Here is a 144,179-nt window from a genome sequence, read left to right on the forward strand (position 1 = left end):
TCGTTCTGTGTAGCAATAGTCAATCCCTAGGAGTTCCCAGGAACCGACGGTCTTTAACCTAGTGTCAAGACCTACTAACCAGAAGGAAGTACGCGCGCGGCCCTACGGTCTTTATTCACAATTATGTGTATGCAAAGTGTCTCTCAGCTGTGGAAGCAAAAAAAAAAATATGAGGAACGAAACTCATATATATATACAGAAATAATTACAGTAATACGAGTGTTCAAACTGATCGTGGAAAACGGGATAATGCAGTTGGCAAGGGACAAAACAGGATCTTTTTATTAGTCTTTAGTGCTGGATCGCAAAAAGTATCGTGTTCTCCCAGGACGTGTCTGCTCGTCAAACAAAGGATCCGTAGAGGAGACAGCGTCCTGTTGATCAGTTGAATGTTCTGGTCTTGAGTCTTTTGATGACAAATGTTCAATAGTGTCTTTCTGCTGCACTGAGGATTCTCCGACAGGTTGTGCGTCGCTAAAAGGTACAAACGCCGGCAATCCTTCGGTTTCAGTTGATGCAATGCCTCTCCTCCCCCACGAGTCTGCCGACAACGGAATAGGGACTTTTTTGGTATGGGTGGCGTGCACCCAATTCTTCCGTCCCTCAAGACGAACTGCAGTTCTCGTGGCAAGGAGGACCTGGTAGGGTCCAGTGAACCTGGGATCCAAATTGTTCTTGCGCGAAAAGTTTCGCGTTACCACCCAATCTCCGGGTTGGAGCCGGTGGCCTGGACCCTCCGTCTGCGTCGGCAATGCTTCGTAAACCTGTTGGTGAATTAACCTCAGTTTAGCAGTCAAGTCATGAAGATAATCGATCAACATTGGATACTCAAGATCACGGAACACACCCGGCCTAGGGACCCCCCAGACATTGGCAGGACGACCGAACACTATTTCATAGGGACTAAGCCCTACTCGGGAGTGTACGGTTGCCCTTGTTGACAGTAATGCTAAGGGTAGAGCGTCAGGCCACGAGAGACCAGTCGTAGCCTGAATCTTTGCTAGTTTGAGTTTAAGGGTGCCATTATACCCTTCAACCAAACCAGCTGACTGGGGATGATTGGCGCTATGGAATTTCTGATTAATTCCAAGGCCCTTACACACACTCTTCATCACACTCCCCACAAACTCACTTCCGTTATCCGACCACACAACTCTAGGCATTCCATACCGAGGAAAGTATTCCTTCAGTAGGATTTTCGCAGTTGACAAAGCAGTGTTGTCCTTAAGAGGGTAGGCTTCAATCCATCGGGAGAACGCGCAAACCACAACTAAAACGTACTTCAGGTTATTGCATCTCTCCATATGGATGAAGTCTAATTGGATCACCTCAAAGGGACATGAAGGGGGAGCAAAACTACCAGGAGGAGTTGGGGTTCCCTTACCAGGATTGTACAACATACATACCATACAGTTCTTAACCAAGCGTTCAGCACACTTTGTGATACCATCATTCTTCCACACAGAAGACAGCAACTTGCAAATACCTTTCACGTTAATATGTGCTAACCCATGTGCCATTGTCACAACAGCCAGCACATACGCATCGGGCAACATCCATCTTTTCTGATCCGATAAATCAATCCAACAACCATTCACATCCAACTTTCCCGTACTTTCTTTCCACTTCATCTTTTCAGTCTCGGTGGCCTCATTCTGAATCACTTTCACACTCTCAATAGTGTCCTCACACATACTCGATTCTGTAGGCCACCTAACCGAACTCGTTACATACATTCGGGTGCTAAGGTTCCGGGCAGTCTCCTTAGCAGTCTCATCCGCAAACGCATTACCACGACCAACATCATCCATCACCTTACGATGCGCACTACATTTAACAATCGCCACTTGCTTAGGCAACGTAAGTGCATCCAAGAGATCATTCACAAGCTGGCCATGCTGGATCTTCGTACCATGCGATGTCAGAAAACCTCTCTCTCTCCACAACCGTCCAAAACTATGCGCGACGCCAAAAGCATATTGGCTGTCGGTAAACACATTCACACGTTTCCCTTCCGCTAACACGCATGCTCTAGTAAGAGCGATCAGCTCTGCGGCTTGGGCAGAATTCTGATTTAATCTCGCAGTCTCAACAACAGTATTCAACGTTACAACAGCATATGCAGTAGTCACATCGCCATTCGGTAGTTTAAAACATGAACCATCCACATACAGCGTTCCATCTGGGTCTTCCAAAGGAGTGTTTTTAAGGTCCACTCGACCTTTTGTTTCCTCTTCTGTCCTCAAATAACAATCGTGTTCTGTTATTTCATCTGACTCTGAACTAATTGGTAACAAAGTTGCCGGATTCAGCACATTACAACGTTTTATCTGAATGTGGCTTGCCAGCAGCGTCAGCTCATACCCAGACAATCTCGCACTCGTCAAGTGCTGGGTTTTCGTACGATTTAAAAGAGTGTCGACTGCATGCGGAACCATCACCGTAAGCATATTATCCATGACCAATCCTGCTGATTGTCGGATGGACACCGCAGCTGCCGCTGTTGCTCTCAAACAACTCGGCAATGCTCTAGCTACCGGGTCCAAGGTCGAGGAAAAATATGCACATGGACGTTGCTTACCACCAAAAGGTTGCGTTAAAACACTCAACGCACAACCTTCCCTCTCGTGAACATATAATGTAAACGGCTTACTGTAGTCAGGAGTACCGAACACAGGAGCCGAACACAATGAATCACGTAATTCAGAAAAACTTTTCTGACATTCTTCCGTCCATGGTAAAGGAGTCGAAACATCCTTGCACGTGAGAGCTACCAATGGTTTCGCTAGCAATGAAAAATTTGGAATCCATTGCCTGCAGTACGACGTGATACCTAGAAAGGCACGCACATCTCTTTGGGTTGTTGGCACAGCCATTCGCGCAATTGCTGCAATTCTCTCTGGGGTCAACCGTCTTCCCTCCTTTGACAATAAGTGACCTAGATAGGTTACTTCTTGACAACAATATTGGAGTTTAGAAGGTGACACCTTGTGATTTAACTCGCAGAGATGTTGCAGCAGCGACACCGTAGCAGTTTTGCAAATGTCCTGAGTATCTGCAGCCACCAATAAGTCGTCGACATATTGGATTAAAGCCGCACCAGCCGGCAATGAAAACGCATCCAGTTGACCCTTCAAGGCTTGACTGTAAATCGATGGACTCTCACAGTAGCCCTGAGGAGCGCGTTTAAACCGGAAGCTGCGTCCACCAAGAGAGAAACCGAAAAGGTCTCTACTCTCTTCTGCAATGGGAATGATGAAGAACGCATTCTTCAAATCAATCACCGAAAACTAAGATGCAGAAGCTGGAATCAGAGTCAGTAGTGCCGTGATGTCAGGCACAACGGGGAACTGAGGAATCACAATTTTATTCACCTCCCGTAAATCGATAACAAAACGATAAACAGGTGGTTTCGAAGGATCAGTACGTTTTAGAATAGGCAGTACAGAACTGTTGCACACGTTTCCCCATGTTTCCTCGATAACGTCTTTCTCGATCAAATCATAGATGATTGCTAACAATGCACGTTCACCATCAAGAGAGATACGATACTGGGGAATACGTGGCAACCGCACATTAGATTTCAACTGAACAACATAAGGGGAGATGTCAAGCAGGCCCACGTCATTGGGACCTGATGCCCACAAAGATGCAGGAAGAGAACTCAATTCCGGCGGGAGCTTATCGAGAGACAAGTACATGGGAGAGACGACCCTCTCTCCCAACGTAAGCTTTACACCCGCAGGGGAACAATACAAAGTTGCATACAAACGTTTAAGCAAATCCAGGCCCAAAAGATTTTCACCACAACCCGTAGTCAAAATCAACGGAGCTTCTAGCTCACAAGGCCCAATTGTAAGGGGCAAAGGGCGCGAAACTGGATTGCTAACGGGGGCGCCAGAGAATCCAACGGAAACATTTGTTAAGCCAGACAAAGGTGCGCCAGGGAGTTTCGAATGCTTTATGGAACTTTTCGCTGCACCAGTGTCCAACAGAAAAGGCTCAACGACGCCCGATGCAGCAACTGCGACGTAAGGCCCTCTCTGATCAACCGGAACTGATACCACTCCCTCTCCTTGTCTATGGCTGTCCTAGTAATTACTGTCATCAGTTCCCTGATCGACGTAATAATCGTCTACATTGTACTGCGCAGATCGTCCTTGTGACGATCCACGTTGATCAAAACAATTATCGGAATTTGATGAGTTATCCGAACGGTCATTTTGAGCACCACAACCCCTACCGCGTGATGTCTGCCGTGAACCACCACGACCTCCTCTAGATGAATTACCGCTATTACGATCGTTTAAAACGGGACAGTTAAATTTTAAATGACCCTCTTGTCTACAATAGGCACACTGATTGTACCCCAACGAAGATCTTTGGGAAGAGGAGTCATTTCGAGATTGTGGTCTATTCGATTGCGGCTGCGATCCATTTAGTTGCGGAGCATTCTGATTCGAGCGTGGGGGATACGCCTGCTGCAACAACACTTTAGTTTTGAGTTCTTTCGTCTTTCTATCAGCACGGTCACTCTCTTCTTTCTCTCTATTCTCATAGTACTGTGCCGTAGCCAATATTTGAGCTGAAGTAGAAACGGCCCACGCACTTTCTGAATTTTTCAATTTATTGCTCAAATCGGGCAATAAGTTTGAAACAAATTTGTCTACGAACAACCTCTGACCACCCTCAGTGCTCATATCCTGACCACTGTGATCGATGAATGCCTCCTCAAACCTCGTAAAGAAGTCGGAGACACTCTCGTCCTTTTTCTGTTTACAAGCTGACAATTTGTCCCAATTCACCCTCATAGCTGGCATAAGAGTTTTCATTAACGTTATTATCCTTTGAGGAAGATCAGCAACCAGCTGGTCGGGTTTAGCACCACCAATCTGTCGGGCATCCGCCGCTACTATGGCAGCCCAAGCACCACCTAATTCATTCGGATGATTTTCCTGACGAATCTTAGCCCATACCGGTTGCGGTACGACATTGCCAAACAGCATGTCAATATCGGCAAGATTCATTACCGTAGCGTCTACGAGCTGCGATAATTCCTTGTAATACCCAGCAGGATTCTTGCGAGGGTCAGGCAAAGATTGCTTCACCTGCAACACTTCCGAGCGTTTCCATGGGAGATGTATCCATACTCTCTGAAAGAACGGCAAGATCGGCGGGTTTGCCCCGGGATTACCTGGCATCCACACTGGTGGAACCTCTCGCATAGGAAACTGTCCAGACTCATCTGGCTGTCTTTCAACATCTTCAACAAAGAGGGCTTGAGGTATAGGAGCGGGACGGAAAGATAGCAACCGTTCAACAGCACGTCGAACATTGGTATCCACTATCAGTCCAGTCGAGAACTGAAGCTGTAGATCAGACAAAGCGGTCAGCACCTCGTCAGGTGCATCGGCCGATATCTGATCACGTAGAACCTTACACATTTCTTCGAACACGAATCTTTGGGTTGGTATGTTGAATTGACAAAACGTATCGAGTACGACACGTGGTGGATTTCTAAGGGGATGCGTCATCCAACCCATCGCCATATGGTATAGCGAAGCGCGTTCCCTGTTACCAGGAAGCTGACTACGTCTCTGAGGACCATCTGAACCAGCGGACCCAAGAACAGGTCCGAGTGAATGAAAGAAACTAGCCGCAAGAGGAGAATTACGACTACGAGTAGAGGGAGAAGCATAGGACACAGGGCTAATAAGCGAAGGAGTAGAAACAGAAGCAACAGCAGGAGTTAACAGAGCAGGAGCAGTAGCGGGAACAGGAGTATGTGGAAGCGGAGGAGCAGTAGGGATAGCAACAGGCAAAGGAGCAGGAACAGTCGGAAGAATGGGTGCAGGTTGAGGAACAGGCAAAGGGAGAATTGGTACAGGAACAGGTACAGGGGGAATCACAGGAGCTGCGACACCCTGTACGTACGGAGGTGGCAATTTCATAAGATAAGACATTAAAGGATCCTCAACTGCGTCATCCTTCTTTTCCGACTCAGTAGGCAAAGCAGGATAACATTTATCTATAGTCATACGCTGTAATCTATCAAACACTTCCTTTTCCTTAACCTCCTTGTCACGCTGGAACTGCTCTGCTTTCTTTACAATGGTAGCAACACCATCTCTCTGATTTCGTTTAGTCTGTCTGATTTCTTTCTGTCGGGCTTCTTTACGCCACAACCGAAAGGCATCAAACATGGCCGGCCTTGACTTTTTCTCGAACAATTTAGCCTCTAGGTTATCTAAGATCGGGGTCTCAAAGCTACCATGAGGTGGCCAGCTAAGGACACCGTCCTTCTTAGTATAGCGAATCCAATAAGCATTAAAGGTAATCGGGCCTAGCCCATGTTTACTGTACAGTTCATAAGTCGGAGTTCCAACCGGAGGTATCGGACACGAGTCCTCCAGTCGGGAATCCGTACCACAACGTCTGAAGCAACTAAACAAAGTACTACGACCAGGCATCTTGCACACTAGTCGAGTTTCACAAACTTCAAGGGTTACGGGTTTTACCAAGTCCCAGCAAGAAGCAAAAACCCTCGGTTTTTGGCGGCTGCAGTCGTCAAATAACACAACAAAGTACGCTAGCAAAGTGTCACCGACAAAAACACTCACACAGCGTCAACAACAAAAACACTCACTAAAGTGTCAACAACTAAGGACTCTGGGAGCGACCCACGAATACTTAACTCAAAGCTCGATGGCGTCACCAGGAAGGCCCGTTAATCGTCTCGCTATACCAAGGTCTACGCCAGGCGCCAAAACAGGTCTACAGTCAGGGCAGCAGTCCGTCGCAGCCGTCAGGAGGCGGGAATCTTCGCGGGAAAAGTCTTCGGGCCACTTGTTTCGACAACAGGATCGATGAAGCGGAGTGCACCTTCCCTCGGAGATTTCACACGAAGTTCCTCACGATCGTCGGGCTTGGACCGGTACCACTGATGCAGCCCCACGTTGGGCGCCAACTGAAGGACTGGGTTCTTTAAGACCCAGCGGTGCCAGGGGACAACACCTGAAACCTTCGTGGGTAACCTGCTCCGGCGTACGAATGACAGAGACACGGGACACTTCCTTCGGCGTCAAAGATTCAAGGTTTATTTACTGCAGGGAACACAGATGTCATGACAAGTACAACACGTGCAACTTGGGGAGACTGCTTCAAATTGGTTCTGTGGATCGCTCCTTTTATACGAAATTCTCCCATAGGTTTGCATAGCAGACAAAGGTTTACAACCCGGTTCCCACAATTATCCCCGAGAGGGGTCGCTTTGGTCACTTTGATACTCATAAGGTCCGGAACATAAGTGCGGAAACATTTGGCGGTTCCCAACTGTAAAAACCCATCTTCCCACCATTAGTACATTCCAATCAGCAGTAAAACAGATCGAAGAAGGAACAAGGACAGGTGCAGAGGAAGATGGAAACAGTGGGGAGATTGAAAAGGGTGTAAAATGGGAGGTATCGAAAAACACGAGCTACAGGCATCAAAGGGACGTGCCTAATGAGATGCACGGCTGAGACAATAAACCGGCACGGCAAGATGGGCCTCGAACGGGGCCATCTGCCTTACAGTATCATCCCCCTCATCATAAAGACATTTACAAAGAACATGTGTCTTCCGCAAGTATTTTGGGAGTCCCAGGGTCGCGAAGCGGACAACGTCCGTTCGCTGGCTACTTGAGGGCAAGAGACAAAATGGATGCCGTATCTAAGATGGAACCCGTGGGTACAGATGAAAAACCCACGTAGCAAACAAACGGCTTAAGTTAGCACAGCGAAACTGTGCACACTTACTAAACTCGTCATTTGCGGTTCGTAGATACCAGACTCGACCATATTCGTACGAGTCGAAAACACCACTTACAATTGCCACGGAACCTCACCACTGGCCGCCACCACACAGCCGCCGCCTCCAGGGTCGGAGCGAACGACGAGGAAAGGACCCTGCCGCCACAGAGCACCGCCGCCCCGGAGGACCCGTGACCTGCCCGGCTGAGAGCCGCAGCGAACAGCGACCCCGGAAAAGCAACGCGACGTGGGACAGCTCCCCTGGAAGCCGCCCGCTCCACAAGAATTTGAAAGGTACTGTGTTGTATGATCACAGTGCGAGCGTCCTGCAACTCGAGCTCGCACCGCGCTATCTGCTCCCAACGCGAGCCGCCTCTGAAACCGAGGCTCGCACAGCTCCTGGTCCTCGAGGCCCGATCTTCTCTCCGAAGCGAGCGGAGACAGCGGAAAGCGCATTGAGGCGCTACAAGACACTGAACCTTACTGAACCTGGGCAGAAGGCCCAAAAGATTGCTTATTGCTAAAAGAGAACTGTGGCAACCTGAACTTAAGTAACCTGGAACCGCTATTGAAAGTTTGACAACTGTATTTACAAGCCTGCTTGAAATTTATATAAAGATATATATTTTTACAAATACAGTTTGGTGTCATTGTGTGGTGGGTTGGTTGTGATGGTGTAATATTGCAAATGTTTAACCCTATGTGCCCCAAAGATTAGCCTAAGACTGCTTAAGCCACACTACCTAGAGGGTAAGCAGAGGTTGTCTGGAAGGTAACCCTCAGCCCTGACGAGGAAGAGAGAGTCCCTGCTTGTCGCTAGTGCTACACTGCGCCAACTAGAGACTCCCCCTTCCTACAGTAGGCCATGGCTCTCTTGTCTGAAACTGCAGGCCACGCTCTGATTAGAGCTGTCAATGCAGGCGGTGGCATGCAGCGCCGGGAGGCTCATTATCTTAACCCCGGTCGGGGTGGTCGCATGGAAGGGCTCAACTAACTGTTGACTCTTCAAGCACAGTCCACTTTTCAAGTATGGCGGGCTGTGCCCAGTGGCGTAACGAAAGTTGAAGGGGGCCCAGTGCAAGGTACACAGAGGGGCCCCTGCTCCAGGTTTAATCGGAAGCTTTCCGGTGTGAGTACAGCGCTGAGGGGGCCACTTGCAGCTTGGGACCCCCGCACTGCGGGGGATGTGGGGCCTGTGTTACACCCCTGGTTGTGCCTAACTATGCTGGCGTTGTAAGCAGGTTGTAGGGATCATGGGCATTACTCTTGGATACTGTAGGGCAGCTCCAGGAGGCGTTACTGGCTTGCTCTACTCACCCTGAGAGGGGGGGAGGGCTCCGTCCTTTCCCTTGCCAGCAGGGTGCTCAGTGCTGCAGCACCCTCAGGATGCTGCTGGCGAGATGCCCCTCACTGGGCAGCAAGAGAAGGTGTAAAAGGGGTGCACTTAGCAATCAACAGTTCATGTGCATTATGCGGGGCTCCATTGGTGGTTGACAGTGGGGGCATGTGCATGCAGACAGCTGCAGAGGCCTTACCCTTGGATGCTGAAGTATTTGTTGTGTTGTTTTCTGCCCCGACTTCCTCTAATCATGATGGCAACAGGTGCGAAGGGGGTGGTTTCAGCTTGCAGATTGCAGCAGGGTGGCTTGCCTACCTTTAAGTTCACCTGGTTGGGGCTGCTGTTTCACATGCAGGCCACTGCAGCCTTCCTAGCACTGCGGCCTGTGCTTGGCTTTGCAAGATTTATGTACATGGCTGTAGAGGGTAACTCTGATGCGGCTTGCAGCTTTGCTGGTCTGTGCCCTGCTCACCTGCAGGCACTGTGTTCATTGCACTGTTTGTGTAGGCTCTCGCCTGCGTGGGCACTTGGGGAGTGTAACAGGTGGGAGTCTTTGTCCCTTGCAGAGAGAGTCGGCAGCGTAGGGGATCCTCGAATGCGGTGTGTGCTGCAACACTTCTTCCCCTTTCACAGCTCTCAGTAGATGTTGTGCTGGCAGCAGGGGGTGCCTTAGACGTGGGCTGTACTACCCCCCTTGAAGACGAGCGAAGTAGCTACCAGCACGCATGCAGGTATCGACCCGCTCATCACCTTTGTCATACAGTGGGCGCTCAATCAATTAATCATTTCATTTGTAAAGCGCACTACTTCAAGGCGCTGGGGGGGAGGGGGGTGCTGCTGCTACTGGTCGAAGAGCCAGGTCTTGAGTTGTCTCCTGAAATCAGCAGGTCTTCGGTTTGTCGTAGGTAGAGGGGGAGGGTGTTCCAGGTATTGGCGGCTTGGTGGGAGAAGGTCCTGCCTCTGGAAGTGATTCTACGGATGCGCCGGACTGTGGCCAGGGCGTGGTCAGCAGAGCGGAGTTTCCTGTTGGGTACGTAGAAGGAGAGTCGACTGTTGAGATAGGCTGGTCCGGTCTTGTGGAGTGCCTTGTGTGCGTGGATCAGGAGTTTGAAGGAGATTCTCCTGTCGACGGGGCGCCAGTGCAGGTTCCTCAGGTGGGCGGTGATGTGGTCGCAACGCGGGACGTCGAGGATCAGGCGTGCAGAGGCGTTCTGTATTCTCTGCAGTCTGTTGATGAGCTTGGACGAGGCTCCGGCATAGAGGACATTACCGTAGTCGAGTCTGCTGCTGACTAGGGCCTGGGTGACTGTTGTCCTCGTGTTTGTCGAGATCCATCTGTAGATCTTGCGGAGTATGCGGAGGGTGTTGAAGCAGGTGGAGGAGACTGACTTGTTTGGTCATGGTGAGTTTTGAGTGGAGGATGACTCCCAGGTTGCGTGCGTGGTCGGTGGGGGGGGTCCCCAGTGATGCGGGCTACCATGAGCCGTCCCATGCTGAGGGGTTGGACCCGAGGATGAGGATCTCTGTCTTGTCTGAGTTCAGCTTAAGTCGGCTTTCCTTCATCCAGCTAGTTCCACATACTTGCAGATAAAACACATGGACACAGTAGTAGGTTACTGGCCAGGAGCTTGTGCACTCTGGCCCTTTTATTAGCAGGGTCACGTCACTTGTGATGCCTGTGATGGATGGGTGTGGGGGGCTTGTGTGTCCACTCCCACGAGGGAGTGGCTGAATAACTAAGTGTCTGCTGAGACATTAGAACGCGTCCAGCACGACACTACACCATCCATGTGCTACAGTTTACCCTAAGACCAGGTAGTAACTAATGGCTTGCTTCTGACACAGCGCATGACCTGTCGTTCTTTGCAGGACTAATGCAGCCAAAGCTACAATAGAGTCCAGGGAAATCAAATTAGCGCCCTGTCTGAGCTCCCTCCCTCTCCTATGCTCTACTCTTTCTCCCCAGTGTTTTATACCAGCCTCTTCTATGTGATGTGTAAGAGGAGGTACTATTATGCGTGTTAATAGTGCTCCTGCTGTGCTGTACCTTTTTTATCTGAATTAGATAAGCTTGGTCTGCACCTGACACTGCTGTACCTATGATGTAGCATGAGAAAACTAAACCTACAAGGATAGATACACCTCTTAGCTTGCCATCTAACAATGGATGTGGGGATGTTTAAGGGGTAAACAGTGGTGGGTGAGAGTTATGGAACATCTTCCACTGACTTAACCCGCCTACACCCTTCTGCTTGTGATTCTAGTGGGAGGTGATTTGGGGGAAATTCTGTGTTCCCTGGGCATGTCCCCACCTCCTTACCTGAATCACCTATTCAGATGCTAAATTAGAGGTGAGACATGAAGTGTGTGGGGAGGGAAAAGGGTGTGATGGTGAAGTAAGGATGGTGGGATAGGCAAATAGAAGGAGATTAAAGGGAAGGAAAATGTATACAGTGACTAGAGAGAAGGAAAGTGCATGGGTACCCTGTATAGAGAAACACACAGCCGCGGCCCGTGGAGGGAGTTCCGTGAGGCAGAGAGGCAAGGCGGGGATGGGCAGGGTGGGAGGTTCTAAACACCAGAATATGGATGATTGCAGGTAAGTAAACAATTTAATAAATAAAACTAATTTTGTAGCGCGTCCTGCATTGCAAAATGCGATGCAGCAAGCGCTACGAAATACGTTTTATTTATTAAATTGTTTACTTACCTGCAATCATCCATATTCCGATGGTAAAAAACACCCTCCCCCACCTCTCTGCCCCACGAACTCCCTCCACGGGCCGCGACTGGAATCACATTGCATGAGCATATTATGTAGAATAAATTTGTCATTGATTCAGGGGTGCAACTGCCAGCCCCACAGCCCTGCAGTATGGGTAGGCCCCCAGTCTTCTCTTCATGAAGGGGGCCCTCTCAGCATGTCCGTACAGCGTGTCTCTCTAATGCAGCTGCAGTGTGAAGCATACTCTGAGCTGACATTGCGCAGACCCAGGACAGAAAATAAACAATTCTCTTCCTTTAGGGCCCTTCCAGGCACCTTACATGAGAGGGCGGCCCCCCTGAAGGAGAGCATCCTTAACAGAACACCCCTGCTCTTAGAGGGAAAGAGGCAGCAGAGAAATGCCTGGAGTAGATGTAGGGTTGCCACCTTTCCCAGAGAAAAATGCAAGCTCGCTCTCTTCATGTTTTAAGATTCTGCAAAGGCGTGTACATGATTCTTAAGTAGAACTTTATATGAAATAATCTGTATTCATTTCAACATTGCTTCTCTGTCTTGGCGTATTTAAATTATCAGTAAATTGGAGCGACATAGATTAGAGTGGAGAGTCTTAGAGAAAAGGGAAGTAGAGTAGAGTGGCATATCGTAGAGTGGAGTTGTGTATCATAGAGTGACGTGGAGTGTCTTGGAATGGAGTAGCGTGGTGTAGAGTAGAGAGGCCCAAAGTGGAGTAGAGTGTTTTAGAGTGGAGTGTTGTAGAATGTAGGGGCATATTATCAAGGGGGTTTATCTCCGCTTTTTTGGCTTTAAAAGCCAAGAAAGCGGAGATAAAATTATCTCCCTATTACCTAGCTGTCGCTAACACCAGTCAGCGACAGCTAGTAGGAGATAGCGACCATCTTGGACCCCGCTTTGCATGTCAGTGATATTTATCTCTAATGACATGCAAAGTGGGCGTGCCAAAATGTTAGCGACTGGAAACAGTCGCTAACATCGCTATCTCCTATTACCAACTTTTGGAGATATTCGCGCTAAGCGCGAATATCTCCAAAAGCTAACACCTGCCCCTGAGCAGTTCTTAGCCATGTTATCCAATGGTAGGTGGATAACATGGCTAAGAGCATTAGCTCGGTAATGCATGAATATCGCTGACTTTTCAGCGATATTCATGCATTTCGGACGATTTTTATCGCTTAGGAGATAAACCTTGATAATAACAAGATTCCTAAGCGATAAAAATCGCCGCAGCTCCGCGATACAAATATCGCCGCTAAACCAACATATCGATAATTCTCGCTAGTTGTTGGTAATATGCCCCGTAATGCCATAGAATTAACCCTGTGTGTAGTGTGCGTAGTGGGGCTACACGGAGTGTCAGGGAGTGCAAAAAAAACTCTGCAAACTCCGCCTAGCCCCACTGCGTGATACCCGCCACCCACCCGCCCTATTAACATGTATTTAAAAGTTTTTTAAAAGCATTTTAAATTGATAAAAAAGCCTTACCTTACATGCGGCGTCCCTGGGCTGCCCTCTTTCTCGATCGCGACTTCACTTGTTACAACTGCGCATGCTTGTTAATAGGGCGGGTGGGTGGCAGGGCTGGTCAACTCTGCTCTGCCGCAGAGTGTGCGGGGTTTTGCATAATGCACCTACTTCGCAGAGCGCAGAGTAGGCAAAACTCCGCACACTCCGAGTTCTCCGCCCGGCCTTACATAGAATGGAGTAGAGTGGAGTGGCTTGGCATAGAGTGGAGTGGAGCGGAATAGAATTGCATGGAGTGGTGTAGAGTGAAGTGACGTAGAGTAAAGTAGGATGGCATAGAGTAGTGTGGCATCGAGGAGAGTGGTGTGGAGTAGAGTGTCAGGGTAGAGCATTATAGAGTGGAGTGTCACAGAGTGGAGTGGAATGTTGTAGAGTCAAGTGGCATGTAGTTTAGTGGAGTGAGATGGAATGTAATGTAAAGTAATGTAAAAGAAACTTATAAAGCGCAACTAACACCCAACGGTTTCTTGGCGCTATGGCGAATGGTGTGGCGTAGAGTAGAAGGGCATAGAGTTGATTAGTATGTTGTAGAGTAGAGTGGAGTGGCGTATAGGGGAGTGGAGTAGAGTTGAGTTTTGTTGAGAGGAGTGGCGTTGGGTAGATTAGAGTAGATTAGAGTTGCGGGAGTGAAGTAGAGTGGAGTGGCATAGAGCAGAGTAGGGTGGCATAGAGTAGCATGATGTGGAGTAGAGTTTAATAAAGGAGAGCATCATAGAGCGGCATGGAGCATCATAGAGTGGAGTAGCATGTTGGAGAGTGTCTTGTCGTAGAGTGATGTGATGTTAAGTGTTGTGGAATGGAGTGGCATGACATAGAGTAGAGGGGCACAGAGTGGAGTTGAGTGTTGTAGAGTGGAGTGGTGTAGAGTGAAATAGATTGAAGTGGAGTAGAGTGGAGTAGACTGGGGTATCGTTGAGTGAAGTGGTGAGGATTAGAGTTGCATGGAGTGGTCTAGCGTGAAGTGGCGTAGAGCGGAGTGCCATAGAGTAGCGTAGAGTAGAGTGGTGTGGAGCATAGTGTCATAAAGTAGGGCATTGTAGAGTGGTGTGGAGTGTCACACAGTGGAGTGGTGTAGAGTGGCATAGCGTAGAGGGTAGTAAAGTGGTGTAGTGTGTTGCAGAGTGTTGTAAAGTGGACTGGCATAGAAAGGCCTAAAGTGGGATATGCATGGTGTGGTAGCGTACCGCCATCACAGACTGCACATTCTCAAGTTTAATGGCCGTTACATTTACACAGACATACACTTTTACTGCGCACAAATGATAATGTGTGAAAATGTCATGTGTAATGATGTGTTTCTATCGTATTCAAATTGTTTCCACCACACTCCAGAATTACAAAAACAATGAAAACAGATTAGTAACACAGAGGGTGTGCAAAGTATGCACCTTATCAGTGTAGTAGGGCAAAGTTCCGAGGTTTCCCTTAACCCTTTTGATGCTCATGACGGAACGGTTCCGTCATGAGCATCGGTTGAGCTGTGCTCATGACGGAACCCTTCCGTCATGACCACACCCATTTGCATAGGGGTCCAGCACCGGGGGAAAATCGCCGCCGCATGGATGAGGTTAACTGTACCCAAACACAATTAAACTTGCCTTGCTCCGCTGCAGGCCAAATTTCTTTGGACAGGATGTCCCATGGATGAAGTTACCTGAGACATCAAGAAATTCTTAGGCACCAGGATATCTCATTGTGGCTAGTAACTGCAAGTTCAAATGACGGTGCAGGAAGGGGATTGAAGGAGTGGAAAGTATGGGGCCTATTAGGGTGTGGAGGCTGCTATGGCAGCAGGGGATACCTCGGGCACATAGGGAATGTTCTAGAGGATCAGGCAGGTACAGTCAGTGTGGTGGCAAATCTAGGAACGTTATGTGGACGTTGACCATGGAGAGGCGGTTATTGCTAAGAGGCAGTAGTCCACCCTGCACATCCATCCAGAGGGAACAGTTTCCAAGCGCAGTGAATGGGCCCTAAAGCCGAACTTTGAGAGCTTTGCTATGTACTGAAACCTGTGAAGTTTAAAAAATAATTGAGAAATTGTGAGTCACCGTCCAATTAATATAATCTCCATCAGTATCCCAGGAAGTTTCAGACTTTCGGAGTATTGATCAGATCACCACTGTTCATAACACACACTTCACCCAATGACTCTTCCATTTGTCCACAACTGATGTAACTGATCTCTCAGAAAGTGAGAATATGATAGGAGATGGTGTGACTATTTTATGTGGAGTTCTTTCGAGCTAAAGAGACTGTTGCATGCCTCTCATTTGGATGGCAGCATGGACATGGCTAACTAATGATGTTTTACTCAGTGACATTGAATAGGTGGTGGGGTGGGTGGAAGGGGCGCAGTGGGGTTAATAATAGCTCTCACCTGAAGCTGCCTGCCACATCGTTCCACGCGTCTCTGTGTTCTAGTGCTTCCTGGTCCCAGTGGACACTGCCTGTGCAATCCCCGCCCTGCTCTTATTCTATGAGAAAAGCACGGGGATTGGTATGAGCGGGCTGGTTTGACGCTCTGCTCAGGACAGGGAGTCTGTGCTGTTTCTCCAACACGGCTGTTCAATACAACCCGGCTGGAGAAACCTAAGTGCACATGTGTGTTTGGCCGGTCTGAGATGGCTTGCCGAACACACATGCGCACTTATAAGTGAACAACCCAGTGCTCCTCCCCTCCTATGGCCCTTCCCTGCACCTGCTGGCTCAGAGCCTGCAAATGACAAATACATTGATTATAGCATACTGTTTATTTTGCTGGATCTGAGCTGGATCTGAGCAGTTGGGTGAATCTCCTCCACCATTGTGTTACTTTGCATTTGTATGCACACGCCCACTCTTGGTCTTGTAGCACCAGCGGTTGTGTGGATAGTACGTTTCTACATGACAGTTAAGTTTTCTGTGGACAGGAGTGAGTTTCTGAGTGGTGTCTCTCCTTTCACATGGCTGCATCTCTGACCCTCTATCAGTGTTACCTGGTGCCAGGGTTAAATTGGAACAGACAGCCACTGACACTGGAATGTAGCCGCTGTATTTGACTGTCAGTGGCTCTTTCTAACACTGTCTACTGCAGCAGCACTGACGACTACGGTGACTTTCTATCCTATGGCCATGTTTTTTCTGAGCTAATGGCATCATCATCCCAGTGACAGTGTCACCTTTCACCAGTGCGTCTCCATGTTCTGTTGTCATTAATTTCCTATGTCACTGATTACTTATACTACCTCTAGTGTTCGTGATTCCCTTTCCCGCAGTGGCGATTGGTAAGGAACGGGGGTAGTGTGAGGGGGGTGGGGGTTTGAATATAAAAAAATCACTCACCTGATCTCACTGCGTCTCTCCCATGTCAAGTGAGTCTCTTCCAGGGACCGGGAAGCACTCAGGCTCCCCACAGCCAATTACAACGCTGCAATGCAGAGTTGTGATTAGTAAGCACCCAGGCTCACTTGAGCCAATCACAACGCTGCAATGCAGTGCTGTGATTGGTCTGAGTGCAGTGGTTCTGTGCTCAGCCAGGGAATAGGGGGCTGGACATGCAAATTGTGCATCTCAGGCCGGCCAACACTCCAGAGTACACAAACACTCCTCCTCCCCGGCCATCAGGGAAGCCAAGCCCTGTAGCTTGAGCATACAAAAAATAAAATTATAATAACTTCAGTTATTATCATTTTATCTTTTTGTTTACACTGCTCCGTGAGCAGTGAGGCAACGCTCCTCCGCCTTTGCTGAGGAGCCACCACTGCTTTCCCGGAGTGTGTTCTTCTGTGATTAATAACAGCATCCATAATAGTAAAGAGCCTAGTCGTATTCTGATGCACACCTTGAATCGACTGACCAAGAAACATTCATTATGATCAGGTTAGCAAAGTTCTCATTCTGCCTAACTGTATGTAATGAAGTGAAAGAAGCATGCTTACCTGGAACCAGTCACCATTTACTACAAGCTAACCTCTTTTCTCACAAGCCTTTAACAAGTGGTTTGAACTTCTAGAAGTTCTAACTTATCTCCAAGGCACAGTTGTGCATCAGTATGGCAATTAAACTATAGTGTATACATTTATTCAAGGTTTTAACTATCCAAAATATGTTTTGGAATTTCTAAGGGAAGGATTAGAGCAGTGATTCAAACAAAACCCCTAACTCAATCCTATGTTCTTCTTTTATTTGGAAAGTGTGGCCATCTCCCAGACCAAACCTAGATTAAGAACAGGACATTGCTAGTATTGTATCTCTTCTTTCAACGCAAGCTAACTCTCTGTGTTTCTAATGCAAGGTCGGAGTGCAGGAAAATTACATATGGTCCTTCCTTTGCCTTTTAAGGCCACTCATTTTGGGCTTCCAGCTCATTTAGCAGACAAATAAACATTGTGCCCACCGGGGTACAACAGGCATTTGAGCTTGCTTCTTGCACCCTGGGGCTCTTTGGTGTTTTTAGATGGGGCAGTGCATACCTATGCAGGACATGGTAATGTTGTGTAAATGAATGAAAATGCAAAAACAAGGCGATGGATGGAATGCTTGAATTAATCTCAGCCACTGGCTACCACTCGGGCCACATCCCAATCCATCTTTTTTTGTCCACCATGCCACCTCGGTTTTGACTCCGACATATTCAAATCAGTCTTGACCCTGGTCCTCATGGTAACAACTCACCCCAAGATGTGGGTCCCGTGCTCGCTATGCCACTGAATTCAAGCTAGCCTGACTGATGAGGGGTGATACCCCGAAACTGGTCCCAGGATGCTTAATTTTCGGTCCAGAGAGGACCTTGCCAGGCAGTTCGGGCTGGACTGTTTCCATGAGGAGCAGGGTCGAGACTAGTTTACTTATGGGTGGGTCCGAACTCGGGATAGATATAGGCCCATATATTTGCTCTGGGGGTGAGTGTTTGACATTGTTCAGCATTATGTCCATCAATTGTTCTTTTTGCATTTGTCACCCCAAGTGGGGCGGGGATGCCCAGGTGTGGGTCCCATGCTCAGCATGCCACTGGATTCAGGCTATCCTTCCTGATAAGGGGTGATACCCCAAAACCAGTTCCAGGATGCTTGTTTCTGGTCCAGGGAGGACCTGCCTGGAAGTTCCGCTGGACTGTTCCCTTGGGTAGCAGGGTCAAGATTGATTTGCATATGGCTGGGTCAAGGCTCGGGATGGATTTAGACCCAGATCTGTGTACTGGAGTGAACGTTTGATATTTTCAACTTTCCATCCATCATTTGTACTATTTGCAAATGATGGAATGCCTTTGCCACTGCTCCCATGCCATACCACAGACACAGTTGCAGGTTAAAAGAAACTGTTAGGAAGCTTACTGATTGTGTGCCACCTACGAGGTACCATAAGTGCAACCCCTGAAAGTGTACTGTCTGCCTGGAGATTCTTCGCCCCTCTTCAAAACAATTCCCATGAAAGAGGGAGCTGTGGCTTCAAACTCTTTCTTTCACCGATAAGCAGGCAGAAACTGAGGACAAGGCATGGTTTTTCTGTAGTTCAACTCACTCTCCCGGTCTGTGGCAGTGGTACCCAATTTTAGTGTGGGGCACAGTGCATACTGGTACCGCTCATCCAATAGGTAATTTGGTACCAGGTGTAGCTCTAATTAGTCAAGAAGACTACAACACTTACACAACCTTTTATGAGGTGTGGGCATTTAATTATCCACTAATTCAAAGTCATTGCCCTGTTGGTAACGTCTCACTGAGTAGAGAAAACAAATAAAAACCTTCTTATTACATTTTATTTCCGGTTCTTAAATTTTGCTTTGAACTTCTTTTCATGATTGTATCATTTTTCTTTGTGTTATTCCGGGCTCGGTAATTTAAAGTTTTGACAAAGTTATATAAAACATTGAAATAACATAAAATAAAATAAACTTAAAATAATAATAAAATAGATTGACAATGACAAAACGCATGACATCACTGTGGGACAAGAGGCTTTTACATTTGTTGCAACTCGTTTCACCTGTGCAGAGGAAACTTTAGGACCCAAAAGGATGCCAGTGCTCGTCGGCTGCCTTTGTGCAATAAACTAACTCGAGTAGTCCAAAGAGAAGGGTTTTTACGATGGATCTCTTCCAATGAAGCCGCGTTAGTTTCATATGCAAAGCGTTTAGGAATCAGTTTAAGACGGCATATGATGGTGGACAATAAAGTAGCCATGGGGTATCCGAATGACCATCCTTTGATTCAGCTCCATGGAAGAAAGACTTCTGAGTACCCCGACTTGGAACACAATGAGATTGTGTCATTATCTGCCTAGGCATGGACCCCCAAGGAGAAGACAGCCTCCTGTTGCATCTCAGCATAGAGTCTGGTCTGCAAGTGTTCAGAAGAAGACCTTCTGGTGTTCGATGAGTAGGTGTACCACCAGGCGCTGGGAGGAGATATTGCTTAGGACCACCAGAGGATCCTGGCTGAGGGGCCGCATGAGCGTGGGCCCGAAAATGATGCTGAGGTTTGCTGCTCCCATTAGGTTTTCAGCCTCGTGGTCACTGACCCTGAAACAAAAGAGAATAGTGGCTTATTAATGTGGATTGTGTTACACCGATAAGGCACAGCAGGGTTGAGTCTATTTAAAATAAGTACAGGGGATGGGAGGGAACTGGAGGAGATAACCAAGAGAGGGTTGGCTGAGAGCTTTCACCTTAATTTGTTTCCTGATTGGCCCTGTCCATACATATTTACCATTGACTAATTTACGGTTGAAGAAGAAAAATTAAATGTTGCTTACCTGTTAACCTTGGTTTGAAGTTTGGCCTGTTTGAGAGTTGCTTGTTGTAGACTCTATGTAGTGATGGATCTGGAATGGTTTGTTTTGGGCTTCAGCGGTAAGTCAAATGTACCATGATCGTGTGACCAGAAGCCCACAACGCATTAAGGTACAGGCCCCAGCTCAGATTATTCTAGCTAGTTTTGGGCCTAGCTGAGCATGTTTTAATAGGAAATGTACCATAGTCTCTCCTGTTTGTTCAACTCTCTTTTGACCATTTACTGTGTTGTCAGCTGATATTTATTTGTATGATCTGTTGATTCTTACCTATGCAATTTAGGTCAATCTATGATGATTTGGCAACACCGGTCCTCGCTTCCCTTTCCGTGGAGCGCAAACCAAGCACAGATCGATTCTACTTAATTGTCAATCCGCTGCACTCTCGTTCAGCCACTGTTACTTCTCCCACCCTACCCCCTTTTCCACTGCCCCATCCAGTTCTCCCTTCTTCCTACCCCGCACCTCCCTCATTGCATGGCTTAAAAATAGTGTTATGACGGGTTCATAGCACTTTTTCGTTGTTTACCATTTACATGCCAGTTAAGTTTCTGTGACCTTCTTTCAAGCAGCCAGTAATTGAGCGAAGGTCGCTGGTAGAGGCAATCCCACGAGATTTGGTTGTTTTTTCGTTTTTTGGGGGGTTGTATTTCAGACTGCATTTCTTGCCTTGCAATTCATTTGTTGTTTCTTATGCACCTCACTATGCAGAGTGTTGCCAGTGGAAAACTGCCATTAAAACGTGGCTGTTTCCACGCATGCCATTATAGCGCAAGTGTTGCAACGCATAAGTCATTACAATATAAAGACTTTACTACGCAATTTTTTACTACATGTATGCTTTTACCACGCATGTATTTACAAAAACTTTTGTTGTAATGGTGTGTATGGTAAAGGCATTTGTGTGGTAAAAAAATATATGCCTATGCATGGAAACAGCCGTGCTGGCAATCCACTTCATTCGAAGAAAGGGAGAGACTCTTCCGCTTCCTCACAACGACGTGCACTGCCCCCCTCAGAAGAGCTGTCAGCATGAACCACAAGGAGAGAGGTATAGGGATTGGGCCTGGAACAGGGTCTACTATTTTAGGGGATGAGGGGGGGGGGGTCACGCAGGGGTAGTGTTTTAGGGTTTAGGGTGGGGAAAGGGCTGGTGGTCGGGTAAGGGTAGGGTCTAGGGAAGGGGAAGGGTATTTTTTAGAAGGGTTGGGGACCGGGGGTGAGTTGCGCCAGGGACCAGGATTAGGGTTTAAGGTAGGGGTCATGGAAACCTTTACCACACATATACTTTTATCATATATGCTTTTACAATGAATTTCATTGTAAAGGCATGCGTGGTAAAGGCATATTCGCTGAAAATATATACGTGGTAAAGGTTTGCGTTGCAATGGTATATGCGTTGTAATGCATGCGTGGTAAAGGCATGCATTACAACGGAATGCGATGTAACGTCATACAACCGTTGCCAGTATGTTATTGAAACTCATGCCATGAACTCTAGCTGCCTTCACAAGTAAATATTTTTAAAGCAGTGCCGACTTCTACCGTTCTCTGGCAATCCCTTTGCTGAAGCAGATCTTGAAAGTCAGCGCTACTGAGTTCGAACGGTGTCTGTGCTGGGAGTCTGTTTACTATTTGGGATTCCTGACAAGGAAATTGAGGGTCTGGATTTAAAATGCAGATTTGCAGCCAATAGGTTTCATCAGTGCGCCACACCTTGGTGTCCTCTGATATCTGCTTTTCTCATTTTTTTGAAATTTTATTTTAGCAACAACAATGCTACAATTGTTGGCAGGGCGCAGTGAGGAAAAATACCCTTTTTGCCTTAGAAATCATGAATTCTGGTGTTTTATGTTAATACTTATAGAAACGTGACTACACTGTAGCAAACAATTTTCTTTATTTTATTTGTGATGTCTGAAGCTTAAGCATACTTTTAAATGGGTGAAATTGTATTTTATGTTAATCTTCTAAATAATGTTCTTTAATATAATCGAACAATCTATCTAGGTATGAGATTTGAATGCTACCAGTTTAAAAACAAAAATCAAATGATTGATTATTAAAGTACACCTACAACAGAGGTTGCGGACTGGGAGTTCCTCCCCGTTCAAATGTTTGATGTTCACTTCTTCATTTTCATGGTTTTGTATTCTGATAAAACGATTGTTCTTGAAGCCTTTTTATGTCACATTCTCAGCTATTACGAATCCGATTGGCTTAATAGATAAGTAGGGTATTGCAAATGGTGTTGCTGGCTGGCATCTGTTTGAATTGTGTACATGTCATCTCCACATGTAGTCACTCTGATTGTATAGTTGATGGGTTTAGGGGGAATGTTAGGTGCACGCAGTATATAAAAGATTATCCAGCACATGCAGTCTGAGTTTGTCTATAACCATAGTGCTTTCATCACTAGACTAAAGTGCTCCCATTGGTAAAACTCAGGAAACCACAGAATGTGTAAAGACTTGTAGGGTAATTCATGGGAATAAGACTGAATGGGCTTATGCCATTGAACCCGCTCCTTTCAAGTAGAGAGGTAAGTATTGACATAGCTTGTGCATTAATGATCTAGCAGCTGCATTAAATGCCTCAGACCACATAGTTTGTAAACTTTGCTCTTGCTATCAAACGAAAGCCCTGGCACTTTGCCTCTTAAGGCCTGAATAGTTCAGTGAATGTCTCTGTGAGCATGCCTCCATTTGGTTCCAGAACCAAATGTAGTGCAATTTTTTTTAAAGTGTCTGGTTAACCCCTAATGGAGACGTCGGTCATAAAATACATAGAGATACGGCCATCCGGATTCCACCATCAGATTCTGTTGCTGTTGATTTAAACAAAGCTCTTATTTAAGTGGCACAAGTGTGCTCTCAGTGGAAACTAGAGCTCTGGCTTTCGTCCTCTTCATTTTTTCAGGAGCGGGGTAAAACAACAGTGCAATGTTGGTCCCTGACTCCACTCACTAACCTGTTTCTAGAGATCCAAATTATGGGGCCAATTATGATGGCGAATGGACCTGCGTCCGTCCGCCACCATAGAGTAGGAGGGACCCTCCGCAGGGGCTGCGCCGGTCCCTCCGTGCAGATTAGGATGTGACCGCCAGGGTGGCGGTCACATCCTCAATCTTTAACATTGCGGCGGGTGCAGCTTCAACCTGCACCCCCCGCAATGTTAAAAATGCATGCACGGCATTTGCGTGCACAAAGCAGCAGGCACTGAGTGGTGCCTGCCGCTTTGTCCACGCAAATGCTGGGGGGTACCATAGGTACCCCCTATGTGCACCCCCCCTTCACCAAGGGGGCCCGCAACGGACCCCGAAGTCAATGTCCGTATGCTTTTCCACGGCGGAAAAGCCGCCGTGGAAAAGCATATGATTTCCACATTCCTAATATGGCTGGCGGTGTCTGATAGACACCACCAGCCATGTTAGAGCTTTTCCGCCGCGGTCGGAAGGCGACCGCGGCAGAAAAGCTGGGGACGGATTTTGAGACCCACGCCATCCTAATTTGGCGGTGGGTCTTTTGTGCCTCAGCAGCGGTTTTCCCGCATCCTCCTTGCCGGCGGTGGCTTCCGCCGGCCCGGAGGATGTGGGAAAACCGCGATCCTAATGAGCCCCTATGTTGGGCTCTTTTATCATGAAATCTCTACTTCATGTTGGTTTTTGCAACACGTTTAAATATCTATGAGGGCTATTAAGGCTGGCAGCTTGTTCTGGAGCTGAGGATAATATTTTATAGACGTGCTTGGCCTAAAACTGTGCCAATCATTTAGCTATACACATTACTTCTTCTGTCAGCTGTGTGTTGATGAAGATTATTGAGTTTACTGGAGGCAGTGGGAGTTTCTGCAGCTCAGGGCACCGGTACCAACATGGTCCCTGGGAACATGCTTTTGTCTCCACTGCACTCTACTTAGTCTATGCCACTCTACTCCACTCTGTACCACTCCACTCTATGCTACACCACTCTACGCCACTCCATCACTTTTAGCCATACTGAACAGCAGCCATGGTGGTGTACAGCAAGGCTAAAACACACTGGCAAAGTCAATAGCTCTCTCCTGTGCGAGAACGGTTGGCTTTGCCAATGCTTGTCTTAATCTAGCACTTGAGCTGTTGAGTAGCTATTTCAAGTTGAGTATGCAGCAGAGGAGGTGTGTACATTGGAGTGTGTCTGGTGATCACCCACCAGTTTGTCATTGGGCTAAGGAGGTCAACAAGAGTCTTGAGAAAGTCACCACCAGTAGTGGAGGTGCAGGAAGGTCAGGGCAAGCCCCAGCCCCCTCGAGGACCCATGATGTCCAGCTGAGAAACAAACTGCTGTTGGGTGAAAGCAGAACATGTGATGTTGGGCATTGGGTTGAAAAATGCCCCCAAATTTCAAGCCACCCCCGCTCAGCCAAACGCTTGGTACATTTGAGAGGTGCCCGTCACTCGTCTTTGCTAGGACTCCATCTTTTTGTGTGACCTCACTGGCTTACCGTCTGAGGTGGGCGATCAAAAAGCGAAGGGTCTCGTAATGGGCCGGTGGAAGTTGCCTCAGGACTGCACACAGCATAATCACTCGCTCCTTAAGCACCGGGGACCCTGAAAAAGAGAAGGGGGACAGAATCAGATGCCACCGTCCTCTTATGCTCATATACGGATGCAGGAAGACTTCGAAGGATGTGATGGATAAGTATTTTCACAGATGGGGAGTGAGACACAAGACACAGATGAAGGCATTCATACATTTATATTATACACATGTACATGCTTATATTGTGTATAATATTGTAATTTTAAATTTGCAAAGCGCATAAAACCAAAAGACATCAAGGAGCTATAACCGGCAAGAGCATACGGCGGGGGCCAACCAAGAAAGTTATAGTTGTGTGAAAAGCCAGTGCCTCGCATTCTTGCAAAACACTTGCATATTACCTACATTTGTAGTGGCTGCTGGTCAGCGTTTGGGCATGGTGTATATCCGGGGTGGGAGGTGGGGGGGCACTGAAGTAGGAGGCATTTTATTGTAATGAGGATGTGCTTTTGAGATGTAAGATGGTGGGGTTTTAGCACTCATTTGAAATGCAAGATAGAGATAGTCTTTTTTAATGATAGTCCCCTGACTGGATTGTAAATCCCATGCTTTCCTGCTCTGTGCATTCTTTCTGGCCTGCCCCATGTTTCTCTTTCAAAACAATCAGTGAGCTCCGTGGCAGGGCTGCATGCTCCCCTAGTGGTGACTGCAAATCTAGGCATTGAAGGCTTTTACTCACATAGGGCAGCCCAATGTTTATCCTCAACCAGAGGCTGGCCACAGCCAGAAGAAGGACAGCTACTGCCTAGCGTCCTTCCTACTAAGGCGGGAGGAAGCTCTGACTTGCAGGATACCCGTGGGCTCTTCAGAACATCCGTCTGAGAGTCCTGAACCGGATGTTGTACAGGTCACGCTCTGAGTTGGTTAAGCTGTTCCAAAGTCTGGGACATCCTGACATCAGCCTCCTTCTGTCATCTCATTGTCAAATGATGGGCAAGTCTGGCGATCAGAGGTTATTCACGGGGTGTAGTGGGGAGTCAGGTCTTCAGTTCTAGCAGCTCTTCTACAAGGTGCACATGGTTTTGAATTAAACCTTTGACTCTACAAACAGGTAGTGGGGTTCGTTCAAGGCTGCAATTTCCATGGTCACATTTCAAAGGCTTCAGACACACACTGGAAGGAAGCTGTACCCTAAAATTCTTAGTTGAGGTTGAAGGTGTCAATATGTATAAGGAAAAGGTAAGAGGAGGCATTGCTGTTAGCAAGGTAGAATACTTTCCACTGGCCTGTCAGTTGTGGACCCTGCTCTACATCCTGCCCTGTCACACAATGCAAACTTTCTTAAGATGGAGACCGGGGTGGAAATTTGGATAGTCACTGCTCTCAAACTGCAGTGAGCATGATGAGTTAAAGGGAAAATTTAAAACAAATACACATTGGTAATCTGGATATCAAAATCAAAAAATTCCTATAGAATAGGGGTAGTAGTGAGGCATATTAGAGGTGTGCTATTAAGAGAAGCATAAACATTACACTTTCAAATGCTAGAGTGGAAATCTCAAATGCTCTCATGTTCTGGACCTAAATTCTCAGCAAAGCACATTCACTGGCTCTGTATACGCTGATCACAACACAAATTACATGCTATGGCTCCCTGCTAGTCAATTCAGCCAGTGATTATGTTATTTTGGCCCACCCCACCTGTCCCAGCAGCAGCCACATGCCCTTTTTATTTCAGCCAATGCCTGATGGATAATGTACTCTGCCATGCTGCTAATCATTTCCAGTAACTGTCTCTTTGGCTTGGAGAGACATTTCTCGACTTTCCTTTACTTACGTAATACTATCTCAATAACAAGTTTAACATAATCTGCTCAAGTTTACATAGAGGTGCTGAATCCCCCTCCTCCTCCTTATGTTATCCATCAAGGAATAGTTAAGAACCCAGACAAACTTATCTAGAGCTTAAAGGAAATTATACTTAGCCTGTAAGCATCTGTTCGTGGCATGTAGTGCCGTAGCACATGCTGTGTATACTCCTGACATCAAGTGTTGGGCTTGGACATGTATAACTCGTTCTTCTTTGAAGAAAGTTGTTTTGAGCCACAGGACTTAGTGACTCCACCTGTAGTGGTAATATACATGGGTATTGGCTGCATTGTTAGATTGTTTTTTCCCCACACTGAGAGTGAGTTTGGAGATGGAGCATAAAGACACAGTAAAGATGCCCATGCAAATCAAAGTATTATAGAAAACTAAAGGAACGAATATCAGCAATTGCTACAGGTGGCCGGGGAAGAGGGCAGGAGCATGTGACCCTACATTACTACATGCCATAAACAGATGCTTACAGGACAACATTTTTTGTTTGTTGCATGTGTAGCTGTATATACAGATGTGTAGACTGTAAAGCACTCCTCCTAAAAGCAGTGGCTTAGCCTGAGGATGTAGGAGAAGACTTGAAAATTGTATTAGGACATCCTGGCCAGCCTTATGTCTGGCTAGGACATCCCCCAGTAGTGTTTGGTAAAGGTATGCGTGGTGGACAAGTAGCTGCTTTACAGATGTCAGCCAGTGGTATGATACCTAAGAGAGCCATGAATGAGATCTGGATGGGAAGGACAGGGTTCTTTTAGCCTTAGCGTAACAAGTCTGTATGCACTTGACTAGCCAATGTGCAACACCTGCCTTAGAAATGGCAAACCCCTTGCGTGGTTTGGAGTTGGACACAATAGCTTTTGTGTCTTAAGAAGGGTTTTGTCCTGTCAATATAGTACATTAGTGCTCTCTTGGCCTCTAAAGTGTGCAGAGCATGTTTCGCTACAGTCGCTGGGTGAGGAAAGAAGACTGGGAGCTCTATTGTTTGATTAGGGAGAAAACTGTAGACTACCTTAGGGCAGAATTTGGGATTGGTCATGATGGACTTGTAAAGAATACAAAAGTGAACTGTGGGATCACCCACGGTTAAGGGAGTGCACAGCTATAGGACTGACTGTCTCAAAACAAGCTTTGTGTATCTAGATTTAAACTGTATTTACAAATGCTCAAAGGCAACAAGGTTCATTTCAAGTTATCTGGTTTAGTATGTGTTTCAACAACAAATTATATACACATAATTCCAAGCATTGTATGCATGCCAATTATCATTGGATTATTCGAAACTATATTGTTTTGTGTGATCGTTCAAGAAAACATAGCATTGTACATAAACATATAGATGCGTAACAATAATATTCTTTTCAAAAATCCCCATGCATTTCGGGTTTACGAGAGAAACCCTTCGTCAGGGGAAATCAATTCCATGGGTAAAGTTGTCTTCACAAGTAGAATGGAATCCACAGTCATCTAAAACACAACAATGCGCAGTAAGTATACTGCTTTAAATGTAGGATTTGCACCCTATTTAGTGACTGAGATGTGCATAATAAAAAGAGGAAAGGAACTGTGCACTGATGTGTAATAGCCAGAGAACGAAACGAATAAATGAAACGTATTGTTAAAAATCACCTCCGAAAGATTGTGTAACATGAGGTATGATCAGTGACAAAAGTACTGTATCCCAAAGCGTAAATAGTAAACAGTAATAGTGGGCTTGCCTGATAGGTTACTAGTGACTGCCGTATTTAACAATCTTAGGAGTGCAGCTAGATACTAAGGGTCCTAGTGGTTCACGGCGGTCTGTGGAATATGATCGTTACCAATGTTAGAATCAAAGTTTAGAAAAGGAGTAGAGTTGAACAAGCCTAATTACGTGAGAGGCTTACCAGAAACCAATGAGAGTTCTCGTCCGTCAATACTCGGGACGAGAGCTTAATGGAATCTATAAAGGAAACGGGGATGCACCGTTAGTAAACTGATGCGTGTGGGATGAAAAGGCACTATAAATAAATAGCGAAGTTTAACCTACCCGAAGTGTAGAGTCGTAAAGTTTCAGGACCCGCCGGAGCTTTAGAACGCCAAGATCGCGTTGTGTACAAAACATCCCATGATGCTTAGCGGTTTTAAAGGAACAGTATGAATAATCCAAATACCGCGATGAAAGGGTTGTATATTGTGGGATAGTGATAACAAAGTTATACCTGGAGTGTTGTGCTTAACTAAGTTGGAAGTTCAGTATAACAAGTTATTATATTCTGTACAATGGACACTAAACGCGAGATTAGACAAAAATAGAGAAGTTTATAGATTGACCCATGTGTGCAAGCATATGCTGAATGAAGGATATCTGGATGAAGGTTAGCTGGAAGAAACTAGAAAGTGAGTCAAAGGAGATTAAAAAAGGCAAAAAATGTCTATAAAAGAGTGGATGATAGGGATGACAATAAAGGTAATGTGAAACCAAAAGGGAGAAGGAAACGAGTGCAAATCCTGTACAGATTAAGAGAATGAATCAATTTCTCTCATGTGGTATTATTACAAGAAACATAACATTTCATAATGATCGTTGAGCCCATTCGGGGCCAGCGTACATAATGTTTTTATCCAAGGAAGGCACTTCCAATGTAAGAGCGTGTATCTCACTGACTTTCCTGAGGGAAGTGATGGCTACAAGGAAGGTTATTTTCCAGAAAAGAAATTGTAGTGGGCAAAAGTGTACTGGTTCAAAAGGAGGACCCATGAGTCTTGTGAGAACAATATTAAGATTCCACACAGAAGCAGTAGGTGGTTGGGGTGGGATAATCGGTTTGAGGTCTTCCTTTAAAACCTTAATGACAGATATTCTGAACAATGAAGTATGCTGTCTATTCTGTAAGTAGGTGGCTATGGCTGCCAGACGTAACCAAATGTCAGTGTAGGCAAGGCCTGACCTTTGAGCAGATGAAGGAGGTAACAGACACTGTCCTATACAGATGCTGTGAGAGGATTAGTCTGGTTAGGAAGAGATTAGTGTACAAACCTTTTCCATTTAGAAATTAGTGTACAAACTGTTTCCATTTGGCTGCATAGTAGAATCTGGTAGTGAGCTGGGGAACTTCCTTGAGAATAGACATGCATTCTTCTGGTAGGTTGAGGTAACCAAACTCTAAGACCTCAGGAGCCAAATTGCAAGCTTGAGTTGCTGAGAGATGGGGTGCCTGAAAGTGGTTTTGTGCGAGAAGGTCCGGCATGTTGTGGAGCTTTTCATGAGGAAAAAGAGAGACATCCAACAAGGTGGTTTACCAAGGCTCGTGTGCTCAGGTTGGTGCTACCAGAATGAGAGTGTAGAATGTTTCCCTCAGCCTCTGGACCACAAGCGGGAAAAGTGGGAGAGGCAGAAAAGCATAGGCAAATATCCCTGACCAGTTCATCCATAGTGCATTGCCCATGGACTGTGGATGTGTTAGTCTGGCAGTGAAGCTTGGGCATTTTGGGCCCGATTCACAGAATGAACTTAAGACTCAATCCTAAACTTACTACTATTTTGGTATTCACAGAATGCACTTACTACTTTTGGCATTCACAGAATGAACTTACTACTTTTGGTATTCACAGAAGTTAGGATTTTGTCTTAAGTTTGTCTTAAGCCAAACTTAAGAAAGACTTAGGACAGACTTAAGACAGACTTAAGACAAAATCCTAACTTCTGTGAATACCAAAAGTAGTAAGTTCATTCTGTGAATGCCAAAAGCAGTAAGTGCATTCTGTGAATACCAAAATAGTAGTAAGTTTAGGATTGAGTCTTAAGTTCATTCTGTGAATCGGGCCCTTTGCTTTTTCGGCAGTGGCGAACAGATCTATCAGTGGAAACCCCCAATGTTGTACATGTTGTAGGATCTGAGGTTGGAGTTTGCATTTGTGGATTTGTTGATGCATCTCGCTGAGCAGGTCTGCCCGAATGTGTTGGATGAGCAGATGCCCTAGTGTAGTTCCTAGTTTCCCACTAGGCCCTGCGCATTGGAATAACATAAACAGTAGTATCGACGTGGAACTGGCTATATTCCAGGCCTCCACTGACTATGCTAAACTTAATTGGGTTGTGTTACCAACTAGCTCAGAGGTCACTGGAAACTTTCTTCTCTGCATAGGAAGTGATCAGCTTCCTTGGCACAGACAAGAAGGGATTCAGCTTTCCAACAACCGTGCAACATGACAACTTTGCTCCTCAGATCAAGAGTCGATCTCTAGGGTCGTGTGAAACAATAGACATAGATTTCACTCAGTCAGTCTAGTGCAGTTTACTTTCACAGTATGTAGAGAATAGAGAGACGGGCGTGTATCAATAAAGGGTTAACATTTATTGAACAGTCTTTCTTCTCATACAAGAGAAATGTATTGCCACAATTGCAATAACTGTTATTATAAAAAGTACGTACAGTAAGATAAGAATAGCGAAATAGAACTGTAAAAGCATTGATATGGTTTCTTAGCCATACAATGGTTTAAAAGTAATAAAACATATATACAGTCATATATACATTAGGCTAACATACTCAACTGGTGCTTCTAACTAAGCCTACCCCGGTGTGCCTGACCTAAGCCTAACACGTGAGAAGGGGAGTAAGTAAGTAGCTTAAAGTTAAGTTGGTTTTGCCAAGGTTTGTTTCAAGAATTCTCATCTAAGGGTTTAGTCAACACCATACCTCTGAATAGAATGATGGAGGATTGGTATCTCCTTCAGGGGTCTCTCTCGATATCCCAGTCACCTGCGAGGGTAAACTGGAAGCGCCGGGACTGGATTTCTCTGCACGAGAAAGGCAGCGGCTTCTCTCAGCGCGTCTGGAGGAAGGAGGGGTGACAGCGTCCGCGGGCAGCTGGGCTGGATGTCTTCGCAGAGGACGGCTGCACGGCTCCTCAAGCGTACTGCACCATAGGTCGCGCTGTAGCGGCGATAATGGTAATCAGTAGCTTCACCACCACAGGATAGCAGGCTGCAGCGACAGAGTGCTAGTTTTTACCAACACGGGGTCATGCAGGCAGCTGGCATCAGCAACATGTTCGCTCATTGCTTAAGGCAACGTTGGTAATATTTATACCTGACAGGTGCCGGGTTTGACGCAAGTTTGCTGGACATAAGACGTCAATTAAAGATGTCACTAGGAAGTGGCAGCTATCAGTTGCTCATTAGAGTTCTATTACTAATCAAAACATAGCAAGCGGGGATTTCCAGGTTTGCTAAGTTTTTATCTTGTTGAAGAACTCGGAGTGTTATCTAGGAATATCAGATAGTGACTGCTGCTCTGTCATTGCACTAATTGGTCGCAAAGGAAGTAGCAGAGAGTCATGCTGGAATGTGGCTCTGTGGCTCTGCTCGTGTGAGGCCAGAGATGACTTTACAGAAAATCGCACTTGAACAGTTATGCCAATATAGGGAATAAATGGATTTATAGCCGAATAGGGGCATAAGGTCACAGTATCGATCAGGAACCTAGATAAGCACATGACACCCACTCCACGAATTCATGTCCATCAAAATTACTAAAACTAAGCAATTAGATGCATGTGTAACATGGTGTAACATAGCCCACCCCAAAATACATAAATGCATTCGAAATAGGCGTACTTGTAATACATGGAATTTAGGTACTGTACGTAGTTCTAAAAAGCATAGTAATCATTCAAAAAATTATTGCATATGAAATCAATGAACGATTATGCATAAAGAATTACACATGAAGTATCTCTGACAGAAGAAATGCGAGATAAATCATCACATAAAAATGCATTGTAATAATATGTGTGCTAGAGGCTGGTGTTATGTTGTTATGTCTCTAGATGTGTTTAGAAATAGAAGTGTGAAGCTTCTGTTCTCTAAGAATAGTTTTTACGTTAAGCAAAGAATTGTTTCGTGCCAAAAGGAAAGGGTCAATATTTTTCAACAAAAAAAAAAATTGTCCAATTCAAAGAAAAATCAGTTTTCCAAAGCTCCTGGCAGTTTTATGTTGATCAAAACTGAAGGCCGAATTCAGAGTTCATGGGAACGCTGTGTGTCGGAAAGCTTCTCAAAAGTTATTGTTTCTCTGTGGGTGAGAACATCGTATCAGACAGGCTCGCAAAGAATTGGTCTACAAAATCAGGTGATAGTTCAACCAAATTAGATAGCGCTGTAACTTGGCAGGTGTGAGAATGATTGCTGTCATCGAAGGCAGGACCAGCAATGCTCACAGAACGTTGTACCTGGATGATGTTGCTTATGTCACTCGCTCCACTGTTACCACTTGGCTGTAGTACAGGAGTCTCCACGAATGCCGTCATCAGGATGGGTAGCCGTTGGGGACAACACAATGCGTGAGCCGTTATTGGACTTAGCAAAGTATCGACGTCCATTGGTACTGCTGATGGAAGTGAAAGACAGATGTCCAACACGCATTCCTCGCCGCAAAGCATACACCGTAGCACAGGTAAAATGCAATTTTGCCATATTGGTCTGAATGAAAGGAACCAGGTCATGTTTAGATCTCTCAGCCTGGCCAATCCGAGGACGTTAGTTATCCTGTCCCTGTAGCGCATTGCTAGGATTGTCTCTTCCATTCCCATGGGAGCTATGTCTGAGCCGAGGCTTGCCATAACGTAGCAGGAGGGTCAAAAATAGAATCCCTGCGATGAGTCCAAAAAATAGTGGAATACCACCAAAGATGGAGTGCACAAAATTAGGAAAGATTCCCAAAATTGCCTGGAAGGGTGTTAGCAGTCCCGTAAAGACTGTCTTAAATATGCCTGGGATGCTTGTAGCACTAGACATGTTAAGGAGTTGCTCGAGTATTTGTACGAAATGCACGGGGCAATTTGTTGATAAAAGGTCATGGACTTCAGTAGCCGTCCTTGCGACTAGAAGATCATACGTCTCTTTAGATGACGTTATAGGCACTGTTGTCTGTAAAAGCACAGATTTCATTTTGCTTAATGTATCAATTCGTATAGAATAGAGATTCAGACGAGGCCAGAGGGGAGTCACTGTGTCTGGAGGCCCGCTCGGGAACAATGCTTGCATGCAACATTTGACCATGGACGTAACTTCTACTAGATAACTTAGTCCGGGCGCGAGGCCACAGCACCTGTGATCCGTTCTTAGAATGTAACTCCCGTTTGCGAGTTGCATAAAGAAGGGCTCTATCTGAGTTGCAGGTGTGACTAGCTGGTGGCATGAAAGGTTGTTTGAATTGCCATCACATGCTCCGTGTAAATTAATACCCTGACACAAAAGTATACCGCTTAGTGAGTGTTTACAATTTTCACCACTAAGAAATACATTTTTGTCGCTGTCACTATAGCAAGAATGAGTGTATGGTAATTTCCATTCGGATTTTACATATCCCTTACCCAATTGTTCATACTGGCCAGCAGGTATGTATTCAAGGCATTTCTTAAAGCGGAAAGTTGTTATCGGAATTGTGATAATTCCGTGTATTATCCATTCAATGACAGGACTCTCTGACATTGTCAATGGTAATCTCTCGAGTTTCTCGATGCTCAAGATTGTATAGTCTGCTCCTTTCTGTGCCAAACTGATCTGTTTATCAGTAAGGTTAAAAATGGAAAATAATGACGTTGTGTTTATCAGACGCCAAGGCACATAGCCTGAACGAAGATTTTGCAGCGTCCAGCCTAGTTCTATAATAGAGCGTAATTGAGACTGGCCATGTTGTAACATTAGCAAATCTCTGTCTATCACATCAAAGGCAGAGGATACAATATTGTCCAAAGAATATATTCTGGAAGACAGAGTCATTAACCCATTGTCTACTACAGAAAGTGATTTTTCCAAATTAATACGATCAATTTCTCGTATCTTTTCAGCAGTTTCAATTTGCTTTACTTTCCAAGCCTCGTTGTAAGCAGCATAGATGCTGGTCGCTATGAAACGCTTTTGACGCTGTTTGCGTGGTCCAAGAATGAAATCGCGCAAATCAGCACCATCTTTTAATAAAGACAAGTGTTGCTTAATTTCAGCCAGTGTGGATGTAGTTAGCCATTCTAGGCAGAGTTTACCTACACTGTATGTGGTTATAATTCCTGGATGTTGTCTCTGGGAATATCTTGAGTCTAATCTGGTCATTTTTAAACCCTGTGTTTTATTCAGGAACCTATCTTGACAGCTATTTGTGTCTGTAGGCCAGATTAACCACTTTTTCCAATCAGGATGTGTTCTGTTGAAATGTAAAATGTGTGACACGTCTAACTCATTATCTGCAGTTGTATTCTCAGCTATTGGTTTTGGTATAGACGGTGTTTTCATTTCTTTGTTCTTAGCTAGGCCAAGACAAGATGTTTGGTGTACAGTGTCATTTAAAAATAACATTTGTTCTGGTATCATGCAGGTTCTAAACAGTGCTTCTATGCCTTGCACCTGCCAATCTTTTGTACCCCAAATTGTTTTTGTTTCAATATTATTTTTCCAATAATCAAAACCGAATGTCATCATTTTGTCATAAAATGCTTCTGAATATATCAATTTAGAATTTGTCAGCATTGTTTTCATTCCTGTTTTATCTAATAGTTTATAATAAAACGTTTCTGCATCACTGGTGTTAAACCCTGAAAAATATTTGAATTTCTCAAAAAATGCTTTAGAACTGCTTTTAGGTGGTGTAGCACAATGTTCCCATTGATTATACATAAAAACATTTCTAGGCTGTGCAGATTTATGCAAGTAATGATCCCCATAGTGGGTGTAACAGAATAACTGCTCATAACTAGATGAACCTTGTAAATAATCATGATCTGTGAATCTAGCTGACATTACTAAATCAGACATCATGTCATTAATACTGTTAAAGTCCCAATCATCAGAGAATGTACTTGGTGTCACAAAGTCACTTAAGGAAACCTTTAGTTGATGAGGATACTTCAGGATTTCGACCGGACCATAGATCTCATAGTCTGTTTTCTCCCATACTACCCCACCAGGTATTGGAATTGCTGTGACATTTACTGTTGACAGTTCTCTTTTCTTCACGTGGGATGATCTGTGTGGTTTCAGGACTAGGTTGATGTTCTGACTTGCTGTGTCCATTGTAATATATTTTCCTTCAATGAATTTTCCCAAACACAGTACCATGATGAGCCAAAGCAGGAGGAAAAATACACCTAGACCGAACCAGAACTCTAGCCAAGGGGAAATAAGGTAGATTTCCTTCAGTTGATGAAAGAGTTCCGTTGCTTTTTCTTTAAAAGACTTTTTTGTTTCTGGCATCACTTCGGGGTCGTTAAAATCTTCAGAGAAGTTGTCGAAGTTGATGAAATAACCAGAGGCAGTTCTGTCAATTGATGGGATTGTTCTTTCAATCTGTCTCTCGGTAGCACTTTCTGATGCCACATCATTGTAGACTGGTGTTGTTTCTTGACGAACTGTTTCAATCTGTGTTTCAAGAGGCACGAGTTCCATGGCTGTATTGCATAGTCCTTCATTGTGCACTGCAGGCTGATCGAATGTGATTAGTCTTTCAGTTTGAACCTCTTGGATTGTTGCAAGTTTGGGTATTCTGTTGTTTCTTGGGAGTCCACTGGGCCTACTGTTGATTATAGGCCACATGCTTGTGGTTTTACCAGATCGATGGACACGACTCTGTTCTCCTTTTTACCAGCAAGGGGCGGTAGCACAACTGATCTTGTTCCGGTGACTGCTAAGACAGGTACTGCTTTTCTGTAAGAAGGCCCAAATTCCTTCTTAACCGCGATCTTTTCTCTGACTAGATCCCCAATCTTTGGAATCCAGACAGGCCTTGCTGGGGCTGTTGCGGGTGGTGCCTCGTCAGTGGTATTTGGCTGTTGCTTTAACTTTATGTTGCTTAATGATTTTCTTGTTTCATTCAGTTCCTGTAAAACAGCCAAACGGTCTTTTACTTCAAACTGCTTTGTTTCTTCTTGTACCACTGACATCTGACTATCGAGGTCCTGAACGCGCATTCTTATTCCGAACAATAGTTCGTATGGGCTGAAACCTTTTAGAGAATTTCTTGGCATGTTGTTAAGACTAGTCTGGACACTTATTAAATGTTTGACCCACCCAGCGCCTGAACCTAATACCTTCGCTGTTATAGATTGCTTTGCGTCCCGGTTTTTTCTTTCTATCACACTATTCCCTCCCGGGGTATGACTGACAAGAATACCGCAACCCAATTCCCATGCTGGCCATGGCCTCCTTATAGGCTCGAGAGCTGAAAGCAGGACCCTGGTCAGAATGGAACGTGGTAATTGCGTATATGCCGATATGGACTCGCTAATCTTTTATAACAGTTCTAGGCGTCAGCCGAGTGCTGGTGGCCTCATTTTTTAAGTGCATTTCGTCTAAACTGTGTACACTGGGACGCGCTTCTCTTCTTTGATTGCGCAGATAGACCGCCTTATGCTGTCTAGTAGGGATCCTGAAACTACTCTGGCCTGTTCATTACTGCGATCTCTATTGCAGTCTTCACAATTTTGAGCAAAACATTGAATATCTATACTCATTCCTGACCACCAGTACTCTGATTGCAATTCTTTCAGAGAGGCTTTGATTGTTTGGTGTTTCAGACCCAACCCCATGTGTGCTTCCAGTAGGAGGAAGCCCCTCCTGCTCCTGTTTGGAATTACTCTATCCCCCACTCCAGGGATTCGAGCAAAAGGAACGGAGTTTGCATCGATTATGTATGCATAATTGAGTGGATAGTTTACGGGTAGTGCTGCACAGTCGCCTTTTACGGTCGTTTTTACTGCTAGCATAGTGTCCCCGTCTATATACTTATCTGTACGCTTTTTTGTGGCTACGGAAGCCGGTTTAGTTGCTTCCGCTTTGGCTGTATTAGCCAATGAATTCCCTGCAACGTGAACGCCATCACGTTGAAGACTCTGTGCGTGAATCACGTGAGTCTTTTGTAGTTCTTTATGAAAAAGAGCTACCTGTTCCCAAAGCAATTTATGCTTTATTGTGGCACCTGTGACATCTTTGTAGTCGTTTTCGATCCAACTCTGCAGTTTGTTGTTGTAAGAGTTGACGCAAAAATGAGAATCGCACACTATAAGTGTGGGGAATTCGCGTTCTGCATTTTCGAGCGCCATCTTTAAAGATCTGATTTCAGTTCTTTGAACCGAACAGTTTCTTACAGATTCAGTTTTTGTTACTTTCGGTCTGAATTTACCGCACAGCCAACGACCTTTAATGATCGCACATGCTGCATTGTAGGATTTACTCTCTACATTAAAATGCTGTACAAAGCTATCTGTATAGATTATACAGGCGTATTGTGGGAGAGGCATGATTTCGATTGGCAGAGGATATTCTTCTTCATATTCTAAATCATTCAGTTCTGTGTATTGCGGGGCGAAATAGTATTTCACGTCTTCCGCTCCAAGAGAATCTATACACTGTATCCATTTCGGATCCAGTGACACTGTAGGCAGGTTTACTGGGCTGAATAGCGCCTCGAAGGCGGATTCCGCTGTAAGGATATTAATCCGTTTGCCGTGTGCTAGTTCTCGTTCATTTGCTAATGCGATTTGCACTGCGTTCACAGTTTTTTCTGTGCGACTGAATGTTTTTTCTGCTTGTGTGTACAAGTGAGATTTAATTGAAATTGGTACCTTTTCTCCCTCATTAGAGGTTAGGTACGTGAATCCGCATCTTCCTGGGATGACTCGGATTACAAGATCGATCGTGTTGTCACGTGTATCTAATTTAGTTTTTGCTAACATGTCTGTTTGCAGTGATCTCAAAATTTCTGTGTGTTTTTGAGTCCAATTGATTTGTTTTAAATCAGGTTTAATTAGTTCGTAGAGAGGTTTAACCCTTTCTGCGTAATTTAGAATGTAAGTTCTTCCGAAATTCAGAAAACCTAGTATTGATTGTAAATTCTTCAGCGTTTTTGGAGCTTGGAGTACAGCGCACTTCTCTAAGAAGTTGTCCGCTAGGCTTTTTCCTTCACTTGATAATTCGTACCCTAAAAATAGTACTGTCAGATGGGCAATTCGGGACTTTTTAAAGTTGAATTTGTAACCCTCTGCTGCGAACCCAAGTATAATGGTGTTCACTCTTTTTAAGTGAGTATCCAAGTCGTCGTCTGTGAGATAAATATCATCTACGTAAGACAATGCTTCATCATCATAGATTTGTAGTAACTCTGTTACCCTAGCTGAGAATAGTCCTGGGCTGTTCTTGAACCCCTGTGGGAGTCGACAGAATTTTTTCTGTGACCCAAATGCGGAGAAAGCGGTCAAGTATCTGCTTTCCGGTGCAATGTTTTGACAAAAGAAACCATTAGAAATGTCTAATGTCGTTTTATATTTTTTCCTAACTATGTTATTCATTAGGGCTGCACTATGCGAGTTTTGTACTGCAAAAGTTTTGCAACATGTATTAAGGTGTCTGTAGTCCAAAACTAGACGATATGAATTGTCTGGCTTGGAGACAGGAAACAAAGGATTGTTCATTTGAGAGGTGCATGTTTCAATCACCCCCTGGTACTCAAGTTGATCTAAGATCTCCCTGACCTGTTTTTTAGCTTCTTGCTTTATGGGATACTGCCGTTGGGCAGTTGGTTCACTTTTTAGTTGGATTTTGTGAGGCGGAGAATCCTCATCCCATCCTACATGATTTTTATACAATGCAGGTGCCTGGGCTACAGCCCATTTCCTTGCATATGTATATTTTTGTGAATCGGTATGTGATTCGAGAAGGCAGGCATAATCACTTCTTCGCCACGAGGGCACTCCCTGACAAACTCCGGGGGCCAATCTTTTTCAGCTAACAGAATATCATAGCCTTTTGAGAGCTTATCCCAAAATAGACCCTTAATTTTCCTAGTCTTATCACCCTCTATACGCAATGTTATTTCGTATATTTTATGGGGCTCGCTAAGCCTGGCATCGGCAGTTTCAACCTGAATGTATTCATTCGTGTCCACTGTCTCCAGATGACTCATCAAGTTCTTGCGCGCTATACTGATTTCTGCTGCACTGTCCAACATTGTCAATGCCCACTCCCCGTTTTTCAACTGTGTCCTCAGTATTCTCGGCATGGTTGATTACTCTAATACTGGCTACCTTCTTTTTCTGAAATTGAGATTTCTTATTTTGAGCAGGTTCCTTGTCTTTGGACTTGGTGTGCTCTCCTGGGTCTGACCGTCCTCTTCTTTCCGAATTCTGTGGAAAAGATCGAGAGGGACGTGTATCAATACTTTGATATCTATCAGGTTTTTTTATATTATCCCTATTTCTAAGGTTATATCTTTTCTCAGAGGGCTCCCGTTGGGGAGACTGGCGTTCTCGAGTCGGAGTTCTTTCCCTTCGTCGAGGAGACCTTCCTCTGGACTGGAAAACTTTTTCCTTGGGAGTGGATTGTTTATTTCCATCCCAGCTCTTTTTAGGAGTGTTTAAATTATTTTTAATAAATAATTTTTCAGGATTTTCGAGCAGTTGGGGCTTTACCGGTTTCCCACCCAAGCTGTCTCTACCTAATTCCTCATAGCATTTTTCTATGATTTTTGCAAGCTCAACAGGATCTTTTATATCTGTTTCCCTCAACTTCTGGCGAATCGCCACAGATGCTGCTTCTCCCTTTACATTGGCTAATAATATAGCCGTGACCTGCTTGAAATCTTTCAGTAATTTCATACCTAGATTTAAAGCTGGTTCTGGACCGAATTCATTTTGAATTTGTTTTAGCACGTCTGGTATTACCGCCATAGACGGAACACCGTGTGTTTTTGTGTAAATGGAAGCAAAGACTGTACCCCAAGTGTCACAGTCCTCCACGTGTGGTGCGATTCCCATAGGAAGGCAGATGGTCAAGATTCTGTGTTTCTCAATAGGGGTAGTATCAGGAAATACTGCCTCTATTTGAGTGATTTTCTGGGCTAACCAGAAAGGAATTTGTTCCCGTTTTACGGGTGTTTTACCAAGACATGACTGTATGTTCTGTGGTGTAATTTTATTTGTGTTCCCCTGATGAGGGGTCAGCTGTGGTGTATTAACAGCTGGCTGGACTGTTGCAGTCCGTATTACATATTGGACTAATTGCCTATGTATTTTTATTAATGTGTTTAGCTGTGCTAACAGCTCTTCCTTAGACATTTTTGCAATGTCAGGATGTGGTGTGTAGCTGGCTAGAACCGGCCACGTGGCTCCTGGTCTACCTAGTGGACCGAGCCTAGTTATGTGATCATTGTGTTTTAGGGCGCCATTAAACCAGAGCAGGTGCTCTTGAAATTTAAGTGGAATTTCAACCTCCTCGAAAGGGGCGTACTCATCCGGAGGTTCCTCTATTTTGTAATAGTGAAACTCTTGTGTTATAGCGTTTACCGCTGGAAAGTTTATCCATGAATAGAATACCTCTGTCTGCCGATACTCGTGAGCCTCTATCACGAAAATTACTGTACCACCTTGAGGTGTCAGTCCGTTTTCTATAAGTTTTAAAGTTATAGATCTTCTTAACTGGACCGGGATGATAATAGCATCCGGGTCTGCCTGTAGGAGACTCGAGTCCTCCTCTATTAGCATGGAAGCCAGCCTAGCTGCTTCTTCATTGTCTGGCATTTTTTTAAAAATGCAGGCTTTGCAGAGTAGGTCTCCAAGGAGACAAAGATTAGATGCACAATATTTTGGAACACTGTATCCTTCAACGTTGAATAAACCAGAGCTTTACATAGGAATCTCTTCCTACTAAGGTCGGGCGGATTTTAACCTTTCACCCACTCCAGACGTCTATTGGAGTATTTACGGGAGAAAGGGGTGTGAAATATGCACGACTGAGTTACTCTATAAGTCTTACGTTAGTTTATCGCCTTACCAAACGTTAGGGCGCCATGTAGTGTAGTTCCTAGTTTCCCACTAGGCCCTGCGCATTGGAATAACATAAACAGTAGTATCGACGTGGAACTGGCTATATTCCAGGCCTCCACTGACTATGCTAAACTTAATTGGGTTGTGTTACCAACTAGCTCAGAGGTCACTGGAAACTTTCTTCTCTGCATAGGAAGTGATCAGCTTCCTTGGCACAGACAAGAAGGGATTCAGCTTTCCAACAACCGTGCAACATGACAACTTTGCTCCTCAGATCAAGAGTCGATCTCTAGGGTCGTGTGAAACAATAGACATAGATTTCACTCAGTCAGTCTAGTGCAGTTTACTTTCACAGTATGTAGAGAATAGAGAGACGGGCGTGTATCAATAAAGGGTTAACATTTATTGAACAGTCTTTCTTCTCATACAAGAGAAATGTATTGCCACAATTGCAATAACTGTTATTATAAAAAGTACGTACAGTAAGATAAGAATAGCGAAATAGAACTGTAAAAGCATTGATATGGTTTCTTAGCCATACAATGGTTTAAAAGTAATAAAACATATATACAGTCATATATACATTAGGCTAACATACTCAACTGGTGCTTCTAACTAAGCCTACCCCGGTGTGCCTGACCTAAGCCTAACACGTGAGAAGGGGAGTAAGTAAGTAGCTTAAAGTTAAGTTGGTTTTGCCAAGGTTTGTTTCAAGAATTCTCATCTAAGGGTTTAGTCAACACCATACCTCTGAATAGAATGATGGAGGATTGGTATCTCCTTCAGGGGTCTCTCTCGATATCCCAGTCACCTGCGAGGGTAAACTGGAAGCGCCGGGACTGGATTTCTCTGCACGAGAAAGGCAGCGGCTTCTCTCAGCGCGTCTGGAGGAAGGAGGGGTGACAGCGTCCGCGGGCAGCTGGGCTGGATGTCTTCGCAGAGGACGGCTGCACGGCTCCTCAAGCGTACTGCACCATAGGTCGCGCTGTAGCGGCGATAATGGTAATCAGTAGCTTCACCACCACAGGATAGCAGGCTGCAGCGACAGAGTGCTAGTTTTTACCAACACGGGGTCATGCAGGCAGCTGGCATCAGCAACATGTTCGCTCATTGCTTAAGGCAACGTTGGTAATATTTATACCTGACAGGTGCCGGGTTTGACGCAAGTTTGCTGGACATAAGACGTCAATTAAAGATGTCACTAGGAAGTGGCAGCTATCAGTTGCTCATTAGAGTTCTATTACTAATCAAAACATAGCAAGCGGGGATTTCCAGGTTTGCTAAGTTTTTATCTTGTTGAAGAACTCGGAGTGTTATCTAGGAATATCAGATAGTGACTGCTGCTCTGTCATTGCACTAATTGGTCGCAAAGGAAGTAGCAGAGAGTCATGCTGGAATGTGGCTCTGTGGCTCTGCTCGTGTGAGGCCAGAGATGACTTTACAGAAAATCGCACTTGAACAGTTATGCCAATATAGGGAATAAATGGATTTATAGCCGAATAGGGGCATAAGGTCACAGTATCGATCAGGAACCTAGATAAGCACATGACACCACCGCCAGATGCTCTGGGCACTGCGGATAACTGTGATGAGTGTGAGCCTCCTGGCTTTTGTAAGTAAAACATACCAGTTGTGTTGTCCCTTTGGACTAAAACTGTCTTGTGTTGAAGGAGAGGATAGAAGACCCGGAGAGCCAAATAGATAGTGAATAACTCCAGGAGAGTGATGTGGAGGAACTGCTCAGTAGGTGCCCATTTTCCCTAAATGGTAAGGTGATTGAGATGTGCGCCCTGGCTGTTGAGCAAGACATCCATTGTGATGGCCTCTTTCGGAACCGGGCCGAGAAAGAGTCGACCACTGCAGAAAGAGATGTGTTTGTCCCCAAACCAACACTAGATCCTCTAGATGACCTTCATGCAAGACACCCATGCAGCTACGCATTCTTCCAACAGGCACCTGTGCAGTCTAGTGTGAGGAACTATGGCGATGCAGGATGTCATCATTCCAAGCATGCGCCTCACCATTCTGTTACTTGGCAAATCTGTTTGTAAAATGGGTTGCATGTTTCGCAGCGCTTACATCCTTCCTGGACTGTGGCAAGCCTTCCCAACCCCTGATTCTTGCATCGCCCAGAGAAAGGGCTGTACTTGAAGGGGGTGGAGGTGGGATCTGGCCAGATTCGATCGCACAATAGTTGAATGGTGGTCTAGGCGTGTGTTACGCATTGCTGGTGCATGGCGCTCTTGGTCAACTAGTCGTCCAGATATGGAAATACATGAATATTGCTGCCACCACAATCAAACATTTGGTAAACACCCTGGCAGCAGTGATAACCCTGAATGGAAGCCCTTTGAATGTTGTCCACTCACCACAAAACGCAGGTATATTAGATGCACCCGGTGGATGGGCATTTGGAAGAAGGCGTCCTTCAGGTATGACGTCTCGTATAATCAACAAATAAAAATGCTCCGACAGAATATATTTGTTGAGCAGGCAGAGGTTGAGGATGGATCAGAGGGAGCCGTCCTTCTTGGGAATAAGGAAGTGTAGGGAATACACCCCTGTTCCGCTGTGTTGTGGCCAGGGGCGTAGCTAGAGCTTGTGGCGCCCGGGGCTATCCCTCAGATTGCCGCCCCTTGGGAGGGCAGGGGGGTGCTGGGGAAAAAGGATAGCGAGCACTTGAAAGAGGTCCGAGAGACACGTAGTATCGCCGCTAATAGTTACCTAGTTACCTGCACATACATGACGCAGTCCAAGGCTACACAGTTGAATACACCGGTGACTGGCAGGACAAAAAAGATCACTTTTTGCAACTCCTAGGTACCTTCTGATGGAAGCCTACAACCTCTGAAGTGTGAGTGAGTGAAAGTGTTTAGGATATCTGTGTAGTTCATTAGCACATCATAGCAGCTACTATCCATGCTGATCTCACACCGGTCCCCAGGCCTGAAACTAGAGCATGTCAATGGTTAATAATTTTTAAAAAACAACGCAGCAGGGCACAATGGGGTTTCGAGCCACTGTGAGACATTAGAATGAAAAACGCTAATTTTCCAGTTCACAATGGCCTAGGGTGGGCCAGGGCAATCCTTAGGTGGACCTGGCACATCCTCTAGAACCGGGCCTGGTTGTAGGTATGATGTTACTTGTTGTATCACTTATCTGGGTGCAATGACAGAAATAGCAAAATACATGTCAGGCGGCACACTATGCTAAATACAGATTTTTAGCTTAAGTGTTTTAAAGCGACGCTCTTAATTACACTAGTCACACCCCTTTAAGAGACCCCCAGTTTTTTCATCCCACTTAAAGCCCTGTTGGCAGCTATGCTGCCACTCTGCCACTTAATAAATATCGCCTCTGAAAACACACCAGTCTTACCTCACTCGTCGTGACTCGCTCCAGGGTCTCTATGGCAGGTAGGGCTGGTTGTTTCAGCAGCCAGACCAGTCTCCAGAGCCAGCAAATCGCCCACAGATCAGCACTGCCACTCAGTGCTTGATTTGTTATCACACGGTTTTTCATAGGATTCTCCCACCAGCTCTGCTGAATGCCAGAGGTGTCGAATTCAAAGACTTTCAAGTCTCCATGTTACTTCATGTGTCTTAGTTTCTTCCACTGCCCTACAGTTCCTCTACCGTTATCTCCTCTTGAATGCAACTTTTTTGATCCCACCTTCTACTTTTGTCTCTAGTTTTCTCCATCCTTTACTTCCTCCTTCTACTTTTGTCTCTAGTTTCCTCCATCCTTTACTTCATCCTTCTACTTTGTCTCTAGTTTCCTCCATCCTTTACTTCATCCTTCTACTTTTGTATCGTTTTTCTTCTTCCTTCCTTTTGCTTTACTCTTGTTCCGAAGCATGACTGCCCCAGGCCAGAATGAGAGCGGGAGCGCGTAGCGGTGATGCGCGTGACGCGTCACTTCTACGTCGTTCTCATCGCGAGGACAGGGCTGGCCAAAGAAATCATTTTTTTAATGTCACCCAGCCCAGGGTCGTCATTGGTAGCGCGCGTTGATTGATGGCCCTGGAGGCTGGGACGGACACAAGCGCGGGTCGTCGTTGCTGCAGTTTTAATAGCAGCACGTCAATGCGGGCGGCGCGCACTTTCAAACTGGGCCGCGTGTGCGGCACTGGCGGCCCGTTGCGGCCGCGGCAGCCTTTTTAATTTATTTGGGGGCAGACTGTTTCCTAAAATAAATTATAAAGGCCGCCGCGGCCGCAACGGGCCGCCAGTGCCGCGCGGCCGCCCCCAAAATTGTGGCGCCTGGGGTGGACAGCCCCCCCCCCCCCGGACCCCCTTAGCTACGCGGCTGGTTGTGGCAAAACTGGTTTTATGGCTCCCTTGGTGAGGAGAGACTGCATCTTCCCCCTGGAGTAGACGCAAATGATCTGTGGACAGTTTGTACTGGCAGGGAGGAATGTTTGGGTTATTTGTGTGAGTTCTAGACAGTATACCTCCAGTGCTTAATTTGTGAAATTTTCAGTGACAAGGTCTCGTCAGGAGGCCACTGCAGCTTGCACCACACATTGCCGCTGCCATACTGCCGATGACAGTAACAACCCATGTACTAACCAACACACGCCTGCAAGTGTGACAATTCAGACTGTTTCAGGGACTCAAAGTTGTAAGAATGGCTTGGGCGGCAGGTAATAGTTATTTTTCATGTATATTGAATTACTAAATATTGTTGTGATGGTCCTCTCTAAATTAGCCAGACAGCGCCACCTTGTGGCAGACTGTCACAAACCCTGGTGTTTATTTTTATTTATAAAGTTTTATATAGCGCGAACTTGACCCAAGAGGGTATCAGAGCGCTTTACATTTAGAATCATTGCATTACAAGTTACATAAGATACATATAAAAGAGCATAGTAAGGTACAGTATACATAAACAATGTTTCTATGATTCAAAGGAGGGAGGAGAGGAAGGAGTAATAGCGGGGAGACGAGGAAGACCAATGCCCAATGTCCCACTGGGTAGGTGACGGTCAAGGGGGATACCAGGGTCTATCACCTCATTAGCTGTCAAGCAGCTCTACCGGTCATCAGCCATGTTGCTCAGGTCTCAGCGTTCAGGAAAACCAGTTTTAGTTTATTTGATTTGTGAAGGTTATATAGCTCTATCTAGACCCAGAGGTATCAGAGCGCAACACCAGGGGAACGTTGCATTAGAAGGTATATCAAAAGGATTATAAAGAGCTGGCTTTACCCGTAGGTATCAGAGCGCTAGAACAGAGGAAACATTCCGTTATAAATTGCAACAGCTAAAACAGCATAATGAGGTCAAGTAAAACAAACAACGAGGTTGAGAGAATTTATAGGAAAGGAGGGGAGGAAGGAGCCATAGCAGGGAGACGAGGAAGAACTGTGTCCAATGTCCGGCTGGGTAGGTGACGGTCGAAGGGGAAACCAGGGCCATTCTCCTCATTAGTTGTCTAGCCACTCCATCGGGCATCAGCCATGTTGCTCAGGTCTCTACGTTGACTATTAAGTGCCAGTGCCAAGCACCAGATGTGTATCTACAGCTACAAATGCCAAAAACACATAGTTAATGAAGACCAGATGAAGTTGTTAAAAATCTGTAACTTCCTGGATGTCTGTAGACGTCCTTGAAAGATCGTACTAGCCTTGTACTGATATTTGAGGGGCACTTCTCTTAACATTTGTGATGCACACCCATGATATGTATGTGTAATCATCATAAAGACACACAGAACGTACCTTTTTGTGAAGAGTATACACATCAGTCGGGCGGTGTAGGGTTAAAAGATAACGTAGATTACAAATAAGCTTTATGGCTCTGCGGCTATCTTCCAAGGAACCATGAATCAGAGATGTAGGGAAGAGTGTTGGCCAGATGAGAGTGGTGTTGAAGGAGATACAGTGTACTGTCTTAAAACCATGATGTGGAGATTGACAAACCTTATGTCTGGCCCACTATTGAGGCAGTTTGGTGTCATATTGAGAGGCTGTTGTGTGGCTGAGGAGGTAGGAAAGGTCGAACATTGAAAAGTTCAATATTTTTTATGTCAAGGAGGAAAAGAGGGGGCATCAGAGAAAACGAATGCTGCAAAAATCTAGATGCATCATAACCAGTGTGTTAATTTGGCATTCTGCCATATCACATTATTGTAAGGGATGTCTTGTGGATGCTACAGATTGAAATATTGCTAGTGTTGCAGGCTGGGACTGAACTGCACACCAAGGGCAGGGTCAGACTGGGAACCCAAAGCAGCCCTGGCAATTTTGTCGAACTGGCAGGGGGAAAGTGCAAGCATGAAGCATTGCTGCATAACAAAACCTGCCCCCAGCACTGCTGCTTTTGTTACTGGGGGCCGATATTGCAGCATTGCTGAAAAACCGCCCCCCACTGCTCCAAAACCGCCCCACACTCTTCCAGTCTCCTGGGCAAATGTCTGATGCCCTCCACGGCCAGTCCCGCCCTGTCCCGCCCTGACCAAGAGTCCTAACAGAAGTAGCCTGTGCCAGTGCATCAGGAAATGTGTTAGACAGAGAGATGATGGACTAGATATGATGGTTGTAAATGCATTCAGCGTTAGAGTTTAAACTCGGGGAAACAAACAAATATCCAAGGACTGTTGTCTGTATGACAGAATATTTCGTTTGAAGTATAGGCGAACTAAATGGATACATTTAGCTTCCACACACTTTTGGATGCATAGCGTAGAAGTTTATCATAGTAATAAACTTGCCAAGTTTAAAAGAAAAAGTACAGGTGAGAAAAATGTAATATGTCGTTTTGAGGGAAAACACTCAGCAAAACCTCCTTTAATAGGAGACTTCTTCTGAGAAACGAATCTTAGAAGGAACATTTTCCAGTAAACATATTTTTGCTACACCTTTCCTTGTCCATAAACGTGCAAAATGTAACATTTTTAAAACTGCACATAGTTGTAATGCTGTCATCTTTACACAGCACCCTTAATGGAATTTCAATTCCATGTAGCTGTGGGTGAAGGTGAGGAAACAGAGAATGTTTGTGCTTTCAATGTAAAGGTAATAGGAAAAGCCAAAGAAGGAGAAGAGGACAGTGAGGTTGATGATTTGGAGGGAAATGAGAAGCAGGCCAATGACTGAAGTCTGGGGGAGGACACTTGTAGAGTTGTGAGCTAGGAGTACTAAAGGAGCATTATGAAAATAGGATATAAAGCAATTCTTTGCACCAATTTGTCTTTTTAGCTGCCCAGTTTCAGAGGATAGATCTTAAAGGAAAGAGTTTAGTCCATTCGTTTTTCATACCAAGGGTCCCACCTGGTGATCCGGGCCAAGGTATGGTGTATACCCATCCTCAGAACTGTGTCTTATGCATGTCGCACAGTGACGAGTTGGATGTGCTCGGCAGACATGCAGCGAGGTATGTCTTTGCTACCCCCATCAGCTGAGCACTGTTGTGCTCTGACAGGTCGACACCAAGGATACTTACGCATGGCTTCGATGGTCCGCTGGTAGAGGCTGTAGGGGATGAGAGGGATGGGTAGCTCGCGGAGGTACAGTTTCAGTGCTCCAGCCAGGGCATGAACATCTTCACAGGACTGTGCAGACTGGATACCACTTGCTGCTTCTGGGAAGAGGAGGTACAAGGAGAAGGAAATTGTTATGTGAGTATTGATCGCTGACTTAATTCTCAACTCAGTTAAGTCTATAAAACAGAGACGAGACAGAGAAAGGCTTATATTTGTCAGGCAGTTGATCAAGAACAAGAATGATTATTCCTGCATAGCACTAAATATGATGGGGAAAATTGGCGGAGTTTTTTTCAGGGGACATACACTTTCAGGAGCCATCACTAAAGGGTGCTCTGTCGCTCTAAATGGAATGAGAAATAATAAATATTTTTTTGTTTGTTTCTGTGCGGCTATCTAGTATTTTGGTTGGCTGAGAAGGAAATGTTACTTGTATTTTTACTTCTGCATCATAGGAATCTTCATGATTGTCATAAGGCTTGAACAGTTCTGTGCAATTGTGGAATACCAAAACATTTGTTTGATAATGCACATATTACATGTATGCATATTTAAATACAGACAAAAGGCTGCAGCCACTTTTCCACAAAGCACACCCATTAAGGATATATAAAAATTAACAGCATAACAGTAAAGTAACCTAAGTCACACTTGTGCCTCTTTTGAAAAGTTTTCAATTATACACAAAACTGTACTGGACACATACACGTATGTCATTGTTAGCAATATATTAGTGATATTAATAGTTTTCTTAGCACAAATGAAAAACTCAGTTTTCGCTTGCCAATTAAATACTAGGTGCTATTATTTCCCATTTTCATTTTCTACATTTTTTGGACCACATGAGCATAAGCCCGAATCCTGTGTGCCCCCATATTGAGTGGTAACTCGTGGGGACCCCTAAGGGACGGTATATCTTCCTTAACCTTTCATCACAAGTGCTGTGAAACTATGTTGTTAGTATAAACAAACAGTGGTCCGAGACCTATTATTTCAAATACGTGAAAAATCACAATTTAATAAATTAAAAGGCGTATGTTATTTTAACAGCCCTGATCAATCAATGAAGAAAGAGTAGAAAATAGGCAACAGCAACAAACTCAAAATATATATACAATATTTTTAATCTATTGTCAGGATTTTGAAACGGAAGCACAACATACAATATTTTTAATCTATTGTCAGGATTTTGAAACGAAAGCACAATTCACAGTATTATGTACTTTTTCTTTATATGCATTGTCCCGTATTTAGAATGTGCAGTAGAGCAAAAAAGGGGTGTCAAAAGAGAGTGAACTTGATAAAGTGAACGGAAAGGAATCACACAGATTTAAGAAATTATATTCCAAACAATTCAAAAGAAACACCAGCCAATGAAGGCCGGAACCATATATCCTGGCCACTTCAATTAGTCGGCACAATTTCCCTAATTATTACTAGGCATCCGATGTCAAAAAATGTCTGCACTATATCTTCGAGGGTGATATAGTTAGTGGTCCAGGTTAATTAATGAAATGTCGACGTTTCGACTCGTCTAGCGGCCTTGCGGTCGTTTTATTCCTGGGCCATGCGAGTCTTCTTCAGGACAGGTGGGACGGGACAATATAGGGATCTCATTGATGACCCCTTCGAGGGAAATAATGGTCGTGATTCCCACTCCACATAGACTCAGTCCTTACGTTTCTGGTCCCAATCGTAGGTATTGGAGGCTTCACTCGCCGAGCATTTCCCTCGAGGTTCCCGACAGACGCGTGTCTCCTCTAATGATCTCTGGCCTGAGTATCGATGCCTGACTTTGCCTACATCGATCAAGTGACCTCCCCAATCAAGACAATTCAGTTATTCAGGCCAATTGATTAATTCGCGAGGAGTTGCCTGATTTAAAAACTATATTGAAACTTTCCAATACCTACGATTGGGATCAGAAATTTAAGACATGTAGTGCCACATGAATATCCATCGGATAGGAAACCAAATAAGAGCGCAGAGACCACTTGGATAACCTCCCTGGAAACGAAAGGACTGAGTCTATGTGGAGTGGGAATCACGACCATTATTTCCCTAGAAGGGGTCATCAATGAGATCCCTATATTGTCCCGTCCCACCTGTCCTGAAGAAGACTCGCATGGCCCAGGAATAAAACGACTGCAAGGCCGCTAGACAAGTCGAAACGTCGACATTTCATTAATTAACCTGGACCACTAACTATATCACCCTCGAAGATATAGTGCAGACATTTTTTGACATCGGATGCCTAGTAATAATTAGGGAAATTGTGCCGACTAATTGAAGTGGAGAAAACCAAAAATGTGCCTATGCCTCCAATTCGCAATAATGCAAACACTGAATGTGTGAGGATAAACCATAAATTTATTAGTTTATCTCGACAAAACTTTTTGTCATTGAATCAATACGTAAGTTACAAAATTCACTTTTTTAAGGAGCAGACAAAGAGAAAACCATCAACTTCATTTCTAGCCATATGGAGATCAATCAAACAATGTGTATATATTTACAGTGAACAAGTATAAAGCAAAAACATTGCACTAAATCGTACATTCATGGACATTAATAAATCAAAAGAAACTTTTCAAGAAACAGGTAAACACATCACAGTTTGAAAAGCATAAATACAAGAACGTCTGAGAGCAGGGGTGAATATTTCAAACACAACACCTCCTAGCTCATGAACTGAATTCGTTTGTGTAAATAATCACAGTAAGCCCATCTTAGATATATGACTATCAAGAGCCATTGGTGTGGAGACAAATGTCTGAATTCAAATGTCAAATGCCTGAAGTCAAATGCCGACGCGTTTCCAATCCTGTCAGTAATTTACAGGATTTTCATCAGGGCAGGAGTCTAGTCCATGGGAACTGTTTTCCGAAAAGAATTAAAAAATGAAGAGTTTGTTTAAGCAAACTACATACAAAACGCCATTTTATTCAAATGCAAAATGAACCGCAGTGAAGTGCGGCATACCTTGAGGGTAGTAGCCTGTGTGGCTTCTATTTTGAAAATAGCGCTTTAGGTCAGGCGGATCTGGGCTGTAACAAGAGAAAGACTGGTGTCACCGATTTGAAAATGACACACTGCACGCTAAGGAAAATGTCATGGAAAAACTAATTTTACCTTGGGTCTTTGCAACTTTAAGTCAAAGTGGCCGGTAGCAGGGTTATTTTTCAGATTAAGTTTGCTGTGGGGACAGAAATAAAAGATGACGATATTTTGGAAAGTTGTGCCAAAGCGGTAAACAAACGGGCGCTTAAGCGTCACCGCTCCGATGGGAACACTTACTTTTAAAAGTTGAACACGGGCGGAGGGGTCGGACCGGTGTTACAGTGGAACGCTGTCCGTTCTAGAAAATAAGAAGAAGAAGGAGGCTAGCAACTATGCGCTGAATCACGCAGTGAAACAATGAAAGCTAACACTCAATGACAGGTGAAGGAGGGATCACTCGCTTACCAAAAAACGCCGCAAGGGGCTCTGCTAAACTGCATCCTTAGTTCTACCGGCACCTACAGGGTTTAGTTGTCCAGGGCGCTGCCGGTGCTAGTGGCAATAAAAGCATGTGTGCGCTAACAGCCAATGGGATGAGTCAAGGGTGCTACTGCATTATGGGAACTGAAGTCCGGGAATGAAGTCAAGCTCGATTGATTTCACTAAGAGTGTTTAGGCCCTTGTTCACGCTATCGAATCGCAATATGAGGTATGCCTCCTTACGCAACAGCATAGTTTCTACATTAGGGTAGCGTTTGGAATCCAGCCAGACAAGTGGTGTCCATTTGAAATCGTTTTCAGTGTGCTGGTTATTTACAAAGTGTTCAACCATTGGTGCAGTCATTACTCGTTTTTTTATCCGAGATCGGTGTTGCGTGATACGTGCATTAATGGCTTGATTTGTCTTGCCAATATAAACCTTGTCACAAGGACAGACCACTGCGTAAACGATATTTTTTGTTTTACAGTTTGTGAATGCATCATGTGTCCATTTGATGCCATGATTAATGAAGGTATCCCCTTCAATTGTAGAAGAACATGAAACACAGTTACCACATTTGTGGTGCCCAATGATTGGTCTGAGGTTCCACTGTGATATGAGGTCACTTTTGGGCGGCGGAATGTGGGTATCTGCTTTGATGAGATGCTGGCCAATACTTGTGTTCTTTCTCATCGCAAAGATCGGTTTGGGCAGAGGGTGCTCTATTGTTTCCAGCAAGTGCCAATTATTTCGGATGATGTTTTTAAATTGGTTCGTGTGTTGACCGTAGGTAGTCACACAAACCAATTGATCTGGTTGCTTCTTTTCTTTTACCTGAAGGAGTGTCTCCCTCGGGGTAAACTTAGCCCTGTTTTTGGCATGCTTTAGCAATTTCTTAGGGTATCCTCTGGCAGCCATCTCAATACAGAATCTTGTTGCGTGTGATTCAAAGTCCTGTAAACTAGTACAGTTGCGTCTTATGCGAAGCAGTTGCCCATAAGGTAGATTATCCTTAAGGCTTTGTGGGTGTGAGCTATTGTAGTGCAGGATTGTATTCCTGTCGGTTGGTTTTTTGTGCAAAGAGGCCGTCAGTCCAGATGCACTGGTACCTACTAGGACGTCCAGGAAAGTCATCTCTTTAGAACTTGAGTTCATCGTGAACTTGATGTCTTGGTGTCGTGAATTGAGCCATGCGTGGAATTGATCAAGTTCGATCTGGCTCCCCTGCCACAAGAGCCAGACGTCGTCTATGTATCTCAACCAGTGAGTCATGTGATGTAAAAAGGGGTTGTCCTTATAGATAAATCGTTCCTCGTATTGGGACATGTAGAGCACCGCCAGCTCCGGCGCATAAGGACAGCCCATGGCTGTCCCTTTGATTTGTATATAAAAGTCACTCTCAAATCTGAAATAGTTACTCCGAAGAGTCAATTCAGCCAATTCCACAATGAATGCGGTTGGAACCCGGTGGGGTCTCTCGCGTTTTTCTAGGTATAGTTCAATAACCTCTAAAGCCTCATCCTGAGGTATTTGTGTGTAAAGAGAAGCGACATCTAGTGTCACCATCAATTCCGTTGTCTCATCAAATGAGTGTCCCTCAATTTGGTTAATGAAATCAGTCGTGTCTCTCAGATGCGATTTGACTTGTTCTATGCATGGTTTTAAGAAAAAATCGATATATTTAGATATCGGTTCAAGCACTGAATCGCATCCGGACACAATGGGTCTCCCCGGGGGTGTCTGATCATTCTTATGGATCTTAGGTAAGAAGTAGAGAATTGGCGTTCTGGGTGATTTTTTGTTTAGATATTCATGCTCTTTTGGTCCTAAGAAGCCTTCATCTAAGGCTCTTTGAGTGATTTGTGCTATTTTACCCTGAATCATAAGGACAGGATCCTCTTTAGATGGTCTGTACCAATCCTTATTGTTTACATGCTGTTGTCCTTCGGTGAGATACATGGGTCGGGGCCATAAGACCACCGCACCCCCCTTGTCCGCCTGTTTTATAATGATGGATGTGTCCAATTTTAGGTCAGTAATTGCCTTTTGGGTATCTTTGCCGATGTTATTTTTGACAAAGCTGCTTTTTTTCTCAAGCTTTGTAAGGGAGGACAGAACTGCTTGTTCAAAAGCAATAATTTGTTTGGGAATGTTTGTCATTGGAGTGAACCTGGATTTAACCCTTAGTCCAGTGGTTTCCTGTGAGGACGTCATTTCAGTACCAGCGAAATGGGCTTTCAGCCTCAATTTGCGACAAAAATCAAGTGCCTCAAGTTTTAGTTTTGTAAAATCAGTCCTCTTAGTTGGGACGAATTTGAGGCCCAAGTTAAGAAGCATTTCTTCATTCTTATTCAATACTTTGTCAGAGAGATTCACTATAGTAGATGAGTCTAGTTGTTGTAATTCTTGTTGCGAGTGCGCATTTGCCATGGTTGCTTGAAGCGCGGCCGTGTTTGGCCGCCCCTGGCTAAAAAAGGAGTTGATCCCCTGCCCGCACCTCGTGTTTTGGAGTTAGATTGTCTAGAATCAGAAGAAGAGTCGGAGGAAGTGGTATCAGAGAATGTAAGAAATTTGTTTCTAGATCTCCCTTGAAATGTGTTTAAAGCCCCTCTTGATTCGCCAGAGGTGTAAAAGTCTTCCCTGAGAAATGGGTACACTTGTTCAAGTCTAAAAGATTTAGAATCTTTATCAAATTGTGTTGTTTTAATGTTGAGCGAGTAATCTTTGAATGATGCAATTTCTTTTTCTATTTTTTCTAAAAGTATCTTCGCATCACTCGTAGTTTGGGTGTCATTAATGTTTTTGATTAACTCCTCAATCTCCTTCTCTTCCTGACTGCAGATCCTCTGTGCTGTCTCAATGGTATGTACCATTAAGTCTCTACTACATTTAGTGTTTATCTGACTAAAGCCCTTTTTATACTCAGAATCCTCCGTGAAGATAACGGGAATGTTCTTGACCTGGAGGCCCCAAGGGATAGTGCCTGCTTTAAGATGTTTCAGTAGAAAGTAACCGTGAAGTTCAGTTCTAATATGCTTCTTCTGAAGCCGTATTAACTTGTCCGCCTCATTTTGTTGTTTAGCTGAGGTGCTAAGGGAAATGGATGAAAATGGCGAAGATTCAATAAGATTTTGGATGTGGCTTTCTGAGAAGGATAGTGTGTCTTTGTCTGCCATGCTAAGCAAGGAAAACCCTTGCGAGACCCTGAATGGTGATGTATATTTATGAAAAAGGGGCGTATTTAAACGTCGCTCCCAAACCACTCGGACAGGAGTCCGCTCAGAACATTAACCCACAATGGTGGCTTGGCCCAATGGGAGGGAGGGTAGGCAGGGCCTGAACTAGAGAAAACCAAAAATGTGCCTATGCCTCCAATTCGCAATAATGCAAACACTGAATGTGTGAGGATAAACCATAAATTTATTAGTTTATCTCGACAAAACTTTTTGTCATTGAATCAATACGTAAGTTACAAAATTCACTTTTTTAAGGAGCAGACAAAGAGAAAACCATCAACTTCATTTCTAGCCATATGGAGATCAATCAAACAATGTGTATATATTTACAGTGAACAAGTATAAAGCAAAAACATTGCACTAAATCGTACATTCATGGACATTAATAAATCAAAAGAAACTTTTCAAGAAACAGGTAAACACATCACAGTTTGAAAAGCATAAATACAAGAACGTCTGAGAGCAGGGGTGAATATTTCAAACACAACACCTCCTAGCTCATGAACTGAATTCGTTTGTGTAAATAATCACAGTAAGCCCATCTTAGATATATGACTATCAAGAGCCATTGGTGTGGAGACAAATGTCTGAATTCAAATGTCAAATGCCTGAAGACTAATTGAAGTGGCCAGGATATATGGTTCCGGCCTTCATTGGCTGGTGTTTCTTTTGAATTGTTTGGAATATAATTTCTTAAATCTGTGTGATTCCTTTCCGTTCACTTTATCAAGTTCACTCTCTTTTGACACCCCTTTTTTGCTCTACTGCACATTCTAAATACGGGACAATGCATATAAAGAAAAAGTACATAATACTGTGAATTGTGCTTTCGTTTCAAAATCCTGACAATAGATTAAAAATATTGTATATTGTGCTTCCGTTTCAAAATCCTGACAATAGATTAAAAATATTGTATATATATTTTGAGTTTGTTGCTGTTGCCTATTTTCTACTCTTTCTTCATTGATTGATCAGGGCTGTTAAAATAACATACGCCTTTTAATTTATTAAATTGTGATTTTTCACGTATTTGAAATAATAGGTCTCGGACCACTGTTTGTTTATACTAATACGTCACCCAGGTCCAGTACCTTTTGGGTCACCCCATTTCTTTAATGGTGAAACTATGTTGTAGCAGAGGCTCTTAGGAATTCCGTACAAGCACTCATCTTCTCATAGCAAGTAACAACACTCAGGATGGAAGGTAGGTCATATTACACTCACATACAAAATGCTCAAGAGGTTAAACTTTTTCTACACTTTCAAAGAACTTTAAGAACTTTGCATTGTTTTAATTTTCAGCAAAAAATATCTGAATTTTGAGGGAGAAAGCAATGCAATTTTGCACACCCATAAAACCAATCGCTATGCTTCCTGTGAAGTCCTTGGATAGCATCGGCATGCAGAAAAAGACACACGGCATTACTAAGTAATCAGGAATAGCCAACTGAAAGCGCTGCTCCCAGGGCACAACTCCTAAAAAGAGAAGTGGGCCACCTTTCATGACATCACAACAGGAAGTGCCGTCACGAAAGGTGGCCTGCACCATCAGACTCATTGCCTCCCCTGGCTCACCCCTTAGATGCGATTGCATCAGAGAAGCCAGCGCGTGAGCTGGGTTCTGAAGGAGCTCTGATCTCGCCCCAGGGAGGCCAAAGAGTGAATGCGTAGCTCCATTCGCTCCAGTTATCGAGCTGCCGGTAAAATAAGTGGGGGGACGCCGTCCACCCGCGTGGTACCCCGACTCGAGCCCTGTCTGCTCCCAAAGTGAATGCCTTAAGCACCAATTATTCCCTTTGCACAAATCTTCCCTAGTGTTCCAGGCTGGAGGATGGGCAGCAAATCTGGTCGCCTCCTCAATGTTCTGGTCACTAATTCTGGCGATTTGAAGACTTTGAGCACCAGCTTTGTATTGAGAGGATTGCCTCCCAGGTCCTACCTGAATTGAAAGCCATCCTCAGGGCCTCGATTCTGTCACTGGACCCGGACACTCGATACAGTCCCTCACACCGCAGACCTGGAAGGGAAGATAGAACATCACACATGAAAGAGGAGCTTAAGTGAGGCACAGGGTTAGACCTGTGGTCTCCATATTCCCCAGCATGCTTTGAAAGAGGTGCATCAACAGTGAGCAGAAAAGGTACTTCTTACGAGGAACTCATAAGCGATCCACTGGTCTGTAAGGGTGGTGGGATCAGGTAGAGAACCCGACGCTGTACCATGGATGACATAAATGAACCAATACCATCAATACCTGATGCATGTCTATGTCAATATACAGCATGCATTAATGTAGGTGTCTAGAGTAGCTGGGGGAACAGAACCTGTGGTCCACTTCTAATGGAGCATTTACGAGAGTTAAGCAAAGATGAAAGTTAAGGCAATTATTAAGAATGAGACACAATCTGGGAGAATGGATATATTTAAATTAGGCAGTGAGGCTTCAATACCCATGCCAAACTAATTTCACATAGTCAGTTGGGGTGGTTGTTCACCCGTCTATTCCTCTAGTGGCGCCGCAGCCAGGGTGGCTAACTCCAGAACCCTGGGGCTGGGGGCAGATCAGCCCAACACCAAGTGACTCTGGGCAATTGCCTGCTTAATCTTCCCAAAGGCCCCCAGTGCCTTGATGCCGTTGGGTACTTGTTCGCGCTTTACAAATACTGGACATTTACATAGTGTGAGTCAGACATACTCAGTGTTGTTTTGCATTGTGTACTATTGCATCTTTACTGAATCCAATTGTGAAACAAATGAATCCCAATCTAGATTTAAAATTGATATGTTCTTGAGTGCCATTTGTTGCCATGTTGCCTTCAGTGCCATAGGGTCCCAATTGGTGTTTGTGCACATTGCTTGTGGCAGCAGGGCACTTTGGTATTATACAAGGGGCCTCAGATGCTTGCACATCCACTTCAGTAATACAGATCATGCCGACGCATATGTAGTGCCACGTGATCAATGGGATGTTCATTCATTTGCATTACATATGCAGTCACAGAGGCACATGAGCTGTCAAGAGGTGCATGGACAGTGCCTCGGAGGAGGGTGGTGCACAGTCAAGACAGCCCCCCACAGAGGGAAACAGTGAGAAGCATCAAACAGTCGGTCTGTCTTTCACAAACATGCTGCCCCCAAGGTGCATGTACACAGCTGTTTTGGGAGCAGCACATTCAGAGCACCCGTTAAAAGGTGTTCTGCAAAGAAAACAGGAACTGTTTGCCCTATATGTTCAATTCAGGATGTTCCAGATTGCTGATCCTGTTGAGACTGCTGGCAGTAGCAGCTGACTCAGTGTATCTACAAAAATCTAAATAGTAACCTGTAAGTGAATGCTCCTACATTGTTTACACCACACACAAACAACACATAAGTGCATGGGGCCAGAGTTTTTCTTAGGAGTCTGGCACTGGTGCTGCCTAATACCAACGCTTCTAGTCTTGATTCCAACTCATGTCTCTTTCTACCATCATCCTACACTTCAAATCTTTACCTTATTCTTGCACGTTCTCTTTTATGATTACTTTCACCCTTTCCTGTCTTTCTTTTGGTCCTCCTTTAATCCATTGCCACCTTTCTCTCTCTTACTCTGGGTGAAAATCCCATGATGAAAAATAAATTCAGCTGCCTAAAAATTAATTCTGGCCTAACAAAGGCCTTTGCAGACCCCACGGCGCTGGTGAGCCCCCAAGCTTTCAGCAGCCCCCAAACCCTTCATAGGGACCCCCCCATTCAGCTCAAGGCCAATGAATATCTATGAGATATGGGAACATTTAGGGACCCTTTCCACATTCTGTAAGGGAGCCTCATCATTTTGATTTAAGTCACTGGCTGATGCCCACCACTTGCATAAATTAAGCACCCAAATTCAGGCTTCTCGGCTCCTTTTATTAATTCTTGGTCCCCACTTTCTGGCTCTTCTGCACAGACTTAGCACCTGATTTAGATCTTGGTGAACTGATATCCCATCCACGAAATATAAACCCAGATATCCTGTCTGCGGAAATATAATCAAAACAACAAAAGAGTGTGCCTTTTTAAAAAAAAAAAAATAGAGAATAAGTGTAGAATCCAACTAGGTTCTTAATAAAGCCTTCACTCACCGACCTGGTTGGTGACATGCTTCATCATCGTGCCCCACCAGGAGAGGCCGAATGCCACCCTGGTGTGCTTCAACGCCAGAATTACTGCGGAGCAGGTTTTTGTGTGTTCAGTGGGAAGTGAAAGTGATTAAAAAATGCCTTGATTGTGTCAAAAAAACTAATTGTATTAATAGCCAATCAGACATGTATAAAAACAGAGTGTGGGATATAGGGGCTGAATAAATTGTTCAGCAATATCCACTAGTGTGTGTGGTCAACATGTTTCTGCCAATGTGTAATCGTTATTCAAGACATTTGTCAGGACCCAGACAAGGTGAACCTCGGCAGTGTGGGCGCGCTAAGACCCACCCTAACCAGAGGTTATCAATGTGAAAAATATTAAAAAACAAAGTTTGTTTGATGGACCTCGTGTTGAGAGGCACCGAGTTTTCTCTAAGTTAGGTTTTTGGACAACATATATAGACAAACAAAAGAAAAAAGAAGAAGACAAATAGTAATTAGGCATGATAATCCCCCTTTTTCGTCTTCTCCACACGTTTTATTAGAGTGCACCTGAGTCCTCACAGTAGCACGTTTGGTCAGTGTTATGGTTCAAGTGCACCACAAAGAGCACCAGTGTTTGTACGTCCATCCATGCAAAACTGACGAATACCATCCCTAATTACTATTTGTCTTCTTCTTATTCTGCTCCTATATCCCACACTCTGTTTTTATACATGTCTGATTGGCTATTAATAAAATGTGTTTTTGACACAATCAAGTCATTTTTAAATCTCTTTCACTTCCCACTGAACACACAAAAACCAGCTCCGCAGTAATTCTGGCGTTGAAGCACACCTGGGTGGCATTCGGCCTCTCCTGGTGGGGCCCGATGATGAAGCATGTCACCAACCAGGTCGGTGAGTGAGGGCTTTATTAAGAACCTAGTTGGATTCTACACTTGTGCTCTATTTCTAAAACAAAAAGGCACACTCTTTCGTTGTTTTGATTATACTGCTTGGGGGACTAAGAGTGCTCCTCATATAAATTCCCTCCCTTTCTTGTTGTTTACATGATGCAGAAATATAATCCCATAGGATATAAAGGGATGTAAATTTCAGTAGACAGGATAACTGTCACCGTTGTCTAAATCAGACAATTAGCCTACCCTTTAATGTACATTATAAATTATAAATCACGCATTGTATTCACACCAACCACAAATTAGTATTTCATTTCGACCACTAAGCATTTTATGTTTTGTACAGCCTCCTCCTTCTGATTTGCCTCTCTTAACATTTTGTCCATTCAATAAGAATTTCAAAACAATATGCATACAAGATCATTTATGCAAACCACAAACAGACTGCAGCAGCCTCGCAAAATACATTTATATGCTTAGAGACGCAGTTGAGAAAGGCAAATAAAAGCCGAATTTCTCAAGCCAGACTGCTCCTAGCCATGAATTCAATGCTGCCATACGAAAGCAGATAATTTGTGATAGTTATATGGTAAAATGACAAACTTCCGATATCTCGTTACAAAAATACGTTATTCTTCGGTATAATAAATAGTGCTATTTTACCCCCAGATATCACGCATCCTGCGCTCACCTGAGATGAAGTCACTTATTCCCCAGTGGGGAACTTACCCATTACGGTATACACCCGTTACAACGCATCTGTTACTCCGCACTACCATTACAACGCGACTTTTACAACGCATACCATTACAACGCATTGCGCTGGGGGGCGCTCTAGGATAGGGAATAAGTATAATTTACTATCCAACACCTTCCCTAGGGTCCACGGGGACTGGAGTTAGAATAGTAAATTATACTTACCATTATCCAGCACCTCAAAGCGCTATGCGTTGTAATGGTATGCGTTGTAATGGTCGCGTTGTAATGGTAGGTAGTTGTAACGGTATGCGTTGTAACATGGTACATCCAAATTATGTTAAATCGAGATGCATGTCTCTTACTAAAATATGACCTGCTCTATTGGAACTTTGTGCTTTGTGAACAAACATTGCTGGTGCAAGAAGGACAGAGATAAGCGCATTTTGGGATGCATGCGAGGAATAGCAAAACTACTCTGGTTTGAGATCCTCATACTCAAATTTACTAAAGTAAACCGCACTCTTATGCAAGAGACACAAGCATGAGTGCATTTTCGTGTACATGCTACCAATGGCCCACGACCTAACCAGGGGTGCAATTTGAGGGGGGTGTTTGGGGTGTCACCCCCACCTGATAAATGCATTCTTTAATAAATAGTTGGGTACAGATTATGTCGGAATTCACTTGGGAATTTTACATAAACACACAGACAAAAAACACTCACTCGGTTATGTCTTGAAGATTTTTTAAATTTCTATTTTTCAAAATATTGAGTTTTAAGTGCCCCAACCAAAACACACTCCTCTCCCTTTCCACTGCTCCTTAACCCCTTTGATGCTGGTGACAAAGCCAGCTCGTCATGGGCGTTACCTGCGCTGCGCGCATGACGAGCTGGCTTTGTCACGTAAGGCTCGATTTTGAAATTTCAGCGCACAGCGGGAAAACCCGCTAGCACGTATGCGGTTAAGAACCCCAAATGCCCTGCTGCTCATATACTGTACTTTAACCAGCGTGATTATTGGTGAGAGCTTGATCCGTGAACCCACCCCCCTAAATCTTACTGACCAAGCTATGCCCCTGAACGTAAACCCCTTAAAGGACTTGCCCAGGACTTGCTTAACTCAACCACATTACCTCTGGCTTCGATTTCATGGATGCAAGTCTCCACCACAAGTGGGCGCACTCTGTCCTCGGCTTTCACCAGAGTGGTGAGGTCACACCCATAAACCTCCTGAGTGAGGGTCAGCGGTGGTCTGCAGTCCCGCCGAGTTAACCTCATGCATTCTGTGTGCACCCGTAAGCCGCAATCTGAAACAGAAATATTGATGATATAAGATAAAGTAACTAGGAGGATGTGAGAGGTTAAGCATGCCACATGGTCGCAGTCTAGTAGGTTAGGTAGGACTGCTTGTCTCAAGTTGGGGTGAGAGAAATGTACATATAGTTAGTTGACCTTTTTCTGTAATTGCTAGAATAATGATATGGAATGGAATGCAACTTCAAAAAATTACCAGTGGATATGAAAACTCAAGCTTTTCCATCCAGCAGTTTACTTATGTCAGCATTATGAGAAGCAAAGAGTGATTCAGGGAAGAGATCATATATATGTTTTTACTTCAGTCTTTGTGAGGAACTGTGACGCACCTATGTGATGCGGGGACATTCGCCACACTGTAATAATCTTATCTGAATGCTTGATGAAGCCCTATGAGCCTTGTTACAACTTAGAAAGGATTGTGGGTGGTTACTACACCTAGGGCCAGATGTAGGTGGCCAAATAGCGAGCGCTAATGCTGAAATTTCCCAGAATTTTAGCGTTTGCGATCGCTATTTGGCAGCGAACATTGGGGCATAAGTATGTAGGCCATTTCCTGTTTGCAAACGGGCCGATTCTGATAATCGGCCCGTTTGCGAACGCGAAATAGCCTTTTTGGATGTATGATCCCAAAAGACCCTCGCAAAATAGGGAATAGCAACATTTGCGATTCCTTATTTTGCTAAAGTATTTAAGGGATCGCAAATTGCAATTCCCTAAATGCGATGTAAAAAGCACCCAAGTTGTGCGGTTTCTCCTTAAGAAATCGAAATTACCACCAACTTCAAGTTGCTGGAAATTTGCGATTTCTTTGAAAAATTCACTTTTTTTTGCATTTTTCAAAGTGCCATGTGGCGCACATACATGCCCTTAGGGCATGTATGTGCGCCACATGTGCACACATGCCCATTTCAGGGGTGCAACAGGGTCTCCTTTTGACACCCTGGCACCCTTGAAATGGCATTCTCAATTTGAGATTCTCTAATTGAGAATCGCAAATTGAGAATGTCTTCCTATTCATTCCTTTGGGCCTCTAGGTCCATAGGAATGAATAGGGAGGTATTCCTTAATTGCGAATCGCAATTTGCGATTCGCAATTAAGGAATATGTAGGATTCGCAAAATTATTTGCAAATCCTACATACATAGCGTTTTGCAATTCTCAAACAGTGATTCTCTAAAAATCGCTATTTGAGAATCACAAAAGTATCCTTTGATACATATGCCTCAATGTAGATAAGTTGAAACCTACTAGCAAAATAAGGAATCACACACTTGCGATTCCTTATTTTGCTCTGGCATTTAAGGAATCGCAAATTGCGATTCCTTAAATGCAATGTAAGTAGCACAAAAGAAGGTGCACTTTAGTCTTAAGGATTCGCTAATTACCACCAACTTCAAGTTGGTGGTAATTAGCGATTTCCTTTAAAAAAGCACTTTTTTAAACTTTTTTTTTAAGTGCCACATGGCACAAATTCATGCCCTTAGGGCATGTATGTGTGCCACATCACAAATGGCGATTCACAATTAAGGAATATTAAGGAATCTCAAAAAATATTGTGATTCCTACCTACATGACATTTTGTGTTTCCTTAATAGAGATTCCCTAAAAATCGCTATTAAGGAATCGCAAACATGCATTTACCTACATCTGGCCCCTAGTGATATAGAGAAATCAGTAGAATAGATAAGGAATTCAATGCATGAAAAAACGAGAAATTCCTAAACTAGCTAGACACAGAGACATTAATTCAATGTAATTTTTGAAACTGAGAAGTGGTAGAAATAGAATAGGATCACATGGAAAAATCTGAATAAGAAAATTTAAATGGAATTGGTATATAGAATTTTCTGAATGTGCAAACATGGGGATACCTATATTACAAACCAAAAAACAATAATTTAAAAAATATTAGTAATTCGTGATATACAAAAAATAGAAGCTCATCCTACGTAATCATGAGATAAGCAGGCTTCCTGGTACCCCCTCTTCTAATAAAGGCTCAGTTCTCCTGAGCCTAACCCTCAGTGTCTCCAACTGATTTCCTAGATCAACTGAAGGATTTAAATGACCACTATTCTGGTATTGTAATCACTGCTAAAACGTTTCACAAAGCAGTAGGTGGTATCTTTAGGTCACAGGCTGTTACCAAAGGTGCAAGAGCAGCTGAGTAGGGTCTGAGTGGGTTGGCAAAATAGACATTTGCCTGTTTGTTCTAGTGACTCCTCATAGTATGGTTGTTCAAGGAAGTGAGAAAGAATCTGCTGAAACTAAATTGATGTATTTACAAATGCAATCTTTCCAACAAATGGTCAGAGAGAGGGGCCAAAAGGAGGAGAGGGGAGAGGGCAGAAAGGGACAAACTTAGGTGAGGGGAGAATTTGTTCCACTTGGTAATGCCTTCTGTTTCAAAATTGGCCAGCTACTTACTACATTGAAAGTAAGATTACCTGAGTTAAGCGCAAAGCACGCATGACCTACACAAACAGCCCAGTTTTCCTCCTTTGCCTCCTAACAGGTACACAGCATTTTAGCACAGTCCCAGGACAGTAAACTCCTCTGACCCCATTTCAATCCCTATGAGCCAGAAATGCCATATGTAGGGTACGTCACCAATAGAAAGTCGACTTCATGCCTTATTGATACTGGCACTAATCAATTGACCATGAAAACTCTTACTAATCCTGTGTCTATTTTCTTGCGTGTGGATTATGGATGAACATATATTTTTTCTGAGTCATCCTTCACTGCTGGAAAGGAATCTTTTGTGTAAAATGAATTTTACTGTATATTGCAGTAGAAGATGGTGTCTTTTTAGAAAATCTAAATTCTTTTTTGGCTGTGAGAAGGGAAGATTAATGTTTCTCTGATAACAATACTGATATCAATAGGTCTCCATAAACTAGCATTAATGTGTTAGCGCAAGTTCCTTTTTTGTTTTGATCTCACCACAGCAAGCTGCACATGTAGGCTGCATTTTAACCACTAGCTTTGTTAATTTTCAATTAAACCAATTGACGGAACTTCAACGCTAACCTTCAACACAAGTGCTCACCGTGAGGGGCAGTGGTCCATTTTCTTAGTATGGGATTATTCTCTGTTTTCACCCAAAAAAAATCATAATCTTATGTCCAAGCTGGTTTTTAGTTTTGGTCCTGCATGAAGACCGAACCAAAAAGACCATGTAGAGTAGGGAGCGCAATGTCGTTTGTATCTTTGTAGCATCTAGACACTCGCTGGTGTGACTTTTGGGTGTGTTTTTTTCTGGTGTGGCAGGAGGGGGCTAGCAACAAACAGAGAGGGTGGAAATGGACTGGGCAAGCAACAATGGGGGAGGTGCAGAACAGACAAGCAACAACACAGAAGAAGAGTGGGAGGCGAGGCAAGCAACAATGCAGGAGTGGGGAGGGAGAAAGGGGTGCAAGTATAAGGAAAAAGTACCTCTGAAAGCAGCGAGCAGTGTAAGGACACTGGGCAAGGGAAGCAGTATTTGGGCCATGCTCCGGGGTAGTGGCAAACACATGAAGAGGAAATAAAGACAGCACTTGCAGACCAAAGAGAAGCAAGTCAATAAGAGCAGGACCGACTTTAGAGCAGTGCGACTGGGGCGGCTGCATTGGGCGCTGACCTGGGGAGGTGGGTGCTACCCTCGGGGGCGCTGTGTTTAGCAAGAACCTATGATTTAAAAAGACATGCGGCAGAGCTCCTTTTGCCGCCCAGTTTTCAGACAGAATTAAAAAAGTCAAGATAATTCTTGTGAATAATGTTCCTGCTAGAGAGAGATCGGAGTTTTGTCGGGGCAGTTTTCACTTTCCATAAAGTAGCGTTAAGGGTTAATATGCCTGCTGCAAAGAACTCATACTGTGCAGATCACATATGTGTTTTATGTGGATAGCTAAGTTGATTACTGCTTTTGTCACAGGGATCCTTTTGCCACCCCAGTTCATAAGACACAACTCTAATACAGAACAGGGTCTGTCACAAACGACAATCAAAGAGCTGCATGCAAACTGCATCAAATACGCTAGGACCTTATGTTCTTTCCCCTGTCTTTCATGATATATTCCTAATAATACTGAAAATGGTTTGTTTGGGGAGATATACATTCTTATTAGTAAAGTAAGCCTTTACCAGTGCTCTAAAACTAATTAAATGTATATGAGAGAGAGGCTATGGGGATATGAGGGGCCCTTTTGCCCGGTGGTCATGGGGGAATTTGAGAAGGAGGTCATGAGGGGGAGTGCCAAAAATGATTGCTGCACCGGGCACCAACAGTGCTAAAGCCGGGCCTGAATGAGAATGACTATGAAGCCAACCAATTTTAAGTAATAGGCGGGCTCTAACCTCCTAAGTACAGCACATGAACTGTCTCAGGTGAGGCCTAAACTATAGGGTGTAGGAGGAAGGAGCTGGGGAAGAAATTGCAAACTGATGAAGAGGCATAGGTGCCCGCGAAGCATATTGATGGGCATAAAACAACCAACAGTGCCCCCAAACCATTTTTGTTCTACCTGCGGGGAAACAACCTGTACCCCGCTTGACATTTACCACACAATCTTTACCCCGCAGGTAAATATTTTTTCAAATAACATACTTTTTATTTTATTTTTAAAAGGGGATTTTAGGGTTTAAGGATGGGGGAGGTAAGGTAGACTTTAGTGATCAGGGGTGGGTAAAGGAAAAGGTAAAGGGATGTGAGAGTGACTTGAGGGTTCGGAGGTGGGTAGAGGTAAAAGAGGTGAGGGGGACATGAGCATTCAGGGGTGGGTAGAGGTAAAGGGATGTGAGGGTGACTCGCGGGTTCTGGGGTGGGTAGAGGTTAAGGGAGGTTAGGGTGATTTGAGGGCTATGGGGTGGGTACTAATACGTGGAGGTGAGAGTGACTTTAAAGCTCAGGAGTGATTAGAGGAACAGTGAGGTGAAGGTTACTTGAGGGTTTAGGAGTAGGTAGAGGTAAAGGGAGATGAGGGTGACCTGAGGGTTCAGTTGTAGGTAGAGGAAAGGGGAAGTGAGGATGACTTGAGGGCTCAGGGGTGGGAAGAAGTGGAGGTGAGAGTGACTTTAGGGTTCAGGAGTGGGTAGATGAAAAGTTAAGTGAGGGTAACTTGAGGGTTCGGGGTGGATAGAGGTAAAGGGAGGTGAAGGTGGCTTGAGGGTTCGCTTGAGGGTTCAGGGATGGGTAGAGGTAAAGGGAGATGAAATTGACTTGAGGGTTTAGAGTTGGGTAGAGGTAAAGAGAGGTGAGTGTGGCTTGAGGGCTAAGCGGTGGGTAGAGTTCAAGAAAGTCAAGGGTGGCTTGAGGGTTCAGGGTGAATAGAGGTGAAGGGAAGTGAGGGTGACTTGAGTATTCAATGGGGGCAGGGGTAAAATTAGGTGAGGGTGACCTAATTGGATAGTATGATATCTAAATGGTACGACCTAGATTTTATGGTATGGCTGTCATTTTATAGCATGGTATATTATGCACTGTTATTGTTATGTTATAGCCTGATATTGTATAGTATGGTATAGTGTAGTATGGAGTGTCACTGTATTGTATGGTATGGTATGGCCTGTCATTTTATAATATTTTATAGTATTGGCTGTTTTGTATGTTATGTTATGGCCTGTTACTGTATAGTATCGTATAATATGGTATGGAATGTCTGTATTGATTGGTATGGTACATCCTGTTATTGCATAGTATGGTATAGTTTGTTTGTAATAAATGGTAGGTTATATTATTGTATACTATGGTATGGTGTGGTATGTCATGGACTGTTACTTTATAGTGTATTATGGTTAGGGGTGTTCACAGAGTTTTTGTCACTCTGCGCTCCGCTGAGCGCGGAGTTTGGCAAAAACTCTGCCTATGCCATGTGCCTGAGTTTACCGGCGCTCGCCGCTCATCCGACAACTGCTGTCTCCACCAAACACCAGTGCCACACAAGAGCACAATGTCAGCAGTTATTTACCGCCCACTTGACTGTTCAACTTTGCTGATCAGCACTCAGTAGCTGCGAGCAAGGAGGGGAGTGCTGTTGCTTTCGATGTAGACGTGTGGCCCCAGACCGGATGTACAGTTCCTGACAGCAACGCGAGACATTGCTCTGCAGCAGGTCATTAAACCTGAGAGGCATTTTTTCTGAAATCATGGCTTTCTTCTGCATGACAGAGAGTTGGAGGAGATCATTTGGCATGGGGATCTGGTTTCCCTTTGGTCAAACCTTGCTCCTGTCTGCTTCTTCCAGGGATAGTCTGTCTGTTAGATCCCTTTTACAGTTTTCAAGGGACTGAAGCAGACCTGTGTTTGCTTGTGGTTTCCAACTTGCACCTGACTGCCCACTCTTGACCCTGCCTCCCGGGTGAGCTCGTCCTCAACCTGGGCTCCTCTTGGTCCCTCTTTCTGCATAGGCTCACTTGGAAGTAGCTGCCCTCACCCGCCTTTCTTTTACTGCGGTCGGGTCACCATGGACCTCTGGACTGCCCCCCGTCTTTAAGTGCCTGCTCTGGCCAGCCCGCCACACGATGGCCTTGTCATGGATGGTGTTCCAGCTGCTGCCATTGGTGGGTGTAGTGGAAGGTAAGTGTGCATTGGGCTGTAACAGAGGTGCTGGGTTTGTGCAAAGTTCGCCAACGGTGTAGCCATCTGCCCAAGATAAGATGTTTGCTGTTTGTTTATAGGTAAGTGGTAGTGTCTGATTTTTCGCCGGCACTCCAGAAATTTACAAGGCTTCTTTAACGAAGCCCTGATTGCAGCGCCGCAAAGGCTGCCAGCCTTCTAATTAACGCGCCTTCTGGCACCAATGATTGAAAAACCTTAGCAAAATGATTTTGATGTTTTCATTGTGGCCGCGGTTGGCCCCCGACACCTGAATAGTGGAAGGCAGTGGTGTTTTACCACAAAACAGGATGGAGGAAAAACAACAGCGCCCCGCCCTGAACATTTAAAAGAAAAAACACGCTTGGCACTATATTGTACTCAGAGCAAGAGAAGGAGCATTGATATGTGTAACAATATGTGCTTTGTGGCGGACTAACAAGGCATTTTCACATCATTACGCCTGAATCATGATTGTAATTAGGGGTGACTGTCGGCCGAGCAATAATTCGCCCGCTCGCAGAACTCAGCGGAATTCGACAGAGTTTGTCAGCAACTCCGCGGAATTCGACGGAGTTTGTCAGCAACTCCGCGGAATTCGACGGAGTTTGTCAGCAACTGCGTGCAATTCCACTGCCTAAAACTCTGCAAGCTCCGTTCAGGCCAAATTATGGTATGAGTATGGTATAGCGTGTTATTGAGATGTACAACGTATGAACTGCATAAACATGTAGACAAGTACCAATATCATCAGCTGGTACAATTTAAAAAAATGTAACTTACATTGACTTTCCCAAATTTTGATAGAAGGCAACATTGCATGAAATGTGATCAAAATGAGGATGAGTCATAAGCAAGCACACCCATAGTGAATGCTGAAAACATGCAACTTTATTCATTTGCAATAAATTGTGTTGTGTTGTTATGCGGCTCGGAGAATGCTAGACGGAAAAATGCAGCCTACTGGAAAGTGAAGTTGTGAAAATCTGGAAAGCTAACAATGAGCGAGGGAAGCGGTCCAAGTCCACAAAGCATAAACGAGGGTTCATAAAAGCAGCTAAAATAAACGAGCTACAGTAGCGTAGGACCATGTAAAAAGAACAAAGAGAATATAATAACAAAAAATACACACACAACAAAAGTATCACAATCCGAGTGCAAGCAGAGCAGAAGGACACTAATCAAGAAATCAGTCAGTACTTGGTCCATACTCCAGGAAAAAGAAACTTATCATTTTGTGCAAGACTAGTGTACAATTAATTTTGAACCAAAGTGAAGTACATTACATGACACCACTCTGTGATGAAGTCTAGTTTATTCGTGACCAGCTACATAAGTGAATCGAACTCCTGGGCACCATGGCAACAGTCACAGAACCAGCTATAGCCTGATAAATGCAATTACAATACAATACAATACATCATAACACAAACCAAGTTATTCTTTTTTCCATAGCAATTGTTGTTGCTAATATTTTTAAGATTTGATGTTGCTGATATGATTATTATAACAGCAACAACAACAAAAGAACATTAATAATATTATAGTAATGTGTGATGTACAGCAATACATGCAAAACAAGATTTTCTCATAGTTGAAGATGCAGTTATTACATTTGAATTAAGCAATGTCTCTAAGGAAGGTCCCTGGAACTGAAAATAAAAATCCCCCTTTGCTGGCGCCACTGCTGGGGCCTGCTATGAGCTATGGCATTAAGCGCCAGATCCTAAGCTCCCAGAAGACCCGCACTGCTGCCACAGGCGACGGATGTACAAGAGCAGCTATATCACTTCCTGTTCCTGGTCTCCAGACGCCAGTGTGGGGGCAGCTGCTCCTTCTCCCGAGCAGTTGTTGTGATGGGAATTGCAATTACCCTACTTAGCTGTATCAACAGAGTGGATCTCCCCTCCCCCCCGAGCCCTGGCTCAGGTGCGAGGATGTGGCATAAATGAGTTACTGGAACAGGCTATGAGGTCACCTTATAATTCGCTGAGTGCAGAAGGGGGGGCGAGGAGAGGGTCTGAGCAGGGAAGTGGTGATGGAATGGGAACTGACGCAATGTCTCTGCTGGGCAGGGCTGGCTTTAGTGCTGGTGCAGCAATAATTTGTGGTGCCCCCACACTATATGACTGCCTCCTCTAATTCTGTCGCTACCAACAGACAAAAGTGCCCCTCATCTCTCCAATCATAAGTTATTGCTTAACACAGCGCCCCCCTTGAGGTCAGTGCCCCCTACACAGGTCAGCGCCAAGTGCGGCCGCACCAGTCGCACTGCCCTATCAGATTGTAAGGCATGGAGGCCTCTGAAGCAAGGCAGGAACGGGAAGTAGAGCTGTACTTTGGCTGTATGTGGAAGTGGAATGTGGGGTGGGTGGGTGGTATGCAAGAACTCCCAGGCTGTGGAGGGGAAGTGATGTAATCAATTCTGTTTGAGGGTAGCAATGGACGAAGGACTGATGCAGGGCATTTCAGACACTTCATAAAGGGAATGTAGTGCGGTATCTTTTAGAGGAGAGGTTGAGTTGGACGAGGCAGAGTATGGGAAGAAGTAATGTAGTGCTTCTCGGGTCAGAGTAGCCCTTGGCGTGGAGAACGGAAGCATGGCCTTTACCCTCGTATTTGACTCACCTGCACACTTCTGTCCCTGAGCCATCTTTCCCCAGATGATGTTGGCACAGCACTTGCACCAGTGTGGAGCCCGGAAGGTGTGGACCTGAGAAGGCGAAAGGAAACAGAAGATAATATTATTACTTTGGGGGTGGCGGGAAAGCAAATGTACTTCTGCATCTTCTGAAACAGGAGAAGGATAAGCAAAAGCGCAGTGATCAAGCCAGTGTAACCACCAGGGCCCAGGTCGGGGGTACACACAAGCACACCGCGTCCCCCCACTCTTTACACAGGGTGGACGCCGTCCGCCCTGCCAAGAACCTGGGCCCCACAGAAATATGCTTAACGTGTCCCGGTGTAATTTTCAGACACCGGGACACGTTCAGCACGTGATGTCATGAGGTAATGTGCATATTGTCAGTCCCCCCACTTCTTTTTATAGGTCTTGTGCCCTGGCAACCACCCTCACCTCGTGGGCAAGGATACCTGGAAACACTTACATATAGGCTCTGCATGCTCTGGCAAGGACATCTGGAACCCTTAGCAGGAAAAACAACAGCGCTGCTGCGTATGTGTGTAGTAAAGTGCTCAATTCACCACACCGAATCGACACAGCCTTTTACATACATGTAGAAATGCTTATCACGCCCATGTGTTTCACGAACGCAAACTGGTTGTTTAATTAAGCAGATCAGTATGCACTGCAAACCAGAAATCAGAAATTGGCAGTATGTTTTGTTAGCCCAGTAACACAACGGGATGACGTCATGTATCCAGTACTTTTCCAGCCTCTCTGAACAGACTACATGAACTGGGGCTGTGTTCCACTTTGCTGACTGTTCATCTTTCTCGCTGGATTTGAAGATCCAATACATGCACACACAGACCTGGGCTGGATCAGGCTGCTTAGACATCTTTTCAAATGCATTCATTGTTTTCTAGATGCCTGTCCGCGCCTGGCTTTAATGGCAGCACAGGTAGAGCGGTTGTCGTTCCTTCATGGATGCTTTCTTCGACTGGTTTCATCAGAAGTGTCATCAACACCTCTACTCCTCCAGCAGAAGGGACTGTTGCGGCTCATTCAGACCCAGACCCAGTCCTCCAGCTATTTCAGAAGGACTCTCCTGTTGGGAATTTGGTTTTGTTTAAAGGCCAGTTCACCTACACATCTGAAAGTAAGTCTTATGTGTTTTCTATAGGAAGGATATCATACGTATCTATTTATTTCTTCAGTTTCATATCTCGACCATCCGATCCCGGTCAACAAGAGAATTACCTTCCGCCTCCTCACCCACGCACACAAAGCCCTACACAACCAAGGCCCAGGATACCTCAACAGCCCCCTCAACTTCTACGCTCCCACACGCCAGCTTTGATCGACCGGCCACGCCCTCGCCGCCGTCCCCCGCATCCGAAGAGCCACAACAGGAGGAAGGTCATTCTCCTGCCTGGCCACCAAGACTTGGAACTCCCTCCCGACCCACCTCCGCCTGGCCCAGGACCACCTTGCCTTCAGGAAGCAGCTCAAGACCTGGCTGTTCGAGCAGTAGCGGACCCCCCCTCCCCTAGCGCCTTGAGACCCTCCGGGTGAGTAGTGCGCTATATAAATGCTTTGATTGGTTGATTGATCCATTAGGTTGTCAGAGCACTGTACAGCTAAGCACCACGGACTAACAAAGTATCTAGAAAGCAATCATTAAAAGTATAAGTAGAGTTATGAAGAGTCTAAAAAGCACAACCACCACAGAACTGAGAAGGAGGCACCAATCAGCAGCTTGATGGATGGTCAGGTGTGTGCATACATCAGCTCACCTAAGGGTTGGATGTCTATGCCTGACACAGATAAGGTTGAGAGAGCTTCTCTTCCCTGTCTGGCATTTAAAGAATGTATACGTGCCACTGTTGTCAACTTTGATCGTTCTTCCAATTGTTAGTCCACCTTTTTGGTGTCATTTTACAGCAATATGCCCTAGCCACAACTTTAAAAACGTGCACATGTCATGCAAAAGTCACCAAATGTCACTGCTCTTCCACCTTTTAGTTAGTTCTTTTAGTGGAATATAACACATTTGCTGCATCCATATCTTTACACAAATGGTACAATCTCTATGTAGATTGGCAATTGAGGTAGTGTTCCTGCAGTGATTTGTCCTGTTACACTCCAGAATCCAGTATAGACATATTCCTTCAGATCCATCCCTATTCCTACACAAGGTGCTGTATTACAGAAGTGTCTCAGGGGGCGCAACAGGCATTTGGGCCTGCTTTGGGTGCCCCCGGGGCACTTTTGTATTACAGAAGGGGCTGCAGGCGTTGGTGCGCACATGTAGTGCCAGCGTTATCTTAAGAGGGCATTTCCTCATTTACATGGGGGTGTGGCTCATGCAAATGAGGGAATCTCTTTATCTCGGCGCCCGTGGTGTATTATGAATGTGGGCGCAGAGACAAATAAGCTGTCAGAAGGCACACTGACAGTGCACCCCAAAAAGAAGGAGCATTGTAAGTGAGCCCCCGATGGCAGGCTTCTGGAGGGGGCCAAGGGGGTCACATGGACTCCCTAAATACCCCTTTGAAGGTGGGTGCATATACTCAAGAGGATCACTTCCCCATCTTAAAAGTGCTGGAGGGTGTCACCAACACAGTGAAAGAAGAAGCGGCAGCTACAAAGACACTCTGTACTTCACTTGAATGCACTGGCCCCAGCACGGGTTCGAGGCTGTCCTGAGGGCAGCACATTCAACATAGTAGCTACTGCAGGTGAGAGTGGTGGGGTCAGCTGGGGGGGATTTCGAGAGACGACTAAGAGGCAAAAGTAATTATTTATTTAATTTCCCCTTGTGGTCGTCTCTCGAAATCCCTCCCTCAGCCCACCCCACAGCTCTTACCTGCAGCAGCCGCGGCTGCATAGTAGGGTGCACTCTCCTCGTTTATGCACGGAATAAGTAGAATGCTCTTCACCTCTTGCTACTGTCCATCGACGAGTCATCAGCGCCGGGAAACCCTTTTTGGGTAGCTGTGCGCCATACAAATGTAAAAAATAAATAAATGATAAATAAATGCACGGTGCACGTGTTTGAAAGTGCACTGTGGCTCAACAGGGAAAGTGCACCCTGTATGCAATAGGGCTCCAGGTTGCCCAACCGAGACTCCCTTTGCCAGTGTATTACTGGAACCTGGTCATTCCCATTATATGGGGAGCCGGGGAACTCCTCTGCTACACACAAAAAAGCCAGTCCGCCACCACAACCTTAAAAATTCATGAAATAGATCAATTGACACAAAAAGGCAAACAAAGAAAACACTGAGTGATCTCTTACCATGTGCTTTTGGACCTTAAGATTTTTAGATATTAGGTACAGAGACAGAGAGAGGGTATGTCACAGTTAGGCGCCATAGCTTTCAGCCATTCCCTATGGTGACTACATACATGCTAGGAGGCACACCTATGCTGGTGAACCATGGAACGGTATCTGGCCATTTTCTGTGCCCAACTCTTAGAGAGTGATATGGCACATCTTCAAGTAGCACACATAGGGAATGGCATTCAGCCAATTGGCACAGGGCATTGCCTTCATCTGCTGACCTTTAGTTGTCTGCCTGAAGTACCCCCAAAGAATTGACAAAGCCAACCAAGTGACCATGGAGCACAGGGCATGGTTTTTGGCAGCTTCCAACACGTGGCATCCCGCAGGCGAGTCTTGAGCTCGCCATTCACCAACTGGCTCAATATTTGCGTCAAAGAGATCCTGAAACTCCTAATGCTGCAGATGCCCTCATTTAAACCTACATCCCAGATTTACTACTTCTTGTAGCAACCAAATTTTCTATGCTGAGTTGTACAAGAGGAAACACAGCGCAGAGTCATGTATGCTACGATTAGCCTGCTGATGCGGTCATCATTTGGGCTGGGGCTATAAAAAGGCTGCCTTGCGGCACAGCTTCACAACATAGTGCAGAAGTAAGTATGCCCATCTACCATAGGATTTGTACTCGAACCATACCCTTCGAGTACAAATTCCTATAACTAAACAAACTCAGAAGGATCACAGGCATTGGATGTGTGCTGTGCACTGCAGCACACCTGCTGAGTCATTTTAAAAAATGTACTCATTTGCCCTTGTTTACCCCTGCTTTAAGTCTGGCTAGATTAGAAGATCGGACTTCGAGTAAAAAACAGTGGGTGTTTGCACAGATCCGCCCCGTAATGCCCACTTGGTGCCAGTGGTGCAAAGCTCTATTGTGCTGAGTAAAGGGCACCTCTCAATCCCATAACATCTTTTCCACTAGGTAGTAAATAGCGTGTTGCTTTGTGATGCTCTGCACCACTGCAAAGCTTTAGTAAATCTTGGCCTATGCCTTTCCAGTGCGGGAATCGAAGTCCTCATTGGCCAGCCCAGATTCAAATCCCAGCCCTTTAACTACAGGGCAGAAACTCTCCTTGGCCAGTTCAAATTCAAAGCTCAGTCCTTTAACTCAGAGAGGAAGCCTTTATTGGCCAGCACAAATTCAAATATCAGTCCTTTCACTGCAAGAGCGCAGGTACTTATTGGGCAGTCTAAATTCAGATCTCCCTTAACTGCCGGAGCGAACCCCCTATTGGCGAGTTGACATTCAAATCTCAGTCCTTCCTTCTGGAACAGGCCAGACTCAAATACCATGCCTACTTTAATCCCGCCAACCCAACTAACAATATATATGAACTTTTTTACCCGCATTTGTTTGATTCATTTATAACACTCTGCATAGAATTCAAACCAAAAGAGTGCACGGAAAAGCACCCATAATCTTGTCAGCGCATGCCAGATATCAGTCTTTTACATTGTGTTCTTTTATTATATCCCAGAGAGACCGATGACATGTTGGTTGTGCTATTAAAGTGTTCACTGTGTCCTTCAATGCTTCTTCCTACTTTACAGGACTCTTTCTGGTTCCGAATGCACCTTGAGCCTTCCCAACTTTGAGTACTTTTACCCCCATTCTATTTCCCCCAAAAGCGGCATCTTGTTGTTATTGAGAGTCTCAGCAGAGAGGCTGATGCTTGTATGAGCATGGGGATCATGTTCCTCTCACCCACCTGGGCACGGTTTATGCATGCCAATGGACCTTGCAAGCAGCTGACACTTAACTGTGACAGACGAAAGGCCCCTAGAATCTCCTCAGCGCTATTTATACGATGAAAGTATAACCCCAATACCTCCAAATGTGCCTAGAGGTGAATGATCTTTAAATGTGAGCTACACAACTAAAAGTATCGACAACCTAAATAACTGTTCCCTGGAAAGGAGCAGTTATGGCACAGATGTGTAAAGTTGTGCAGTGTCAGGTGTAAACATACCCTGCTGCCTTTGTTTATAATTTGTTTGCCTTCTAGTGTTCATGTAAGTTTTGCTTTTCTGAATATAAAAGTACCAGAATGCAAAAAAGCAAAACCATCACCAAATGAGCTACTCAGACCCGGCTGTGGTATCCTGGATCTGCAGGCATTACCGAAAAATGAATTGTGTGTGTGTGTGGTGGGGGGGTAGGGGGGGGAGGGGGGGTCACTCAAAATCCCCACCCTCATTCTCACAAACTGCACACACCTAGCAGACACTCTACTCTATTGAGAGGGATTCGCATTCTTCTCTGGCCCCTATGAAAAGTCTCAAGTACACGCCATCAGGCACTTCCTTCCTTGGGTAGTGCAAAAGAAGGGGGGGGCGTTAAATCTCATCAGGGTTCTCCCCCAACCCCTCATCCGCCCAACCTCAGGCCCTTCCCCTTCTTTGCCTTCTATTGATGAGAAATACCAGCTTTTTAAAGAGGCGTCACTGGCCCTGGCTACTTGAAGTCAAATTAGGTTGAAACACCAATTTCCGCTGGAATGTGGCTGTGTGCGTGGGGGGTGGGGGGGCTTTAGAAACACATTTCGCATTATCTCTATATGGTGGCCGGGGTCAAACCCTCCAAATGAGGATCGCTTGACTTCTGAGCATCTGCCTTAATATGCAGCCTGTGCAGATCAGGAGAAGTTATTTACCAGACTATGTCACCAGCTAACAAACAACAACAGTAATAATGGCAGTTATATCAAGAAATAATTTATGCATCACAACACTAATTGAAATATCTATTTGTGCTTGCTTTAAAAATAGCAGTTCAAATATATCAAAGTTATTTCTTGAGATTCGTCCATTTGCAATGTGTACAGCACAGATCCAGCGGGGATGTATGTTGTTACAACGCATACTTTTACAACGCATACCTTTACAACGCATTGTTTACACCGCAACATCCATTACAACACATTCCATTACAACGCATGCCATTACAACAAATTCTTTGAAACTACCTTTACAACGCATTCCACTACAACGCATACTACATTTACAACACATACCATTACTATGCATAGCATTACATTGCATGTATGGTAAGTATTGGATAGTGTAGGGGTACAAATTACTATTCTAACTCCAGGGGGGTGCAACAGTAGGGTAAGTGTTGGATAGTGTAGGGGTAAAAATTACTATTCTAACTCCAGGGGGTGCAACAGTAGGGTAAGTATTGGATAGTGTAGGGGTAAAAATTACTATTCTAACTCCAGAGGGTGAAACAGTAGGGCAAGTGTTGGATAGTGTAAGGGTACTATGCGTTGTGATGGTATGTGTTGTAATGACTGCGTTGTAATGACATGCGTTGTAGTGGTATGCGTTGTAGTGACATGCGTTGTAATGTTTGCATTGTAATGGCATGCGTTGTAATGGATGTTGTGTTGTAAAAGTTTCGTTGTAAAGGTAGTGCATTGTAAAAGTTGCGTTGTAGGTGTTGTTTCCCATCCAGCGGTGTTGGGCCCACCTCATATTTCCAGGATAACCACTGACCGTGTGAATGGTTTCATTTAGGTTCATTGTGTGTTAATTTATCTTATGTTACTGTCGTGTAAATCTGGCATGGACCTTCTCTCCCGTAACTATTTTTTCATTTTCATATTTTAGGCACGTGGAGTTTTTTTTGTGTGATTTGCACAGAATCGTAGAAAGTTAAGCCGCCAAGACTCGAACCAGAGGGCATATTATCAAGAAACTGCGTTAACATTATTGCTGCATTAGCGGCAGGAAACTGCCGCTAAAGCGGCGATATTGGGCTTGATAATACGCCCATGTGAATTCTCATAGAAGCCTATGTTCTGGTGTGAACATGGGCTTCTATGGGAATTCTCTACGGCGTATTATCAAGCCCATTATCGCCGCTTTAGCAGCAGTTTTCTGCCGCTAAAGCGGCGATAATGTTAACGCCGTGCTTGATAATATGTCCCCTAGTTCCTTAGTTCCAAAGTTGGCAGCTGTGGCTATTAGGCCGCATTCTCTTCCCACATGTAAGCTTTCACATGTAAACACAAACATGCAAAAATGCACTCTACCTACGTGTGCCGAATATTCCAACATTTAAGAAGCTGGAAAGTGGCAAGAAAGAGGGGGTTTACTTGATGAAGAAAGTTCTGCACTTACTTTTGTTTAATAAGTACTGCCTTCTATTCACAATGTCAGAATGGGATTGTATCACGCAGCTCTGTCCCCTATAAAGTAGAGTTAAACTTGAAATGTGTTGAACATTGAAATGGAAAAATAATGTACAAAATCTGCTACGCACTAGACCTATGCTCTATTCTATACGAAATCTGCCTTTTTAGGTTTTGACTAGCGATGCATGCGTACGAAGTACACATGTGCTAGGAAAAAACCTAATGAGTATGGTATGGGGGCTGGGAATCCGCCCCCGTCTTTCATTGGCTAGCTCCATAAATGGAGGCTAGCCATTGAAAGACTTCTCTGTCCGTCAATCCCAGACCAGATTCGGGGGCGTTCCCGAGAATTTTTGGCTTTTGGCGACGTCATGCTACGTCAGCCAAAAGCCGGGAACGCCCCTGAATCTGGTCCGGCATTGCCGGCACCTGCCTTCCTGCTCGGGACGATTGTACAAAAGTCGCTCGATAGCCCCTCCCTCCCGCTCCGTGGCAGCCCGTTTCCCTCCCTCTCCTCAGGCCGGCCAGCCGAAGGAAGCAGCCGCCCGCCTCCAGCCAGGGCCGCGCTGGGATTGGCCCAGCCGGCCGAGCCTCCGCCACGTCATCGGGAGGAGGAGTGGAGAGCAGGAAGCAAGAGATCTGCCAGAAGATGTTCAGGTGAGTGCTTTGTTTTTTTGTTTATTGCTTTGTCCGTATGTGTCTGTTCCCGCCCCCCCTCCCCCTCCCGCTGTCAGTGTGTGGCCGTTCCCGACCCCCCTCCCGCTCTCCGTGCCTTTCCGCCCCCCCCTCCGTTTACCTCGTGCCATATTCAAACAGGGTTGTTAGCCAGGTTGTGTCACCGAAACTTATTTGCTACGATGAGCGCTGCACGGAGAACCCACAAAGGGTTAATTAACTGCGTGGGCTGCGAGCCCTGCACACCAGACCCAGAAGGCATCACATAACAGCAGAAGGCACAACAAATTATTCTTATGCATCAGAAGTACCACAGGAGAAAATAGCATTTTACGGCATTGTGCCAGGACTGCTGAAAACCCCGAGTGCCAGACACTGCAGTGCGCTGCAGCGGAAAAACACGGCCTTTGGGCTTAAAAACAACAGCAAAAACCGGAGCCCCGGAGAGGCTGCAAGCACGGGGCTGCAAACCCGCCTGCAGACATGCAGGACACCGGAGCAATGCACGGCACCGGCTAATGCACGCAGCCACGGCGGCGAGGAATGTGCTAGAAGGACCGAGGCGGCACGGACACCGCTAGAAGGACCGAGGCTCCACGGACAGCGCTAGAAGACCGAGGCGGCACGGACAGCGCTAGAAGACCGAGGCGGCACAGACAGCGCTAGAAGGCCCGTAGGGAGGGGCGAGGCAGCTGCGAGCCTGGCCCCGGGCCCAGGCTGTCTCTGCAGGCGAGCCTGGGAGCCGCAGTACGCGGCCTACTCCACGGCTTGGCGCTGCCTACTGCACACATCTGGAAAGGATTGCAGGGTCTCCCTCCCTCCTCACGGCTCTGTCATCACAGCTGGAAGCGCTCTTCTGCAAGTGTCAGGAACTTTCTCCCACAAGCATCACCTCATACCGCGCCTCTGTCCCCACGCCCACTCCACGAAAGAACAAGCTTTTTAGCACAGCGATTCCCAAACGATGCATCGCAGACAGCTCAGCGGGGGCATGCGCCTGCTGAACACATCGGAGTGTCGCAGGCAGATCACACGACCTAATACCAGTGGGACTGACCGCTCAGTGTAGGAATGCACCCATGCACGCCGGACACCTGCAATATACAGCCGGCTACTCCACTGCCCCTCTTCACCCAACCAAGCTGTCCTACCTGTCAGCCAAGTAAGACCAGCTGTTGTCTCGATAGTCCAGTTCTGAGGACATTGATTTAATTAACGTAGGCTTTTACACACCTTGATGTTTTGAATGACACAATCCCTTTGCTGGCTGTTGAGTTCCTTTACCCTCAGAAAATGAACCTCCAGCACTCCTACTTGAAGCATGCAGAGAATACAGCATACTGACAAGCTTCCTGTAACAAAAGTCCCAGCTAAAAGAAACCCACTCATCCTGCCCAGGCTTTGAAACATCTTTAAAATCACATCAGACATACAGGTAAATATCTACTGCAGAAGGGAACTGATCTCAACAACACGTTTTAACATGTGATATTTCCATTTATTGAGCTGTATGTTCCAAATTGGGTCAATAAATAGTTGAACACTAAGCATTTTTCATTTCATGCTGCTAAAGTACCAGAGAAGGACATATTAATCCACTGGAGAAATAGAGCTATTTATAACCAGAAAAACTAGCTTCAAAGCAAAACTCCCCAACTTGACCAAATCTTTTATTCTTATCCAAATCTCCCAGCCTGCCCACTCCCAGCATGCCCACTCCCAGCCTGCCCACTCCCAGCCTGCCCCCTCCCTGCCCTTTCCCAGCCTGTCCTCTTCCAGCCTGCCCTCTCCCAGCCTGTCCCCTCCATGACCTTTCCCAGCCTGTCCTCTCCCAGCTTGTCCACTTCCAGCCTGCCCTCTCCCAACCTGCCCTCTCCCAGCCTGTCCCCTCCCTGCCCTCTCCCAGCCTGTCCCCTCCCTGCCCTCTCCCAGCCTGTCCTCTCCCTGCCTGTTGTCGTGCCCCGGTGGCAGCAGACAAGAGCGTGCACTGCGTCCCCGAAGTAACAGTCCTAAAGCAAGCAAGAAGTACGCCCCCCTCCCACCAATCCCTGTTAGGTAGTGGAAACTGTCCAAACTGGGGTGCAGACAGCCCCTCTCACCTTTCGGCCTGGTACCACTGCACCAGCCGCACTACTTCCCTACGGACCGTTCTCCACTTCAGCCCGGTCTAAATTACAATTCCTGCTTGTGACTCTTTTGCCTGCTTGTGCTTGTTTTCGTGACCCTGTTGCCTGCTTGTGCCTCCATGTGCCCCTGTTGCCTGCTTGTGCCTCCGTGTGCCCCTGTTGCCTGCTTGTGCCTCCGTGTGCCCCTGTTGCCTGCTTGTGCCTCCGTTTTCGTGCCCCTGTCGCCTGCTTGTGCCTCAGTTTTTGTGCTCCTGTCGCCTGCTTGTGCCTCTGTGTGCCCCTGTCGCCTGCTTGGGCCTCCGTGTGCCCCTGTTGCCTGCTTGTGCCTCCGTGTGCCCCTGTTGCCTGCTTGTGCCTCCGTTTTCGTGCCCCTGTTGCCTGCTTGTGCTTCCGTGTGCCCCTGTTGCCTGCTTCTGCCTCCGTGTGCCCCTGTTGCCTGCTTGTGCCTCCGTGTGCCCCTGTTGCCTGCTTGTGCCTCCGTGTGCCACTGTTGCCTGCTTGTGCTGTGTGGGTGTCTGTGGAAGGCTCTGTGTGGGTGTGTGTGTGGAGAGCTTTGTGTGGCTGTGTGTGTGGGGGGCCCTGTGTGGCTGTGTGTGTGGGGGGCTCTGTGTGGCTGTGTGTGTGGGGGGCACTGTGTGTGTGGGTGTGTGTGTGGGGGGACTCTGTGTGTGTTTGTGTGTGTCATTTGCGAGAGATAAAGCTAGTGGCATTGTAAATGACAATGCCATTTATTTATGTTAAAAAAAAACATAAATAAAAATAATGTCAAGAGCAATGCCAATAGCTCTAACTTTAACAAAGGCAAAACCATTGCATTGTAAATGCTTGTTTTTAAATGAAAGTACCACATAATGGGTGCATTAAAGATCTAGGCATAGATGCATCAAGCCAAAAACAGCTCGCAAAGTGGCAGATTCTCAGAATTTGCCCCTTTGCGACCGGTATTTTTGCATTTGGGATGCATCATCCCAAATGCAAAAATCGCAATTAAAGAAATCGCAAAATTGCGATTACTTGCATTTAAGGAATGTCAAATTGAGATTCCTTAAATGCAATGCATTAAAGTAAAAAAAATAGCGATTTCGCTAATAGGGGCCGCAAATTACCATGAAGTTGAACTTCATGGTATTTTGCAAAAACTTTGAAAAATGCACTAAAGTCCATTTTCAAAGTACCATTTTACACACAAACATGCCCTTAGGGCATGTGTGTGTGCAAGATGTACCCATAAGCAGATTTCAGGGGTGCAACAGGGTGTCCTTTTGACACCCTGGCACCCTTGAAATTGCAATCTCAATGTGAGATTCTCTAATTGAGATTGTCTTCCCATTCATTCCTATGGGCCTCGAGGCCCATAGGAATGAATGGGGAGGTATTCCTTAATTGCGAATCGCAATTAAGGAATTTTAAGAAATCGCAATTTTTTAAGCGAGTTCTTCTTGCATAGCATTTTGCTATTCCTTATTAGCGAATTGTTATTTTTTGCTAATAAGGAATCGCAAAATGGATGCTTGATGCATCTGGGGGCTATTCTGTACCAAACAGAGAACATACATAAAATGCCCCAAATATGAGATGACTATAAATCGTTTGTCTTGCAATCTAGGCCAATCTTTATAAGGTCACCTACAGAATTCTATGTCAAAGAAGGCTCTCCCTTTCTCTAAAACAGGGGGCACCAGTTATCTGTGGAGTATCAAATAAGTCTCCACTATTTACAAGGCATTCATTTGTTGCATAGGAAATAGTTGCACTTTACGAAAAAAAATAAAAAAGGAGCTTAATTAAAACCAAGCATTCAAGCATTCGTTGCACATTTGAGTAAAGTTACAGAGCTGTAGCTACAGGCAGGCAGTTACACTGTGCACTCGAGGTGCAGTCATTTCACTCAGGTACCCTTGCATGTGCCTAGGCTAAAAGTACAATTGTCAAACATTGGGGAAACCCAAAAGACCAGAAGTCCATGGTACAGTTTAGTAAAAAAAAAAAAACACCCGAATGGTCCCGACGGGACAACAATTTGAGTTAGGAAACAAATTTCACTTGAAAAACGCAAGTGAGACATTAATTGGCACATTATAATAATCTCTGTGGAGGAAAAAAAAGAAAGAAAAAGAAATACAACACCAAAGCCAAACTTTTGTATATATTGGAAATGTGTAGTTATACACATATTTCAAAGGATGATAACAGTTGCTCCACTGGGTGAAAAAAGAACAAAAGAAGTGCTCCTGCAATATGACAAGTGATCCATATTTACAAATATAAAATGGAATGCGAGTTGCAGTGCACACAAACAACTTCAGAGGGCGTGTCTGAGCTGAGGTTAAATATCCTAGTCAGTATCCTTTTGATAGGGTAATGTTCCACTCAATCTTGGTCCTCTGAAAGGATAAAGAAACAGTCCAGGAGGCCGAGGGGTCGGTTGTCGACGTCTCGACCTAGAAAGTATATGGTCACTCAGAACCTTGTACATGGGTCTTCATTAGGACTAATGAATGGCGCAACCTGTATGGGATATTGTCAATTAAAATCGTGTCTGGTGTCTTCCCCTATGTCTATATACACTCTTACATGCAAATCTCTCCTAGAGTTGCATGGCTGGACACCCCTCACATAGGAGTGATTTAGGCTAAAGGTAACTGTTGGTGCTTCCAAGCAGTTTGCAGTCTTAGCGGCGCTATGTTTAGGTCTAACCTACAAGCACCTTTAGTTGTCTTGCCAGCCTCATGTTCCATATAAGGGGTCTTTATCATCCGATGGTCTGGTAAATTGGAATTCACATTTTCTTTTGCTCACCACAGCATACAAATACAGTATGGGGAAATGCAGCAGCCCAGGATTGGAGGAACAAGCTCGCCTTTCATGTCTCGTATTTTTGTTTACTATTTTTTTTCTTCTAATTTCTATTGGATATGCGTGCAAAAATGTTTGAAAAACAATACAAGCTTGTCAAAGATAGAACCATTGACTTTGACTTTGTACATCTTGCACACACACATGCCCTAAGGGCATGTTTGTGTGTAAAATGGTACTTTGAAAAATGCACTTTAGTGCATTTTTCAAAGTTTTTGCAAATTACCATGAAGTTCAACTTCATGGTAATTTGCAAACCCTATTAGTGAAATTTTAACGTTACCTTCAATTCTACTGTCTTAATGCATGAAGTAGAAGCTGTGTTTATTTTTTAATCTCCATTTTTTTTATGAATTTATAAACCTGCTGTGCCATTATATTACCCTAAATTGCCGACAGGGGCAGAACAACTACCACAAATCGCTCTCAGCAGCTTGTTACACTGATGGAGAATCTTGTGCATTATATTTACCACTCCTACCCCGCCACACGCCACAGCTGAAGTGCATCTAAGGTTAATGAAGAGTTCTTTCTAGCATGCCCAGTGTGGCTCAATGATTAGAGCGGCAGACCCTGATGCAGAGGTCTAGCCCGGGACCAGGGTTCAATTCCCCGCCTCGGCGGGTCTTGGGCTCAAGGTGCCTATTCCAATCATGGAGTCCCACTCTGCAACTCTGGGCAATAGCTTGCTTAATCTCCACAACGGCCCCCACAACGCTAAGGATGCCTGGCTTCCACCTTGGGGGTGCCCAGGAGTGGACGCCTCACAGGGAAAGCCAGGATGGGTTCCACAGCGGTATTCGTACAAGCGCCTTGAGACCCTTGCGGGTGAGTAGTGTGCTATACAATTTACATTTACTCAGTCTGAGAACCTGCGAAGGATGAAAGGCTGAGCGAGACTGTATCCAGGGCCTGCAGGTCACACTAAGGGATATCAGTGTGTGGAGAAAGCTTCTAATTTTCACAGGTGGATGCCTCCTAAGCATCTAACTATGACAAACACAGATCAGACGTGATTGACACGCCACCTGCAATACCAGACGGCATAAACTTACTCTGAACTTTTCCTGACTACAGGTCCGCGACCGCACCCATATCTCTGCAGCAGGCGCTTACCTCACTGAACAGTCATGCCCTATGCAGGCTGCAGCAAAGCGCTGTTCAGGGAATGATCAGTTAAAAAACAGGGCATGTGGGGAAAGGATGTAGAGAGCATGAAGTTAAGTTATGCTGCCTGCTTGTTTGGTTATTCCTAACTTTACTGCGGATAGGATGTTGTGTTTGCCGAAGTAATTTAGGCAAAATTCATTTCAAGAGAATGCATGACAAGGTGATGGTCTCAAAATAACGCAGATCTGGGCCTGAGTCAGTCATGTGTCAGACTACCAGGGCACAAGTCGTAAAAAAAGAAGTGGGGGGACGCTGTCCCCGGAAGTGACTTCACGACAGGAAGTGACGTCACAGAAAGTGCCGAGCTCCTCGTCCCAGAGAGGCCAAAGAGTGAAGTCCAGCTGTTTGGCAGGGGGGACGGTGTCCCCCCGGTAAAATAAGTGGGGGGACGCCATCCACCCGCGTGGTACCCCGACTCGAGCCCTGCAGAATACACAAGACATATTCTATCCCAAGCCTGCCGCCAAACCTACGGGCCTGCCATGTATTTTCATTAAGTCTGCAGGAAAAGGCGGCTACACCTGTACAAATCTATGAAAACATATTGAAGGTAAAAGAAGCAAGGAAGAGTCACCAGCTCACCGCATATATCACGTGAATGGATTTGAGAGAGTGGCCGCGCAGTGAGCAGGCGCAGGCCTGGGGGTGACGCAGACAGAGGCGCAAGCTCCATCTTGTGTAACAAGGGTGGTGGGCGGGCCAAGATCCCACGGCCGTGAAGGAAGAGACAGCAGGGGCGGTTCTAGGTTCATGGTGGCCCTGGGCAGGGAGTGAGGTAGGGGTCCCCGGAAGAGGGGGTCCGCGCGGGGCAGAGCACGGAGGCCAGTGAAGAGTGGGGCGGTCAGGGCCCCTGGCCAGCCAAATCCCTGCCAAGGACCGCCACGCAAATATGTATCCATCCTCAGAGGATTATTATATTAAGGCTATATATTGGTGTGGTGGCCCCTGGGGTTTGGTGGCCCTGTGCAGGTGCACAGCTTGCACATGCCTAAGGCCGCCATTGGAGACAGGGTACTGAGTATCGGATCCACGGCTGGCACGAGCCTCCTTGCGGCACTTCAAACATGTGCTCGTTGTAGCTGCTGTCAGCCGAATGGAGTGGCAATACACATGAACATATCCTGCTTTCACTGGCCTTGGAGCATTCTTTCCTTTGCTTCAGTACAGTAAACACACTCAGCTACAGAAATTTCCACAATTTGCTGTCCCGCCTGGCGCATCGGTGATTATATTCCCAAAAAAATGATGTTTCTTCCAATATGCTTCTACGTCATTATGTATGACACAGTAGCCATCTTAGGTGAAGCCCCTGGAGAGCCAATGAGAGTGCAGGAAGCACTTTTATCCCCAGACCAAGCACATAACTTTAGCCCAATCGAATCCTGTATTCCTGACTCCCAACAGGTGGGTGGAGCAAAAGATTCTTGTCTGGTAGTGCTTCTCACATGATGTCTGGTAACAGCTGCCTTGTCGAGCCAAATCATAAAAGCACCAATTCTTTCAGACTTAATAACACAAGGCTTTCCTAGCTTTAAACCTATGAGTGATCCTTAATTCTCTACTGCAGAACACCAATTTCAGTACAGAGACGGCCTTACTGGAAGTTTCTGGAACAATCAAAACAACACTCGACAGAGGGGTCAAAGCGGTACTGATACTATTGGACCTTTCAGTGGCCTTTGATACTGTGCCCCATGATCATCTTCAGGACTGTGGTATTGGGGGCACGATCCTCAGATGGCGTGCCTCCTTATTGGGTAATCGTCAGCAAACAGTTTGGTCCCCTCCTTTCTCTGCCCTCATTCCCCCTATGAAAGTAGAAGTACCACAGGGATCAATTTTGAGCCCGACTCTGTTTAATGTGCGTATGGCCCCCCTTGCACTCCCAGCAAAAGAATATAGCGCAAAATAATATCCTACGCTGACGATACACAGCTGTTTACCTGCGAAAAGGACAACACGCTTAGAGGTAGCAAGAGAAATGCATGTTTGACGTTAAAAGTGTGGCTCAATGGTTAGAGCGGCAGACCCTGATGCAGAGGTCTAGCCCGGGACCAGGGTTAAATTCCCCGCCTTGGCGGGTCTTGGGCTCAAAATTCCATGGACCTGATAATTCTCGCCTCGGTGCCTATTCTAATCATAGAGTCCCACTCTGCAACTCTGGGCAATAGCTTGCTTAATCTCCACAACGGCCCCCACAACGCTATGGATGCCTGGCCTTCATCCTGGAGGTGCACAGGAGTGGACACCTCACAGGGAAAGCCAGGACGGGTTCCACAGCGGTATTCGTACAAGCGCCTTGAGACCCTTGCGGGTGAGTAGTGCGCTATACAAGTATCAATTTACATTTTAATTTTACGATGGTGTTTGCCTGGTTCAGGCAGAACCAACTGATGTGCAATTCAGAAAAATCAGAATTATCTTCTTTGGCCATAACCCTGATGAGGAATGGCGCCAATGGTGGCCCCAGAATATGTTACCCCCGGTCAACTCTGTAACCAGCATGAAAAACCTCAGGTTAAACTGGAAGCTGACATGTCCATGAAGTTGCAGATCCAAAAGGTGGCCGGCACATGTTTCGGCTACTGAAAATGTTGAGGAAAGTCCTACCTTTACTCTCAGTCCCACACAGGAAGACAGTTGTCCAAGCCATGATTACATCCAGGCTGGACTGCGTCAATGTACTGTTCCTTGGTCTTCCTGACTACCTATTAGGTCGCCTGCAGGTGGTTCAAAATGCGGCAGCCAGAGCCATACTCATGGTGAACCCCAGGACGTGCATGACCCCCCTCCAGAGGTTCCTGCATTGGCTACTGGTGCGGAAGCGGATCCACTTTGAAGCCTTGGTTTTGGCTTTAAAGGCACTTCACAACACAGGGGCTCTTTCCATTAGGTACAGGATTCAGCATTATGCCCCACTTAGGACCTTGAGGTCCTCCGCAAAGCGGCTGTCGACCATCCCAAAGTTTGCCAGCTCACACGTGGTTCCTCTCAAGTGGTGGCTTCTCAGCTATGGAACAATCTGCCACCCTCCCTAAGACAGGTGCGGGATCTCCTGGCCTTTAGGAGAAAACTAAAGACCTGGCTTTTCCAATATTAGATCTACTGCCGGTCCTGTGGTCTTTTTAGCACCAGGACACTCTGTGGAGTAGCCGAGCGCTTTTTAAGTGCCCAGTAACATAACATAACATAACATTGTCTACTTCACAAGACACAATGGGGCATATTATCAAGGGGGTTTATCTCGGCTTTTTTGGCTTTAAAAGCCAAGAAAGCGGAGATAAAATTATCTCCCTATTACCTAGCTGTCGCTAACACCAGTTAGCGACAGCTAGTAGGAGATAGCGACCATCTTGGGCTCCACTTTGCATGTCAGTGATATTTATCAATAATGACATGCAAAGTGGGGGTGCCAAGATGTTAGCGACTGTGAACAGTCGCTAACATCGCTATCTCCTATTACCAACTTTTAGAGATATTCGCGCTAAGCGCGAATATCTCCAAAAGCTAACACCTGCCCTGAGCAGTTCTTAGCCATGTTATCCAATGGGAGGTGGATAACATGGCTAAGAGCATTAGCTCGGTAATGCATGAATATCGCTGACTTTTTAGCGATATTCATGCATTGCGGCCGATTTTTATCGCATTTGCGATAAACCTTGGTAATACCAAGGTTTATCTGCGATAAAAATCGCAGCAGCTCAGCTGTAAATTTTTGTCTCTAACCAAGCAATAGCGATAATTATCGCTATTGCTTGGTAATATGCCCCAATGACTTTAACTTTATACAATGTTTTTATCACAAAATGCTCCCAAATTATAACAATGCTACAAACTAATACCTACCATCGAAACAATTGGGTAGCCAGCGTGCAAATGTGATAAAAATGCTGCATGAAGTTCTCTCTGTTGAATCGTAGGTATGTCTGTAAGAGTGGCACGCATATCAGCAGCAACAAGTTTGCCACAACTCAACACAACCACATGACAGGACACCACGCATCACACCCCACGTTTTCCACACTGGGAATACACTCCACCAACCACTGCTTACTTTTTTACCCTTGGTGGGCACCAGCAATCGCAATCATTTTAATGAACTGAACCTATTTTTCATCATCAGACTTGACTCGGGGCAAAAGAAAGAGAGGAGGAAAAGGAAGAAAGAAAGAGGAAGAAAAAGATAGGTAACCAGTACCAAAGAGCGAAAGCACGGAAAAAGAAGAACCGACAAGACTGAAATGAAGGGGCAGGAAGTGTAAGTGGTGGAAGGAAGTGCCATGATGTGGAATCATGACTACACAGTCTTGGTATTCAGGTACCCTGGCATTCAGCGGCGCCAAATGCCAGGCTTCTAAGAGAATATATAGCCCCACACTTATTTTCTTAAATTATGCACTGCTCTCAACCGAAACATACAGCTACAGTACAGTCTATTATCATTCCAAAGAGTTAGCATACCTTAATACCGTCCTAGTGGCCCGCGTGCCCTATACAAATGCTTGGTAATAAGTAAGCACATGGCTGGAGAAGCATCATAGTAGAGTTAATATGGGATACATAGGAAGTGTGCAAATCACGTGGACGGAGCATGTGTGCAGGGAATTGCTAGCATCTGCTTATGAGTATAAGGGAACTGCTGTCTCTTCTGTATCTGGCACCCCCACCGAGCAAGCAGATGCCACAAAAAGACTACATAGGGTATAAGCTGTCAATCTGTTGTGCCCTGTTAATCTGGAAACTGAGGGGCAAATTTAGTAGGACCTCTTGCAAGTTGCTGCACTGCTTTGCATGAAAGGGCGAGAGGAGGGTGTAGAGCCATATCTACTAAGATAGAGTGGAGGAGTGTGGCCCAATGGTTAGAGCGGCAGACCCTGATGCAGACTTCTGGCCAGGGACTAGGGTTCGATTCCCGCCTCGGCGGGGTCTCAGGCTGAAATTTCCTCTGACCTGTTAATTCTTGCCTCAGTGCCTATTCTAATCACAGGCCCCACGCTGCAACTCTGGGCAATAGCTTGCTTAATCTCCACACCGGCCCCAACCATGCTAAGGATGCCTGGCCTCCACCTTGGGGGTGCCCAGGAGTGGACACTTCACAGGGAAAGCCAGGACGGGTTCCACAGCGGTATGAGTATCAGCGCCAGGAAGCCGAATAGGCGACACCGCAAGGTGCCCGTCTGGTGACAGTGCGCTCTATAAGTACCATGACATTTACATGATATTTACTGAGATATGGGGCTGCTGCACTCTTCCCAAGTGCTGGCACACAGTTAGACTGCTATGCACCACACACACAACTCTGCACTTCTCTGCAAAGATGTGTGCGTGAGTTTGGCATATGTTCTGTGCTGAAAGGTTCGCCTTCTAATACAAAACACCATGCTTAGACTAGCCTTACAACTGTTTCCACTTTGTATCTGTGCTGTCCAGTTCAGCACACATGTGTATTGGGAAATGTAGTACACAAACAAGGATGCGTGGTCCAGGTGTAGTGGAAGATCCCTCTTTATTGACAGGTAGTTAGGTGGCAGGTTACAGGATAGTAAGTTGTAGGGAGAAAACCCCACCAGGAGAGAGCTACCAGCTCCTCAGCCTCAGATGACCAACTGACAATCTTTACACAGAGAGGCACACCAACATTCCATGATGTCACAGGACATTCTCATAAAGTGGTAGAGAGGGAAAATACATAGAAGCATTTACCACACATCCTCTTCCGTTAACAAACAACAGCAAGAAAGAAGTTAAGACGGAGCAGAAGGATTCAGAGGAGACTGTAGACACAAAAGCTAATCAAAGGGACATATTGAAAAGCAGGAAACTCAAGCAAGAAAGCAGAAACAAAGGACAACAAAAAGAGGCATGTAGAAAGATAAACATAAGATGCACAGATAAACTAAATGCAAATTATATAACATGCCCATCCACCCTCCTTAATAAAACAAGGTAGCGATCCTGGCAAATCAAGCAGGGTGTAACAACATAATCACAAAATCAGTGCAGATGGAAATAAGCACAAAAAGATGAACATAGCAACCTACAGAAAAAGGAATGCCTTGCAAAAGAGACTAGTGCATGACGTGCACTAACAACCTCCCCATAAAGGGTACACATAGAAAGGCAACCTTAAAACCGTGGAACAAAACAACTCCCCAGGAAAGGGTACACCAGAGGAACATAACACCCCTGGAACAAAATAGACAGTGGCCACGCAATAGTGGCACAACTACACCAAGAGGTAGCGCTGACAACGCACCCCGACAACCCACATAGAGTGATGCAACTCCTCCCCAAACAAAAGGGTACACCATTGAACAATGTAGGAATTATTCAAGATAACATCACAAAATGGCGGCGCTGACAACGCACACCACTTTCCCCATAAAAAGGGTACACAAAGAAAACTAATCTTTGAAACTTTGGAGAAAAATATCTAGATGCAGACAACCTCCCCTAATAAAAGGGTACACCACGTTAAAAAAAAATGACTTCTCCAAAGAGTAACGACAAGACCCTAGAAAACCACAAGTAGGCACTGACTGGCACCACAACCCCACAACTTCCCCTAAGTAAGGGTACACCAAAACTACTAACCCTAAGTAGATGGATGGAGTATAAATTAAACACAAACACCCTAGCTGCACAAGCAGGGTGAAACACAGGATACGCACCCTGTGAGACCAAAACCGAAACATCGCCTATAAGCACATACAGGGTACACCATAAGGTACAACATCCCCCTAGTTTCAAAGTATGGCATTGACTGGCCACAGACCCTCCCCTAAATAAGGGTACACCTTAGGATTAAAAACATTGCCTTAGGAACCGAACCCAAACTCCCAATGGCAGGGTACGGCATAAAACAAACACTGACATACAACAACCCCCCAAAGGTAAATATAATAAGCCATTATGCTCAACACACACACCAACCCACAACATACAGTGAAAAACAAATAAGTTGAAGCATAGGGAATGATAAAAACAAAAGACATTAGCTCCGGTGAGCGATTTCTCACCCGAGATCCTCATAGATTGCTCCAGGCAGTGACAAGCAACACCAAATTATGCAAACAGCAAGCTTGAGCTCAGGTGTCACACCCGAGTTCCCATATACGTCTTCTCCAAATAATGGCAATGACCAAAAGCACAGTGCGATGCAAAATAAACCATACACGTCTTCTCCTAATAATGGCAATGACCAAATGCACAGTGCAATGAAAAATAAAATCGGAAAGTAACGAAGGCTTGAAGTGTTCAAACACCAACAAAGGCTTGAAGTGTTCAAACACCAACGAAGGCTTGAAGTGTTCGAACACCAAATAGACACATACGTTGAAAGTACCAAAAGCGCAGTGCGACTGTGAAGTGGAGAAAACAGTTCATTGCTGACCTTCGACTTGCCGCAGAAATGGAGTCCGCTATGGTGTGGAGACTCTAAGCACCAGACGCATTCCTGCAAAGACTCGCAGAACAGGACGCACACTTGAAAAGACTTGCGCTCTGACAGGAAACAAAATGGCGGCACGCCGTCACGTCCAAGCCGAATGGCTCACGGTCTAGACGTGCTGTACAATGTTGTAGAGCAGCTGGCAAGTGGGAAGACGTCACAGAAGAAAAGATGCCGACAACACGGGACCGGTAAGACTGTGCGCGTCAGGGCTCGTGGCTTGTTTGAAATGCGGCGGTTCAACCGCTAAGAGGATAATTACACCGTGAGTGCATAAAAACAAATTAAAATGTCCCCCAGTCACAGTTAAATAAAATTCACAGAAAAATTGGCACAAAGACGAGCGTTGGCTCGCACTCGAGGTAAAGTGCTCAATTTGGTCGCAGTCGCAGGAAAACAGTGAAAACTTCACTTTCTTGGCAAGACACACACTGCCATAGAAGTAGGAACACTGCGAGCAAACATCACAGATGATGGCTGTTGAGAAGAAGAGGCACTGCCAGCGCCGGAGCAACTCAGTGAAAGCAGACATAGCAGGCGCTCACAGGGTAAAACGTGCCCACACTGTGGGAGAACACAGTGGTCTCACCTGATCCGCAGAAGATGCAAAAAGGGCGAACTGTCAAGTTGTAAAAGCAATAGAGACACAACAGGTTGATCAGGCCAGCTGGGTCACACTCGCTTTTAAGCTGGAGGCAGACAAACTCCAGATGACTGTAGGGCGGCAGTTAGCTCCTTCACAAAACAGACGCCCAGGGTGAAGGCTGTCCAAGTTGGAAAGGACACTGGTGGGGTTAGCTGGGCGTTACCTTTAGTTTAGCTTCAGGTTCCTTCTTTTAAATTGCTTAGTCCTTGAGTAGAGACTTGTTCTTAGATCACACAACAGTCCTTGGTTTCCTTAATGCTCAGTTACAGTCCTCTTTATGTGCAGCATAGGTTGGTCCAAGAAACGTCGCCAAACTGTAGTACACAAACAAGGATGCGTGGTCCAGGTGTAGTGGAAGATCCCTCTTTATTGACAGGTAGTTAGGTGGCAGGTTACAGGATAGTAAGTTGTAGGGAGAAAACCCCACCAGGAGAGAGCTACCAGCTCCTCAGCCTCAGATGACCAACTGACAATCTTTACACAGAGAGGCACACCAACATTCCATGATGTCACAGGACATTCTCATAAAGTGGTAGAGAGGGAAAATACATAGAAGCATTTACCACAGGAAACGTTTGAAGAAAATAAAACTATTCTCCCCCTTTGCGCTTGCCTCAAGGAAAAAAAATTCTGTTTTGCAAAGCTGTATCTACAAATGTTTGTGGAAAGTGCTTTGTGAGGAAACCCATGGGTGTTGCGTAGGAATGCCCATGTAACACCCATGTGTCGCCCACCTGATGCGAAGCACCACGTAGAGCTACTTTGCTGTACTTTCAAAAAACTTTCCAATGTGAAAAAAGTAAATCGAAAAGTAACTCTTTGAGCCAGTTTGCATCATCTTTGTTGACTTTGCACGGGCGCAATGTGTTGATAAACTTGCCACTTAGTGTATGCAAACGAGACAACATGTGACACTGAGATGCTGGAAATTTCATGGTAACGTTTTGTCAGAATTGCGGTGCATTTTCAACTACTTCACAATTCTCCAAAATGATAACAGAGCACTGCATGTGGAGTGATTTTCTTTACTGCTTAATTCCGCCTGCCTCCCCTCACAAACTGCCTTGCTACGGTGCCATGTATTTCAACTTCGTGAAATACTTAACAAACGTTTTGAATACACTGTGTGCCCTGTATGTTGTGCGTTCTCTTTGTGTGCTTCAATGGGCAATTTCTTTTTTAGAAGGATTTATCAACTTTTATTGCATGGTTTTAATTAAATACGAATAAATACATGGAAGACCCGCCTTGTCGTGGTGTTTTCTCTGTACCCAAAACATATGTTCACAGATTACAATACCAATGCCGGTTTTGAATAATATTGTTTGGCGCCATATAGAGAGATGCTTTGAGGCACCGTCAAGTGTTCCCGCCAATTCGTCATATATGAGTCAATGTGAGTCTCTGCGCTTTTCCCTAGCAGCCTTCGGTTTGGGGGAGCTATTCCTCACGCTAAACACCTCCCGCCTCTTACAGAGGCCCACAGGACATGGCCACCATTCACAATTAGTTTTAAATAAAGTCATTAGCACAGAATAAATTGAAGGGTGGGACGTCATTAGGCAGGCTGAGGTATGCCTGGCTCAGCATGCCCTGTGTGAGGCAGGTGCTAAGAGACCGCCTCGCCTTTGTTACCTGCCAGGGAAGGATGGGTTTAGAGAGGTCTGGCCTGGGTGCTAATAACCCCCAGTGAAGCTGATGAGAGGCAGGAAAGGCGGCCCTCGCACCCCGTAATCCACTCAGAGCAGGCCCCTTGAAATGCAGACTGGACGAAGTGACAAGAGAGGGGAGGGGGGCGGGCGTCTCCCACCTCACGGGGATGCCGAGGTAAACACCGCAGCCACCGAGACAATGCCCTCTTTCCAGACGGTGTTAATAGTGGAGGGGGAGGGGTGCTGTTGAATAGAAATGGCAAACTTCCCTTCGCACCTCAAGCTTCGCTTGTGCCTCCTACATCCCAGCACAGACAGACCCCAAAAGGTCCATCAGGGCGCTAGCTCTTTGGGGAGACAGACAGACCCTTTTAGGGATTGTTAACCCTTCATAAGAGTCAACGGCCGACAGTTTCTTTCTAGGAGGACGCTGTGCTTAGTGTAACTGCCCCTTTGAGGGTGAGCCTGTTACTCATTAGGACAGTGGCTCTGCCCGGAAACGATTCACTACTTCTACAAACAAAAGAGGGAAGCATTTCATTTTCTGGTTAAGATTTGTCTTTGGGCTGTGACCTTCAGAGCAGTGGGTGTAAGAAATGAGCCCCTGGTCCCTGTGAAATACAGCAATGATGGGGTTCAGTGGCCCCCTCAGGCCTCTGGGCCTCAGTGTTGCCGCACCTGCTGTACCAATGGAAGTTACGCCGCCAACTCCAGAAAGAGATGTAACTTACATAAATTGGCCGGACGCCTATAATATCCCTTTTCAAAGACCCCGGTAAAGCTCTTTCTCAGCACAGACAGGCAAGATTTTACATGCGCTCCAAATAGGGTGACCAGATTTTCAAAACCAAAATACCAGGACATTTCACAAAAATAGAAGAAGGGCTACAATTTTACTTCAACCGAGGGCACAGAAAGACAGCGCTCCTCGGTAGAGACAGGGCCGGACTGGCCGTAGCGGGCACCGGGCGTTTCCCGGGGGGCTGCCTGCTTGGGGGCTGGTTTTGTTACCGGGGGCCGGCAATATCGGCGCCCTGTAACAAAATCGGCCAAAACCGGCCCTGCACACAACTCGGCCGCACCCACTCCTCCCCCCTAGGGGGCCGGCCGAGCAGTTTGCCAGGACAGGTTTCGGTTCCCAGTCCGGCCCTGGGCAGAGACGTACACAAGAGGCAGTAACAACATAAATAAAGTGCATTTTTTAAAGCCAGTAGCATGCCTGTTAATTACATTGCTTTCTTATGACAGCTGCTGACTATTCCTGCTTTGCAAAACATAATAAGCATTTGCAATGCAATCGGTCTCGTCTTTGGGACCTTATAAGTATTTAGCTATGCTGCACTTTAGCCTGGGTGCTGAAACATCTACCGTTCTTTAACATGGAGGGAGAGTAAGCACCAAACTGTGTGACACGCCAGGTATGGGTACACATGAAGAGAAATATTGCCTTTCTTCGGGAAATGGTATAGTCCAAAGCTCTGTTTTTAATATAAAATCAGGGCCTTCGGTGGTCCTATCACTGAAAATATAAGATTTGAAAAATATATTATTGCCTATGAACTATAAGCATCTTTTTCTATCAAGACAGTTAAATAGAGGCCGTTGAATAGAAAATAAAGTCCCTAAGTGGAAGCAGACAAGTCCTAGGGCTGATCTCCAGAGCCCACAAAGTACATACACATATAAGTATGTACTAAAGTATATACAAGAGGTCTCAAATGCTCGACCTAAAAAGGCATCTCCCACCGTTTTCAGTCGACGCTCTCTAAAAACCGGGACATGAGTTACATTTTCCGAAATCTGCCGGGACAGCTGGTGAAAAACCGGGACTGTCTGGGCAAATCCGGGACGCATGGTCACCCTAGCTCCAAAGAGCATAAGAACCCTTACACCCAATGAAAATCAAGAAAAAAACTAAATGGCTTTTCTTCAAATCGGGACCCAAGTGACTCCCAGATCACATCTCTGACTAGTTTGTACATGTGGCTAGTTATTCCATCCTCATATTCCTTTCAACTACAAATACAGCTGTGGGATGCATACACATGCTGTTACAGCACCAAGTCCAGAGCACATTCCTTAGGCCTAAATACAACTCCAAAATTCAACAATAATCAATATTGCTCGACCTCACGCACACCAAAACAAAACATTAATGAATGCCCCTCCCCTCACGCACCACACCAAAACTCAAAACTAATAATTACTATGAGGCCTCAAGCAGAACGCCGAAACTCAATACTAATCAATGCCACTTATCCTCTCGCACAACACCAAAACGAATGAATAACCTTAGGCCTCACATACAACAGCTCAACAAAAATAAATGTAATTAGGCCTCATGCACAACACCAAAACTCAACATTAATGAATGTCTCTGGCCTCACGCACAACATAAAAACTCAACATTAATATCCCCGGCCTTACGCACCACACCAAAACTCAACATTAATTAATGGCTCTGGCCTCAGGCAGAACATCAGGATTTCCCTGGCCTCACTCAAATCAAAACTCAACATTAATGTCCCCGGCCTCACTCACAACATAAAAATTAAACATTAATTAATGTCTCTGGCCTCATGCACAACATCAAAACTCAATGTCCCCGACTTCACACACAACATCAAAACTCAACATTGATTAATGTCTCTGGCCTCATGCACAACTTCAAAACCCTGGCCTGTCCCACAACACCAAAACAAATCAATCCCCCCCCCCCCCACGACAACAACAAAACTCAACAGTAATAATTGTTATTGGGTCTCATGCACAGCTCCAAAGCTCAGCATTGATGAATGGCTTCAAGCACAACACAAAACTCAGCACAAAGGAAAGTCACTTGGCTCATGCAGAATATCAAAACTCAACACTATTTACTGCCACAGGGCCTCAAGCAGGACACCAAAACTCAATACTAATCATCAACGTCTCACAGCCTCACGCACAACACCAAAATGAATCAATGCCCTTCTGCCTCGCATACAACCATACCAACTCTCAACACTAATAAATGTTTTTGGGCCTCATGCTCAACACCAACACTCAAAATGAATTAAAGTCCCTGGCTTCACACACAACCTCAAAGCTCAGCACTAAGGAACGTCTCTGGCCTCACACACAACATTAAAACTCAACATGAATTAATGTCCCTTTCCTCACGTACAACACTGAAACTCAACACTAAATATTGTCCCTGGCCTCACACACATCAAAACTAAATGATGATTAATGTCTTTGGACTCACACACAATATGAAAACTCAACATTATTGTCATTAGCCTCATGCACAATATCAAAACCCAACCTTGATTAAAGTCTCTCGCCTCACGCACAACATCATAATGTCCCTGGCCTCACGCACGTCAAAACTCAACATTAATGTCCCTGGCCTCACGCACAACATTATAATGTCCCTGGTCTCACGCACAACACTAAAACTTAACACTAATGAATGTCACATGGCCTTATGTACATCACCAAAACTCAACATGAATTAATATCTCTGGCCTCACGCAAAGCATCATAATGTTCTTGGCCTCATGCACAACGATCTAAACTCAACATTAATGTCCCGGCCTCACACACAACACCCAAACTCAACATAAATTAAGGTCTCTGGCCTCAGGCACAACACTTAAACTCAACATTAATTAATGTCCCTGGCTTCACGCACAACACTAAAATGTAACACTAATGAATGTCACAGTGGGAAAGGCACCGGGACCCGATGGGGTCCCGGTTGACCTGTATAAATCTAACCCTACTCTCTGGAGCCCACTCCTGACGCAGGTGTTTAATGCATCAGTCTTGGAGAATACCCCACCCACCTGGAGCGAATACATAATTCTACCCATCTATAAGAAGGGAGATAGAGGCGAGGCTAAGAACTACCGCCCTATCTCCCTTCTTGATTCCTCCCTGAAGATTATGAGTAGGGTTCTCCTGATGAGGTTGGAGGAATGGGTAGAGGAAAATATTATCATGGCTGAATCCCAATATGGGTTTCGTAAAGGTTTGGGGACAACGGAGCAGTGCATCAACCTTGACCTCCTCATTGGGAAATACACGAGAGCGAAACAGGGTTCCCTATTTCTCTACTTCGCCGACCTCTCGAGCGCCTTTGACCTCGTGGACCATAAGCTTTTATGGTCCACTTTACTGGGTATGGGTGCCCCACCAGCAATTATTCATTTTCTGGCTCGTCTTTACAACAAGTTATCGGCCCAGATACGTTTTGGCCGGTCTGGTGAATGTACAGAGAAAATTAAGGTTAAGTCAGGCATAAGGCAGGGCTGTGTACTGGCCCCCCTGCTATTTTCTCTCTTCATTAACTCTATCGAATCAGAATTGAAGATGGCTCAGGCTGACTCCCCACAGGTTGGTGGCCTCCCCGTACCAGTTCTGCTTTATGCCGATGATACGGTGCTGCTCTCGCGCACTCCTAACGGGCTCCAGAAACTTATGAACACTTTCTATAATTTTATTAATGAGAGGAAACTGAAAATTAATAACACCAAGACTTTTATTATGGCCTGTGGTAAACGGATGAAGTCTGTTATGCCGTTCCATTTTAACAATCATAATATAGAGGTAGTGGATAGATTCTGCTACCTCGGAGTTACTTTTAATAATAAAGGGACTTGGTCGCAGGAGATTTTAAATGTCAATGGAAGAATGGCCAAAAGCTCATCTGGAATTTTTCGTTTTGCTGCAAAGCTAGGGAGTCGCCGCATACCAGATATGGTAGATATCTACAGGCATAGGTGTGAGTCTATCGCACTGTATGGTTCGGGTATTTGGGGTTACAGCCAGCATAGGGTACTGCAAAATACAGAGAATGGGTTCCTTAGAAGACTCCTTTGTTTACCTCCCTCGGCACCTACTGTATTGTGCCATAGTGAGGTCTGCCTGAACTACTTGACAGATCTGACGGGATTAAGACCCCTCATGGTATGGAGGTCAATCTGGGCCAAAGATGAGACTACTTTTACCAGGCAGATTATCTCTGATTGTTTGAAGCTGGACAAAGCCCTTAAGATTCCCTGGCTAAGTTATGTCTCTTTCTCCTATGGCGATGTGTTTAATCTCGACATCGTCAAGGACCCTTATCGTGCCGTTACTCTATCGAAAAAAGAACTCAAAGATGTTTTTATCCAAACTAAGTCTGATTTGCGTAGGACGAAGTGTATTTCTATGTCTACCTATGTATTTTACCATACTACTAAACAGGAAGAAAAGGGCATGCCTATGTACTTAAAATTCATAACAAAGCAATCCCATCAGTTTGTTCTTACACGATTTAGACTTGGTATTGTACATAACCTAGTTGCCTTTCCAGAGATGAAACTCCATAGCCATTCTCCCTGTCCCTGTGATGGCCAGACTAGGCAAAGTACATTGCATTTTATGCTCATTTGCCCACTCTATATGCATCTTCGCCGTCTCTACCTCAGACCTGTGTTTTTAAAATTTTCAGAGTATACTACTGCCCAAGCCATGAAAGTGTTATTTGCACTTGATTCTGCAGACATCTGTTTTTTTACCGCTACTTTTTTACTCAAAGCCATTTCACATAGGAAAAGTCTGGTGTTTTAATTCTTGAAATTCTCTTATTGCTGAGTTATTGTTCTTACTGTTATGTTTGTATTGCGTTTTTTACTGTACGCTTTTGTGATAGTTTTTAATAATCGAAGAAAGCTTTGAAATGAATGAATGTCACAGTGCTTCGGGCACATCACCAAAACTGAATATTAATGAATGTCCCTGGCCTCATGCACAACACCAAAACACAACATTAATTAATGTCTCTTTTGGGATGAGTGTGTAGAAAATCTTCTTTATTAAGCACTAATAAATGGCCCCTGGTCAGCTCTAAGATCCTCTGCAACTAGCCACCTCAGCTTCTCAGAAAATCCCCAAGTGGATTCCAGAAGTGGAATCACAAGTTGTATTGGAACAGAGCAACAGTTACTAGGGGAGATACATATTAACATAACAATAACAGAATACTACATATCCCCTTTCTTTTACATGTTAACCTAATGTACAGACACCTTAAAAAGAACATTTGTAAGTGTATTTGTAATCCAAAAGCCACAACAGACTTTCTTTGCCCAAACCTCTGTTTTTTTAACCTCCCTCTTTTCACAACCCTCTCTTTCCATCCATTCCTTCTCCTCCGCCTATTCTTCTGGCATTCCACCCTTTGATATTGGACAATAACAACAGATTTCCTCACACTTTCTCTACCTTCTTGGGATCCTATAAGTTGGAGCATCCTCTTTTGACCACATTACCTGTACACTCTCTCATCAACACACCTTCCTCATATTTTCTGTCCCCTCTGATCACTTTCTCATTGTGTCTCCATATGTAACCTGTCTGATAGCTTCCCACTTTGTCACACAACTTCTCACTCGGTGGCTTCTTCTGACCATACCTCGCCTTCCACACAGGGACAAGCCTTGTACAAGACAACCTTACCTGTAACAAACAGGAAATGTGCCTCCCGTCTCAGAATGGGGAGTAATTATGTTTATGTTTATGTTTGTTTATGTTTTTGTAATTTGTATTGCGCGCAAATACCCGAAGGTGTCTCGGCGCATGTGTTTCTCAGGACAGAGCATGCTGAAAGAATCATTGGTCAAATAACCAGGTCTTAAGAAGTTTTCGGAAGGTGGTGAGAGTGGGGCTGCTTCTGATGGACATCGGGAGCGAATTCCAAAGCTTAGGGGTGGCCACTAGAAATCGTCTGTCTCCCCATGTGTAAGTTCTCATGCGGGGGACTGAGAGGAGACAGGAGCTGGATGAACGCAATGGTCTGCTGGGAGCGTAGATGTAAATGCGTTCCTCAGGAATCGTGGTCCTACGTTATGAACTGCTTTATAGGTGATGCAAAGGGCCTTGAATTTGATCCTATTTCTGACCCGTAGCCAGTGCAATTGGCGTATGGCCTCTGAGGTTGGGTGACGTTTGGGGATGCCAAGCAGAACCCTAGCTGCCGCGTTCTGAATTGATTGCAATTTGTTAAGGACCTGTTCTTGTGCATTAAGGAAAAAGGTGTTGCCGTAGTCTAATTTAGAGAATACGAGGGTGAAAATCAGCGTTTTTCCTGCAGAAGGGGGAAGATAAGGGAGAAGTTTCTTGATTTTCCTTAACATATGAAAGGAGGCAGATACAACAGAATTGACCTGATGTCTAAATATCAGCTTGTCGTCGAACATGACCCCGAGGTTTCTGACCTTGGCCACTGGGACCGGTGATTCTGTAATTCCACATTTCTTTCACATTTTTCCTCCAACAGATATTTGTTGACACTGCCAATTGCACACTTTGCCCCAACACACGGTTTAAGCCGTCAATAGGACCATTTCCTCTTGGGTGATATACAGGTTATGTTTGATGCCCCATTTCTTTAGGAAACTACCAAACTCCTCAGACTCAAATTGCGGAAAGTTGTCTGTCAGAATTTCTGCAGCGCATCTTTACCTGAGGAAGATGTCTTCACAAAATGCAATTATGTTCACTGTCTTCAACTCCTACACAAAGGCCATTTCTGGCCATTTGGAATAGTAATCCATAAGTACTATGGCAATCATTTCATTCAATCAAAAATAATCGCAGGGACCACAAATGGCTACCTTCTGGCTACTTTTAACATGCCCTGATGGGCAATTCCCCTGGATTAATTGTAGTTTCTTTTAACATGTGTGATTTGTCGCTAGAAATACACGAAAGATAGCTCCTAACAAACCTTCCAATTTGTCCATCCCTGGCCACCAGAAATCGATCCTAGCCCTAATTTTCATTGCAGACATTCGACCATGTCCCTCATGCATCAAAGAAAACAACCTGCAATGTAAGCCTTCCGACAGAACTATCTTATCTCCTCTTCTCACAATTCCATCTACTTCAGACACCTCTTCCCACACATTCTTGTAAGCAATTAATTCCTTATACAACATCCACCCAAACACTTTGGGAAACAATTTCTGCACCGTAACCAGCACAGAATCTGCAGCCATAGCATCCTTCCATTAAGTTTCCTCAGAGGCTTAACACACATCAGATATTTCTGGCAGTGTTCACCCATCTTCTTCTGCAATACTCACATCATACAGAGGCAATCTAGACATGAAATCTGCATTTACATTCCGCACACCTGGCACATATCTCACAGTGAAAACATACTCTTGCAAATGATGCCACCATTTTGCAATGCATGGTGTAGCTTTAGATCAACTAAAGGCTTATGATCCTTCCAAAGCTTAAACTGCATACCCCACACAAAAATACAGAAGTGTTGCATGCCCCAATAACAGACCAGGGCCTCCTTCTCCACCAACGAATACATCTTATCAGCACCTATTAAAGTCAGCGATGCAGACGCCACAACTCTTTTCTTCCCTTCATGTTCTTGCATCGAAACCGCTCGGAGCCAATAAGCACTGGCATCAGTGACAACAATCGTTCCGTCCACAGGATCAAATGGTTTACACGTCACAGCCTTCACAATTGCCCTATTCACAACATCAAAAACTTGCTGACATTCATCCGTCCATAAACACTCAACATCCTTTTTCATCAATTCACACAAAATGTGAACCCTCACTGCGAAGTGATGTACAAATATGGCGTAATATTCTGCCAGACCCAAAAAAGATCTGAGCTGGTCCTTATCCCGTGGAAATGGGGGCTCTCTCTATGGCCTCTATCAAACTGTGTTTGGGTTTAACCGCATCGAATGTTAAAACGTGGCCCAGGTATTCTACTTCTGACTTGCAAAACTTGCATTTTAGCAAACAAATAGTGACCTTGGCTTTCTCTAATATGCTCAACACCTTCTTAACCGCATCGCTGCTGCGGCGATTTTTGCGCTGCGCTGCTTTTTTCACTTTTCCGCGTTACATGACGAGCTCAGCTCGACATCAGCACACGCCACCCGTGGGTGATGACGAGCTGAGCTCATCAATAGCATCGAAGGGGTTAAGGACCTCAATATGCTGTATAATGTCTTTACCCCAAACCAAAACATAATCTTGAAATACCAAAACATTGGCCATGTCCCCCACAATGCCTTTCATGAACCTCTTGAACACAGCAGACGCAGATGCCAGACCAAACAGCATGTGGACAAACTGGAATGCCCCCTCTGGCATGATGAAAGATGTTAAATGTCTAGACTCAGTATGCAAGTGTACCTGGTGAAAGGCGCTTGATAAATCCAAAGTAGTAAAGTATCGACCCACCAGACACACCCGCCAACATTTCATTTTTGGGGAGTAGAGGATGATGATCCACCTATATGCACTTGTTCAGGTCTCTCAAGTCCACACCCATGCGGATACTGCCATGAGATTTTTGTGCAATAATAATAAGACTAAGCCACTCTGAAGCTTCAACAGGTTCAATAACACCATTGCCACACAATCTTCGCAATTCTTCCTTCAGGGCACCCTTCAAAACCAATGGCACATTCCACCTAGTGCACTTTGGGTGTAGCATTTTCCTATAAAACAATTTTGTAGTCACATTTTCTTAAACAACCTAGTTCATTACTAAACTATTTTGGAAATTGGTCAACCCACTCTCCTACGCTAACAATTAGCAAAATTTGTAGCGGAAGATTGGGATCTAGAACCATGTCCCAGGCATGTTGTTCTCTCCCACCCAAAAGTGACCTCCCTTTTCCACAACATACACCTGACCATTTGCACGTCTGTCCTGAAACTCTAAATTGGCAACAAAATATCCCAGAACCAGTAATTACTCCCACTATATCCTTCTGGTTCAACATCTTTAGGATGCAATTCAGAAACCTTCACATTCTGCCAGATAGATTTGTCAATATTGGTGAAGGGTGAGCACAAGTCTGCTCAAACCTGCACTTCCACCCCATTCACTTGAATGGTACACCTTAGTGGATGATATCCTTCCCCACAAAAAGCTGAGACTGTACACAGTTGCCCACCTGTCTCACTCACCATTAGTACCACAATGTCTCCTTGATCATTATAATGTGAATCTTCATTTTGAGACCCCGTTTCCATGTCCCACACTACATTTACAGATTTTCTAGTACTGGTAGAATCCCTCATCCTACATACTTTCACGAAATGCCTCAACTTGTTAGACTTGAAGCATTTGCTTTTGATAGCAGGGAAGTTACTTTCACTACCACATCTGACACATGTTCTCTTTTTGACCCTACTTTGCTTCCTTCCAATATCATTCTTATCACTGGCATTACGAGTCTGTTTCCTTGCTGCCACTATTCCACATATTTTCTCTGCATGAGAACTCATCTTGGACCCAGCTCCCCCTATTCTCCTACATAACCGCGAGTGTTCTCCATGCATTCGGCCACATCAATCATCTTGTCTATGATGGGATCTTTCAGATCTAGTAACTTTTCCTGCATTTTTAAATTGCTTATTCTGTCATTCGATTTCTTATAATTTCATCCCTAAGGTCACTGAACTTGCATGTGACGGCCCGTCTCTTTAATGTGGGCACGTATTGTCCAATAAACTCACAGGATTCCTTGACTACGTGAAAAAAATGTGTCTCCGACACCAAACTGACTTTTTTTCCTTAATTCTCATCCTCATTGTCTGATCCATCTGTAGACCTAGCCACAAGTTTTGGCAACGTTTTAAATACCTTCCTGCCATCCACACCTAAACTGTGTTTAAGAATGGCCAAATTTCTTTTTGACACATTCTCATCTCCACCAATAGCCTCCAGGTAAGTTAAAAATGTCAAGATAAACAAAGAGAGGAGTACCATCAATGGAAGGTCAAAAGTGAGATTCCTAATGTGGTGGTAGACTGACAAAAGGAATGAATTTATCCTTTTGTTAAAAATCCCTCACTCACCAGCCTAGTGGTGACATGCTTCATCATCGGGGTCCACCCTAGTGGCCTAGCGTCACCAGGGTGTGCTACAACACCTGAATTACAGTGGAGCAGGTTGTGAATGTAGGTGCAGAAAAAAAGCGTGTTAAAAATTGTCCTGATTTAACTTGATGGGAAGATAACTTTTATTGACAAGTAACTGGACAATGTTAAAAAAGTGGGGCGAGATACTGTGAGGGTATATTAAGGCCAAGAGTATCTCTTATATGTGTGTTGGTCTACATGTTTCAACCGTAATTGGGATATACCAGGTTTTCATCAGGACCGGTTAAACAGGGAACTGGACGGTCTGTGCCCCCTAAAAGGCACACCCTATCCTCGTTCTCTGTGACCCAAAATAGCCAAATTCGCAAAATGGTGTAAAACAGACTCTAGCCACAATGGGTGAGTCCAAAATAATAAAAAAGACTACTATTCTGGAGTCTTATATCATCGGAGGGCGGGAGGGGGTATCCCCACTACTCAATCGATTTAGTTCCTTCGTGGTGGAAATGCCGTTTACCTATGCTTGTCCTCCACTGCCCTGCTACTAAAAATGTCTCCTTCCGATCAACCCAATCGATGGAAGGTAGGCCAGGACCCTGTAAAAAATTTGGTGGAGGAGGAATGGTGTGTGATGCCATTTTCTCTACTAAGCAGAAAGTACAGTAGAAAAAAACTAGCCAGCAAATTAACTTGTTCTTAAGCTGTACCACAGCCTAAACTAATTATTCAAATGCAACTGCAAATAATACTTGCATAGCGTGCCTGTCACTGAAGAGAAGCACTGTGCCTGTCACCGTACCAGCCACACAAATGGCAATGGCAGGAAAATAGAAGAAAGAAACATTGTATTTTAACGATGTATCTGTCACTGTGATCCCCCCAGCAGCAGCAGACAAGCAATAACAGGCAAAATGAGGCTTGCTTGTCACAGTGAAGATATGCCAAATGAGACGCCGTGAATGTCTGGCTGAACACTATATGGGGCAATGGTGTGTTCTATTATGCTAAGGAAAATTATACTATGTATGGGTCATTAGGGGATGTATGACATCACAACGCATGCTTTTACCACGCATGCTTTTACATCGCAACTTTTACAACGCATGCCTTTACAACGCATAGTGTTGAGGGGTGCTGGATAGTGAATAGTTTAATTTACTATTCCAACTCCAGTCCCCGTGGATAGTAGGGAAGGTGTTGGATAGAAAATTAAATCTATTCCCTATCCTAGAGCGCCCCCCAGCGCAATCCGTTGTAATGGTTTGCGTTGTAAAAGTTGCGATGTAAAAGCACTGCGTGGTAAAAGTTGCATTGTAAAGGATGTTTCCCGTCATTAGGATGTTATGAGATAGTTTGAAGTGGTGTAATTTTCCATATAATCTTAAACTAGGCAAAGTTATGTTATTGTTCAGTTTATTATTGTGTGTTACAACATAGTGGATTGTACTAGTGTATGCTACATTATGCTATGTTAGGGAAAGGTATCAAATGGTCTATTATTATATGTTACAGAAAAAGAGGTATGACATTGCATATTATGCAATGCATATTAAGTTATGGGATAGTATTTGGTGTAGTATGCCAGATTGTGATAGAATAGGAAGTTATGTATGGGTAAATTGTGTTATGGCATGGAATGGTTTCCGTGCAGAACACAATTTACCCTAACATAACGTCCCATGCTATCACAATCTGGCATACTACACCAAATACCATCCCATACCTTAATATGCATTGCATAATATGAAATGTCATATCTCTTCTTCTGTAACATATAATAATAGGCCATTTGAACTTTCCGTAACAGAGCATAATATAGCATATCCTAGTACAATGCACTATGTTGTAACACACAATAATAAACTGAACAATAACATAACATCACCTAGCTTAGGATTTTGTGGAAAATTGCAACACAGCATACTATCTCATAACATCATTATTATGTACTGTAATATGCATTATATTGAAAATTACATCACAGCAAACTATCTCATAACATCCTTAATATGTACTGTAATATGGTATTGTACAATATGCTAGAGAATGTAAAGTTATGTTACAGTATTTCATATATTACGCCAAATTATGTTATGGGATGGAAAGTTATATGTTAGCAACATGCGCTGATTTATTATGGTATGCTATAAGATATAGTATATTGTGATTTCGTATTAACTATAATAGGTACATTTATGCTATCGGATTTGATGTACTATGCTACACAACAAAATCATGGACGGAGTGCTGAAACTTTTCAAACACTCACCCACCCCCTAGTCAGTGATGGGGGTTAAATCCAGTGTTCTTTTGCTCACGATGACACCCCAGTACCGCAGTGAGCGAGGGATCCATATCTGAGCACTTAAACTGAACATATCAACACAACAAAATGATGGATGGAGTGCTGAAACTTTTCAAACACTCACTCAGTCTAGCAGGGCCAAGTCCTTAAAAAAAGAAGTGGGGGCACGCTCCAAGTTAGGTGGTGTCACCGGATGTGACGTCACGACAGGATGTGAAGTCACGAAAGGTGGCTTGCACCATCAGATTTGTTGCCCCCCCTCGCTCACCCCATAGATGCGATTGCATCAGAGAAGCCAGCGCATGAGCAGCGTTTTGAATGAGCTCCGATCTCGCCCCAGAGAGGCCAAAGAGTGAATGTGTGGCTCCATTTGCTCCAGTTATCGAGCTCTCAAGTTTTCAACTGTTATGTGGGCGATGTCAGCCAGTCCTAGTTTTACAACTCTCCTTGCTTTGCGTAATGCAGAATATTATAACAGTAATAATGCAGGTAAAATTCCAATCGCACGGATCTCTCGCGTCACTAGGTAAAGGGAGATCGACTGGGCGGCCGTGCGGGCAAGTAACGCCATAATTGAAAAGTCTAGTTTTTGGGCAGGGGAGATGGAGTCCACCCGGAAAAATAAATGGGGGAACGTCGTCCACCAGCGTGGTCCCCCGCCTCGAGCCCTGCAGTCTCTAGACAGTGGCTCACTTTGGCACTGTGTTCGAGCTAGCTTGGCTGATGACAGGTGATACCTCGAAACCGGACCCAGGATGCTTGTTTCCTGTGCAGAAAAGACCACGACTGGCTGTTCAGGCTGGACTGTTCCCATGAGGCACAGGGTCAAGACTGATCTGACTGGGCCGAAACTGGGGAGGCATGGCGAGCAAAAAAAAAACGATGGATTAAACCCAGATCTGTTAATGGAGGTGAATGTATGACACGGTTCAGCATTCTATTCATCCTCTTTTTGTGTTGTTATGTTTGATGTACTATGCCAAATTATGCTATGGAATAGAAAGTTATCTTAGAGGAGCAAAATGCTCTGGTATCGCAAGTATATGGTACAGAATGAGGTGTTATGCTGTATGACACTGGATATGCCACCAAGGCAGTGAGATGCGATCCATGTACATTTTAATGAAACTCATTTAATATATAGACAAAGTATGAGAAAAAAAAAATAAAGCAGGGCTGGCAGATGTCACGAGTCAATGTTGAGGGATTGTCAGCCGCCTGTCGATATTTGGATAAACCGCTCTGCAGTGCAGGACAGGGGCAACAATTGTCAAGGAAAAAGGCAGTCCAAACTGCCCGCTAACATGTTGACTCATAGTAGTCCAATTATTGTGAGAAAATATATTACTAAGTCAATGTATCTGCTGCAGAATTTTGAACACAGCTTGCAGGTCGCAGTTCACGTGGGTAAAACTCAGAAATGCGTGTTTTACTAAAGATGATAAAATCAGCTGAACAACAGCCACACCGATTAATACAGTGCTTCCAAAACCGCAAACCAGAGGCATTACACGATATATGTAAAAGACCTGTGAGCAGCCCACGGCAATTATGTGGTTATCTCTCCAATATACAATTTACATCATAAAACATATTTCTTCCCACTTCGCTATGCAAACATAATTGCCAACGGCATCATGGCATGTATGACATATTCAAACGGTGTTGGCTGATTGCCACAGCTACTGTATTTTGGGTCTTGAAGGCCCATTTTAGCATGCACGATTTTAAAAAAAACACAAACCACTAAATGGAAAGTGTCTTTAACACGGACAAAAGAAACCCACACGTCCACAATGCAAAGGTCTAATGGTAAGAGCCAAGCCTCGCCGAGGTGCCACGCAATCAATGGCCCATCGGGGCGGTTGGGGACAACGTGCATAGCGCCTACCTGAAACTGATGCGCCTTGTGGTTCATCGGACACGCATTTTGCTCCTCGGAGCTGCTGGGTTTACGCAGCAGAGGGTGCAGCTCGGAGCAGGCCAGCAGCTTCAGCGGCCGCCACAGGCCACCTGACCTGGCTTGACCCCCCAGGAGGGTGGCCAGCAGTGCGGGGGCCCTTCCAATGTCCAGCGCCCGCCGGGCCCCTCGGCAGGGCTCCTTCTGCTGCCTCGGGCTGGACTCCTGGCACGGCATCCCGCAAAATATAAATACGTATACAAAATTAGGCCCGTCCTCTTTAAATAATGAATAAATAATAAAAAAAAATGTGAATAAATATAGGTTCACGGGCAACGGGCGAAGAATTGGATGAAAAAATGGAGCTCAGGTAAATAATGGAGAAAAACACGGATTTGAGCGAGGCACCACCGGAACAAAATATCGACGGATTCGGCAACAGCGTTGAGGGGTCCCTCCTTCCGGGACACGGCTCTGCCAGATGCCAGGCCGCAGGGAGCAGGGCACAGTGACAGATGGAGTGAAGAATGGAGGCGGGCAGTGAATGTCTCATCAGCCCCCCCGCCATACAGAGCCAGGGAGAGAAGCCGAGGGTGGGTGGAGAGGGGGGCTGCACTGACCAGCCAGCCAATAGGGAGCTAGGAGGGGGAGGGGGGAGATCAGCGGAGATAAGGACCACCGCGCGGGCGCATCCTCGCCTCCTCCCTGGCACTCTTGGGTGTTTCAAGGGGCGCAAACTGCCCAAGGTAGAGGAGCAAGGCAGCACCCCGCTTCAGGGTAGATGTGTGGGGCCCAAGACACCCTGCTGTTTGATGGGGTCTGCTCCTGTCCAGCGTCCAGATGCTGACTGGATCTACAGTTGTCTAAATTTCCGCATCACTCCACACTCAACCCGGGGTTGTCATTACCTCGGGTTTTGCATACTCCTCCTCTTCAACTGCTCGACTGATGGACGGCTGTCTCTCTGTCCCCCCCTTTAATGACCCTGATGCGGTGTCCATTCACTCACAGTCGCGTGGACACTCCTGTAATTATCAGAAGGGCGCTCGCAAACTGCCTTTTAGTCATGAGAAACTTCCTTGCCAGATAGGGATCTTCTTTGCACTAAGTAACCGGCTATGAAGATTATTGTAACGGCTACCAGGCAAATTTTCCCTTACTCTATGCGTCAGTGTTTCATTCTCCTGTCATGAGGATGCGTCACGCGTGGTCTCCACGGTTAGATCGACTGACACTGCCTAGTCGGGGAGTAGGCGCATTATAAATACCGATACAATACCATATTTCTGTCACCTATTTTTCGATTGCTCTATTGGTTCAGAGCCGAACCCTTCCTTTTTATAAATCCGCATTCTCCATTTTGGGCTGACGTCTCCTTTTCTAGGGATTATAAATAATTATTGTGTTCTTCGGTTCTAGGGCTGACCATTTCTCTCCTTGGGACGTGAGGGTGCTTCAATCCCCAAAGTTCTCATATTCTTCCCCTTGTTCTTGCACTGCGCGTTCTCCTGCCTGTGGGGCTGAGAGTTTCGTTCTGCGGCTGAGTGTTCTTGGTCTGGGTGTTTTGTTCTGGGGCTGAGTGTTCCCCTGTTCTTTGACTGTGTGTTTTGTTCTACGGCTGAGTGCTCCCCTGTTCTTGGGTTGGGTGTTTTGTTCTACGGCTGAGTGTTCCCCTGTTCTTGAACTGTGTTTTGCTCTGCAGTTCAGTCTTCCCCTGTTCTTGGGCCGTGTATTTTGCTCTGCAGTTGAGTGGTCCCCTGTTCTTGGACTGTGTGTTTTGTTCTACGGCTGTGTGTTCCCCTATTCTTGAACTGTGTTTTGCTCTGCAGTTCAGTGTTCCCCTGTTCTTGCGCTGTGTGTTTTGTTCTGCGGCTGAGTGTTCCCTTGTTCTTGGGCCGTGTATTTTGCTCTGCAGTTGAGTGGTCCCCTGTTCTTGGGCTGTGTGTTTTGTTCTACAGCTGAGTGTTCCCCTGTTCTTGGGCTGTGTGTTTTGTTCTGTGGCTGAGTTTTCTCAAGTTCTTGCGCTGTGTGTTTTGTTCTGCGGCTGAGTGTTCCCCTGTTCTTGGACTGTGTGTTTTGTTCTGCGGCTGAGTGTTCCCCTGTTCTTGGGCTGTGTGTTTTGTTCTGTGGCTGAGTTTTCTCAAGTTCTTGCGCTGTGTGTTTTGTTCTGCGGCTGAGTGTTCCCCTGTTCTTGGACTGTGTGTTTTGTTCTGCGGCTGAGTGTTCCCTTGTTCTTGGGCTGTGTGTTTTGTTCTGCGGCTGAGTGTTCCCCTGTTCTTGGGCTGTGTGTTTTGTTCCGCGGCTGAGTGTTCCCCAGTTTTTTGGTCTTGACCTAAAGCATTGCTTTAGCAATGCTTGTTTGTTGAGATTCTAGTAAGCGGTCCGAAAACTCTACCAAAACTGCGGATTAGCCACAGTTCATGTGAGACAGGGGCGTGCAGAAACCAGCCAAGTCACAAACCACCATTTGTCTGTGCCTCGCATCAGACTTCAAAGCTGCCGCTCCCCAGCCCGCCCGCCGCATCAGACTTCAAAGGAATGCCCTTCTCTCCATATACAGTGTCTTTCCCTGCTCTCGCGTTGGTCTGGTCGTGTCTCGCGTCTCCAGCCCCCTCTTCCCACACCGTGTCTAGGCCCTCCCCAGCCGCCCCTCCCCAGCCCCCTCCTCATCGCTGGCTCGCTCTGCCTCTGTCTTGCTCGCCCCTCCCCTCCACAGAGCGCGTCTCGCGGCCGCTGCCTCTCTGTCATGCTCGTTACTGATGATGTTTTTGTTGTGTTTTTAATGAGGCAACACAAAAAAGATCCCGTGCACCAGTGCAGTCGCTCGCCGTTAAGTGCCGTCGTCCACATTCTTCAGTTGGTAGCTGCGCGGGATGGCATCCCGCATACGGCCGGTGCAAATCTCCAGCCGTTGGTACTCTGAGCTCTTTTCTCCTGCCCAGGGAAGAAGTACTGCTGTACACATCCCTTACTGGTGTGTGTGTGTGCAGCAGTACAGTGACTCACCTCTGTGCACTTCTGCTGTCACTCTGTCCAAGTGCCCCGATACTCATAACTGATACTTTCACCCTGTTAATCAACTTCTCTGCATCCTAGTTTTGTTTACATTATTGAAGTGCGCCTACGTGCTTTCAGTTAAAAAGTATGACCGATTAAAGGTTTTGCACATGACCTTGTGCCACTTGAGAGCTATGAAGCTATGAAGGCATCGGACTAGACGGTAATAGGACATCTCTCCAGAGGGTTAGTTCATGACGTGTACATCGCTCCAACACGCATATACGCACACAGTATTTTTTAGACACAGCACGTCCATCTCCAGCCTCGTATGTTAACTAAAGATGTATTGGCTGGAGTGGTCCGCTTATGCTTTGTGTGAGGCATGTAGAACATTTAATTCACCAACAGTTTTCATTAGATAGCTGCTCTTTTATAGGACATTGCTAACTTTTCAAAAAATTTAAAGAACAGGTAAATGACCAGGGAAGACCATGCACCCATTATAGAAGTACTCTAAATGCGGGCACAACTTCACATAGACTTTCTGTTGTGTAGGCGTAAAGGGCTTACATTTCGTTTTACTTCTGATCAAGCACTTTTTAAAATGGACAAGAGGATTCTCTGTCCAGTTGTTTCCCCCGATGCCCTTTGCAGACCCACGTGCTTGCCATAAACTGTGTACAGAAATCGTGGTACACCACTAATTAAGCTTCTTCGTGTTAGATGCGTTTTTTATTTTTTGTTTTACTGAATGCAACTCCACCCTGCAACTCCAACTCCACCCTCCAAAACCAACTCCACCCTCCAACTCCACCCTCCAACTCCAACTCCACCCTCCAACTCCAAACTCCAACTCCACCCTCCACCCTCCAACTCCACCCTCCAACTCCACCCTCCAACTCCACACTCCAACTCCAACTCCACCCTCCATCTCCACCCTCCAACTCCAACTACACCCTCCAACTCCAACTCCAACTCCACCCTCCAACTCCAACTCCACCCTCCAACTCCAACTCCCCCCTCCAACTCCACCTCCACCCTCCAACTCCCCCTCCAACTCCACCCTCCAACTCCAACTCCACCCTCCAACTCCACCCTCCAACTCCAACTCCACCCTCCAACTCCACCCTCTAACTCCACCCTCCAACTCCAACTTCACCCTCCAACTCCACCCTCCAACTCCACCCTCCAACTCCAACTCCAACTCCACCCTCAAACTCCACCCTCCAACTCCAACTCCACCCTCCAACTCCACCCTCCAAATCCAACTCCACCCTCCAAATCCAATTCCACCCTCCAACTCCAACTCCACCCTCCAACTCCAATTCCACCCTCCAACTCCAACTCCAACTCCACTCTCTAATTCCAACTCCACACTCCAACTCCACCCTCCAACTCCAACTCCGCCCTCCAAGTCCAACTCCACCCTTTAACTCCACCCTCCAACTCCACCCTCCAACTCCACCCTCCAACTCCACCCTCCAACTCCAACTCCACCCTCCAACACCAAACTCCAACTCCACAATCCACCCTCCAACTCCACCCTCCAACTCCAACTCCACCCTCCAACTCCACCCTCCAACTCCAACTCCACCCTCCAACTCCACCCTCCAACTCCAACTCCACCCTCCAACTCCAACTCCACCTCCAACTCCACCCTCCAACTCCACCCTCCAACTCCACCCTCCAACTCCACCTCCACCCTCCAACTCCACCCTCCAACTCCACCCTCCAACTCCACCCTCCAACTCCACCCTCCAAGTCCAACTCCACCCTCCAACTCCACCCTCCAACTCCACCCTCCAACTCCAACTTCACCCTCCAACTCAACCCTCCAACTCCAACTCCACCCTCCAACTTCAACTCCAACTCCACCCTCCAACTCCAACTCCACCCTCCAACTCCAATTCCACCCTCCAACTCCAGCTCCACCCTCCAACTCCAACTCCACCCTCCAACTCCAACTCCACTCTCCAATTCCAACTCCACCCTCCAACTCCACCCTCCAACTCCAACTCCATCCTCCAACTCCACCCTCCAACTCCAACTCCACCCTCCAACTCCACCCTCCAACTCCAACTCCACTCTCCAACTCCACCCTCCAACTCCAACCTCCAACTCCAACTCCAACTCCACCCTCCAACTCCAACTCCACCCTCCAACTCCAACTCCACCCTCTAACTCCACCCTCAAACTCCACCCTCCAACTCCAACTCCACCCTCCAACTCCAACTCCACCCTCCAACTCCATACGCCAACTCCAACTCCACCCACCAACTCCGCCCTCCATCACTCAGGAACACCACCACATCACTCAGGGGCACCACCACATCACTCAGGGGCACTACTCAGGGACACCACCACATCACTCGGGGACACCACCACATCACTCGGGAACACCACCACATCACTCAGGGACACCACCACATCACTCGGGGATACCACCACATCACTCGGGGGCACCACCACATCACTCGGGGGCACCACCACGTCACTTGGGGACACCACCACATCACTCAGGGACACCACCACATAACTCAGGGGCATCACCACATCACTGGAGGGCACCACCACATCACTCGGGAACACCACCACATCACTTGGGGACACCACCATATCACTCTTGGACACCACCACATCACTTGGAGACACCACCACATCACTCTGGGAACACCACCACATCACTCTGGGAACACCACCACATCACTCTGGGAACACCACCACATCACTCGGGGACACCACCACATCACTCGGGGACACCACCACATCACTCAGCTAAGCCCCATCATCACTCAGCACCACAACAGCACTGTCCTTGCTTGCTACCAACAAGCATTGCCGTAGCCAATAGGACTCGCATTAGGAAAGTGTAAGCTGTTGGCTTTGTGAATAACATTGCTATTAATCTATATTTTCAAAGCCAACACATATTAAAAAAATGTGTCATTTACAATACTAATAGCTCACACTTTCCTAATGCAAGACCTATTGCATTGCAAATGCTTGTTTGGCGGTTTGTTTTATCTGGGGCTCAGTGTCAGGAGCTGAGGGTTACCCTGGTTTGCGACAGATTGCTCTGTTTTGTGGCTGAGTTTTCCCCTGTACTTGGTCTGCATGTTTTGTTCTGGAATTCAGTGGTCCCATATTATGGGGCTGAGTATCCATGAGCTGAGGGTTACCCTGGTTTGAGACGGAGTGTTATGTTTTAGGGTGAGTGATGTGTTCTGCTGCTACATGCCGAACTTTTCTGGGCTCAGTGTTTCCTGGTTCTGGGACTGTGTTTTTCCTTGTTCTTGTGCTGAATGTTTAAGGGCCAAGTATGCCCCTTTTTTGGGGCTCACTGTTCTTTCTGCGCCTCGTTGTTCCTCCGCCTAAGGTTGAATGTTTCCCTGATTTGCTCCAGTGCGTTATTTCCTTGATTTCTGTGTTCACCTTTACTGGGGATAAGTGTTTTCCTTTTCAGGTGCTGAGTGTTTTGTTCTGGGCCTGGATGTTCCCTAAATTTGGGTTGAATATTCTCCTGTTCTGGGTCGGTGGATTATGATCTGGGGCTGTGTGTTCTGGGGCTCCGTGCTATGTTCTGGGGTGAGTGTTCCACTGTTCTGGATCTTAGTGCTAATTTTTGGGGCTTATTTTTATGTTCAGGTGCTGAGTGATCCAATGTTTTGGATCTGGGGCTCTGTTCTGAGGCTGGGCGTTCTCTTGTTCTTGGGCTCAGGGTTTCAATCCTTTAGGGCTGAGTGTTCTCATCTGGAGCTGATTGTTCCCCGTGTAGATGCTGGGGTTTCCCCTGTTTAGAGCCTGGGCTTTACCCTGTGCAGGGGCTGAGTCTCCCCTGTGTAGAAGCTGAGTTTTTGGCTGAGTTTTCCATTTATAGAAGCTAGGTCCCCCTTTGTATAGAGGCTGAGTTTTTGACTGAATTTCCTTGCATAGAGGCTGAGTTTCCCATGCACAGAGGCTGAGTTTTTGGCCAAGTTTCCCCTGTGTACAGACTGGGTTTTTTCCTGTGCAAAGGCTGAGTTTCTGGCTCAGTTATCCCCTTTGCATAGACTGAGTTTCCCCTGTGTAGAGGCTTTGGTTTCCCCTGTGCGGAGGAGGAGTTTCCCCTGTGTCGAGGCTGGGTTTTCCTTTGTGCAGAGGCTGAGGTTTTGGTTGAGTTTCTCCTGTGTAAAGGGTTGGGCACTCCCCTGTATAGAGGCTGGGGTTTCCTCTGTGCACAGGCTGTTTTTGGCTGAGTTTCCATTGCTTAGAGGCTGAGTTTCACCTGCGCGGCTGCTGAGTTTTTGGCTGATATTTTCGTGTGAGGAAGCTGGGGTTTCTCTTGTGCAGAGGATGAGTTTCCCTTGTGTAGAGGCTGGGTTTTCCCTGTGCAGAAGCTGTTTCCACTGTCTAGAGGCTGAGTGTTCCCCTTTGCAGAGGCTGAGGTTCCCATGTGTAGAGGCTGAGTCTTCCCCTTTGCGGAGGCTGAGTTTTCCCTATGTAAAGGCTGGGGTTTCCCCTGTGTAGAGGATGAGTTTCCCCTGTGTAGAGGCTGAGTTTTCCCCTTTGCGGAGGCTGAGTTGCCCCCATGTAGAGGTTGGGTTTTCACCTGTGCAGAAGATGAGTTTACCTTGTGTAGTAGTTGGGGTTTCCCCTCTCTGGATGCAAAGTTTTGCAGAGGCTGGGTTTCCCCTGTGTAGAGGCTTGGGTTTCCCTTATGCAGAGGCTGGGGTTTCCCTTATGCATAGGCTGAGGTTCCCCTGTGTAGAGGCTGGGTTTCCTCTATGCGGAGGCTGAGTTTTCCCTATGTAAAGGTTGGGGCTTCCCCTGAGCAGAGGATGAGTTTCCCCTGTGTAGAGGCTAAGTTTTCCCCTTTGCGGAGGTTGAGTTGCCCCCATGTAGAGGCTGGGGTTCCCCCTGTGCAGAGAATGAGTTTACCTTGTGTAGCAGCTGGGGTTTCCCTTCTCTGGATCCGGAGTTTTCCCCTATGCAGAGGCTGGTTTTCCCCTGTATAGAGGCTGGGTTTTCCCTTGTGCAGAGGCTGAGTTTTTGGTTGAGTTCCCCTGTGTAGAGGCTGAGTTTTCCCCATGTGGAGAGGCTGGGTTGTCCCCTGTGCAGAGGCTGGGTTTTTCCCTGTGCAGAGGCTGGGTTTTCCCCTGTGCAGAGGCTGAGATTCCTCTGTGTGGAAGCCGAATTTCCCCTGCACAGAGGCCGTTTCCCTTGAGTAGAGGCTGACTTTCCTCTCTGTAGTGACTGGGATTTACCTATGCAGAAGCTGTGTTTCCTCTGTGTGGAGGCTGTTTTCCTGTGCAGAGGCTGAGTTTCCCCTGTGCTGAGGCTGAGTTTCCCCTGTGTAGAGGCTGAGTTTCCCCTCTGTAGAGGTTGAGTTTCCTCTATGTAGAGGCTTGGATTTCCCTATGCAGAGACTGTGTTTCCTCTTGGCAGAGGCTGTTTTCCCTTGTGCAGAGGCCGAGTTTCCCCTGAGTAGAGGCTGACTTTCCTCTCTGTAGAGGCTGGGGTTTCCACTGTGCAGAGGCTGAGTTTCCCCTGTGTAGAGACCTGAGTTGCCTCTGTGCAGAGGATGAGTTTCTCATGAAACCTGGGGACCGGGCCTCGGAGTCCTCAGGTCCTGATCTTGTAGATGCAATTCCTAAAGGCTATATCCTGACTAGCACAGACAGAATTGGGCGAAGAGGAGGGGGGTTAGGAATACTTCATCGAGCCTCTTCCATCTGTCATACCGAATGTCTCTCTACTCCCTTAGATTCCTTTCATGCCTTGTATTTTTCCATTAATTCCACCCCTTCTATTTCATTTTCCGGTATCCTGTTTTATAGGCCTCCGGGCCCTAGATCTGCTTTCAGTCAGGATGTAATTAAGGTGTTGAAACCCTTTATTGATAGGCCCAATTTCTCTCTTTTAGGGGACTTCAATTTTCATTTGGAAGACCTAGGCTCCAGAGACACCTTGTCTTTAGTGGAAACCCTTGATTCTTGTGGTTTCTTACAGCTTGTGGAAAGTCCTACCCACCAGGCGGGTCATACGCTTGATGGAGTCTTTTCTAATGATGCTAGATTGAAGGAAGGTATTCCTATTCCACTCACCTGGTCTGATCATATGGCCGTCCCTTTGGAGCTTAAATACTAACATATTGTCTCCTCCCCTGGGGATACCAAGAAATGGGAACTTAGAAGGAACCCCAAGGTGAATAACAACAATACACTCTCCCCTTTCATGAAGAATTTTGGGTCCAATAAAGGGCCGGACGCCAATTCTGCTGCCCTTGCATTTTCAAATACCATCTCTGAGGCTCTTGATACTCTGGCCCCTGTTAAGGAACACTACTCTGCCAGAAAAAGGCTCTCTGCTCTCTGGTTTTCAGACAGCCTTAGGCTGTTGAGGCAGGGTTGTCGAAAACAGGAAAGGTTGTGGCAGACGTGGCTCGACCCAGCAGAGAAGGAACAGCACAAACTTCTTCTAAAAGAGTATAAGTTGGAGATTATAGATAGAAAGATTACCCATTTCGCTAACCTGACCGCTTCCCTTAACTCCTTCAGAGATCTTTTTAAGATTATAGATTCGCTCTATACGACTCAGGTGGCTGACCCTGTAGTGGATAGTCAGGAGTTATGCGATAGAATATCTACCTTTTTCCATTCTACAATTGCAGATATTCATGATACCCTTGAATCCTCAACCAGGAGTTGGGATCTCTCCCTTCTCCTGTCCCTTTCATGGTGGGGTGCCAGGCTGATGAATCCATTCCTAGATTTTTGAATTTCCCTCTTCTTACTTTGGAGCGGATCAATCAGCTTCTCGATACCACTAAATCGGGTTCCTCATTAGATCTCTGTCCTCTCAGGGTTATGAAGGCCTGTAGAGAAGTGGTTATCCCTCCTCTTACGGAAGTGATGAATTCTGCTATTATGGAGGGAGTTTTCCCTCTTTCATGGGAAATGGCGGTCGTCAAACCCCTTCTGAAGTAGGCTACTTTGGACCCTGGGAGTTTGAAGAATTTTCGGCCTATTTCTCTTTTACCAGTTCCTGCAAAAATTTGGGAAATACATCTTAATCATCACCTTGGCTCTTTTTTGGAGGATTCTACTCTCCTAGATGCGTCTCAGCACGGTTTTAGGAAATCACACAGCACTGAATCTGCCCTTACTATGGTTGTCAACAACATCCGCCTGAAGGTCGACAAGGGCTACACGACTATCTTGGTCCTGCTCGACCTCACGGCGGCCTTCGACACTCTATCTTCCTCTATTCTAATCACTCGTCTTAGGGAGATAGGAGTCGGAGGACCTGCCTTAGGTCTCTTGGCTTCTTTTCTTAGCCAAAGAGAACAAAGGGTGAAGCTGGGTGAGTTCTTTTCTCCATCTAAACCTGTGCAGTGTGGGGTCCTCCAGGGCTCCGCACTAAGCCTCACACTTTTTAACATCTATGTGGCCCCCCTTGCGAGGGTTGTAAGATCTTTTGGGCTTGAGGTATTGTCGTATGCCGACGATACCCAGATCATGGTCTCTCTTACCCAATCAGTGAGGGATTCTGCCCTGAATTTCAGGAATTGTATGGAGGCTGTCTCTGTTTGGATGATTCAGAACTTCCTAAAATTAAATGGGGAGAAGACTGAGGTCCTGATCTTTGGGGGGAATCAGGACATCTGGTCTAAGGACTGGTGGCCAGCTTTTCTTGGGGAATGCCCCCTTCCTTGTCTTCTTGCTAGAAATCTAGGGGTTCTTTTAGATACCTCGCTTTCTTTCAATCCTCAGGTCAGCAGGACGGTCTCCACCTGTTGTGGTATAATTCGTATCCTTAGAAAGATCGCCCATTATCTCTCCCCTGATGCTCGGAAGCAAGCCGCCGTGGCACTCGTGTCTTCAAGACTGGACTACTGCAAGGGTTTGTATGGGGATATAAACAGGAGTCTTATCCACCGATTGCAGATAGTCCAGAATGCGGCGGCTAAGATGGTTCTTGGTCTTCCCAGATTATCTTCAGCATCTCTCTCGAGAAGAGACCTGCACTGGCTGCCAATCCAGTCTAGGATCTCTTTCAAGATTCTGTGTCTTGCACATGGGGCTGTGTATGGGATGAGTCCTGATGATATTAAGCCCCTTCTTCACCCCTACATCCCCACGAGATCTGTACGTTCATCTAGTAAAAATCTTCTCCAGGTTCCCAGATTTACAAAGGTAACATGGGGAGGTAGAGCTTTCTCCATTTTAGCCCCCAGACTGTGGAACTCTCTTCCCCCTGATCTTACAGGACAATCCTCACCTGTGCTTTTCCTTAAAGCTTTGAAGACCTGTTTTTTTACTGAGGCATATCAAAAATGGTGCATTTAGGGAATTCCATCTTGATGATCTGTTTTGCGCCTTGATGCCCTTGGGCTAAGTTGCGCAGTAAAAGTCGCCTTTCATTCATTCATTCATGAGGAGAGGTTGAGTTTCTCCTGAGTAGAGGCTCAGATTCCTCTCTGTAGAGGCTGGGTTTTCCCCTGTATAGAGGCCGAGTTTCCCCTTTGTAGAGTCTGAGTTTCCCCTGTACAGAGGGTGAGTTTCTCCTGAGGAGAGGCTGGGTTTCTCCTGAGTAGAGGTTGAGTTTCTCCTGAGTAGAGGCTGAGTTTCCCCTGTGCAGAGGCCGAGTTTATCCTGAGTAGAGGCTGAGTTTCCTCTCTGTATAGGCTGACTTTTCCACTGTGCAGAGGGTGATTTTCCCCTGTGCAGAGGGTGAGGTTGTCCTGAGTAGAGGCTGGGTTTCCTCTCTGTAGAGGCTGGGTTTTCCCCTGTGCAGAGGCTGAGTTTCCCCTGTACAGAGGGTGAGTGTCTCCTGAGTAGAGGGTGAGTGTCTCCTGAGTAGAGGCTGAGTTTTTCATGAGTTTGTTTTGTTTTTTAACACGCTTAACACTTGTGACTTTTTTTAATTACTTGCAGAAATAATGAAGCGAAAACCTAGAAGTTGCTGGGACTGTAGGCAATTAAGTTGTATGTTTTTAGGTTTTGCCTATTATCATTCGCTTGCGAATGTAATAGGCGAGAATTTAAGTGCTCCATCAACTCGTCAAACCACTGCGTTTTTTTCACAGTGCATGTGAGTCACGTGACCACAAAAGCGGGTCACGTGACCACACAAGCACGCGCATCTCCCTAATCCGCCTGCCGCACTTCTCCTCCCCTCGTTCGCATTCCCACCCCTCCACCAAGCTCTCCCGCCCCCATCCGGCTTCCTTCCGGCCATTTGCCAGCATTGCGAGGCCATTTTCCTTCCCTCCCCGCATCTCCCTAATCCGCCTGCCACACTTCTCCTCCCCTCGCTCGCATTCCCGCCCCCCCACCAGGCTCTCCCGCCCCCATCTGGCTTCCCTCCGGCCATTTGCCAGCATTGCGAGGCCATTTGCCAGGAGCTCTCCCCTGCCCGCAGCTTGACAATGTAAACTCCTATCGCTACAATACGTATCAGTTTGCAGTTAGTAATCTCTCTTAAACTGCCTATGCACTCCCACCCACACAGAAATAGTACTGCGACTTCCTCATTTCTATCTATGTTTGCATCTGTTTCTCACTAGAGCTAGGGGTTGCACACGCTTCCCCTGGCACAGTCGTACTCCGTTAACATATTGGATTCTACGCATGCCCGCCCAGTGAAGCCCCCAGGCACCTCGGGTGTAACCCCACCCTCTCGCAGATGCGGGACTGCGGGACAGTACACATGGACCTTGGAATGCCAGGGAGTGCACGCGCGCCTTTTACGCTGAATAAGAAAGCCGCTGCACGGCTCGCCTACCCCGCCTGCCTCGAGTGGAATCCCTTTCTGAAAAAAAAATGCACCATAGAAACATTAACCCTGACGACACCTTGCAAGAGGCTGGCACATGGAGAAAACGCTGCGATCGGCCGCCCATCGCTCTCTACCTGTCAGACACACCATAGCCTTGGAGCCATGAGAGGCACTTGGAAAAGGGCTGGTCGAATACGATGGCTACTGCTGTAGGTTTGGTTTTTTTGTTGCAATTTTATATAGCGCGAAATCGACTCGAATGTAATGGAACACTTTACACGAGCACCAATTATGTAACACAAGGATACATTCGGGTTTTTTTTTTGGTATGCTCGGGAGATTAGGTAATTTACCCAGAATCACAGGATATTGAGCCTACTAAAGGATCCATCAACTCCTGATTACGGTTACTAAAGGACTTGTAATGCAGTCTGTTCTCTAGGAACGTTTACCTTGCCATCAAGTCCAATGGAACAGTATTTGAAATGTGCGACAGTGGCCGACTGCATCACCACATGCCGCCGGAGCTTAACGCCGGAACTTTTAACCACAGCGGGCAGCACCTCATCTGTTTACTTGTTATGTAGTGAAATGTGCACAAGGTGCGTGGCAAAATTAAGAGTGGGTTTGTGACAAAATCTTAATTGAGGGCGGTCGCTCTACACGCATGACGCTGACATTCTAAGCATTGACTCTTGAGGCTAGAAACAAAATCGTTCATTGTGATGATATGAAAGTCCCGGGTTCAAATCCAGGCACGGCCATCCCACCCCTTCATCCAGTCAAGGTCAACCAAAAAATAAGAGGCAGTCCCGTAAGAGCTCACCAGAGAGGGGAATCATGTACTCTCGATCAAAGCGCTATAGCGCATTCCCGTTTGAGATGCTAATCAACAACCAGTCAAACATCACTGGCTCAGGTTTCATCATCGGGGCGGCCCCAGAAAGCAGGCACATAATTATTTTATTGACATTTCACGGGCGGGGTCTTGTAGTACGCTTTACACACTAGAACCACCACTCCCCTTGGCCCCTCCCCTACAGGAAGGCTCTGACACGCACCACACCCCCTCCCGGGAGCTCCTGCCCGTCCTGTGGTACAGGCGAGAGGCAGTCTTGACTTCTTCGCCAGTCTCTGGGCCACTTAGATTTCTGTGGGAATCCAAAAAGGCCTTAAGCAAAACAAGCACTAGCGTTGCCAATAGGTTTCGCATTTGGAAAGTTGGAGCTATTGGTTTTGTAAATGACATTTTATATTTATATATCGTTATTGGCATTGTCAATAACAATATATAAATATAAAATGTCATTTACAAAACCAATAGCTCCAACTTTCCAAATGCGAAACCTATTGGCAACGCCAGTGCTTGTTTAAATTACTTTAATGAGCGCGTCGTAAGCTAGGGACACCGCACTCACTTTATTAATTTACATTTTCGCTGCCTTTAGGTACCGCGCTTGTTTATTTTATTGATTGGCCGCACGTGGGCCGCTTTCACTGCCCTTGTTATCCTTACTACAGTACTGTGTAAATATAGTAATTCCTATTGAGTTTACTATGGTGCGGACTTCATCACTGATCAACTGATTGTGAATCCCTCCAAAACTGAATTCCTCCTCCTCTCCTCCTCACTTTCTCCTCCCCCGGTTCAATAATGGATGGATCAGATGAACTACTCAACAATAAACCCATCATTGTCCACAGCGCAAAATCCCTTGGTGTCATACTTGAGAAAAAACTCAATCTACTCTCCCACATCAATTCCATTGCAAAGTCTGCTCAATACCAACTGCGCCTTCATTGGGGGATTCGTCGCTTCTTCACAAAGCAAGACCATAAAACCCTGGTCCAATTGCTGGTTCTCTCAAGATTGGACTACTGCAATTCTCTTCTTACTGACCTCCCCAAATCCCACCTGTCTCACGTTAAATATGTTCTACATTCAGCAGCTCGTTTCATATATGGGGCCAAAATAAGTTACCACATCACACCCATTGTATCCACCCTCCGTTGGCTTCCCATTGAGGTAAGATCGATCTACAAGACTGCCTGTATCACCCACAAAGCCCTGCACTCCTCCACTCCATGCTACCTGGCGAATAAACTGAAACTCTCTGGAGGCTCTAAACCAGCACGAAAGGGGAAAAGTTATTGCTTGAACCTCCTACTTTCAAAAAGGAAAGATCGATGGCCCAATCCTTTTCAAGCAACACAGTGAGAATCTGGAACTCACTTCCGCCTCAGCTCTGGACTACCACCTCTTCCCGGTCCTTCAAAGCTGACCTCAAAGTTCTACTCCTTCATATACACTTCCAAATCTAATTCACGCCCCCTCTATTCCCTGAAGGAAGTTCTTCCACTTTAGGAAATTCTGTACTCCACGCCTATAGAAGTGCCTTCCCAGTGTGTTATTGTGTTTTGAGTGTCTGCCATTTATTGCAGTTTTATACCTTTACTTGTATTTTATACGCTTATGTAATCTGCACACGTCACTTTTTTTCCTCTTGGAACGTATTGTTTGCTACCTCTTCATGTATTTTGTTTGCTTTTGATACATGCACAATTGGCACATTTGCTTCACGTATTGTAATGTTTGCTTTTGTCACATGCCCACTTGTAATGTTCTCCTCGTGTAACGCTACTGTTCCTATTGTGGAGCGCTCTGACACCTTCGGGTATAGTCTGCGCTATATAAAAACGCATAAAATACATAAATAACTTGCAGCTTAGAAGTGCTACACTGTATGTTGAATGGCGCATTAAATTGACTTCACTGCACGCTTGAGAGTGGCCATGCACACTGGCAGAGATACTAATCCGAGTTACTACCATCAGCATGTTTTCTCCCACCATAATTATTTAGATTAGCAAAGTGTCAATACGCACTGATACTATTTAATGCTGTCAGATGTTTCTGTCAAAACTGTACTACTGCACGGTACGTTGTCCCCAGCACTACTCATACACCCCACGTTCTTCACACTGTCTTATCACCAACTTGATCACAACTTCTTTATGGCAATTTTAGTACCATTCAATTATTACCAGCAACCACGTAGACATGCCTGAATGTTACCCACACAGTGGACAGTACGCTTACGTCACTCTTTCATAATTTCATAATGGCAGTATGGTTTCTCTTTCATCAGTTAGCACGTAGACCCCATACACAGACAGCTGTTGCCTGCTGCACGAACCACACCGGTGCCCTCTAACAACCACTACTTTTTAGGTTTTGCCTCGCCAAAGATGCGCTCTGCGCATCTTTTCGGCGCAGGCGAAAACCTGATGATAACTGTAGTGTGGCTTGGTTCGGCCCTCGTCGTTGATTGGCTGGCTCCGTAAACGGAGCCTTGCCATTGGACGAGGGGCCTGTCCGTCAATGCCGGACCAGACACGGGGGCGTTCCCGACATTCTTTGGCTTTTGCCGACGTCACGGGACGCCGGGAACGCCCCCGTGTCTGGTCCGGCATTGCCGGCACTACTGCGTCTCTTCTCCCCGTTTCCCGCCCCGTGACTGGCCGGCCGGCCAATCCTAGCGCGGCCGGCCGGAAGTGCCCGCCCCCCGCAGCCCGGGGGAAGAAGGCTCCTCGCTGCTGGCGAGAAGGATGTCAGCGCCTTCACGCACAGACCTTGGCTCCAGGCGCTTTCCTCTCGGAGGGGCTCCAGTGCTCCTTGAAGGCCTCGAGCGAGTCCTGGAAGCTTGGGCAGCCCCATCTCTCCATATCAAGCCCCCCCCCCCCCACCAGTGATGGGAAACACAGAAGGCAAGACTTCTTGACTCCACAACAAAGCAGCACGTGCCCCCGGCTGGCAGAGAACAAGCGCCTCGAGTAGCGCACAACACCTCCCTCTCGCCCGTAGTGCTTCTAAGCACAAACCCCGGCAACGAGGCCCAGCGCCTGGAGTAGAGCACAGCGCCTCCATCTCGCCCGCAGTGCTTCTCAGCACAAACCCCATGCAGCTCTGCCAAGCGCCTGGAGTAGAACACACTGCGCCTCCCTCTCGCCCGCAGTGCTTCCAGTCGGGCACAGCGCCTTCCTCTCGCCCGCAGCGCTTCCAAGCACAAACCCCCGGCAACGCGGCCAAGCGCCTCCAGTAGAGCACAGCGCCTCCATCTCGCCCGCAGTGTTTATCAGCACAAACCCCATGCAGCTCTGCCAAGCGCTTGTTTCCATTTCGGGCACGTACGCTTTATTGGTTTCAAATTACACTCTGGGCAAAGATTACAGCCCCGACACTTGTAAAATCCACCAGCCGCCACTGTGTGGCCGCCTTCAAATCTCAAGGAAAACTGGGGGTTTGCTCACTGTTCAGCGAGGTCCCAGCGTGACTCGTCTGTTCGGGCGCCTGCCCACCACTTTGTGGGCTAAAAGACCTCTCCCTGCTTTGGGCTGACCCCACATCGCTGCTGGCGAGAAGGATGTCAGCGCCTTCACGCACAGACCTTGGCTCCAGGCGCTTTCCTCTCGGAGGGGCTCCAGTGCTCCTTGAAGGCCTCGAGCGAGTCCTGGAAGCTTGGGCAGCCCCATCTCTCCATATCAAGCCCCCCCCCCCCACCAGTGATGGGAAACACAGAAGGCAAGACTTCTTGACTCCACAACAAAGCAGCACGTGCCCCCGGCTGGCAGAGAACAAGCGCCTCGAGTAGCGCACAACACCTCCCTCTCGCCCGTAGTGCTTCTAAGCACAAACCCCGGCAACGAGGCCCAGCGCCTGGAGTAGAGCACAGCGCCTCCATCTCGCCCGCAGTGCTTCTCAGCACAAACCCCATGCAGCTCTGCCAAGCGCCTGGAGTAGAACACACTGCGCCTCCCTCTCGCCCGCAGTGCTTCCAGTCGGGCAGTAGTGCTTCTAAGCACAAACCCCGGCAACGAGGCCCAGCGCCTGGAGTAGAGCACAGCGCCTCCATCTCGCCCGCAGTGCTTCTCAGCACAAACCCCATGCAGCTCTGCCAAGCGCCTGGAGTAGAACACACTGCGCCTCCCTCTCGCCCGCAGTGCTTCCAGTCGGGCACAGCGCCTTCCTCTCGCCCGCAGCGCTTCCAAGCACAAACCCCCGGCAACGCGGCCAAGCGCCTCCAGTAGAGCACAGCGCCTCCATCTCGCCCGCAGTGTTTATCAGCACAAACCCCATGCAGCTCTGCCAAGCGCTTGTTTCCATTTCGGGCACGTACGCTTTATTGGTTTCAAATTACACTCTGGGCAAAGATTACAGCCCCGACACTTGTAAAATCCACCAGCCGCCACTGTGTGGCCGCCTTCAAATCTCAAGGAAAACTGGGGGTTTGATCACTGTTCAGCGAGGTCCCAGCGTGACTCGTCTGTTCGGGCGCCTGCCCACCACTTTGTGGGCTAAAAGACCTCTCCCTGCTTTGGGCTGACCCCACAGGGTACACCTGGCCAGCATTTCATTTGATCCCAATGTGCCATGAAGCCTCGTCCCTTCTTCCACAGGAGCTAAGGTTCCCACCGCTCCTGCAGCTTCGTCGCGCCGGCACGCTGGCCCTTTATGTGGTGTGTGATTGTAAATGTATTCATATAGCGCTTAAGGGCCTTGACGAGGCACTGATGCGCTATTCATCGGCTTGAAGTCATTCAGATCTCCGAGTTCAACCTTTGGGGCGCTGGCAGGTGGGAGCCCTTTACACCCACACTTTAGGGACTGACTGCAGCAGTAGATTCAGTTTAAAACCCTTGTCTTTACTCATCGGTGACCTACAGAGAGGCCCCTCCGCGCCTTTTAGAAACGAATTCTACAGACCACTTTCGCGTGTTTGTGTCCTTGGCACGAGCTGATTTTACTCTTTAGAAATTCCTTCCGACTGTTTCAGAAGCCGATGGAGTTAATTCACTTCTTTTCGGCGGCGGAACCAACCCTATAGATTCCCCTTTAACGGCTCAACTGGAATCCCCTTTAGTATCACAAATCTTTTAAAAAGTTATTTTTTTAACACAGTAAGTCAATGTCGAATTAAGGGGTTCAGGCGCCAGGACTCGCTTGTGATTTGTAAATTGCGCTTATGTTTTTGCCGCCTTTTTTGACATTTAGGTCTGTTTGCTTTCAGTTCATTTGGATCTGTTTATCCATGTTCATCTGTGTGCACTGTGAAAAAAAATGAACGACGCTCCCGTATTTGCCTGCTAAATGTGCACTCACTTGTGTCTGCGAACGGTGCTGGTATTGTAAGCATCACAGCTAAAACAAGAAGGCACTCACTCCCCTGAAAACATTAGCATTGTAGTCAAACACATCCGTACTTCAGAAATAGGTATATCCGTTGTGACCCCTTCCCTTCCAAGCGGGCAGCGCTGGCACCATGTGAGCTTGGGGCTCGGAGCCGCACCATGGTGGACCTGGGCGGCTGCCCCAGGAGACACCTCTGCGAGCCCCTGCCGCCCCCGCCCTGCTCTGCTCTGCTGGGCCCTGCTGCTGCTCTGCGCCCCGGAGAGCTCCGCGCTGGCAGACTTCTCAGGTAAGACCCTCTCTGCTTCCCAGCCTGTCCTCTCCCAGCCTGCCCTCTCGCAGCCTGCCCTCTCGCAGCCTGTCCTCTCGCAGCCTGTCCTCTCGCAGCCTGTCCTCTCGCAGCCTGTCCTCTCGCAGCCTGCCCACTCCCAGCCTGCCCTCTCCCAGCCTGCCCTCTCCCAGCCTGCCCTCTCCCAGCCTGCCCTCTCGCAGCCTGCCCACTCCCTGCCCTTTCCCAGCCTGTCCTCTTCCAGCCTGTCCTCTCGCAGCCTGCCCTCTCGCAGCCTGTCCTCTCGCAGCCTGTCCTCTCGCAGCCTGTCCTCTCGCAGCCTGTCCTCTCGCAGCCTGTCCTCTCGCGGCCTGTCCTCTCCCGGCCTGCCCACTCGCAGCCTGCCCTCTCCCAGCCTGTCCCCTCCCTGCCCTTTCCCAGCCTGTCCTCTTCCAGCCTGTCCACTTCCAGCCTGCCCTCTCCCAGCCTGTCCCCTCCATGACCTTTACCAGCCTGTCCTCTCCCAGCTTGTCCACTTCCAGCCTGCCATCTCCCAACCTGCCCTCTCCCAGCCTGTCCCCTCCCTGCCCTCTCCCAGCCTGTCCCCTCCCTGCCCTCTCCTAGCCTGTCCTCTCCCTGCCTGTTGTCGTGTCCTGGTGGCAGCAGGCAAGAGCGTGCACTGCGTCCCCGAAGTAACAGCCCTAAAGCAAGCAAGAAGTACGCCCCCCTCCCACCAATCCCTGTTAGGTAGTGGAAACTGTCCAAACTGGGGTGCAGACAGCCCCTCTCACCTTTCGGCCTGGTACCACTGCACCAGCCGCACTACTTCCCTACTGACCGTTCTCCACTTCAGCCCCGTCTAAATTACAATTCCTGCTTGTGACCCTTTTGCCTGCTTGTGCTTGTTTTCGTGACCCTGTTGCCTGCTTGTGCCTCTGTGTGCCCCTGTTGCCTGCTTGTGCCTCTGTGTGCCCCTGTTGTCGGCTTGTGCCTCCGTTTTCGTGCCCCTGTCGCCTGCTTGTGCCTCCGTTTTCGTGCCCCTGTCGCCTGCTTGTGCCTCCGTGTGCCCCTGTTGCCTGCTTGTGCCTCTGTGTGCCCCTGTTGCCTGCTTGTGCCTCTGTGTGCCCCTGTTGTCTGCTTGTGCCTCCGTTTTCGTGCCCCTGTCGCCTGCTTGTGCCTCCGTTTTCGTGCCCCTGTCGCCTGCTTGTGCCTCCGTTTTCGTGCCCCTGTCGCCTGCTTGTGCCTCCGTTTTCGTGCCCCTGTCGCCTGCTTGTGCCTCCGTGTGCCCCTGTTGCCTGCTTGTGACTCCGTGTGCCCCTGTTGCCTGCTTGTGCCTCCGTGTGCCCCTGTTGCCTGCTTGTGCCTCCGTTTTCGTGCCCCTGTTGCCTGCTTGTGCCTCCGTTTTCGTGCCCCTGTTGCCTGCTTGTGCTTCCGTGTGCCCCTGTTGCCTGCTTGTGCCTCCGTGTGCCCCTGTTGCCTGCTTGTGCTGTGTGGGTGTCTGTGGAAGGCTCTGTGTGGGTGTGTGGAAGGCTCTGTGTGGGTGTGTGGAAGGCTCTGTGTGGGTGTGTGGAGGGCTCTGTGTGGCTGTGTGTGTGGGGAGCTTTGTGTGGCTGTGTGTGGGGGGGGCTCTGTGTGGCTGTGTGTGTGGGGGGCTCTGTGTGGGTGTGTGTGTGGGGGGGCTCTGTGTGTGTTTGTGTGTGTCATTTGCGAGAGATAAAGCTAGTGGCATTGTAAATGACAATGCCATTTATTTATGTTAAAAAATAAAAATAAAAAAAATAATGTCAAGAGCAATGCCAATAGCTCTAACTTTAACAAAGGCAAAACCATTGCATTGTAAATGCTTGTTATTTGCCTGTGGCAATGTGTTACATTATCTTTTACGCGAAGCGCTGCCTCTGCCTCCTATCCTAAGTAAACAAGCATTAAAAATCCAATAGGTCTCGCCTTTCATTAAGTTAAAGCCTATTGCTTTGCTATACAATAGCATTAGCAAAGCATACGGCTTTAACTTAATCAAAGGCGAGACCCATTGCATTTTCAGTGCTTGTTTATTTTTAATTCAATTTCGTTCCGCACCCCCAGTATTACTTGGTCACGCCGTAGCTCTGCTCTGGCCAACAAGAGAGAGTTAATCAATAAGATGACCAGCGAGTTAATGATTGAATCAGTCACTGAGTGGTGTCAGAAAGACAAGAATGAGGGATTACTTATCACTCGGGAATTTCCAAGCGTCTGGATCACACCGCTGCGAGCTTTTACTGCCGGGCGAAGAGAAAGAGGGCATTGGTCAGTTTGTTCTGGGCAGATATTCACGGCCAGAATAATGACGTCAGACGTCAAGTATTTTAGAGGCTAAAAGAACAGACGGGGACTATCGACCAGCGAGATCACTTAAAAAAAAGTGTTTGCAAAGAAATTGTAAGTCCCGAAGTTATACCACCGAGGATCGGTTCCCTGAAATAAGAGAAATGACACCTTGTGAGAAATTAGGCACACACTCATATAATATCACTTGGAATGCCTTTTTATTTTATTTATTCCACAGCTTTATACAGCGCCAACCCGATTGAAGGTCCAGATACTTCACAAAAGGACACATTCATATTTTTTTTAGGCACGGAGAGATTAAGTGATTTGCCTAATCACAGGATGTTGAGCTGACGCCGGGATTCGACCCTGGTTCCCCAGTTCAAAACTAAAGTCGGTAGCCCTGACCTCAACGATTGTAATTTTGGGGAGGGGGGAGTTAGCCTTTTTCCGCCTAGTTGTGCATAGTTTTACTGCCAAACTTGACTATTTCCCGGATTTGAGAGCTCACGATGGCCTTTGCAAGGGGAGGGCGAACGATGAAGGGTTAATGGACAAGGCGAGGGTCGCGGGGCTCTGGCAGAGGACAGCCGCTGAGAGGACGGGACTCGGCGAGTGGGAAAGAAGCGCCAATGAACAAACCCCCTGACTGACAGTCTTGGCTTAGAGAATTGCTTCTAGGCCCTATTTATTACTTTAGTACGAAGGGGCAAACCTTAAATATATATACTTTTACTTGAGCAATAATATATAAAAAAAAATACTATATATGAGAGCACCGTAGAGAACACGCTAGGCTGGACATTCAAGTTCCTGTCACAGAACCTTCCCTGCTCACAGCTTGCAGACACATGGTCGGTCGCCCAACACTCCCAGGTGGTGCATAATCCTGGCAGCTTGTGTAAACCAAGGGGACCCGGGCAAGACCCTCTACTGCTCGACCACAGGGAGCCCGGGGTGACACCGATTCCACACCAGAGGTATCCCTGTGTGCATCCCTGGACACCCTGCCTACCTGGAGATGTGCTTGGTATCTGGTGCGAGGGCACCTAGCCCATTCCACAGGCCGTTAATATGGAGACCCTATCGAAGGGCTAGGGACGGTCACGTAAGCGGCCCAGCTCCCTGTCACCCATTAGAGTTCCAAAGCACACGCTTGGGATCAACAATCAATTTTAAGAACGGTGCTTAATTTGATGCAGAATACTCTATCTGTCTTGATACTGACCTTGAGTCTCCCCTGGCCCAGATCATCACTTCCGTACCACTTTGCTACCCTACATGCAAGCAAGATGCTATGCAGCTAAATAAATGCGCCAATTCCCAACAAGCACACTGCCCAGCTGGGACAAATGGCCGCCATCACCATGAAACACCTGCTCATCCCTCAAGCACCCATGGGGAAAAGTCTTCAGTCACGCTGTATTAAGAAGCTTAGCCATGTAACTATTCCAGCCCTTCGCAGAGTTATTGAGACCCTCCATGGAGGAATTATGCCTCCACACTCACTTTCCTTTGGATAATATGGGGCCACCCGAAGGCTGTCTCAGGGGCATCCTAGTCACCCTGGAAGTATCAGTTATTGAGAGTTCAATCAGGCCCTTGCTGCCTCAATGAACCAAATCAGTTCCCCAATGTGTATCACAACTAGGAGACAGCACTGATACCAAGCAAGCCAGCATTCACAGGAGTCCTACCAACCCATTCCACCTAGAGCAGGTTAAGATGCATGGAACGCTTACAGCAGCCAGACTTTCATTCTTCAGTCATGTGACATGACCCGATTCAAAACTGCAACTCACAGCAGAGGGGGCGCCTGATCCTGAGGGAATGCGAATGGAACTTAGACTCTTCAATCTCCGCGACCCTCACCTCCAAGGTTAGAGACCCATTGAACTGGAGCATGGACAGAGGTGCCCCATTGATGTGCACGAAAGAGTCGCTTGGCATGTCAGGTGCCAGTGGGCCATGGAGCAGCACCGAAGACCAAGAGCCTATCTAAGGATTACTTGCTCTCCTCTCACTAGCTGTTGTCTGTCTGTCTATCTGAGAAATGGAGCGGGAGGCTAAAATAGAATCCCTGAACAGTTGATATGTGCAAGAAGTATCACAACACCCAGGTTAGGCTTGGAACCAGCCACCAACTTACCCACCAATTTACCCACCATAAATTTCCTGTAGAATGTCATCTTTATAATCTGAGGTGCAAACCGACAGAGATAACTTACTTACGTAAGCAGTTTGTCCAAATCAATGGGCCACCCAAGGCTTAATTTGAGCTGAAGTTTTCCGGTGCTCATCACCCGCACATAATTGTCAACATCAGCACTGGTGACAGTCTGTTACAAAGTGGCGCTGTCTGGCTAATCTAGGGGTGACCACAACAACAGTACATTGTTAATTCTATATACATTACAAATGACTATTAAGTGCCGCCCAAGCCATGCTTATAGCTGTGGGGGACTGAAATAGTCCGAATTGTCACACTTGTAGGAGTGTGATGGTTAGTACTTGTGTTGTTACTATAATTTTATCAATGAGGGGGAACGAAGGGCTTTTTAAGGTCCAACATACATGCCCAAAGACTAATATAACAAACACAATATGAAGTTCCTAACGAAAAAAGCAGGCGGAGGTCAGATTAAACAGGGGGGAAGATGTACCCTGATGTGCGAAGGAATGTAAGAACAGGAGAAGAGGATTCCTCCTTTGCAGAAAAAGACCCTCACACACCCAACAAGCGGGTGTCTTGCTTCATTATCGGGCCTGCTCCTACTCGGGTTGGCGGTGCAATACTCGATCAGGCGCCCTTGTAGGGGCCTACTTGGCGGAGATCTTTTTTCAAGCCATTGGGTGCAGTGCGTATGAGGGCCCTTAGTGTAAATGTGAGTGTAGGTGATGATCAGGTGTTGTGTGGGTTAAAACAGGGAACAGTGGTCCACTCAGAATTTTTTTTATGAGATGTGGCCACTGCCCTGGTTAAAAACAAAAGACGCACCCTCCCATTTTAAGGTGTGTGGGGACGTGTGCTGTTGAAATAGGTCGACATGTTTCTTGCCTTAAATCAAGTGATGGCAATTCCTCAGGACCAATAATGAATTGATCTACCTACACTTTTTGGTAGTGGTCATGACCCCATTGAGGTGAATGTGTGACCAGCTGTACAGCACCCTAAAAAGTGGCACTCGTAGATCTAACTCAACCTGCAAAAGATAAAAACATAACATGACAGCAATTAATAACCAAAATACATTGCAAAATGGTCTGTGAAAAAGCACCAAACAAGGTGTGTTGTGCTCAACGCATGAGGAACACAGGTGAGCAGTGACATGCGTCCTCTGTGACCCTTAAGTGTAAGTAGGTCACATGTAAATCATTAGAAAACGGCTACAGTGACATGTCACTCTTAGGTCCGGGCCGATAATAACAATTGGTTGTTGGAAGGATCTGCGTTGGCCACACCTAGTCACCGGACACCTTGCCCTCTCACCGTGTTTTAACGGCGGCTTTTACAACTACAGTAAACGGGTCTTAGCATTCACTCAGACTCCTTTCTTTTACAGTGTCAGCTTCGGGCATCCTTGGTGAGTGCGGCCCCGTCTTGGGCACTACTTGAGTGGTTGCGCACAGATTTCAGAGCCCTAGCGATAGTAAAAAGATGTCTATTGTTTTACCATTATCCCTCAGGACACTACATTCTTTATTTATTTTTTATTTTTTTTTGGAAACCTTTATTGTGCAACATCAGTATACAGGTACGGGCCTACAACCATTCTGGCCGGCCTCGAAATCAGTTTGTAGCACAAAAAGCAACCATAGCACAGCTCAGCAGTCCCTAAAGGTGAAAAGCAGCAAATATTCGAAATATCACATATGGGAAAAGCGACCGCCGAGTACAGGATGAATTAGGTTAATTTTTAAAGTATAAAATAAGAAGGATCAGACGCCATTCAATCCGCCGAAAGCACATAGTGGGCAATGAACACAGCAGGTTATCAACGTAGCGAAGAGTCACAATCGGTAGAACGGCACAAAAATACGCTTAGCAGGATAAAAAGCATACATTACAGTACATACTGGTCATTACCCACCCCATAAACGTGGAACATCCTAACTAGTGTTAGCGATAACACCAACATCAGAAACGATAGGCAACGCTACACCTAGCCACCATACCGACCCAAAAGAAGGAAGAAAAAGAGAAAAGAACCAAGAAAAGAGAAGAGAAAAAATAAGGCCCATAGAAACTAAGTCAAAACAAAAAAAGAACCCCGCCCCCCAACCCCCCACCCTGCACGCATGCAGAGGCTACGGCCTACCCCCCCCCCCCCCTAGCAGTGTGCCTGTCGCCCGAAAAACAGGAGCCCGAAATTTAGGTACAGAAAAGAGAAAAGGAGAAAGAAAAAAAAGTTACATAATTCCGGAGGAGGGCCACCCCAACGGGCTCCCGGTCTCCCCTCTCATGAATGTAATCACCACCCCAAAAGCAACAGTCAACAGCAGCAATCACTTAATGCAATAAGAATGGGGGTGAATCATCACGTAGTGCGCTATGAGGTGTATCTTAAGAAATCGCCAACCCGCTTCCCCGCCAGCCACACAGACATCAACATTAAAGAGAACCACTTAGCCCTGTCCCATTCTTGTAAGTCCCCCATGGCATGCCCGCAGAGGAGATCCCGTCTCAGCAGACATGTGAAGACAAAATGTCCACGCACGGCAGAGGCGCAACTTGCTAATACAAAATGGATGTCGCCGACCACCGATAGAGTCTCCTTCACTTAAGACCATCACTCCCAGTTCCGATTCAGGAAACGCATTCCATAACAAAAGTACAGGGGCGAGGAAAAAGGAAGCGGTCGTAGGAGGCAACAGTAGCTGAACCAGTGTCCGAGTCATCAGCGACGCTACAGTGAACGAGGCCACCATACAATGCTGGGAAAGGCATCCTTCAGCACAATAGAGACATGTGGGCATGCTGCCACTGGCACCAACACTGTCCGGGATCATCCGTTCCTCTCCGCGTCCATGTGTAAGCACAGTACCCTCCTCAAAGATAGGTGGGGGCAATTCCTCGCGTGCCCGGGGGCCATCCGGACGCAGTCGCCCCAGTGTAAGCGCAACAGCATCCAGCTTTTCACCAAGCGCTCGGGAGCCATCCCTCCAAGCGGACTGTAAGTCACCCAGAGCAGCAAGAATATCACTGCGGGACGGCATAGGCTGTATCTCCCCCATCACAGAACTACTCGGTGACTCGCACTCGCCCTCACGCAGCACTTCATGGGACACTACATTCTTAGTGTCTGCCTCCTCCAGCACTGGTTGCCACATGCTCTCAACTCTAGTTGGGTGAGTTCTTGAGGACAGGACACCTTCCTTGTTTCCTTCTAATGTCCTTTTTATCTGATTGTTGCTGCTGTAGCCGTTTTCTAATGATTTACATGTGACCTTCTTACACTTAAGGGTCACAGAGGACGCATGTCACTGCTGACCTGTGTTCCTCACGTGCTGAGCACAACACACTTTGTTTGGTGCATTTTCACAGACCATTTCGCAATGTATTTTGGTTCTTTATTGCTGTCATGTTATGTTTTTATCTTTTGCAGGTTGAGTTAGATCTACTAGTGCCACTTTTTAGGGTGCTGTACAGGTGGTCACACATTCACCTCAATGGGGTCATGACCACTACCAAAAGTGTAGGTAGATCAATTCATTATTGGTCCTGAGGAATTGCCATCACTTGATTTAAGGCAAGAAACATGTCAACCTATTTCAACAGCACACTTCCCCACACACGTTAAAGTGGGAGGGTGCGTCTTTTGTTTTTATCTAGGGCAGTGGCCACATCTCATTAAAATTGTTCTGAATGGACCACTGTTCCCTGTTTTAGCCCACACAACACCTGATCATCACCTACACTCACATTTACACTAAGGGCCCTCATACGCACTGCACCCAACGGCTTGAAAGAAGATCTCCGCCAAGTTGGCCCCTTCAAGGGCGCCTGATCGGGTATTGCACCGCCGACCCGAATAGGAGCAGGCCCGATGATGAAGCAAGACACCCGCTTGTTGGGTGTGTGAGGGTCTTTTTCTGCAAAGGAGGAATCCCCTTCTCCTGTTCTTACATTCCTTCGCACATCAGTGTACATCTTCTCCCCCTGTTTAATCTGACCTCCGCCTGCTTTTTTAGTTAGGAACTTCGTACTGTGTTTGTTATATTGTTACTATCATTGGCAGACTAGGAGGGGCAATGTGTGGTGCAAGCTGCAGTGGACTCCTGACGAGAGCCCTGGCACTTACTTTTTTACACAATAAGCACTGGGGCCACCTTATATCCATCTGGTTTCTTACAGTCTCTGTCAGCCCTTTTAAGACTTCTATTTAAATATTCATACTTATAAAGCACACAGCGACCCCAATGGGGATTCTCAGAGCTACCGTAAACAGATTGAGTTCCGTAATAGAAAAAATGAGAAAAGGCAGGTCTTCAACAGCTTTCTAAACATCTCAGGAGAGTTGCAAAGGTGAAGTTTTCTAAGGAGGGATGCCTAAAATTTAGGTCCCAGAAAGGCAAAAGAGCACCCTCTCTGCCTCGCCAATATAAATTTAGGAATACATGCGAGTTTGATGGAACTAAGCTCTCAACTAGGGGAGTAAGGATGGAACAGTGACCTCAAATATATAATCTCATCCCCCTAATATACCTGCATAAAAAAATGTTGTCCAGAGATTTTCATCTTTGATTTGTGTTTTTGGCTCATTAGAGAAGTAATTTAGCTTGGGTAGAAATGGCTTATCCAGGCTGAATTTTTCTGGACGACATTTTAACAATGGCTGATGCGTTGTAGTGCTGATGTGATATTTCAGGAATCATGAAACCCATATACTTCATTTTGCTGTCAAAACATAGGTTTTGGGGGTCAAGTAGTCTTATAGAGACAGAAAATAACTCTGTAGAGCATCCCTTTTGCCATTTTCCAAAATGGTGGCTATAATAAAGGAAGAAGAGACATATATAGAAACAAAACAAATAATAATTGTTTTTAATCCTTTTATGTATACACCAAACAATATTTATGATCTGGATATGAAAAAAACTCAAATGTTTATTCCTCCTGTTTTAGTCAGGTTTATATAGTTCACTTTATTTGTTTAAGCAAACGATCATGGAACATTTCGAGAATGTTAAACATTTGAGAAGTGCAAAAGAAACTATTGATGGACGGAATGCTGGACAATGCAAACATTCACCCCCAGTCACAAGGATCTGGGTTAAATCCATCATTATTTTGCTCACCACACCACCCCAGTTTGGACCCAGCTATATGCAAATCAGTCTTGACCCTGTGCCTTGTGGAAACAGTCCAGCCCGAACTGCCAAGCCAGGTCCTCCCTGGACCAGAAACAAGCATCCTGGGACCGGTTTCAGGGCATCACCCATCATCAGACAGGCTAGCTTGAATCCAGTGGTGTAGTGAGCACGGGACCCATGTCTGGGCATACCCTTTCAACCTAGGGCGACATATGCCAAATAAACAATTAATTGATGGACAGAGTGCTGGACAACGCAAACATTCACTCCCAGCCACAAGGATCTGGGTTAAATCTATCATTCATTTGCTCACCACACCACCCCAGTTTGGACCCAGCCATATGCAAATCAGTCTTGACCCTGTGCCTTGTTTAAACAGTCCAGCCCAAACTGCCAAGCCAGGTCCTCCCTGGACCAGAAACAAGCATCATGGGACTGGTTTCAGGGTATCACCCTTCATCAGCCAGGCTAGGTTGAATCCAAAGGTGTAGTGAGCACTGGACCCACGTCTGGGCATACCCTTCCCACTTAGGGCGACATATGCAAAAGAAACAATTGATGGCCGGAATGCTGGACATTGCAACCCCCCCCCCCCAGTCACAAGGATCTGGGTTAAATCCATCATTCTTTTGCTCACCACACCACCCCAGTTTGGACCCAACCACATTTAAATCAGTCTTGGCCCTGTTCCATGTGGGAACAGTCCAGCACGAACTGCCAAGCCAAGTCCTCCCTGGACCAGAAACAAGCATCCTGGGACCAGTGTCAGGGCATCACCCATCATCACACAGGCTAGCTTGAATCCAGTGGTGTAGTGAGAATGGGACCCTCGTCTGGGCATACCCTTCCCACTTAGTGCGACATATGCCAAATAAACAATTAATTGATGGACAGATTCCTGGACAATGCAAACATTCACTCCCAGTGACAAGGATCTGGGTTAAATCCATCATTCTTTTGCCCACCACAGCAGTACAGGGAGGACCTGGCTTGGCAGTTCGGTCTGGACTGTTCCAATGAGGCAAAGGGTCAAGACTGATTTGCATAATATTATATGAAATAATCAGGTATGATGAGCATACCTTGTAAGAAACAAATATAATGAGTTTGGCACAATACTGACTGAACAGTTTTGATTCCAAAGATTTCAGCCTCAATAAGTGTATCCTTTATACCACATTCACTGAGATAACTTCTTGCATACTGCAATGCTGCTTTGGTCATGTGGAAAATGTCAATCATTGGATAAAGATCCTCAAAATCAACTGGTTTGCTCAAAGAAGTGTCAGCTATAACACAAAAAACACTTTCATCACAGGAAATTGGCAGGACAGGCTGGTCTTCAAGCTAATTTATAACAAAGGAGGGAGGGAGAGGGAAAGTGGATTTGGTCTCCCCTGGCGATTTACATAAACAAAATGGAATCCACTCAGGTAGTGGTAGTGATCCCTACAACAGTGGGGAGCACACAGTGTTTTTTTAGAATACCGTTCACACACCAACAGGCCCCTCGGTGTCATGGTTCATCATTGGGGTCTTCGCACCCCTCTACGGGATGCGGCGTGCTACGACTCACGACTACATAGGAGCACTTGAAGTGTACTATGTGTTGGTGTGTGAGAGGGAAGTAAGTGTGAGTGGTGAGGTGGTGAAAAGTGATGATTAAAAGATACCTGGCTCGTAGGGTGAAAAATAAAATTTATTAAGCCCTCGGCCACAAAAATGGCAGCACATTTTTTGGAGGCACAACATTGTGTTAATGAACTGCACTGGACTGTCATTGAACAGCTACCCACAGATGTTGGACTATTCGAGAAGGAGCAGAGATGGGTTTTCCGTCTGGGCACGGATACCACCGGACTCAACGACTCCATCCCATGGGGCCAGTTGCGATGACTTGTGGGCTCACTAGTCTATTTCCATCCTAGAACCCCCGGTTAAGGCACCAGCCAACCCCCATCATGCTATCATTTCTTTAAAAAAAAAAACACTAACACTTGATATAATATTGTTAGGAATTTATTGCCCCTACAAAGAATCGACCTATGCAGGAGTATGCCACTTTGTAAATCCTAACTCAAGCTGACACTTCGAAATTACTCGCGATTTAGAATGTCTATTTTCAGGTTTAAAAAAAACCACGGTGGTTAACTCTTGCACTACCTCCGCCTGTAATAATCTCCAGTGTTTTCCATATAAACACGCGCATTGTCATCGCGCACGATCGCGCATGCGCGATATTCTGAAGATAGTGTTTGGGCCTTCTCGCTACTCCCCTGCGCATGCGCTCAGGCAATGGAACGCCCTAGACATCCACACAGAACCGACAAAACAATTTAGAGATTCATTCCTTCTTTGGGAATGTTCCGCTTTGAATTAAGCAGCAATTGAACTCATATCTTGTAGTATATAAGGGGTAGTTTTCAGAAACACAGCAGTTCATCGGAGCCGCGTTGAGGGGAAGGCAGCCTACCTGGTGTTGCTGAAACCGTGAGTTTGGTGCTTAAAGAACTAAGGAAATGATATCAAAACCACTCATGAGTAATACCAAAAAACTGAATTGAGCTTTCTGATAACCTATAGGTTGCCGCATTGAGCCGGAAGACAACCCCCAATATCACGCAAAAGCTCATGAGGCCATCCAGCCTTAGTATATAAGTAAGCATTGATTAAACCAATTTTCCTCCTGAAATCCAACCTTTAAGGAGCAGAACAAGAATTAATTTTGGAAAAGGTGATGGACAGAGTTTCTGAATGATGCAGAATACTCCTACCCAGTCAAGAGATCAGGGCTTGATCCATCACCATTTTTTTAGCTCACTGCACCATCCCAGCTCAGAACCCGGCTATATGCAAATTAGTCTGTTCCTGTACCAGTGCATGATGGGAACAGGGCAAACCAAACTACCAAGCCAATTCTTATACTGGGAAGGAGACAAGCTTCCGGGGACCGGTTTCTGGCATTTCAGCCATCGTCGGCTCGGCTTGCTTGAATCCTGATGGTGCAATGAGCTAGGGACTCACGTCTGAGTATACCCTCTCACACTTAGTGTGGATAAAATCAATTTTGGAAAAGGTGATGGACAGAGTTTCTGAATGATGCAGAATACTCCTACCCAGTCAAGATATCAGGGCTTGATCCATCACCATTTTTTTAGCTCACTGCACCATCCCAGATCAGAACCCGGCTATATGCAAATTAGTCTGTTCCTGTCCCAGTGCATGATGGGAACAGGGCAAACCAAACTACCAAGCCAATTCTTATACTGGGAAGGAGACAAGCTTCCGGGGACCGGTTTCTGGCATTTCAGCCGTCGTCGGCTCGGCTTGCTTGAATCCTGATGGTGCAATGAGCTAGGGACTCATGTCTGAGTATACCCTCCCACACTTAGTGTGGATAAAATCAATTTTGGAAAAGGTGATGGACAGAGTTTTTGAATGATGCAGAATACTCCTACCCAGTCAAGAGATCAGGGCTTGATCCATCACCATTTTTTTAGCTCACTGCACCATCCCAGCTCAGAACCCGGCTATATACAATTAGTCTGTTCCTGTCCCAGTGACTGATGGGAACAGGGCAAACCCAACTACCAAGCCAATTCTTATACTGGGAAGGAGACAAGCTTCCGGGGACCGGTTTCTGGCATTTCAGCCGTCGTCGGCTCGGCTTGCTTGAATCCTGATGGTGCAATGAGCTAGGGACTCACGTCTGAGTATACCCTCCCACACTTAGTGTGGATAAAATCAATTTTGGAAAAGGTGATGGACAGAGTTTCTGAATGATGCAGAATACTCCTACCCAGTCAAGAGATCAGGGCTTGATCCATCACCATTTTTTTAGCTCACTGCACCATCCCAGCTCAGAACCCGGCTATATGCAAATTAGTCTGTTCCTGTCCCAGTACATGATGGGAACAGGGCAAACCAAACTACCAATCCAATTCTTATACTGGGAAGGAGACAAGTTTCCGGGGACCGGTTTCTGGCATTTCAGCCGTCGTCGGCTCGGCTTGCTTGAATCCTGATGGTGCAATGAGGTAGGGACTCACGTCTGAGTATACCCTCCCACACTTAGTGTGGATAAAATCAATTTTGGAAAAGGTGATGGACAGAGTTTCTGAATGATGCAGAATACTCCTACCCAGTTAAGAGATCAGGGCTTGATCCATCACCATTTTTTCAGCTCACTGCACCATCCCAGCTCAGAACCCGGCTATATGCAAATTAGTCTGTTCCTGTCCCAGTGCATGATGGGAACAGGGCAAACCAAACTACCAAGCCAATTCTTATACTGGGAAGGAGACAAGCTTCCGGGGACCGGTTTCTGGCATTTCAGCCGTCGTCGGCTCGGCTTGCTTGAATCCTGATGGTGCAATGAGCTAGGGACTCACGT

The 144,179-nt window shown here is 46.0% G+C and overlaps 1 protein-coding gene across 1 annotated transcript; it reads right to left on the minus strand.

Annotated features, from left to right (window-relative positions):
- Positions 1-19,115: 19,115 nt before the first annotated feature.
- On the minus strand, positions 19,116-111,316 carry LOC147748985 (N-chimaerin-like). The gene is made up of 7 exons (XM_086936511.1): positions 110,940-111,316; positions 71,785-71,869; positions 62,396-62,569; positions 57,498-57,575; positions 48,802-48,939; positions 24,647-24,752; positions 19,116-19,895 (listed from the first exon to the last, which is right to left on the minus strand). The coding sequence occupies exons 1-7, from the start codon at positions 111,183-111,185 to the stop codon at positions 19,724-19,726; spliced, it is 999 nt and encodes a 332-aa protein (XP_086792637.1). The 5' UTR covers positions 111,186-111,316; the 3' UTR covers positions 19,116-19,723.
- Between the last annotated feature and the right edge of the window lie 32,863 nt (positions 111,317-144,179).

This window comes from Lissotriton vulgaris, chromosome 1_1, assembly GCF_964263255.1.
Source record: "Lissotriton vulgaris chromosome 1_1, aLisVul1.2, whole genome shotgun sequence".
In the NCBI taxonomy this organism is placed as follows: Eukaryota; Metazoa; Chordata; class Amphibia; order Caudata; family Salamandridae; genus Lissotriton; species Lissotriton vulgaris.

Bases quoted from the DNA above. Each gene is read 5' to 3' on its own strand.
- LOC147748985 (XM_086936511.1), bottom strand. From the start codon at position 111,185: ATGCCGTGCCAGGAGTCCAGCCCGAGGCAGCAGAAGGAGCCCTGCCGA. The intron at 71,870-110,939 runs GTAGGCGCTATG...TCGCCTTCTCAG, and splicing joins ACAAGGCGCATCAGTTTCAG to GTCCACACCTTCCGGGCTCC. The intron at 19,896-24,646 runs GTAAGCCAGTGA...CTTTTGTTTCAG, and splicing joins TTGATCGCCCACCTCAGACG to GGTCAGTGACCACGAGGCTG.